This window comes from Antedon mediterranea, chromosome 3 (assembly GCF_964355755.1).
Source record: "Antedon mediterranea chromosome 3, ecAntMedi1.1, whole genome shotgun sequence".
In the NCBI taxonomy this organism is placed as follows: Eukaryota; Metazoa; Echinodermata; class Crinoidea; order Comatulida; family Antedonidae; genus Antedon; species Antedon mediterranea.
The window spans coordinates 12,288,658-12,432,836 of NC_092672.1; the positions used below are offsets into that span (position 1 = coordinate 12,288,658).

General features: G+C 32.7%; 3 protein-coding genes and 1 long non-coding RNA gene across 4 annotated transcripts; all 4 read right to left on the minus strand.

The window, feature by feature from the left end:
• Positions 1 to 33,550: 33,550 nt before the first annotated feature.
• LOC140044042 (uncharacterized) lies at positions 33,551 to 110,836 on the minus strand. The gene is made up of 15 exons (XM_072088523.1): positions 110,665 to 110,836; positions 40,202 to 40,372; positions 39,878 to 40,024; positions 39,252 to 39,425; positions 38,701 to 38,912; positions 38,244 to 38,333; positions 37,932 to 38,126; positions 37,420 to 37,665; positions 36,572 to 36,766; positions 36,267 to 36,428; positions 35,852 to 36,154; positions 35,229 to 35,309; positions 34,934 to 35,141; positions 34,709 to 34,744; positions 33,551 to 34,558 (listed from the first exon to the last, which is right to left on the minus strand). Exons 1-15 carry the CDS (start codon positions 110,834 to 110,836, stop codon positions 34,029 to 34,031), a joined length of 2,922 nt encoding a protein of 973 aa, XP_071944624.1. The 3' UTR covers positions 33,551 to 34,028.
• LOC140043841 (uncharacterized) lies at positions 40,768 to 42,008 on the minus strand. The gene is made up of 3 exons (XR_011844423.1): positions 41,980 to 42,008; positions 41,580 to 41,736; positions 40,768 to 40,864 (listed from the first exon to the last, which is right to left on the minus strand). It is a non-coding gene; the product is annotated as an uncharacterized lncRNA (long non-coding RNA).
• On the minus strand, positions 50,935 to 54,276 carry LOC140043264 (uncharacterized). Its single transcript, XM_072087767.1, has one exon. The coding sequence runs from the start codon at positions 52,867 to 52,869 to the stop codon at positions 50,935 to 50,937; it is 1,935 nt and encodes a 644-aa protein (XP_071943868.1). The 5' UTR covers positions 52,870 to 54,276.
• LOC140043265 (uncharacterized) lies at positions 96,808 to 103,363 on the minus strand. Its single transcript, XM_072087768.1, has 12 exons — positions 103,343 to 103,363; positions 102,984 to 103,223; positions 102,338 to 102,529; positions 101,881 to 102,126; positions 101,039 to 101,233; positions 100,789 to 100,935; positions 99,858 to 100,160; positions 99,115 to 99,219; positions 98,821 to 99,025; positions 98,572 to 98,649; positions 97,976 to 98,014; positions 96,808 to 97,337 (listed from the first exon to the last, which is right to left on the minus strand). Exons 1-12 carry the CDS (start codon positions 103,361 to 103,363, stop codon positions 96,808 to 96,810), a joined length of 2,301 nt encoding a protein of 766 aa, XP_071943869.1.
• Positions 110,837 to 144,179: the final 33,343 nt, after the last annotated feature.

Sequence of the window (144,179 nt, forward strand, 5' to 3'; positions counted from 1 at the left end):
TAATTTATTAAATTAATAAACATATTCCTACGCCTAGACATTTCGTTTAGATTCAAGTAAACTTTCATGAATACTGAATTTGTAGATATGTATGTATTTATCAAACCGCCTTCAAAACATAATTGCAAATTCCAACAATACACACTACGGTGAATTCAATAAATATTTTGTTATATTATTAATCTACTATCCATCCCACCTTCATCCTACAATAAAAGAAAATATTACGTAATTCATTTCTCCCATTTGCTATGAGGCTTTTGAATGCAAGCTATGTGTATGTATCGTGTTATATGACATTTGCCTTTTTGTTATATTTGTTGCATTTGTATTTTATCCTATAGGTGACGTACTGTCTGTAGTTTACCATTTTTTTTTCTACTACGAATAATAACGTTAATGATTTAAATAATAGTAAATCTCTGTCAACGCTACCAAACTGTATCAATAAAGTGTCGTACTGTCTGTATTTTACCAATTTTATCAAAGAATTGAATCAAACAACAATAAAAACAAACTACTATTTATCAACTATGAGATTTAAATGCATGCTTGAGTTGAGAGCAAGCAAAACCGTCAACAACAACAATGTATCTCGTCACTTTCCTACAAGCCAGCGTTGCCAGCGATAAAATTTAAATTATGCCGTATCCTGTCTCAAATAATGCCAGATTGGGAAAAATAATGCCAGATCCCCAAAATGTGGCCCTAAACAGCGCCACCAACGGTTGTATGTCTAATAAACGTTTGTAAAACCCCAACTGACACAAAATAGGGCCTAAAATTGTATCCCCATGTCGTACAAAATTTATATTTTTAGTTTTGTGAGTATTAACTAATAATTCTAAATATCTGGGGTGCGAAAATGGTAATTGCAAATGACACCAACACCAACCCCTACCCCCCCCCCCCCCCACCCTATAAAATAAAAAAACAGCCATGGAAATTTATAATTTTTGAGCTGAAATATGAGAGCTGCTCGATGGCCGGGATATTTGCACTTAATTTTAAAAAATGAAAGGATCTTATAGCCACCATAATTAGAAAATGGAAATTATAATTTAAAATAGGAAATAAAAAAGATTATTTTGAGTGTCTCCAGGACCTCAGCCCCACCATGGTTGATAAGAACATTTGGAAAAATACAGCTACTCGATGGCCGGAAATGGCACTTAATTAATATGAAATAAAAATATATTTATTAGTGTCTCCATGATCTTAGCCCACCATAGTTCGAAAATGGCAATTATAATTTAAAATAGGAAATCAAAATATATATTAATTGTGTCTCCAGGACCTCATGGTTGGGGCTGAGGTAAGAAAATTTGAAAAAATAGAGCTGCTCAATGGCCGGAAATGGCACTTAATTTCAAATATAAAATAAATTTATTAGTACCTCCAGGATCTTAGCCCATGATAGTTTTGAAAGTGCCAATTATAATTTAAAATAGGAAATAAAAATATATATTAAGTGTTTCCAGGACCTCAGCCCCACCATGGTTGGGGCTGAGGTAAAACAAATTGGAATAATAGAGCTGCTAGATGGCCGGAAATTGCACTTAATTTTAAATAAAAATGTATAAGAGTCCCTAGGACCTCGCCCCATCATGGTCACTGAGAGATGAAGAACATTTGGAAATATAGGGTTGCTACGACGATGCAAATGGAACATAATTTGAAATATGGAAAACAAATTCTCTAGAAGAAATTCTTTTTAAAATTAGAGCTTCTAGTTACCGGAAATTGCCATTTTAAGGGTTGGGGTAGGGGTGTGGCCGCTTATAATTATGAACTGAAAAAACAAAACCCCTTTCATAATGTGTTTTCGTTCAATTGTCTCTATATCTGGGGATCCAATAACCTGCATGGTCTCTGAAATAGAGCAACATAATTGGCCAATAGGTAGCCTCTTCGGATTTGTTGTGCTGCCTATATCGCACACACGGTAGTTTTCGAGCAGCCTTCCTATCCGAAGAGCCGATTAAGTCCGAAACGAAAGGATGGAAAAACTATTGTACGGAAAACCCGAACAGATCTGTTTTGTACGATATGATATTGTGTAGGGTGATATGTATTAACAAAATATTTTATTTTTGTTCTGTGGTATATTATTTTTCTGGTTGTTCAAAAAACACAAAATTATGCCAGATTATGCTAAAAACGGCTAAATAATGCCGCGGCATTATGCCAGATGCCGTGGGCCTCCAAATAATGCCAAAAAGCATAATAATGCCAGAAATGGCAACTATGCTACAAGCTTGCCGTTAAATAATTATAGAGGGGGTAGTTTCAATAAACTTTGGCAGACGGCAAACATACAATGTATAGAGTGCGTTTAAAAATATTTTCGGAGCTTATTAATGAGATCAGTATTTGTAGTAGACATGAAGACAATATATTTTAATTTAGATTGATTATTTGTGTAAGAGGAAAACATATACTTAGTTCTACTATCTGAATAAACTAAAGGGAATTCATCTTCAATTGATTGTAGAGAGCATAATTTGCATAGTCTATCATTTCTATTAGGCCTAATACGATTCCATCTTCCTTTTTCTAGTTATAATATTCCTAGTCTTTGTTTAGTCACAATGTGTCTATGTTTGTAATTTTAATTACGTATTCTTCCGTTCCAACATAATTTATATTGATTGCGTGTAAAATATTGGAGCTTATAGAGAGTGTAACCTATTATCTCATAGAATTGTGTCGTTCAATAAGCCTCGCCTTTGTTTAAATTTAGAAATAAAAAATATTGTTGACCTGTTGAGCATGCCATGTTGCCAAACCCATTTATACATAATAAGTTTTACATCATTGACCCAAATTGCTCATTTTGTTACGTTTTTCTATGTTGAAAATCATAACATTGTTTAATGAATTTTTAATAATCTATTTGGCTTACTCTCAGCCACTAACGAATTAAATTAATGATAGTTGGAGTTTGGATAGGGAATCCTCGACATTCTCCTTTCATTACATCACTTGGAGCAGAATTTTCTATTCCTAAAATATATTTTTATTCTAAAATCAAAATATAATCCGAGTGGTATGAAGAAATTGTTCATCTGCTGGAAAACTACAAGTCAGTCGATGCTACAAACCACAAGGAAAGTCATTATATCTCAGATGCTAGTGAAGTAGTATGTGGTCAATGCACGTATTTAAGATTGATGACTCACGATAATATTCCTTCTATTTCTCTACTATTACAGTAGCTAACGCCAAAGTTACCCCAGCTAAAAAAAACAAGATATCAAGTGTATGTAGCTAACCGGGTACAACAAATCAACGATGCAACTTCCATAGAAAACATCTTCTAATCCGAGTGATATAGTCAGTAGAGCCGTGCGTGCTAACAGTAAGCAATTGATTTCAGATACCGGATGGGTGAGTAGTTCTACACTTCTTCACCAGGTAGTTCTTAACAAACAAAGGCGGTTGGCCGAAATCGATGACGAATCGAGTATAAGGTTGTTGCTTCAGAACTAAAATATATTCGCTCATTCCACACTAATGTTGACAAAGTTGCTTCAGAATGGTTTTATAACAGACAGATAAAATGAACTATAAATCACATTAAATGTATTGAATGTTCATTCCCCTTAAAGGAACCAACACGTAGTAAGGCATATTTTTTAGATATGCCTATCAATGGTAAACTTAACAGTGATATAAGACAGCAAAACACATGCAATAATTTAATATGAAAAGATTGGTGTAAATATTGCGAGGAGCCATGTAACGGCAGTATGTGTAACCGAGTTAATGATTATGTAATTGTTGTTGAAGATATGCTCATCGGGAATAATTTGCATAAAATACCATGTTAGCCTACGTATATTAGAAATCTCACTAGCTGTGTAGTTAGTTGAGACGATGCTATCGTCAGCTGCACGATTTTTAATATATTTTAAATTGTAGTTTTGCTTTGATAATAAATGATTTTAATTATTATAATACAGAAGGGTTAGCATTGAACCCATTTTAGAAGTATTGGTTTAGCGTCTTGTTCAATCTAAAACGCTACAGCTACACAATTTTTAATATATTTTAAATTGTATTTTTCATTTGATAATAACTATACACTTTTCCAAAGAAAAACACATTAAACAAATCTAGGATTTACTTATAACGGGAGATAATATAAATAATTACGCTATGGATTTTTAAATCATTGTATAAGAGTAATTTACATTTTTTGTTGCTGTAACTGATGCTCCGTTGGCTATAAGACTGTTCACTATCTCTACATTACCCCTGCCAAACCTAACGTGTTCATGTAGCGGTGTGTTTCCATCCTGAAAAGAAGAAAGTTAGTATTATTATATTTCATATTTTTCTTTTCTAGATTCATTTTTTAATTCATTAAGAGTGACCGTAAATTATCTAGAAATACCTAGTATTAAGAAAATAATAAAACTTGTTTAAAAAGTATTAATTTCGCGTTTTTTTTTTATCTAAAACGCTACAGCTACACAATTTTCAATATATTTTAAATTGTATTTTTGCTTTGATAATAACTAAACATTTTTCCAATGAAAAACACAATAAACGAATCTATGGTTTGCTTATAACGGGAGATAATGTAAATTCACTTGTAGTGTTAACTAATACGAATAATTACGTTAATGATTTTTAAATCATTGTATAAGAGTAATTTACATTGTTTGTTGCTGTGATTAGTGCTCCGTGAGCTATAAAACTGTTCACTATCTCTAAATTACCACGGCCAAACTCAACGTGTCTATGTAGCGGTGTGTTTCCATCCTGAAAAGAAGAAAGTTAGTATTATTATATTTCATATTTATCCTTTTCTACATTCATTTTCTAATTCTAAGAGTGAATGTAAATTATATGGAAATACCTGGTATTAAAAAAATGACTAACTGATTTCAATTAAGACATGCAGATGATTTAGCAATGAACATCATTTTGAAAGTATTGATTTTAGCGTCTTGTTTAATCTAAAATTCGACAACTGTACATGATGTTTAAATATCGTAAATTATATGGTGATGGTTAATAACTATAAATAATATAATTTATTAAATTAATAAACATATTCCTACGGCTAGACATTTCGTTTAGATTCAAGTAAACTTTCATGAATACTGAATTTGTAGATATGTACGTATTTACCAAACCGCCTTCAAAACATAATTGCAAATTCCAACAATACACACTTACGGTGAATTCAATAAATATTTTGTTATATTATTAATCTACTATCCATCCCACCTTCATCCTACAATGAAAAAAAATATTACGTAATTCGTTTCTCCCATTTGCTATGAGGCTTTTGAATGCAAGCTATGTGTATGTATCGTGTTATATGACATTTGCCTTTTTGTTATATTTGTTGCATTTGTATTTTATCCGGTGACGTACTGTCTGTAGTTTACCATTTTTTTTTCTACTAGGAATAATAACGTTAATGATTTAAATAATAGTAAATCTCTGTCAACGCTACCAAACTGTATCAATAAAGTGTCGTACTGTCTGTATTTTACCAATTTTATCATATCTTTACTATATTTATTTAATATGTGACAAGCAGGACAATTTGTTTTACATTTCTCAGAGCTTGTTGGTATATCATCATAATTACATTTTTCACAAATTAAAATATTGTGGTTTAGGGCCTACATAGTTATTATCAAACATTCTCATATACAGTACTTCATTGCCTCTTTGTACTGTATTTCACCTTTCCTAGCTGTGGATGCTTGCCAACGTCGCATAACATACTCGTTTAACTATCATTAATAACCAATAAACAAGTTAGCAAAATCTGTCTCACTACATTTGGCCAGTGCCATTAAAAAAACTTCTTGGAAGAGAGATGAGGATCTCAAAATCACAATAAATGCGTTAAAATTGAATCAAACAACAATAATAACAAACTACTATTTATCAACTGTGAGATTTAACAACAACAATGTATCTCGTCTCTTTCCCTCAAGCTTGCCGTTACATAATTATAGAGGGGGTAGTTTCAATAAACTTTGGCAGACGGCAAACATACAATGTATAGAGTGCGTTTAAATATTTTCTGAGCTTACTACTAATGAGATCAGTATTTGTAGTAGACATAAGGACAATATATTTTAATTTAGATGGATTATTTGTGTAAGATGATCGAAAACATATACTTAGTTCTACTCTGAATAAACTAAAAGGAATTCATCTTCAATTGATTGTAGAGAGAATAATTTGCATAGTCTATCATTTCTATTAGGCCTAATACGATTCCATCTTCATTTTTCTAGTTATAATATTCCTAGTTAAGTCACAATGTGTCTATGTTTTTAATTTTAATTAAGTATTCTTCCATAATTCCAACATAATTTACATTAAATGCGTGTGAAATATTGGAGCTTATAGAGAGTGTAACCTATTATCTCATAGAATTGTGTCGTTCAATAAGCCTCGCCTTTGTTTAAATTTTGAAATAAAAAATATTGTTGACCTGTTGAGCATGCCATGTTGCCAAATCCATTTATTCATAATAAGTGTTACATCATTGACCCAAATCGCTCATTTTGTTGCGTTTTTCTATGTTGAAAATCATAACATTGTTTAATGAATTTTTCATAATCTATTTGGCTTACTCTCAGCCACTAACGAATTAAATTAATGATACTTAGAGTTTGGATAGGAAATCCTCGACATTCTCCTTTCATTACATCACTTGGAGCAGATTTTTCTATTCCTAAAAGATATTTTTATTCTAAAATCAAAATATAATCCAAGTGGTATGAAAAAATTGTTCATCTGCTGGAAAACTACAAGTCAGTCGATGCTACAAACCACAAGGAAATTTATTATATCTCAGATGCTAGTGAAGTAGTATGTGGTCAATGCACGTATTTAAGGTTGATGACTCATGATAATATTCCTTCTATTTCTCTACTATTAGCTAACGCCAACGTTACCCCAGCTAAAAAAAAACAAGGTATCAAGTGTATGTAGCTAACCGGGTACAACAAATCAACGATGCAACTTCCATAGAAAACATCTTCTAATCCGAGTGATATAGTCAGTAGAGCCGTGCGTGCTAACAGTAAGCAATTGATTTCAGATACCGGATGGGTGAGTAGTTCTACACTTCTTCACCAGGTAGTTCTTAACAAACAAAAGCTGTTGGCCGAAATCGATGACGAATCGCGTATAAGGTTGTTGCTTCAGAACTAAAATATATTCGCTCATTCCACACTAATGTTGACAAAGTTGTTTCAGAATGGGTTTATAACAGACAGATAAAATGAACTATAAATCACATTAAATGTATTGAATGTTCATTCCCCTTAAAGGAGCCAACACGTAGTAAGGCATATTTTTTAGATATGCCTATCAATGGTAAACTTAACAGTGATATAAGACAACAAAACACATGCAATAAATTAATATGAAAATATTGGTGTAAATATTGCAAGGAGCCATGTAACGGCAGTATGTGTAACTGAGTTAATGATTATGTAATTGTTGTTTAAGATATGCTCATCGGGAATAATTTGCATAAAATACCATGTTAGCCTACGTATATTAGAAATCTCACTAGCTAGTGTAGTTAGTTGAGACGATGCTATCGTCAGCTGCACGATTTTTAATATTTCTTAAATTGTGGTTTTGCTTTGATAATAAATGATTTTAATTATTATAATACAGAAGGGTTAGCAATGAACACATTTTAAAAATATTAATTTAGGCTCTTGTTCAATCTAAAACGCTACAGCTACACAATTTTTAATATATTTTAAATTGTATTTTTCCTTTGATAATAACTATAGACTTTCCAAAAGAAAAACACATTAAACAAATCTAGGATTTGCTTATAACGGGAGATAATTCAAATAATTACGCTATGGATTTTTAAATCATTGTGTAAGAGTAAATTACATTGTTTGTTGCTGTGACTGAGGCTCCGTTGGCTATGAGACTGTTGACTATCTTTACATTACCCCTGCCAGACCTAACGTGTTCATGTAGCGGTGTGTTTCCATCCTGGAAAGAAGAAAATTAGTATTATTATATTTCATATTTTTCTTTTCTATATTCATTTTCTAATTCATTAAGAGGGAATGTAAATTATATAGAAATACCTGGTATTAAGAAAACAATGACTAACTGATTTCAATTAAGACATGCCGATTATTTAGCAATGATCATTTTAAAAGTATTGATTTTAGCATCGTGTTTAATCTAAAATTCGACAGCTGTACATGATGTTTAAATATCGTAAATTATATGGTGATGGTTAGTAACTTTAAATAATATAATTTATTAAATTAATAAACATATTCCTACGCCTAGACATTTCGTTTAGATTCAAGTAAACTTTAATGAATACTGAATTTGTAGATCTGTATGTATTTACCAAACCGCCTTCAAAACATAATTGCAAATTCCAACAATACACTCTACAGTGAATTAAATAAATATTTTGTTATATTATTAATCTATTATCCATCCCACCTTCATCCTACAATGAAAATATTACGTAATTCGTTTCTCCCATTTGCTATGAGGCCTTTGAATGCAAGCTATGTTTATGTATCGAGTTATGACATTTGCCTTTTTGTTATATTTGTTGCATTTGTATTTTATCCTATAGGTGTCGTACTGTCATGTATTTTACCATTTTTTTTTCTACTACGAATAATAAGGTTAATGATTTTAAATAATAGTAAATCTCTGTCAACGCTACCAAACTGTATCAATAAAGTGTCGTACTGTCTGTATTTTACCAATTTTATCATATCTTTACTATATTTATTTAATATGTGACAAGTAGAAAAATTTGTTTTACATTTCTCAGAGCTTGTTGGTATTTCATCATTATTACATTTTTCACGAATTAAAATATTGTGGTTTAGGGCCTACATAGTTATTATCAAACATTCTCATACACAGTACTTCATTGCCTCTTTGTACTGTATTTCACCTTTCCTAGCTGTGGATGCTTGCCAACGTCGCATAACATACTCGTTTAACTATCAAATAACAAATAAACAAGTAGCAAAATCTGTCTCACCACATTTGGCCAGTGTCATAAAAAAAAAAAAAAATTGGAAGACAGATGAGGATCTAAAAATCACAATAAATGCGTTAAAATTGAATCAAACAACAATAATAACAACCTACTATTTATCAACTGTGAGATTTAAATGCATGCTTGAGTTGAGAGCAAGTAAAACCGTTAACAACAACAATGTATCTCGTCTCTTACCCTCAAGCTTGCCGTTAAATAATTATAGAGGGGGTAGTTTCAATAAACTTTGGCAGACGGCAAACATACAATGTATAGAGTGCGTTTAAATATTTTCTGAGCTTACTAATGAGATCAGTATTTGTAGTAGACATAAGGACAATATATTTTGATTTAGATGGATTATTTGTGTAAGAGGAAAACATATACTTAGTTCTACTATCTGAATAAACTAAAAGGAATTCATCTTCAATTGATTGTAGAGAGCATAATTTGCATAGTCTATCATTTCTATTAGGCCTAATACGATTCCATCTTCCTTTTTCTAGTTATAATATTCCTAGTCTTTGTTTAGTCACAGTGTGTCTATGTTTTTAATTTTAATTAAGTATTCTTCCATAATTCCAACATAATTTACATTGAATGCGTGTGAAATATTGGAGCTTATAGAGAGTGCAAACTATTATCTCATAGAATTGTGTCGTTCAATAAGCCTCGCCATTGTTTAAATTTTGAAATAAAAAAATATTGTTGACCTGTTGAGCATGCCATGTTGTCAAATCCATTTATACATAATAAGTTTTTCATCATTGACCCAAATCGCTCATTTTGTTGCGTTTTTCTATGTTGAAATCATAACATTGTTTAATGAATTCTTAATAATCTATTTGGCTTACTCTCAGCCACTAACGAATTAAATTAATGATACTTGGAGTTTGGATAGGGAATCCTCAACATTCTCCTTTCATTACATCACTTGGAGCAGAATTTTCTATTCCTAAAAGATATTTTTATTCTAAAATCAAAATATAATCCAAATGGTATGAAGACATTGTTCATCTGCTGGAAAACTACAAGTCAGTCGATGCTACAAACCACAAGGGTTTGGAGAAGTCAAGCAGGCAGAAATTCATTATATCTCAGATGCTAGTAAAGTAGTATGTGGTCAATGCACGTATTTAAGATTGATGCCTCATGATAATATTTCTTCTATTTCTCTATTATTAGCTGACGCCAGCTAAAAAAACAAGATATCAAGTGTATGTAGCTAACCGGGTATACAACAAATCAACGATGCAACTTCCATAGAAAACATCTTCTAATCCGAGTGATATAGTCAGTAGAGCCATGCGTGCTAACAGTAAGCAATTGATTTCAGATACCAGATGGGGTGAGTAGTTCTACACTTCTTCACCAGGTAGTTCTTAACAAACAAAGGCGGTTGGCCGAAATCGATGACGAATCGCGTATAAGGTTGTTGCTTCAGAACTAAAATATTTTCGCTCATTCCACATTAATGTTGACAAAGTTGTTTCAGAATGGTTTTATAACAGACAGATAAAATGAACTATAAATCACATTAAATGTATTGAATGTTCATTCCCCTTAAAGGAGCCAACACGTAGTAAGGCATATTTTTTATTAGATATGCCTATCAATGTTAAACTTAACAGTGATATAAGACAACAAAACACATGCAATAATTTAATATGAAAAGATTGGTGTAAATATTGCAAGGAGCCATGTAACGGCAGTATGTGTAACTGAGTTAATGATTATGTAATTGTTGTTGAAGATATGCTCATCGGAAATAATTTGCATAAAATACCATGTTAGCCTACGTATATTAGAAATCTCACTAGCTAGTGTAGTTAGTTGAGACGATGCTATAGTCAGCTGCACGATTTTTAATATATTTTAAATTGTAGTTTTGCTTTGATAATAAATGATTTTAATTATTATAATACAGAAGGGTTAACAATGAACACATTTTTAAAATAATAATTTAGGCTCTTGTTCAATCTAAAACGCTACAGCTACACGATTTTTAATATATTTTAAATTGTATTTTTCCTTTGATAATAACTATACACTTTTCCAAAGAAAAACACATTAAACAAATCTAGGACTTGCTTATAACGGGATATAATATAAATCATTACGCTATGGATTTTTAAATCATTGTATAAGAGTAATTTACATTGTTTGTTGCTGTAACTGATGCTCCGTTGGCTATGAGACTGTTCACTATCTCTACATAACTCCTGTCAGACCCAACGTGTTCATGTAGCGGTGTGTTTCCATCCTGAAAAGAAGAAAGTTAGTATTATTATATTTCATATTTTTCTTTTCTACATTCATTTTCTAATTCATTAAGAAGGAATGTAAATTATATAGAAATACCTGGTATTAAGAAAATAATGACTAACTGATTTAAATTAAGACATGCAGATTATTTAGCAATGATCATTTTAAAAGTATTGATTTTAGCATCTTGTTTAATCTAAAATTCGACAGCTGTACATGATGTTTAAATATCGTAAATTATATGGTGATGGTTAGTAACTTTAAATAATATAATTTATTAAATTAATAAACATATTCCTACGCCTAGACATTTCGTTTAGATTCAAGTAAACTTTAATGAATACTGAATTTGTAGATCTGTATGTATTTACCAAACCACCTTCAAAACACAATTGCAAATTCCAACAATACACTCTACGGTGAATTAAATAAATATTTTGTTATGTTATTAATCTATTATCCATCCCACCTTCCTCCTACAATGAAAATATTACGTAATTCGTTTCTCCCATTTGCTATGAGGCTTTTGAATGCAAGCTATGTGTATGTATCGAGTTATGACATTTGCCTTTTTGTTATATTTGTTGCATTTGTATTTTATCCTATAGGTGTCGTACTGTCATGTATTTTACCATTTTTTTTTCTACTACGAATAATAAGGTTAATGATTTTAAATAATAGTAAATCTCTGTCAACGCTACCAAACTGTATCAATAAAGTGTCGTACTGTCTGTATTTTACCAATTTTATCATATCTTTACTATATTTATTTAATATGTGACAAGCAGGACAATTTGTTTTACATTTCTCAGAGCTTGTTGGTATTTCATCATAATTACATTTTTCACAAATTAAAATATTGTGGTTTAGGGCCTACATAGTTATTATCAAACATTCTCATATACAGTACTTCATTGCCTCTTTGTACTGTATTTCACCTTTCTTAGCTGTGGATGCTTGCCAACGTCGCATAACATACTCTTTTAACTATCAAATAACAAATAAACAAGTAGCAAAATCTGTCTCACCACATTTGGCCAGTGTCATAAAAAAAAAAAAATTGGAAGACAGTTGAGGATCTGAAAATCACAATAAATGCGTTAAAATTGAATCAAACAACAATAATAACAACCTACTATTTATCAACTGTGAGATTTAAATGCATGCTTGAGTTGAGAGCAAGTAAAACCGTTAACAACAACAATGTATCTCGTTTATAGAGGGGGTAGTTTCAATAAACATTGGCAGACGGCAAACATACAATGTATAGAGTGCGTTTAAATATTTTCTGAGCTTACTAATGAGATCAGTATTTGTAGTTGACATAAGGACAATATATTTTGATTTAGATGGATTATTTGTGTAAGAGGAAAACATATACTTAGTTCTACTATCTGAATAAACTAAAAGGAATTCATCTTCAATTGATTGTAGAGAGCATAATTTGCATAGTCTATCATTTCTATTAGGCCTAATACGATTCCATCTTCCTTTTTCTAGTTATAATATTCCTAGTCTTTGTTTAGTCACAGTGTGTCTATGTTTTTAATTTTAATTAAGTATTCTTCCATAATTCCAACATAATTTACATTGAATGCGTGTGAAATATTGGAGCTTATAAAGAGTGCAAACTATTATCTCATAGAATTGTGTCGTTCAATAAGCCTCGCCATTGTTTAAATTTTGAAATAAAAATATATTGTTGACCTGTTGAGCATGCCATGTTGTCAAATCCATTTATACATATAAAGTTTTACATCATTGACCCAAATCGCTCATTTTGTTGCGTTTTTCTATGTTGAAATCATAACATTGTTTAATGAATTTTTAATAATCTATTTGGCTTACTCTCAGCCACTAACGAATTAAATTAATGATACTTGGAGTTTGGATAGGGAATCCTCGACATTCTCCTTTCATTACATCACTTGGAGCAGAATTTTCTATTCCTAAAAGATATTTTTATTCTAAAATCAAAATATAATCCAAATGGTATTAAGACATTGTTCATTTGCTGGAAAACTACAAGTCAGTCGATGCTACAAACCACAAGGGTTTGGAGTAGTCAAGCAGGCAGAAATTCATTATCTCAGATGCTAGTGAAGTAGTATGTGGTCAATGCACGTATTTAAGATTGATGCCTCATGATAATATTTATTCTATTTCTCTATTATTAGCTGACGCCAGCTAAAAAAACAAGATATCAAGTGTATGTAGCTAACCGGGTATACAACAAATCAACGATGCAACTTCCATAGAAAACATCTTCTAATCCGAGTGATTTAGTCAGTAGAGCCATGCGTGCTAACAGTAAGCAATTGATTTCACATACCGGATGGGTGAGTAGTTCTACACTTCTTCACCAGGTAGTTCTTAACAAACAAAGGCGGTTGGCCGAAATCGATGACGAATCGCGTATAGTTGTTGCTTCAGAACTAAAATATATTCGCTCATTCCACACTAATTGTTTCAGAATGGTTTTATAACAGACAGATAAAATGTATTGAATGTTCATTCCCCTTAAAGTAGCCAACAAGTAGTAAGGCATAATTTTTCACGCTGCTGCTTTAGCCCGCTACATCCCAGGAGGATGACACATTAAGAAACCGAAAGTAAAGCAGCAGTTATATATCCAAGGTTGACAGTTTTGCTAAAATGCATACTCGACTGTAATTTATAGGTACCACCAAAAAATGTCTGGGAAAAAGTCTAACGGTTGAATGACAAATCCTAAAGCATTTGTGGTATTTATGAGTCCCATGATATTATATAGTTCGTTGTCATACATTATTCAAAGGTTTTCTTGTTTTTCATCCTTGAGTTTACCGTAAACATGGTGATGATTTATATCATATTCAAATTCAAATAAATATAGTTTCTATACCTTATCTATGGAGTTCACAAGATGTGGTTATGTTTTACATATTTCTTCAATTTTTTCCAAATTTCTATATCTTACAGCTCTTAGCAATACGTTTCTGAAAAAAAAGAAAGATAAAAATGAATCATGGCTAGAATACTCGGTCGATGATGTTAATATGTTTATTTGTCATGTTTCTAAACAATAATAAATACAATTTTCTTTGAACTCTTTATAATATTAAAAGTTTGTTGGATATAAAATGTAAAGCTTACTTCTCCATTTAAAAAATGCAGTCAGTTTGAAGAAATAACTTACTCATCCATTGAAAGAGTGGTTGCTGAAAAATGAAACGTAAACTTAATTTATTAGGTGATCATTTAGAATAAAATGATCACATATTGTTATTGTATGAAATCTTTAATATTATTGTTTCTGTACTCTTTTTGTGTAACAATTATCTCAAAAAGTTTAATGTCAATGATCACAAAAATTTCACCATGTCAAATACTTTAACTTAGTCCAAATAAGCTTTTCAGCGTGATCACTCACCCGTGACGTCATTTATACGCCATTTTGTGAAATCACATTATCAATCATATCTCCATAAATTCATTATCACAAATTAATGAAATTCACTACACGTAAACTTCAGGTCAATGTAAAGATATTAGCAAATCGTGAAATCGCGCGTTAAAAATTGAAAAAGCTCAAAGTTAAGTTTTGATCAATGATTTGAGCATGAATTAGGATGTACGTGTTTCAAAATTTACTGCGCTTTTTGCGCACGCGATTCTTAGAAAGCGTAAAAAATTAAATTTGATGTATACATCACATTCTACTCACAATCCTTAGTACATTCACTTATTTTGAGTCCATTCCGACTTAAAATTACGCTCTACGAGCACGTTAAAGATAACAAAATGCGCACATTAATTTCACAAAAATTCCGAAAATGGTGAAAAATAGGTCTTTTTTAAAATGGAAGAAACTCTTCAGAATGCAAGATGACCCCACTTATACGGGAAGCCATTGAGTTGTAGATATGAATTCATGTACACATTTGACGTACAAAATGTTGTTACGTCACCAAATGGCCACTTGAATTTAAAAATTGGGATTTTTTGCTAAATTAATTATCTTTATCATGACTTGCCACTATTTTTGTTTGATGACGTCATCACGCGTAAAAACTTGAGTAACATTGGTCGAGTAATTTCACCTTCAGCGTATATTTGAATATCTCACAGCTCTTCAGAATTAAAGGTGACCTTGATTAATTTAATTTATTGTGAACAGCTGATGAAATTTAGATTAAACAATTAAGCCGATCGAATGTTGTGACGTTATGATATGGCCAGTTGAATTTAAAAAGTAGTTTTTCATCTCTTTCGTCACATTTATAACAATTTTAAATAGCGCGCACTGCGAAATTTTCTTCCAAACCTTATATTTTTTTGCTCAATTCATTATCTTTCGAAATTGTCATCTTCAAGTTTATTTTATGTGGGTCCCGTAAGTGCATCTATGCTACACTGTATATGGATATACAGTATACTGTACATATTATATATGACACATAATACTGTAGGTACAACTCAGCACTAAAAGTGTATAATGCATCATGTCATAGGATGGCGTACATCAACTTTTTACGATCGTATGTTAACGTACATGCATGTTTAAAAAAATTTAATTTCATTAAAATTATAAAAATGATCCCGTATAATTCGTCAAAGTGACGAATTAAGAGCCATTGTCTGTAAGAATCAAAGAAATATAAAAAAGAGTGGCAGACTAAAAAAAAATGGATTTCTTTCAAATTTTGCACATGGCTATATATGTGTTGAGAGAAATCAAATATGAAGTATTTTTTATTTCACACGTATATTTCCATGGCAACGGCCAAATTTGTGTTTTTGACAAATTTTTTCCTTTTTTAAGGTTTTTAAAAATGGATATTGGTACTATTTTGATGAACGATATTTTTGTTTTGTTCATTTAATTATAAAAAATAATTAGTGAATGCATAATAACAATGCATTGTGTACCTGTTTCAAATTTTTTTATTTTTTTTTATTTCATACTTTGGGAGATAGCATTTATTTAAAAATGGGTGTTTTTCACTTTTTTTAAATTGTTCAATGCAACTAAACTTTACTTCACCATAACGCCCAAAGTGGTGTATTTTTTTAGCTGATTTATTACAAATAGGTAGTTCTAATGTTTAATAATTGATTTCTAAAATAAAATACTGGGTTAAATTTAAAATCTACAAGCAGTTTTACGAGAAACATAGGCATTTTTATTTTTAAAAAAAACATGGTATGTTAGTAAAAACATTTTATTTTCTTTGATTATTTGATTTGAAACGCATTGGTCAGAAAAATTCTTAATGTTTTATATAGTTCTAGTTGTGTTGCGAGAAAAAAAACCCAATATTTTTAATTATAGATTCTGTAATTCCCAGTTTTAATGTCATTTTATAGGTTATATCCTCTGGAAATTTGAATAAATTATCAGATCAATTTTAATCCTTGCAACATTACTCCTCACTTATTTTGAAGCTCCTCTTTCATTTGTTTACTTCTTTTATTTGCTAACATAAGCAGATCCCACGTGCCCATCCACCACCACTTTTGACTACCCCCCCCCCCCCACCCCGACAATAACCACAAACAGATAAACTGCAACACTGGTCGATCATCCACTATAGAGTGTCAAATGCATGCACTCAAGCACCACCCACACTGCCGCTACCATCGCCCCTATGAATAGACGGATTCAAACTCCTCCAACCCACCCCCTTCCCCTTTCTCCAAGCCCCCATCCACCCAAAGTTCAAAATTGCAATGCAAAAGATAGGACATAAAGTTAAGTTTTTAGACCCTCGCCTTCAACCCCCTAACTATTTAAAAGTCCTGAATCCACCACTTTCCCCTCCCCAAAATAGAACCAATCAAAAGTCAATGATATAGGCCTACTCAGGTATGTTAATGCTACATAACAAATATTGAAGCCCTGATTTGAAATTTCATTTCATTTAAGGTCAGCATGTAAAATATCACACTTTATTATTAAATATTGGTTTTAAATTCTGTATTTTTTTTACTGTGATGGTTGGATTCAGTATTAATTATTAATTAATAATTATCTGATAATTATTTAATTTCCCTTAGTTATGCATAGCAACAGTTACTATGGTAACTAAAAATGAGATATTCTTTAGATTTTGCATATTTATCTCATACAAATTTTCAAATTACCGTTTCACAATGTCATATTCGTAAGCATTTTCTTCTGTGATTATTTTTATTCATGAAAACCCCATATTTCATTTACAGTGGCCACCTCCTTTAACGGACGCACTTTGATAAGCCTGTTTGTTCTTCTTATCTAATTAGTGCATTTGGTGCTTACCGTAAGCAGCTGCGGGCACCTTTTTATATTAGAGAGTTTACGAAACACGACGGAGAGGGACGACGACGGATTACCAGTGCGCGCTGATGCGTGAAAAGCTGGTTGTCGTCCACTTTAAAAAGTTCGTTTACGATACGCGATGGGACGACGTCGTCGCGTCACGCTCGGCTTGCTATGTTTGTAAACAATCATCATGGCGTTCGTACAAGATGCATTAAATATCGCACTTTACGATGATATAATTGACCCCGAGGAGTATTTACTTTTGTATGATTTTAATAAATGCAATAATATAAATGTACAGTACAAAGATTACAATAATTTTAATCTTGCATCGTACAATGACGACGAATGCAACGTGTTTTTCAGGTAAGTCACCACCAACCAATCATTAGTAGGGCCTAAAGCCTAATCTAGTAAAGCCTATATTTTATGAAAGCAAATAGCTGATAGTAGGTCTAAATGCAATTGAATTTACGTCAATAAGTTCATTACTAACAAGGCCAACAGCCATTAAGTCGCGTGCTACAATGCATAGTGATACCTGACCGACAGACAGACCGACCGACCGACCGACAGACCGACAGACCGACCGATATAGTGAACTATAGAGACGCGTCCACGCGACTAAAAAGGCATAATCTTGACGAATTTTTTAACTTTTTCATCAAAACGTGCGCAAATTATCCAATTCGACGTGCTGGTATGACGTAATTTTAAGTCGAAATTGTTTAAAAGTTGGTAAAATTATTAGAAAAGGCTGCAAAAACATAAATCACGCGAAAAAAGTATGTATTTAACGCTACGTGCGCACCACGCACGTAAACATTTGCGCACGTATGGGAATTTTTGACATGCTCAAAATGACAAGAAACGCGTAGAAAGTTGATTAAAAATTAATTGTGCGCATTTTAAAATTTTAAATGCGCGTGCGCGCGTAACTTTGTGTAAAACACACTAACAGAAAGTTAGCGCCTGATATAAATTAAACTTTTGCAAAGTTTCAATTTAAAATGTTATTTGGTTTTTGACCTATGTTAAATACGAGAAAATCGTTAAATCACGCGTAAATCACGTTGCGCAACTCTAACGTCATTCACAATAGCACAATTTCACGTAAATGCCCACATGTTGACATCAAAACAGTTCAAAAAGTACAGAAAAGATATAAAACGCATAGTGATACCGGACCGACAGACCGACTGACCGACATAGTGAACTATAGAGTCGCTTCCACGCGACTAAAAATGAGATTTTTTGTAAGCGGCCAATCGAAAAATGTGATACTTATTGCATGAACCTATGAATTAGAGGTGCATGTTTATTGTATTTCTTTATATATTAGCTTTATTTTGAAGAGGTTTAAAAACATTACTGTGAAGAGATGAGAAAACTACACAGATTGTGACCGACCATTTTTCATATGATAAAAGTTTTTAAAATTTGTCTGAAAATGCTAAAAAATACTAAACCACCTGATTATAAATAATAATTAGCTGGAAAATTGAAAGGCTCGTTTCGTTAAGAATATCGTATATAGCCATAATAAGTGATTTTGGCCCTTTATCGGCAGAACCTCCCGTAAGGGATCACCGCCCGTAAGCGGCCACTTTTCCAGGTCCCAAGGGTGGCCACTTACGGGAGGTTCAACTGTATTAAAAAAAACAATTATCCTTAGTTATGCATAGAAACAGGTTCTAAGATAACATAAATAATACATTTTGACATAACTTGACCCAACAAAAATGACCCTTTCACAAGGTCAGACATTTTCTGGGATTCAGTAGATAAGTAAATTTGGGAAAAGGTAGTAAAGCTATGTAATCAATTGTTTGTAGTCATGAAACCCCATATTAAAAATATTGTACTTAGTTACGTATAGAAACAGTTGCTACAATACACTATAGGTAAAATGTTGATGTCATTTGACCTCAATATGTAATTTTTTTTTTTTCATGAAAACTCCATATTTAATTTTTTTTTTTAAATATCATTTAAGTTACGTAAACAGGTTTAAGATAACACTAAAGGTCATTTTTTTACCTTTATTCAGATTTCTTTCTGAGATTATTAGGATTCAGTATTTAAAGTAAATTTGGCAAAAAGTAGAAATGTAAAACTATGTAGAAAAAATGTTTTGTATTTAGGAAAAACCCCTTATTTTTTTTAAATTTTCGCATAGAAACAGTTACTATGGTAAAATTTTGACCTCAAAATGAATGAATTTACAAGGTCAAGTTTGTCATTAATGGAATGCAGTAGAAGTAAAATTGAGAAAAATTACAAATGCAATAAATTCTTTGTATTTATAAAAACGCCATTTTTTACGTTTTTTAAAAATTACTTTCCTTAGTTACACATAGAAATGGTTGCTAAGGTAACACTATAGGTAAAATATGAAAATTGTTGAGAATTGTTATGAACTATCTTGTAAATTTTGATCAAATATTAATAGTTGTAGTAAAGTGGGGACCTGTCCTGTTTTGCATTCTGACCCCTTTTGACCTCAAATGACCTATTTACCAGGTCAGATTTTGTTGGGAGATCTTTCTGTATCTCTTTACACAAAATAGATTTTAACATTTATAAAAACCATTGACGCAATTATTTCCAAGTTTAACATTATTTTCCATCAACTAAATATTTCAATGCAAAATACTGTTTTTCTGGCAATTAATTGAAATAAACCTGGCAACACATTCTCCTATTTTATCTAAACTATTCGTATGACTCTAGTAGCATTATGACAAGCCACATATACATTTTATTATTGGATTAGCCATATTTAAATTGTGTTTCATGTGTTTTGTTTGTTGATATTTTGTTATATTTTTTGTATTTTTCGTATTTTCGTGGCAACACAAAACCTATGTACGAAATTTACCCCAGTGTTTTTTTCGTGATTATTGTTGAAAAACCTATTGACTATCAAATTAAAAAACCTCATTGATTTAAAAACACCACTTTGGAAGTTATAGGTACGTTTATGAGGTATACTTTAATAAAAAAAATTTTTTTTTAAAACACCCCTTTTTAAAATAATGGTATCAACCAAACTCCATTTTGTAATTTTTTTTTTCTACATTAATGGAACTCAATACATGTTGTTTACACTGCTATAAACAAAAACTGTATACTGTAAGTATTTTTGGTTAAAATAAGTATACAAGTTTGTACTTTTTCACTATAGAAAATCTGTGAAAAATGGCAAAAACATCAAAATTTGGATAATTGACCGTTGTCATGGCAACGGAGGTTAAAAATTGAAATGAATGTTGTAGATATGCTTTTTATTGAAATGTCTATTCTTGGTAAAAATTTGAGAGAAATCCATTTTTTTTACATCTGCCACCAAATCTTTGATTTTTACAGACAATGGTTCTTAAATTCTAGTTTTTATTATTTTTATTTTGCTGTTCATTTTTCAATATTTCAATATTTTTCAATACTAGAAATTCTTCTTCTAATATTTTAAACTAAATTGAAAAATGAAGAGAAAACAAAAATAAAATACATTTGTATATATTAGGCCTAATTGTCTTTAGATGAAATTACAAGAATTGATATTTATTCGAGCAGACCAACCAAAAACGGTTTTTTTTCTAGTATATCATTTACTGTCAATTTTAGTATTTTTGTCAAAGCATTGTACCAATAATTTAATAAAAACATGTTAGGATTTATATACATTTTTCAAGTTTGTATTTTAACATAAATTATATAATTCTCGGTGGGAGCTAATAGATAAACTGCTAATATCAGATATAAGAAGTTTCTTCCCAAAGATAAGAAACATATCATCTCTACTCGCCTTAAGTGAAGTAAGACACTGCTTTGGTCCTGCCAGACCATAAAATAAAAGTTAGACTAGAAACCCAATTACATTGTAATTAATTACAAATGACCTTAAAGATCTATACATATACACTGCTTTGGTTCTTCCGAGAACCACACTCCAGAAGATAGACATCCCCTACCTATTGCTGATAGAATGATCTAGCACATTGTAAGGAATATAAAATAAGCTATTACAGACTACCTACTTTGCATAGTACTGCCTTAGTTCTATCATCCCCATCTGAATATAGGGTACAATATCTCATCTGAGCTATCTTTTAGTACCAGAATATAAATACCAATATTCCCGCAAGAAATAAAAACAAATTTAATTGAATAAAGTTGATGTATATCAGTACATTCATCTATTTGCAAGTTAGAGTCATTAAAATGATCATAAACAAAAATAGATTAAAGACATTAAGGGGAAACTTGTTTAACAGTTTCTTTTAAAATGTATAAGCTAATAAGAAAATCTCAGTTTCCAACGTATGATGAGGTTGGAATCCACTATCTAACATTTAAACATATTCACTGACCAAACTCAATTTTACAGAAAATAACTTTAAAATAATAGTTTTGTTTAGGTTCAGTATATATATATTTATATTAAACCGATGGCAACCATAAAATCGGTATATGAGAGAAATATGGGTTATTCTGTAAATTTACACGATTAGATGGTTACCTAAAAACAGTATATTTTTACATTTAAAGTTGTCCTGTCCTAGTCATTGCTCAGAACTTGTATCATCTTTACTGTTTTCGGTCACAGATACATCTTCAAAAAGGTTGTCTGAATGCCTAAACCAGTCAGACATATAAGCGAATTAGAAAGCTGTATTTTACAGTATTGAAACAGTATATATAGTAGAAACTCACACACGTCACTGCATTATAGTAAATGTATATGTACTATTCATTATGTATTCATGTACGAGATCCTAACATTGGTAGCCGGTGGCATATGCAATACTCTATCTAAGGTAGGCTCCATGGGTCCAGGGGGCGATTTTTTTTTCGTACAGAAGTTGGGGACCCCATGTGAAAGATAGCCGAACGACTTCCTAAATATAACTAAACCTAACCCTCTAAATAATCTCTCTCACTATGTAATCATTTATTTATTTGGAATTACACCTTTAGATCGGTGGCACACTTAGCACAAATGTGCATCCTTCACAATAACAATATAAAATATAACAATTAACAGAAAAGTAAAAAGCCAAAAGTAACTATCAACCCCTATACTATACTATAAAGTAAAACAAATAGCTCATGGGAGTCGAACCCCATACATCGGCATGTAAAGTCCATAGTGTTATCCACTCGACTACACAGACGGCTCGACAGAAATCGTTTGCATTAGCGAATTGTAGTTATCTTAATTCTTACGTCACACCTTATGGATATGACTAATGAATATTCATGTTTATTTTGTGACGTTTCACGAGGGGTCCTCCCCCCCCCCAACTTATGTACGAAAAGAAATATCGCGTCCGGGGGTTTGTAATCGAAATTAAGCGGGTCCTTTGGTATTCCAATGTGCTAGATCATAATGGTTTCTGATGCGATCTACAATAGAATAGCTTAGTTGGGAGAAAGGGGGTCTCTATAGTCAAATTATAGAGCGTCTGGTACTTGCGGTGCCGTGGACAATTAGTCTGTTGTTACCCATTTAGTACTGTATGAACTCTACTTATTTATTTTACATTAATTGTGAGTGGTATCTTACTCATATATACTGCCCATTCTTTAGGTCCTCCTTAGGGGATCTGGCGGGCTTATTGCAAGAGATAAAATTTCTGTCGTTCGTGAATTTGGTAGGAAAATGTCATAGTATATAGTGATGAAATTACAGTAGGTGGTATCTCTCTTATCTCACTGGTACCGATTCGGGGTCCCCCACGTCTATACGCAGCAGGGGATACCCGACAGGGCATAGGGAAATACGTAATAAAAAAAAAATACATATATAAACAAAAAAGTTAATTGTCTACAATTTATTTGACAAATTTGCGCATAGCAAGATACGATACCTACCCAACCATGTAGCATAGCATTAGCCATCAAATAAATTTAGCGATTCAATATTTAATAACATTAGAGCAATTTTAAGCTGTGGATACGAAACTGCATTATGGAATATTTAGATTATTTTGTATACCAAACTAATAATATTTGAAAATTTGATTTCGTATTATTTACATAATAAGTAGTGTTTACTTATTTACTACATTGGTCGGAGATTTTTTGGCGATTTTCCTCCTCTAAATCTCATTTCTTTATGTCTCAAGTTATTCTGCATTTGAACCATTTTATTGGATTGTCATAATTCAAATTCAAATTCAAATAAACATTTATTTCTTTCATTCATATTTGAGTAAAAAAACATTATAATTTCTGATATTTTATAAATAAATATTTTTTTTTTTTTTTTTTTAGAGATAAATACAGTAAATCATAATGTATAAAAAGATGATTCAGTAATATACAAAATGAAAGAGGCAAAAAACCCCAAGAAAGTATCGATCAATTGGAAACAAAAATCCAATTGAAACTTGTATGTTGGGAAGCCATGTAAGAAGATTATATACTTATATATATAAATGTAAACATATAACTACACATACACAAAAAGATCAACAGACACACACACACACACCAACAATAATCTTTTTCCATTGTATTTATTTTATTTAGTTTTATTATTTATGTTTTATTTGTTTTGGTAATTAGCTATCGTTCTAAACGGTAGTATCCTAAATGTATGCATAAATAAATCAAGACGATTCATACACATTATATTTCTGTTATATTTTTGGATCTTATGAATGTATAGCCTGATAAGACAACAGCACGGTCGGTGCCAGACACTAGTATTATATACGGACGGTGGTGGTATTATTATTCACGAAAAGCGTGGCACAAGCTTCGACATGATAGCAAACTTAATTGTTGTATTGTATAAACTTGGATGTTAGAATATGTTCCATTGTTTCCAACTGATCGAAACGTGTATTTATTAATAAACCCATGATCGGTTATTTGATAAAAATGTTATATTTGTGAAGGTACCTTCCCGAATTCATTAAGTGTCAAGACAAGAAATCGGTTAGAACCATGTTACAATAAGTAGAATTCGTTTCTTCTTTGACTTAATTTAATTCAATATTTGGATTCAATTCTCTCGATATGTCATTCCCGGAGTGACAATTCTATTTTACTATATATCAACATCATGCCTGTATCTGTCATTCCATGTGGACGATATGTATCTAGCTTACAACATTTATTTTCAAAGTTGTGAGTACATCTGTGGGAACTTATAAAAGTTATTTTTAATTTCGTAAACATTTCAAAACATTTAGGGCAGCCTAAGAATTGGGCGATGATGTAATATACCCCAGTTATTAATATGTTGCTAATCTATAGTAAATAATACGTTATGTTAACTGTTTATTGTAATTCATCATTACATTTTCAAAACGGTAATTATAAATCACAAATTTAAAATTGTCGGTAACTAAATTATATAACCAACCGTACCAATTGCTATTTTTAAAGACTGTGTCATTTACAATCAATTGTATTTGTTTTTAGAAACAATTTAAATATTATAATTTAACTCTAAACTATAACGAATATCCTGTGGGATAATTTAAAGTTCATCTACTGTAAAATTAAATATATTGTGATTTATTTATCATTATAAAATTGTTTATAAAATATATTGATTTAGTGTTTTGAGAAATGTTTTTGTCTAACGAATCTGTAAAAATTACAGAAGTTTATGAGAAGTTTCACCAATTAGTAATACATTGTTTTGCTCTATTTTGAATTTAGTAGGCCTATAACATTATGTTCAAAACAGGTGGAAATTCACTTTTTATATATTTTATAAACATTTAAATTACGTTTATTCATTCTTTCAAAACGTAATATATAATGTATTGATGTGTTCGTCGTCTACGCATCCTGTCTTTATCTGCTTACAAAGGAATGCAAAATGGCTAGCGTATTCCTAATTTAGGTCAACATTAAGACTTGTTATCGTACATAATAGAGTGTGTAATCTTACAGTAATCTCTCATGATTATATGTTTACGGTACTACAGTATTTCAATAAAATAAATACTTACAATTCATCTTATAAGTAAATATGATTATTCCTTATTTCAAATCCTTTATTTCTCCATAAGTTGCCGTGTATGTGTACAACTTGCACAATATCAATAACATTGTTTGTGACTAGATTGGTACAGAGAATACCGAGTATATGTTTTCGCTCAAAAACTTAAAAGCGACTGGAAATGGCATGCTGAATAAAAACAACAGGTAGTAGATCTGAATAACAATAATTCCATAATAGGGGTCGAATAACAATATTAGGTACCGAACTATATTGTACTCAATGTATTGTTGATATTAAAAAGAAGTTTATCGAAGCAGAAAGAGGTAGGTCTACTATGAGACGAATAACTAGAATTCCATTAAAACAGCCTTTGATTTTTAATTCTTACTCAATTTCCTGATAGAGAGTACGTTATTATTAGCATTGGTAATAGAGTGCTTGGTTCATTTATTTTAATAGAGAAAATGATGCAAAGGTAACATTTAAAACCAGTTTGATAATATTATGAGTAGGCCTGATTTAAAGAACATTTAGAATAATCATAATATATTGCTACTTTAAAGTGGATATAACTCAGTGTCAACAATCTATGTTTTTTTTATAAAATATTGAATATGAATATTTATGAAATCAATTTAATCTATGTTTTCAGTAAAAAGAACTTTGTGAATAAGAAAATTTGTAAAGAGAAATATTATGTTTGAGAAAATTAATTTAGTAAAAAATTATAATGTACATAAAAATAAGAAATCAAGCATAAGTACGACCTTAAGAGTATTTAAATGGTTAATAAAACACTTTTTTAAATGAATCAGTATAGTAATAGCCATCTTGTTAACTAAGGTTACCTATATCTATCCAATCATGTACACATGTACCTCTCATTTAATTTACATTTAAAATAGAAAAACATTTTTTACTAACATTTGTTCTTGATCTGAAGAACAAGTTAATATGTCTAGTAACAAAATGTGTCCGTGGTCTTTAAACTCTACTCTTTATTTATTTAACTCTAACTGTTCTTTATGCCCTAAAACACTCAATTACATATGAGTCGTAACTGCATTGCATTAGCATTCACACTATATAGAAACAGATCACAGATCAGCAAACAAGTATTTTGTGCCAATACAAAAGGCAGCAAAACTAATAATATAGGTGAAATCTCAGTGAATCGAAACACACTATTACTGTGGAATATATTAATTTAAACTCAATGGGTTTAACAAATGACTAAGCTGATATTGTAAAGACCAACATAATTATACAGGAAAAGAAACACAACTGTTTGTTATAGGTATATTGTTAAATAAGCACCGTTAAATTAAATGTTTGATAAATTTTCTAAGAACATCTATGAAAAACAAAACAATTACTGTGTGTCGGGCGTTAACGTGCTATAATCGATTATCATTATCGTTTTATGTGTCAAGTGGTTAAAATAAGAAATTGACAGTTAGTTTAGGTTCAAGTTTAATTTTAATTTTCAAGTAAAAAGCAATTGTTCTTCAAAATGATACTTCATTTGTGTGAAATACATACCATATTTTAAATATAATATAATAATAAATAGATATGTGTATATTTATTGAACATAATTCCAAGACAAATTTTATTTAGTTCAAAAATGCTAAAATTTAATGAATAGTTGGCCATAAACCTACTGTAGTAGGTGTGAGTTATCGTAAAAATTAATCAATTGCAATAACTACACTGTAGTCACGAGTCAGAGAAAAGATGTTAGATGGAAATGGTCAGTTAAATGGTTAAAGTTATTCTGCTCTACAATGTATACATGTAGGAATTTACTAGTATTCATATGTCTCATTTTTAAAACGTGTGTTGCACTACAATTTCTTCTAGAACCAGTAGACAGAGATGCAGTGGAGGATGAAAACAATTATGAACCACTCAAACCGAAGAAGCAAAAACAAACAATTAACAGAACAAGCCTGGAAATACACCAGATTAATATGACATACTTAATTAGTTACCGTACTCCATTTAACATAATTTAGTATTCACATATTAAATCCCTATTTCAACCAACATTGTTATGATAAATAGTGTATAGCATATAACATATAACGTAATATATCAGTGTACACTGTTACTATAATAAACACACTATTTGCAGCCGTGACATTACAAGAAGGCACTGATGCCTTATTACAAATAATAAGCCCACATGCAATACGTCAATCATCTTCGTAACGATAATTATAATTAATTTAAAACTTTAATACAATTTATCAAATTATTAATTAATAATAATTTGTTTTCTTTTTTTTATATTAAACAATTTCTAAACATTCAAAGCACATGATTAAAACTATATTCTAATGGTTTATAATTATTTAATTCTACTGTTTTAACTGGTTTATATACATGTATTTTATAAACTGATTTGAATTAATTAAATGGACTAATGGATTTATAAAGGTTGCTATAATTTAAATTCGAATGCTAACATTTTTATCATTCTTGTAACAATCAAACTATATGTTTCAGCCTATTATTAAATGTACTACGTAAAATTGTATGTACAGAACTAAGAGTAATGTCATTGGTTATTGGTTACCGTCAGTATACAGCATAATATTATGATCTGTGGGTACAATCAACCTAACTAAGATGTTTCATGTTAAAAATTAATCCGTTAAGTAATTGAAATTTGGTAAAAAAGTCACACAATACAGATTATTTTGCCTAGCACTTGAATTGGTTCTGTGTTGTAACCCGTTATCGATTGTTTGTCGCCTCAAATAGTATAATGTGTTATATTTTGTGTTTTACTTACTGTTTTGTTAACATTAACATTATTATGCCTATCATCGACCAGGTTTTCTTAGTTTATTTTTTGTAACATAGCATTTGTTAAGAAAGCATATGTCCGATAAATATGATGGTGACGTAGAATATTAATACAGAGATTAACAATTGTGATGTTAATTATGAATTCGTATTATAATAAGTATTACGAATTCATAATATATAACACATGGCATTTCGCTGCAATATTACTGGCAATAATGGACATAATTATGTTTTTGTTATTAAACAAATAAAACAAATAAAAACATTATTAACAAATTCACAGGTAAATATGTATAACAAAAACATTGTGTATAATTGGTGCTGTACACTTAGTAAAAATAATTGTGTGTGTATCACCTATTGTTTATAGAAGATGTATTTTAAAACAAACATTAAACTTAAAATAATATAAAAAGATACACCTAAACGTAAAAATAATGTTATGTTTGTTTTTAAAATGTTAAATAATACACCAAGGTGACAAGAATGAGGACAAAGAGAGCTCGATATCAACATGTGCATTCTTCTTTTCAAAATTACGGTCTGTTAACAATTTTGAATGACATTTCAAAGAAGATTCAATTACTCATACATGTTGTACCATTGATTCATTAATGTACGTACTGCTGTCAGTAAGGCTGAGCTGTAATTAATTACTCGTACATCTTGTACCATTGATTCATTAATGTACGTACTGCTGTCAGTAAGGCCGAGCTGTAATTAATTACTCGTACATCTTGTACCATTGATTCATTAATGTACGTACTGCTGTCAGTAAGGCTGAGCTGTAATTAATTACTCATACATCTTGTACCATTGATTCATTAATGTACGTACTACTGTCAGTAAGGCTGAGCTGTAATTAATTACTCATACATGTTGTACCATTGATTCATTAATGTACGTACTGCTGTCAGTTAGGCTGAGCTGTAATTAATTACTCATACATGTTGTACCATTGATTCATTAATGTACGTACTGCTGTCAGTAAGGCTGAGCTGTAATTAATTACTCATACATGTTGTACCATTGATTCATTAATGTACGTACTGCTGTCAGTAAGGCTGAGATGTAATTAATTACTCATACATGTTGTACCATTGATTCATTAATGTACGTACTACTGTCAGTAAGGCTGAGATGTAATTAATTACTCATACATCTTGTACCATTGATTCATTAATGTACGTACTGCTGTCAGTAAGGCTGAGCTGTAATTAATTACTCATACATGTTGTACCATTGATTCATTAATGTACGTACTACTGTCAGTAAGGCTGAGCTGTAATTAATTACTCATACATCTTGTACCATTGATTCATTAATTTACGTACTGCTGTCAGTAAGGCTGAGCTGTAATTAATTACTCATACAACATGTACCATTGATTCATTAATGTACGTACTACTGTCAGTAAGGCTGAGCTGTAATTAATTACTCATACATGTTGTACCATTGATTCATTAATGTACGTACTACTGTCAGTAAGGCTGAGCTGTAATTAATTACTCATACATCTTGTACCATTGATTAATTAATGTACGTACTGCTGTTGTCAGTAAGGCTGAGCTGTATTTAATTACTCATACATCATGTACCATTGATTCATTAATGTACGTACTACTGTCAGTAAGGCTGAGCTGTAATTAATTACTCATACATCTTGTACCATTGATTCATTAATATACGTACTACTGTCAGTAAGGCTGAGATGTAATTAATTACTCATACATCTTGTACCATTGATTCATTAATGTACGTACTGCTGTCAGTAAGGCTGAGCTGTAATTAATTACTCATACATCTTGTACCATTGATTCATTAATGTACGTACTGCTGTCAGTAAGGCTGAGCTGTAATTAATTACTCATACATCTTGTACCATTGATTCATTAATGTACGTACTGCTGTCAGTAAGGCTGAGCTGTAATTAATTACTCATACATCTTGTACTATTGATTCATTAATGTACGTACTACTGTCAGTAAGGCTGAGCTGTAATTAATTACTCATACATCTTGTACCATTGATTCATTAATGTACGTACTGCTGTCAGTAAGGCTGAGCTGTAATTAATTACTCATACATCTTGTACTATTGATTCATTAATGTACGTACTGCTGTCAGTAAGGCTGAGCTGTAATTAATTAATCATACATGTTGTACCATTGATTCATTAATGTACGTACTGCTGTCAGTAAGGCTGAGCTGTAATTAATTACTCATACATCTTGTACCATTGATTCATTAATGTACGTACTGCTGTCAGTAAGGCTGAGCTGTAATTAATTACTCATACATCTTGTACCATTGATTCATTAATGTACGTACTGCTGTCAGTAAGGCTGAGCTGTAATTAATTACTCATACATCTTGTACTATTGATTCATTAATGTACGTACTGCTGTCAGTAAGGCTGAGCTGTAATTAATTACTCATACATCTTGTACCATTGATTCATTAATGTACGTACTGCTGTCAGTAAGGCTGAGCTGTAATTAATTACTCATACATCTTGTACCATTGATTCATTAATGTACGTACTGCTGTAAGTAAGGCTGAGCTGTAATTAATTACTCATACATCTTGTACCATTGATTCATTAATGTACGTACTGCTGTCAGTAAGGCTGAGTTGTAATTAATTACTCATACATCTTGTACTATTGATTTATTAATGTACGTACTGCTGTCAGTAAGGCTGAGTTGTAATTAATTACTCGTACATCTTGTACCATTGATTCATTAATGTACGTACTGCTGTCAGTAAGGCTGAGCTGTAATTAATTACTCATACATGTTGTACCATTGATTCATTAATGTACGCACTACTGTCAGTAAGGCTGAGCTGTAATTAATTACTCATACAAATTGTACCATTGATTCATTAATGTACGTACTGCTGTCAGTAAGGCTGAGCTGTAATTAATTACTCATACATGTTGTACCATTGATTCATTAATGTACGTACTGCTGTCAGTAAGGCTGAGCTGTAATTAATTACTCATACATCTTGTACTATTGATTCATTAATGTACGTACTGCTGTCAGTAAGGCTGAGCTGTATATAATTACTCATACATCTTGTACTATTGTTTCATTAATGTACGTACTGCTGTCAGTAAGGCTGAGCTGTAATTAATTACTCATACATCTTGTACCATTGATTCATTAATGTACGTACTACTGTCAGTAAGGCTGAGCTGTAATTAATTACTCATACATCTTGTACTATTGATTCATTAATGTACGTACTGCTGTCAGTAAGGCTGAGCTGTAATTAATTACTCATACATCTTGTACCATTGATTCATTAATGTACGTACTGCTGTCAGTAAGGCCGAGCTGTAATTAATTACTCATACATCTTGTACCATTGATTCATTAATGTACGTACTGCTGTCAGTAAGGCTGGGCTGTAATTAATTACTCATACATCTTGTACCATTGATTCATTAATGTACGTACTGTCAGTAAGGCTGAGCTGTAATTAATTTCAGTCGCCATTGTTAAACCTTCCCATCATCTTCGTTTTTCATTTCAAGCACAAGATGGCGCACTACGACTAATTAGAGTTGTTATAATAAGTAGGCGTGACTTACTTATCCCTCTACGTTCAAATATCTTATGAACGATCCAGCCCGCAAGAGGACTCTATATAAATTTGATATACCATTATGTACTTCATTCAATATGTATTTTTTTGTCGCATAGCGTCTTTTTGTCGAATTTTGTAAACCGTTTGATATTCTTTAAACAGATATTATTGCATCATATTCAATAAGCTGGTGATAGCGTCGACAAAGAGGTTAAGCAAACAAAGTGAAAGTAAATAATACAGTATCATACATATACATACATTCTTACATTGTATTTATTACCATAAGTTCCATTCTATATAGGATTTCAGAAATAATAGGTAACCGACATATTTTACTATTAAGTTATGTAATATAATAATATGTACAATTTAATAAATAATACAACTAATTGATTATAATGATAAATAGAAGAAAACATTTTATCTCAATCCGTATTAATAAACAATCAATAGGTGTGAAACCGAACCTGTTATAAGTTCAATCAGTTCATTGCTAAATAAGCAAAACCAGTTATATTGTTACTCATTCCATGTTTGAATCAATTGTTGTGACCGCTATTATTTGCATAAGTATTGACGCTTTTTAAGTTATCAAATAAATATTGACATCACACTTTATGCGGCATATTTATTTTCAAATCTAACATTATGCACATTTTTGACAACATTGAATTTATATAACATAATTTTAGAACAGTACTGTATAAATGTAAGTTTTGTCATTAAAAACAATATTTCACACAATAAGAAAGTGATTCACTGTTGTCTAAATCTTCATTTAAAAAAAAGAAATAATTTATAAATAAGCTAGCCTCAGTTGCTTGTTAATGTTCGTGCTTCACAGAAAATTAACAACTATACTAGATATTAAACTATTTTACTACAATATATCTAGTTGTATAACATTACACTATGCAAACATGATATTAATTATAATTTATAGTAAATAATGATAGGATTATGATTAATTTACCGTACCGATACCGTAAGCCTATTCTACAAAAATAACATTGCTGTAACAAGTTTACAGTTAGCATGAGTAAAACAAAAACGCGTATTTTAAACAACACATAGAAAAACGCATCCAAAAACATTGCAAGCAAGTGATAAGAATTATTTTTTTCAGAAATATAAAGTGAAGTGTTTTAAGAAAATAATAATAAGAAAAATAAGAAAATCAGACTTCTTTTAACTAAGAAAATGAAATGGTATCATATTTCTTTTAACTAACTAAGAAAATGAAAAAAAGTATCAGACCTCTTTTAATGAAGAAGGAAGTGAAATGGTATCAGACCTCATTTAATTAAAACATTTTTTATATACATTATTAGTTAGGCCTATACGCATTCTTAAAAATTGCTTTTCCGCTGACATCAGTATACGAATTGTAAATACGATACCGATACTACCCGTATGCCTGTATCTCATCAAACTTGGCCACAATTGAATGAATACAAAGTTCAATATTAAAGGAAATAGTGTTTCTTAATAACTTCCACCTAAAAACAACAATATTCATCTGAATATCGCCAAACTTACAACAAAATTATCAATGATCTAAGGGTACTTTCAAATGGAAGGACAAAACTGCTATTAACTATGTAGTGCAATTATAGAGAAAAACTTTTTCTTTTGGTTGGATATTTTTATGTAAAAAAATAATACTCTAGGCGCGGTATACACTCTCGGAGTACCCTCTAGTTTGCTTTACAATCAGCCCCGAAATGTTAGTCGAAAGTTATCGAATAATATTTCCTTGCCTTTTTTAAATTTTTTGTTGTTGTATTTGGCGGAAATTTAAATCAATTAATATAACATTTACTGGCTTCAAAGATTCAAAGTTTATTAAACTTTATTCGTCAACATTATATGGACGTGTTGATTTGATATAACTACAATATCTATACTATATATCACCTTTTTTGATCAAAATACTGTGATAGTGCTGACAGAGCTTTATATTGTTTACATTTTGTAAAATCTTTAAAAAGATTGGAACCCAAACACTCGATTGATTTACCGTCATTGAGTTTGGTAATACAGTATACTCGGCATCAATGCTAAGGATGATATTCAAACTTTTCAGCAGGAACAGTCATGTTATTCTCCTTTAAAAATGCAATAAATGAGTGCAAGTTATCCTCCCTTAGAATCCCCCTTTGTTCAAGATCTAATATCACTGTCCATTGGTTGTCACTTCGTTTTTTTAGAACACTTTTCAAACGGATGAGATCTCTTGTATTTTCTTCCGAAAGTGCGTCACCGAACTGAATTAATTGTTGTCGATATGTCGAGAAGGATGTGACATGCTGGTTGGTTTTGTCACTTGTCTCTTTTAACAGTGTGTTGACCTCAAGAACACCATTGGTACCAGTGACATTAATTACATCGATAAGAACTTTAACGTTGGTAGTGGAAAGATGGCCAGAGCGTTTCAATAAATTGAAGAACTCCATATAGTCTGCATTCTGTAGATCACTGTAGGGTGTTATTATACCTTTGCATAACACCTTCAGTTTATCAAGGGAGCCATGTTCATCATACCAGGTCGATACGTTTACAACCATTTGTTCAAACTCCTCGGACGATCCTGTAGAAAGAAACCAATAACAAGAATATTAAGATCAATATTGCAAATGGTTACACTTATCCTTTTGTTTACAGTAAATAACTGTTGAATACCATAGACAAAACACATTCAATTCACTTTCCTATCGTGCATGGTTGGTGTAAAATTTACCTGTGTGAATTGGTGCTGGCTTTACATTACTTCTGCCTGGAAATGAAATGATAATTGCAACAATAATGTTTTATTTAATATCTTCAAACGTTTTGCAAACATTATCATTATAAGATACTCTATGTATACAATTTATATATTTATTTTTAATAATTTATATGATTATTTTATTTTTATTATTTATTATATTTAATACGAAATACATACATGAGTGTGTAAACTAACCTTCCAAAAAAAAGCACTTCAAGTAATCTGTTTTCATGGACCTCTTGCCACATGGAACAATTTTGTTACCTTCTTTCAAACACTCTTCCAGATCGTGTAAATGAATGTGCTCTGGAAAACAGGCGATACACAGCACACGTAGGTTATAACCAATTCCTTCATTAGTTTTCAGCACAGTCTTTAGTTGAAGCTTCAAATACTTTAATATCTACAACAAATAATAATAAATTTGAATTAAAGGTTTCACATAATTGCATTCAGGTAAGCTATTAAATTAAAATCTTAGAATCTTTACCTCAATGCACAAGCTCGGGTTTGGTTCATATATTACTTCTATGTCATTTTCGTCAACTTCAATTCGATGGGATATTTCAAGCTGTTAAAAAAGATGTATTTATTTATTACAATACTTACATTCTACATCTCACTCAGACTGCTTACGTCTACTGTTGCATTTCATTTCTCGGGTGAATATCATTTGACTTTTAGAATCATTCAGCAAATTACCACAAGCTCGACACAAAAATATTAAGGCTTTTAAAAAAATCGCCTCTATATAATAATTTAAACTCTATTTTTCTAAGATTACTCATTATCTCTTTATTTTGTCTTATTTCTAGGATAATATTTCTAAGAATCTCAAACGAATACATATTATTGGAAAAAAAACATGTTCTAATTTTTGTAATCCCAGCTCTTAAATCTCATTCTCTGTAGTCACCAACAGATGTATTTGGTTCTTATTGCTTCTATAACTGGATGAACGTTCCTAAAAGAGACTAAACTGCATAACATAATCCGAAATAAATGATAATTTTACATTTGTTTAATAAATTACTAATGCTATGCTAGCTAACTTAACAGACATATTACATATTCAAACTGATGGTAAATTATGAGTTAAATGAATATTCATACCTTCAACGCATGCCTGTTTTCATTTTGATGCTCGATTTTCACGGCACCTAAACGAACCTCATGATCTCCAAAGTCAAAATCACTACGATTTTGAAATACAACTGGATCGCGTAGTCTACCGTTGAGCTCCACCAGGTTCAGAAATGCAACAACTAATGTATTGTAGACAGCATTAGGCAGAAAGTCAGTAGGTGTAAGATACATCGACACCGTATGTTTCTCGTCTTTTTCAACTTTCAGGCTCTCTTGCGTGTTTTTCATTCGAGATGGAACAAGGAACAACCGGTTGTCTTCGCTTCGGTGCTGATGCAAACAACAGTTGAATTATATAGTGTTATAAAAAAGTAACATCGATTTGGAATAGGCCTACTATAATAATCTCTGATTTAATTAAAAGCCAAGATGCTTAACCTACTTGTAATTTCTCATAGAGCAAACCAAATGTTTTCATCACTTCAGTAAAGATTTCAAAACGCTTTGAATCTTCCTGTAATTCATGTTTCCATAAATGACGTAGCAGTTTTTCCTCAAGTATTCCTTCCTTGTTAAGCTTATTCCATAGCATTCTTAGTTCTTTCTGTTACCAAATAATAGAGAAAATAATAAAAACTTATACATACAGTACACTATAAAAGTGCAATACATTTTCATCAAAACAAGTAATTCGTTTTATATCAACATTGTTTTGTGACAATTATTTTGCTAACCTTATCTACTTACCACTTCAATAGTTGGTTTAACTACTGTGATCACTTTTGTCACCATTTCAATCATCATGTAAAGATTTGTTATCACTGTGTTTCTTAATTTCTTGTTAGTACTTGAATACATGATAACTCCAATGTCATTCAGGTACCCTATGGCAGTGAATAGCCCATCTTTTGAAATTCCACATTCAGTGCCGATTTTAGATGTCTAATGCAAATTAATAACAAAATAGACTGTACTGAATTTGATGATTAAATATTGTTATTTTCCTTTAAAATAATTGTAAACAGCTTATTGTTGAATAAAACATATTTTTATCTAACATTCTTCCTTTTGACTTGACATTTTAGAAATCGCATTGTCGAGAAGGCCTATTTCTAGTTAAATGTAACTGTTTGCTTGCATTTTTCATATTTAATTTACATTATCTTTGTTCAGTTTTTTTAAGATGATAACTAGCTTTTTATTAACATTACGAAATAAACAATTCAATGTTTGATTTCATTAATAATTTTAGTTGCTCATCTTTTGCAGGAACAACTAAAATAAGAAAAATAGTACAATAATGATGAAGACTTCCAAATACTAAAAAATGACAAGAAATCTATATTTACTATTGTAATATTAATTCACATCGCTGGCTGAACAAAGAACTTGTCAACATTACATTGTAGACAGAAATGTGTCCTTCAAATTATTACGTTATACATTATAATTGTTACCGTATAGTACACTATTTTTAATAAGATAATAAATTATTTTAGTACCAGCGTTCATACTCTATATGTGTTTTATAAATCTGTGTTTACAGTTGTGACAACATAAAATAAACGGTTATACATTAAAAACCAAAATCTTACCTCAGTAAAAGTAATACACAGTGTTGTTTTTCCAATTTCTTGCAACTGTTCTTGCAAATCCACCCATTTTAATGGAACACTTCTCACCATGGCCTTCATGTAACGACCAACGTTTCTCCTTAGTTGTTTTATACCTTCATGCGATTTTACAGTGTTATCAACAATGTACATTTCACGATCTACATGATCGGCATATGGCATTCCTTCCATTTTTTCAAACATTTTACGAAACTTATCCTCCACTTCCTTTAATAACAAGTGTTTTCATAATTACATGCTATAACAACAACAAGAATGTAATTATTCTTACTAACTGTTATTTCATATTCTGATTTGAATAAGTCTAACCGATAATTAAACTTAATACTCGATTTAATTTGAGGATCGTAGGCTACGCTATTTATATTTCATCACTGTATCGGTTTTAACTAATTCAGCCTTAATCCCGTCCGTGTATACCACATACCGTTGCAAAATTGTAAGCTTATTTAATGTTAATGTACGTCTGTTACCTTGATCCAATTTTTTGTTTTTGACTTTTTACGAAATGTGTCCATATGTGTAGCAACCAAACAGATAGGAGGTGACTCGATGATCTTGCCATCAATATTAATGGGACTTCCTGGACCATGTTGTGCCACAGTATGTTCATAAATGGACCTTATCCAGAACATATTCATTTCCGAATTGGTCATTCCTAGTGTACTCTAAAATCACAAATAAAATTCAATCTTACAAAGTAAGCTAACATATTTTCAATAACAAAGATATGCATATTTAATAAAGTGTATTCGAGCAAATAAGTCGGTACTGTAGGCACTTACTGTAATTGAATCTCGCGGATTAGCTGGTTCATCCAAGTTATCACACGCATTAAACGCTACACAGTAGGATACTCTATTTGTGAGGAAAAACTAAACAAAATACAATTGATAATAATAACTTTTTTTATACTCCAAGTCATTTATTAGGGATGTGTTAATTGATACATGCAATAATACTTTAGAGAAAATGTTATACCCCAACACAATGTCGTACTGTCACTATGAGCAAATCTCTTTATTTTTTAATAATCATTTAACATATAAAACAAAAACTATGAACAAAAGAAAAAATACAAAAATCAAATAAAATTGTAAAATATAATTTAAAGGTCTGTATAATAGAATAGATACGTAAACAAGCAAATCAATGCCCTTTTTTTAAACATGCACCAATAAATTTACTTTTTAATTTTTAAGACATTTTTAAGTAATAGCAAATAACAAAATAGGAACATACCCTATGCGTTATGTAGTAGTCCAGTTGACCTGCGTAGTCCCATATAGTAGTTACGTCACTTGGAATACTTTCTGAATCATCACTTCTTCTTTTTACAAATTTCCTAATCATTTTTATGGCCCAACTATCTTTCTGTCTTCGCTTTTTTATTTTAGCAACAACTTTTCTTTGAATGGAGTCGGGAATTGTCAGATTTTCTTTTAGTTGACTCTCTAAATTCAAATAATGACTACAAATCAATGGGGTGTGTGTACATTAGATATGGATATGGATAGATGGACTGGTCTGATATGTTGTGAGTAGACATAATGAATGTTAATTTGGATAAAAAAGTGTATACAATAAATAAATACATCAGTCAGGATGATTAAAGAATTGAACGAGCAGTGAATAAACACATTTATTTGTTTGCAACAAGAAAAGAAATCTCACTCTTCCCTGGTTGGACTAACTTTTTGAGAACAAAATTTTCCAGAATGTTTCATACTAATGGTACAATGCCATACATATTATTTTATCAAATATAAAGAAAACCAAATAATGAGTCCAACCCTTTCTTGCCGATTCCACTGCCAATGACGTGTAATCAGACTCTCTGGAATCAGATGTAGAAGCCTCGCCTAAAGAAAGTTCGTTGAAAGATGTTCTTTCTTTCATCTTTGATGTAATTTCTTCCACTACAGCCTCTTCAAATATTCTCTGGGTTTGCTTGAATCTGGAGTTTTCTGTCGGCGAAAATGTATAACTAAAAATGATTATTTGTGTCGTGTTGCACTCATAACGAATAAAATGGTTATATTATTATATACTAGAGCAGTGAAATATCACTTATATGCCTGTATAAACTCCACAGTTTAACAAGTACTACTTTATATTAATAATAATAAAACAATAATATAAACAACACTCCTATGAAGTTATAGTGTGATAATTTTGTGTTTCTTTCAGTATCAGCATGTATAATACACTACATTAATTTATTATTTACATTAAGTTGGTTTATTTACTTTTTTTAAGAAAAGAAATTACTATTTTAGATCTTGTCATGCAATTAATTTGTTGTTTATTAATTCGTGCGAGGACTTGTTAGGCCTATTAGTAAAGTGATTGTATGCGAAACGACCACACTTTATTTATACAAAATGATCGTCAAAAATATTTTTAAAAATAATCAAACCTTCCACTGAAGACACAGAGTCAGAAGATATAGAACATTCCAAATCAGATATGGAAGGTGCTGCACCTTGTAAATTGAATTTGGTTTCAGTTGACGTTTGTTTTTCCATATTTGCTGTGATGTGTTCAGGCGTTTTCGGGGATGATCCTGCAATTCATTATAATATATTTTTGATACAATATAATAGACTGTATAACATTTCACTTTTATGTATGTTTCAATACTGTATGAGTGCATCTTAACTTGATTATGATCACCAATACAGTTTGTTTAGAATAATAAAAATACCCTTGTAATAGATATTATAGTAGATATTCATCATACCTGTTTTTACTGGATCCAAAGAAGAGATTGCTGATGATTCCAGTTGGGAATCAGATTTAGATGTTGACATATCTGAACTTCCTTCACCATCATCCATTTCTTCCTTTATTAACTGTGTTGCAAGTTTTTCTGCAAGTGCATCTTCCCGTATTTTCTTGTGGAGCTCCATAACTGTAAAAAAAAAAGGTGAAATAAGATTGTACGATAAACATAATAGAGATAAATTAAAATACTAAAATTAGAGAAATGAGATACATCATCATATCATCATCATCACCTGTAAAATACAATAAATATGTAGGTAATTTATGTAATTATAGACCAAAATGCATTTTTAAGTATTTGATAAAAATATTATTTCCAGTGTACCTTACCGGTACGTTTTTACCTTTATTATGATACAAATTAATCTCTATACACAAATTGGCCAAAGCAGGCAATTATGCGTTTGTTGAAGGAAGAAGAAAGAGAGAGTTTCTCTCTTTTGTGGGGACAGCTCACTTTGAACGAACAGTTAATGTGTTATTTGGTATGGTTGAATTCTTTTTTTCAAACTTACCGTCGATATCTTCCTTCTTCCACTTGTCACACTCTTTTCCAATTGCTTGAAACAATGTCGTTGTGATAGCAATACCATCAGTAGATGGTTCGTTGGATTTAAATCTATAATAATGAATAATGAACTCTAAAAGGTCGGATTTAATGAAAGGAGAATGTATCCAATAGTTCATCTTAAAATATTAATATATTTAAAATAAAAACGAAGTGAAGATCACAAGTAAATAAGCATATGCTTCACACCTCTTGGGGATATTTAAAACAAACTGAAACTTTCAGCAGCAGAATTTGCATAAACATCGTCGTCACCATCACCGTCAATGTCACCATCATCGTCATTATCATCATAATTGCCATTATAATCATCATCATTATTATTATTCGAAAAGGAATGAAAACCCGTTACTCAAAGACGAAACTTCAGGTATCAACTATTTAAAATAAGAACCTCACTAATACCAATTTTTGTATTTTATTGAATAATTACATATCAAAATACTCAGCACCAAACTTATTATAAACAAGAAATCCAAACAACTCGTTAAATGTTGTCAATTGCATTAGAGATACTTATGAAAAAAGATAAAGTTTTTTAAATGGTTCAAAAAACAAAAGATTGATTTTAATATATTTTTTGATAAGGAATGTTATGCCATGACTATTATAGAGAACATGAATACAGGATTAAAAATAAATGAGCACTTAATCTACTGTAATGGTAAAAACACCATTCAAATTGTATTATAAATACTTTATATTGATGAAGATCATGTATTTTTTTATTGGTGCATCTTATAAAATAACTTTGTTTTTGTGTTACCTTTGTCCAAGCATGGCCTTTACACAGCTAGTTTTTCCAGCACCTTCTTTCCCGAGAAACATACATCTTGAATTTACAACTGCAATCTCACCATTTTCAAGTTCATTTTGAAATGATCTAATTGCGCTCTTACCTCTAGCTAATATTTCAACTGGAACTAAATTGCGATTAAAATAAATGTAAAATATACAAAAACAAATGTACAAATACAAATATTTTACATTTAAGAATCATTTCAAAGCCAGAGTTTTAAAACTGTCATTATGAGAGCTCATCTTCTTCACATTCATACAGTTCAAAGGTTCAGTACAATGTTCATTGTGTGTCATTAGTAATACACTGCACTTTAATATTCATGATGCAAAACTCAATCAAAGTGTATTAATTAATACAAACTTACTGTCAAGTAACTTCAATATCGTATTTTTCTGTTCTTTGGAGATATCACTATTATCCTTCAAAGCAGATGCTGGTGTTTGTCCTTGCTATACAAAAAATGTATTAAAGTATTATCCACTGTTGCTTTACTAATCTATATATAAATTTACGTAAGGAAAAAAATCGGTAAATCGCCCCTTACTTCTAGAATTTTTATTTGATGGTATATATAGTTGGTTCGTACTTTCGGTACTGATTTTAACCACCTTATGTAACTCTGTTTACTAATTAAATTGAGTTAGATAATTATTTATTGACGATTAAAGCGAATTTACGATTTGCCCCGAATAGAGATGTTTTTCACAAATTGTTTTACACTAGATGTTTTACGCTAGATGGTATCATCTAGGTCGTGCCCACAGATTGTTCTCGAATACACAGTAATTTCAGCGTAACAAAACTGGCGATTTCAAATGTACGTACCGCGGGACTATAATACATTGTCGTTTACAGAAACGAATAAATAGACACGATGATCTAAAACATTTTAATGAAGTATTGGAATAAATCAACACAAAAAGTAGTCCAATTTGGCGATGCGCTCGGACACAAACTATTACTTTTTGGGTGTATGTTTTCTTTAGACATCAAATTACTGCCATTGTTTGCCTTTTTTGTGTTTATCCTTAAAAAAAATCAGGAAAGTGAAATAGCCTATCGTGTGCGGCCCATCAATAAACATCAGTGTGCCAAATGTAAGCACGTACCGTTCAGTGGTTTTGGAAGATATACATAAAAAAAAATATAGTAGCATTAATATTTAGATGCTAACATAATGTCTTTAAACAATTGGCGCCCTTTCTGATATTCTTTTGCTCCATCAAGATGATGATTACTGTGTATTAGTTAACAAAAGATTTGTAATATTTTAAGTTACTAACATACTCCTAATCAAAATAAGAGTATACCATGGATATAGGCGTAATGGTTTGCTTAATAAGCACAATTTAAAACTGAAAATGCAATGTTGCTGAATTAATTGACGGTACCTTATTTCTTGCTTTAAGTGATGCTCCGTGGGCTATTAGACTGTTCACTATCTCTACATTACCATAGCCAACCATAACGTGTTGATGTAGCGGTGTGTATCCATACTGGAAAGAAGAAAGTTAGAATAAACTTGAGCCATTTTTTTCAAGAATACAGGTAGTATTATATTACTTTTTTTTTCTATATTTCATTTTGTAATTCATTGAGAGTGACTGTAAATTATATAGAAAGACCTGGTATTAAGAAAATAATACAACTTGCTGATTTAAATTATTATAATACAGAAGGGTTAGCAATGAACACATTTTAAAAGTATTAATTTAGCGTCTTGTTCGATCTAAAACGCTACAGCTACATGATTTTAATATATTTTAAATTGTATTTTTGCTTTGATAATAACTATACATTGATTCGAATGAAAAACACAATAAACGAATCTAGGGTTTGCTTATAACAGGAGATAATTTAAATTCACTTGTAATGTTAACTAATACGAATAATTACATTAATGATTTTTAAATCATTTTAAAAGACTAACTTACATTGTCTGTTGCTTTGATGGATGCTCCGTGAGCTATGAGACTGTTCACTATCTCTACATTACCATAGCCACCCTTAACGTGTTCATGTAGCGGTGTGTTTCCATCCTGGAAAGAAGAAAGTTAGAATAAACTTGAGCCATTTTTTTCAAGAATACAGGTAGTATTATAGGGTGTGTAAAAAGCGACGACCTCGAATTGGACGACCCCAACGACCCAGGCGACCTCGAATTGGACGACCTAGAATTGGACGACCCATAACACGAAACCGACGACCCCTATAATAGCCTAGCCTAGCCTAGGCCTAAGTATGGTATAACATCCCGAAGCCGAACATAACCAAAGATCTTTAAACCATACCTTATATAATACTCGCAAGCAAGCAATTGATTGAAAAAATACAGAAATATCGCCATTTGATACTGAATGTGTCGACACGAACAAACGAACAGATATGGAACGCCAAGAGTGCATCATTAAAACTGCATTCGACTCGATTAGCACACGAAATATCATAAACATGGCAAACCAGGCCCCTTTTTCAGCGGCAGGTAAGGTTTGACCATGGAGGTATATTTTACCTCCATGGTTTGACCAGCTCCATGGTTTGGTAAAAATATTTTTATACCTCCATGGTTTGACCGTATACAATGCATGTGTGAAATGTAAAGCTTTCTTATGGCCCTCCCCCATGCAGGATTAGGCCAAGTTGAGCCGCCGACAAGTTGAGGCGCCGCCAGAAAAACGTTATTTTCTATGAAACGCCAAATTCTTACTTTCGCCGGTGCTCGTTTCTATTTAATAGAAGTTCTATTTATATTAATTATTAGATATAACGATGTATATTCCAAAGTTTATATATCACGGTTTTTAGTATAATTATTATTAAATATTATAATTAAAGAGAAATAATTATGAATATCTGACTTGTAGATTCCAAAATATAAGGCCTAAAACATGACCGAAAATGATCGTTTTTAGCCAAAAATGACGTAAACATGTTGCCCCCTCAGGCGGCAGTTGAAGTAAAATAATTGCATAAAATCACCGTTTTTTTGGAAAATATTTTGTGTATTAACATTGTAAAATTCAATAAAATATGATATTAAAAGATAGTAAATAAAAAATAATAATTATTTAACCTCATTCGAAGAATATCAATACTCTATTAGTCCTGAGAGACAACGTGATTTTACGTGGTAAGCATACACGCGAGAAAAATATTATGGAGTGCACTGCATTTTTACCTTGAAAGATTAAAAACAATTAAATTATTAAATATGACTACTTTCCTTAGCTGTTTCAAACCAACAAAATTGTAGTATGTAATTATTATTTATTTTCATGACACAACAAACCTAAAGACCATGAACTTATGTAGGGCCTACTAGGACACCACTCTATCACTAGGCGAAATGTCGTAAAAGACGCACTGGCCGTTTCATAGAAATTACCGGCGGATCAACTTGTCGGCGGCCCAACCGGTCATATCCCCCCATGCACATGTTACGCTGCTTGGTAGGCCTATAGTGTTCGTTATAAGAAGACGAGATGTAATTATACGTCCATGGTTTAACCATGTATTGTATAATATTTATTTCTTTTTAATTTATTTTTAATATGTCGAATGCAGTTTTAATGATGCACTCTTGGCGTTCCATATCTTTTCGTTTGTTCGTGTCGACAGAATCAGTATCAAATGGCAATATTTCTGTATTTTTTCAATCAATTGCGTGCTTGCGAGTTTTATATAATAAGGTATAGTTTTGATCTTTGGCTATGTTCGGCTTCGGGATGTTATACCACACTTAGGCCTAGGCTATAGGGGTCGTCGGCTATATGGGTCGTTCAATTCGAGGTCGTTCAATTCGAGGTCGCCCGGGTCGTTGGGGTCGTCCAATTCGAGGTCGTCGCTTTCTACACACCCTAGTATGATATTACTTTTTTTTCTATATTTCATTTTGTAATTCATTGAGAGTGACTGTAAATTATATAGAAAGACCTGGTATTAAGAAAATAATACAACTTGCTGATTAGAATTATTATAATACAGAGAGGTTAGCAATGAACACATTTTAAAAGTATTAATTTAGCGTCTTGTTCAATCTAAAATGCTACAGCTATACTATTTTTAATATATTTTAAATTTTATTTTTGGTTTGATAATAACTATACATTTTTTCCAATGAAAAACACATTAAACGAATCTAGGGTTTGTTTATAACGGTAGATAAATGTAAATTAACTTGTAGTGTTAACTAATGCGAATAGTTACGTTAATGATTTTTAAATCATTTTAAAAGAGTAATTACATTGTCTGTTGCTGTGATTGATGCTCCGTGAGCTATGAGACTGTTCACTATCTCTACAATACCATCGCCAAGCGTAACGTGTTTATGTAGCGGTGTGTTTCCATCCTGGAAAGAAGAAAGTTATATTAAACTTTAGACATTTTTTTAAAGAATACAGGTATTATTATATTACATATTTATTCTTTTCTATATTCATTTTGTAATTCATTAAGAGTGAATGTAAATTATAAAGGATTTAGCAATGAACATTATCAAGTATTGATTTTAGCGTCTAGTTAAATGATGTTTAAAATACTTTTGAGCTCATTTATATTAACTATTGAGTGTTAACTAATACGGACAATGACGTTAATAATATTAATTCATTGTAAACGAGTAATTTACATTAATTTACTGTAAAGAAAACCTGGTAATAAGAAAGTAATACAACTGACTGATTTTAACTTACAGGTGCAGAGGTGTTAGCAATGAACATTTAAAAGCTGATTTTAATTTTGAACATGTACAGTAGATGTGGTAGCAGTGAACATACATTTTAAAGTATTGATGTTAGCGTCTTGTTTAATCTAAAATTCGACAGCTGTACATGATTTTTAAATATCGTAAATGATATGGTGATGGTTCATAACTATAATTAATATAATTATTATTATTTATTAAAGGACGTTTAATTTATTTTATTACAAAATGTAATGCCAAAACAGGGATAGCCGACCATGTTGGTTCTTAGTGAACGTATTATTATTATTTTGTTTTTACTTGATCTCGAAAACGATAGCTGATTTAAATTAAATTTTGTACTACGAATAATAACGTTAATGATTTTAATATATACCGTAGTAAATCTCTGTCTACGCGACCTAACTGTATCAATAAAGCATCACATGAAATGTGATTGAACAATATCATTAGTAGGAAGGACACCAAATTGGGGAAAGCGATCCCTTGACCAAAGACTAACGTGGACAAAAAATGTTCATGACCGCGTTGGACCGCAAAAATTAAGATGTGCTGATGTCACACAGCCGCAATTACGGCTCTTTCGGACATGTAATATCTGGTAACCACCGGTAAACAACGGTAAATAGCCACAACTGTACACATATAAATGTAAAAAGTAAATTTAATAATAATCTTTGACAAACAATTCTTCCTTCTATAATCCAAACCCCACCTAAAAAAAAACCAACAAAAAAACCCAAGCAATTCTCAACCAATGATACAGTATCCCTATTCCCACACAATTTATACACTTTCCCAAATTCCCAATCCTTCCAGACAAAATATCGACAATCTTCTTATTGTCAGATATAAATCCCAGAAACCCCCCTTCCAAATACAATAATATCACAAGATGAATAATACAATAATAAATGTCCACAATATCGTTCCTTCTTGCCTTTTCTCCTACGCTGACACAAAACAAATTCGAAAGATAAAAGTTAAAACGATTCCGCAACTAAACAACTCCTCTGCTCCCGTTCTGCTTGTATTCCCAATTATACTTCTTCTCAACCTGCAACTATCTTCTGACATATAAATAAATGAAATATAAAGTTAAAAATGTTTCTTGAGGTCCTTCTGCACTGCAATCCGCTCCCCGATCAATTATTTCTTTCTCCTTTTCCACGTAACATAATATCAGTATCAATAAAGTCAGTCTTCGATACTTTCAACAAAAGCTTTCTTTAAAAGCAATTAATTCTGCTATTTCCAACAGTTATTATTCGATTTATTAACTTCATGTATCTCACTTTATTTCATTTCTGCTCCAGCTCTAGATCACCATAATTATTTCCAACTCACAATTTATTAACTTCATGTATATCACCTTATTTCGTTTCTGCTTCAGCTCTATATCACCATAATTATTTCCAACTCACAATTTACTAACTTCATGTAGATCACCTTATTTCCTTTCCGCTTCAGCTCTATATCACCATACTTCTTTCCAACCCACAATTTATTAACTTCATATATACCACTTTACTTCCTTTCTGCTTCAACATAACATAACCCTCCTTCTCTGTCTCCTCTCAACTTTCATCTCCTTCTCAAACTTCCCTCAATTGCACACATACCACCACCTTATCCTTCTCAACCAATCAGCAACTCACACACCAACTCAACTCTTACACCTCTCCTCCAATCAGCAACCTCCACACACTCCTTCTCTGCACACTAACACTCTGCTCCACTGGCTTCAAACAATAGTTTCCTAAAACAAAAGAAAGGTTCAAATAATGAAAACAAAAGGAAAAGTAAGAATAACTTGCACAATAAATACAAAACTTATGTCACTTGTGACATTTACTCCCCTCTAAAAGAAATATGTACCAACATTTTCTCTAAATATATTTACACTCGACTTAGATAATCAGCTCCTACATTTTCACTGCCTTTAATCGCCTCTATTCGGAACTTGTACGGTTGTAGAGCCAGGGCCCATCTCATAATTCGCCCATTGGACAATTTCGCTCGCTGCATAAACACAAGCGGCTGGTGATCAGTCTCCAACGTGAAGTTTCGTCCATATAAATAAGATTCAAACTTTCGTACACTCCAGACAATGGCTAAACATTCTTTTTCCATCACTGAATATGCTTTTTCTCGAGGAAGCAGTTTCTTGCTAGCGTACGCCACGGGAAACTTCACGTCACCATACTGCTGCATTAGAACCGCTCCCACTCCACATTCGGACGCATCTGTTCTCAAAATAAAATCTTTGTTTAAATTGGGAAGGCATAAAACTGGAGTACTATTTAATTTTCCCTTAAGTTTAACAAACGCACTTTCCTGGGCCTTCTCCCAACATATTCGGTTAGGTTCCCGATTCTTCGTTTTGTCGGTTAATGGACAAGCAATTACAGAGTAATTAGGAATGAACTTCCTATAGTAGTTGGTCATCCCAAGGAATGACCGGAGTTGTTTCTTCGTTTCTGGCTGTTTGGCTGACAGGATGCTTTGCACCTTCTCCACCCTAGGTTGAACCTGTCCTTTCCCTACCACATGGCCAAGAAACTCGATTGTTTCATAACCAATGAAACATTTGCTCGGTCGAGCAGTTAGGTTGGCCCTGCGGAGATGTCCAAACAATTCAGACAAACATTTCATATGTTGATCCCAAGAAGCTGTGTGAATTAGAATGTCATCAATATAATTAAGTGTATTATCCATTCCTTTGAGTAATTTTCTCATGATACGACTGAAAGTAGCTGGTGCATTGACTAAGCCGAACGGCATGACATTAAATTGAAACAAACCATCTGGTGTTAGAAAGGATGTTAAAGGTTTTGACGCTTCATCCATGGGAACTTGCCAATACCCTTTACTTAAATCTATCTTAGTAAAATAATGATCGTGGGCCAACCTTGTGAACTGTTCCTCTTGGTCCGGGATCGGTTCGGCGTCAAAACTGTAACCTGATTAAGTTTCCGAAAGTCCACGCAGAATCGATTTGACCCATCCGGTTTCTTTACCAATACTATTGGTGATGCAAACGGTGCCCCTGAAGGCTCCACTACACCCAGATTTAACATCATATTTACCTCATCCTTAATGGTACCTCGCAACGCATGTGGAAGTGGATAGGGCTTGGAACGGATTATATCCTCAGTTTCCAACTTGATTTCATGCTGCCCAAGTGTAGTCTTCCCCGGTAAATCCGTCAATACATCTTTGTAGTTTCCGATGAGTCGGTGCACCTCATGCTTTAGGGTATCATCCAGGCTTTCGTTGATGTGAATGTCGGCTGTTGTTTCTTTTGCTAGTAAAGGGTGGAGCTGCAAAAGATTCTCATTAGATAGATGATAATTTTGGTTACTTGTAAATGTTTCATTAGGTTCGCATTCAATAACAGTGGTGCTAGCTAATTCAAGGATATCTGAAGGCTCGGATACCTCCAGAGCAGCACTAATGTCTGCGGTTCGCTCATAATACCTTTTCAAGAGATTGGCGTGAAATATTTTGAATTTCCCATTAATGTCAATTTGGTAGTCTAGATACCCAAATTTCTTTACAACCTTAAAAGGACCTTTCCATTGAAGCAACAGTTTGTTTTTGTCTGTGGGTAGTAAAAGTAGTACCTTATCCCCAACCTCAAATTCCCGGGACTTACTCTTTTTGTCATAATATTGTTTATACCTGACCTTTGATTTTTGTAGATTCTTCTGAGCCATCTGACAGGTTTCATGTAATCGTTCCCGTAAATCCATAACGTACTGGTAGGTGGTTTTTGTTTCTGGTGTTTCAATTTCTTCGGTCCACAATTCCCTTAGGATGGACATGGGTCCTCGGACGGTACGGCCATATAAGAGTTCAAAAGGAGAAAAACCTAAACTTTCTTGTGAAGATTCCCTAACAGCAAACAGTAGTGGGTCAATGTATCGATCCCAATCAGTAGGCCTTTCGGCACACATACGTTTCAGCATTTGTTTGAGTGTTCCATTGAACCGTTCGACCAAACCATTACAAGCTGGGTGATATGGAGATGTCATTACCTGACGTATAGACAACAACTTACTAACTTGCTTCATGACTTCCGATGTAAATTGTGATCCCCTATCGGTAAGCATTTCTTTCGGGATACCAAGTCTAGAGAAAACACCAACCAAGGCCTCAGCAACCCGTTCAGCTTCAATACTTGGTAGAGGCACTGCCTCGGGATAACGAGTAGCAAAATCTATTATTGTGAGTATATAACGATTACGACCTTTAGACATGGGGAAAATGGGACCAACTATATCAACGGCAATCCGTTCAAACGGCACCTCGATCAAAGGCATGCTTCCTAGAGGCACTTTCGTAACTCTACCTTTTTGTACAGTTCTCTGACAAATGTCACAGGATCGACAATATCGAGTAATATCCGCAGTGACCCCAGGCCACCAAAAAGTTGTCAACACTTTATCCGTCGTCTTTTTGACCCCTTGGTGTCCTCCTAATAAGGTTTCATGGGCTTGGCGCATTACCTGGCGTCGATAGTCAGCTGGCACTACCAGTTGGGTAAACTTATCCCCGTGTTCAATATTAGGAGAGGAAAATTGCCTATATAATAGGTCTTTATGATAAATAAACCTAGACGTGGCTTGTTGTAGTTTGCTTCTCTGCAAGATCCTTGAATTTTGCAAGGCTGACATCTTGTTGCTGAGCGGTCTTCATAGTTACCGCTGTGATTATTTGCTGGTGTATTTCTGTAGTTTTAAGTGTTCTGAATGGTTTATCCATATTGTTAGCTTGAGACCGGGTGACAACAGAACATCCTTGAAGATTCCGCTCTGTCCATGTGGGATCTGGATTTCCTGGTGCTCGTACTCCTGCAATATTACCTAATATCAAGTCATAAATAGGGTTATTCATACATAGTGCATACGTATTTCCTGAAAAAAATGGTGTATTAACCTGTATTAATGCAACCGGTAGGTTGCGGACCGTGCCGTCAATCAGCACACAGGTTTTCTCCTTACCAGTAAGTTGTTCGGCTGATACCAGATCTTTCTTTACAACCACCCCACTACAGCCACTGTCACAAAGAACAGAGACGCAGCGTGACCCGACACAGCCTGTATAAACGGGCATTTTACTAATTGAATTATTTAGAGCCGCTGTCATAATTGGAAGACAGTGCCCACATTGAAGAGTGACCCTATCACCATCATTATTGATACAACATTGATTTAAAGATTCTGACATTTTTGTAACCATACTGGCACCCACATCGGGAATTTCTCCTTTGGCTTTACATTCGTGTTGTTTTGTACATTTTTGGCAATCAGACTCTTTTTGTGGTGAAGTAGACAACCCAGCGCAACTGTTGGCGTCCTGTCTACAATTTCTGGCAATATGTCCTGTTTTTAAGCATCGGTAACATTTTGGAGGAGAGTTTGGTTTATACATAGTTGAAACTCTGCAATTTCTAGCTAAGTGACCTACACGATGGCATATAAAACAAGTTGGACTACGGAAACTAGAAGGGCTTTGTGCTGAGGATGTACTGGGAACATTATTAGAGGAAAGTTGAGGGGAATTCGGCTCCTTTTGTTTAAACTCTATTGGTTTACCAAATAACCCCCCACGGGCTTCCAAATATTGTTCAGCAATTTCAGCCATCGCTTGTATCGTTTTCGGTTGACGTTCCCTTAGGAACAGGGCAAGGTCCTTCCCACACCCATCAGTAAATTGCTCTCGCAGCAATAAATCTTTTAACCCTTGAAAGGTTTTCTCTCCCTCTGCTAGGTCAATCCACCTATCCAGATAATTGCTTAACCTTGCAGCGAACTGCACACCGCTTTCCCCGTGTTCGGGCTTGGCTGTTCGTAACTTATGTCGAAATCCATCGGCGGTTAACTGAAACCGTTTTAGAAGAGCCAATTTCAACAGTTTGTAATCATTAACTTCAGCTGAAGACAACCTGGAATAAACTTCGAGAGCTTTCCCAGTTAGTAGGGCACTTAAGTTAACCGGCCACTCACTTTCTTTCCACTCCTGACTAGTCGCATACCGTTCAAACCTTTTCAGATAGGCATCTAGGTCATCTGTTCGGTCATGGAAAGGGGGTAATTTAGGTTTACTGGCCTTAACCCGTGACTCAGGATTGGGTAATACTCTACCACCTGGCCGTGCCCGATTCTTTTCTTGCTCTAATTGGATTTCTAACCTTCGCATTTCTATGAGATAGGCCTGATTTTCAGCTTCTTTCACTCTTTCATTTACTCTCTCTTTTTCTTCACTCGCTTTTTTTCTCTCTGCTTCGTCCCTCTCTAGCACCTCTCTTCTCTCTCTCTCTTCCTTCTCTAGTACCTCTCTTCTCTCTCTCTCTTCCTTGTCTCTGTTTTGCTCTTTTTCTTCTCTCTCCCTGTTTCTTTCTTCTCTCTCCCGGTTTCTTTCTTCTCTCTCTAGTGCTCTCTCTTCTCTCTCTCTGGCAGCTTCCTCTCTCTTTTCCACAAACTCTCTTAATTCCACTCCATCTAACCCCAACGCTTTTCCTGCGTCAACAATTTTAGTGAGATCCATTTCTTAAGAAAAAAAAAAATATATATATATGTATAAGTATCCAATATAAGTATACAGTATGTCAATAATATGACAAATAGACAATCCAATCAATTACGTACAATTGTTTCATCTACCGATGTTCACGCTAGGTTACAAAGTTTCCCGGACGAGCCCCCATAAATGTCACACAGCCGCAATTACGGCTCTTTCGGACATGTAATATCTGGTAACCACCGGTAAACAACGGTAAATAGCCACAACTGTACACATATAAATGTAAAAAGTAAATTTAATAATAATCTTTGACAAACAATTCTTCCTTCTATAATCCAAACCCCACCTAAAAAAAACCCACAAAAAAACCCAAGCAATTCTCAACCAATGATACAGTATCCCTATTCCCACACAATTTATACACTTTCCCAAATTCCCAATCCTTCCAGACAAAATATCGACAATCTTCTTATTGTCAGATATAAATCCCAGAAACCCCCCTTCCAAATACAATAATATCACAAGATGAATAATACAATAATAAATGTCCACAATATCGTTCCTTCTTGCCTTTTCTCCTACGCTGACACAAAACAAATTCGAAAGATAAAAGTTAAAACGATTCCGCAACTAAACAACTCCTCTGCTCCCGTTCTGCTTGTATTCCCAATTATACTTCTTCTCAACCTGCAACTATCTTCTGACATATAAATAAATGAAATATAAAGTTAAAAATGTTTCTTGAGGTCCTTCTGCACTGCAATCCGCTCCCCGATCAATTATTTCTTTCTCCTTTTCCACGTAACATAATATCAGTATCAATAAAGTCAGTCTTCGATACTTTCAACAAAAGCTTTCTTTAAAAGCAATTAATTCTGCTATTTCCAACAGTTATTATTCGATTTATTAACTTCATGTATCTCACTTTATTTCATTTCTGCTCCAGCTCTAGATCACCATAATTATTTCCAACTCACAATTTATTAACTTCATGTATATCACCTTATTTCGTTTCTGCTTCAGCTCTATATCACCATAATTATTTCCAACTCACAATTTACTAACTTCATGTAGATCACCTTATTTCCTTTCCGCTTCAGCTCTATATCACCATACTTCTTTTCAACCCACAATTTATTAACTTCATATATACCACTTTACTTCCTTTCTGCTTCAACATAACATAACCCTCCTTCTCTGTCTCCTCTCAATTTTCATCTCCTTCTCAAACTTCCCTCAATTGCACACATACCACCACCTTATCCTTCTCAACCAATCAGCAACTCACACACCAACTCAACTCTTACACCTCTCCTCCAATCAGCAACCTCCACACACTCCTTCTCTGCACACTAACACTCTGCTCCACTGGCTTCAAACAATAGTTTCCTAAAACAAAAGAAAGGTTCAAATAATGAAAACAAAAGGAAAAGTAAGAATAACTTGCACAATAAATACAAAACTTATGTCACTTGTGACAGCTGATTCTTTCCTTTTTTTACGATAGTCGAATGTATCTGTTCTTCCTGGCGTTACGTTGAAATGTTTCCCTGTTATGGCGCGGTTAACAAGAAGTGATTTATGATTGCCTATCAAATTCAGTAGGTAGGCCTAAATGGCATCTTTTGAAATGAAGTGCTTAACAAAACTGGACCCGCAAGAGGATTAAATTGTGATAGTCGCCGACACATTTAATCTTTTTATTCTGACAATATTTTTCATGATTTTACCCTCTTTTGAATTCCTCTGTTTACACGTAGCTAATTAAAATTATATAGGCTTATTTTCATCGTCAAACATCAAATTATCGTATTCCTAGGCCTATAAATGTCGTTTAGATTCAAGTAAACTTTTATGAATACTGAATTTGTAGATCTGTATGTATTTGTCAAACCACCTTCAAAACATAATTGCGAATTCCAACAATACACTCTACGGTGAATTCAATAAATATTTTTTATATTATAAATCTATTATCTATTCCATCTTTATCCTACTGAAAAAAGAAAATATTACGTTATTCGTTTCTCCCATCTGCTATGAGATTTTTGAAAGCAAACTATGTCAGGTGAACGGTTTTTATCGAGTTATATGACATTTGCCTTTTTGTTATATTTGCCTTTTTGTATTTTATCGTACTGTCTGTATTTTACCAATTTTATCATATTTTTACTATATTTATAATAAGTGACAAGCAGGACAATTTATTTTACATTTCTCAGAGCTATTTGGTATTTCATCATTATTACATTTATCACAAATTAAAATATTGTGGTTTAGGGCCTAAATAGTTATTGCCAGATAGTCTCATATACAGTATTTCATTTCCCCTCTTTGTGCTGTTATTTCACTTTTCCAAGCAATGGATGCTTGCCAACGTCACATAATCTCCCTGTCAGTGATCGGCTGGTTTTTACGATCCTTTGTTGGGTTTACGTATCCGAAAGCTGACTTCAAGTCATGTGCATCTACAGTATCAGTTACTACCAATGCCTGCGTCTCTGTTCTTTCTCTTTCTATCACAGTTATCATGTATGCACGTTATACATTTTATTTGTTGCTTGTATTCTAAAAGATACTAATTACTCTAGTAGTTAGATCAACTTTCGTATGCACTTTGAGGTCCAGAGAATTTGACTTTAGAAATTGGTTTAGGGTGGTCAAACAATCATTTTTGGCTTGGTTACACATTTTGAAAATGTGGCGAAAGGTCAAAAGGTCAGGGTGAAAGGTCATAAGACCAAACACCAACATGTCCTTAAATCTCAACAACCACTGGTCACAGCGAAGTAATTTTGGTCTCAAATTGATCAGAAGGTATACATTTATATTCAGTCTAATGGGACATTTTAGTTTAAAATGACCGGAAATGCCATTTCTGACATTTGACCCACAACCCAGGGCATGTATTTATCTCCATAACTACTGGTCGAAGACACTTGAATTTGGTTTTAAATTGTTCGAAATATATATTGTTATTTGTTATACATTTTGAAAAATGTTACAAAAGGTCAAAGGGTCAGGGTCAAGGGTTATATAAACGAATAAATAAAGGTACTTGTATCTCGGCAACCACTGGTCGCAGCAAGTCAATTTTGGTCTCAAAATGTTCAGAAGGCATGTATATTCCGTCTAATGGGGCATTTTAGTACAAAATGATCAGAAATGCTATTTCTGACCTTTGACCCACATACCAGGGCATCTTCATATCTCTGTAAGTACTGGTCGTAGAAACTTAAATTTGGTATCAAATTGTTCGAAATATACATATTTACATTCATTGTAATAGAAAATGTGGCTAAAAGATGAACAGAAAATAATATTACTAATGTTTCAAACAAAAAACATATCTCTACACAACTTATCCTTTAAATTCTAGTTATTGCTGTCCATGAGAACATTTTGATATAAACGTCAAGCTCAACAGTTCATTTCAGAATGCTAGAAGTAACTTGCCATGTATATCCGATTAAACGCCCCGGCATTTATTGTTCAAAAGGGTTTTTAGGGGGTGGGGAGGCATCTTTATTTGGGGTATAATATGGTAACATGTATAATCAAATAAATACCACCTAGATATAAAAAAAATACAGCACAATTAATATAAAAAAAATGATAAAATTATGTCAAAATGCTCTGGCGAAACCCGCTGTTTGTCGGCATTTCAAATTTCGCGCTAGTAGCAAACAACGTAAAAATTTGTCATATCGGCCAAATCCGGATTTTTACATATTATGAAAGAAGAAGTATTAAAGAACAATTGTACCAAATATGAATCTCCAAATCCAAATAAAAAGTGTAAAAAATACCATTTTAAAACACCCACCTAATATTCAGCCTGTTAACCTAACGATTTTAAACGGGGGTTCCGGGTTTAAAATGAATAGTAAAAAATGTAAAATATATTTGTTTGTCTCTTGAACGGTAAAAGTTTCAATTTATATAAGCGCCCAGTGAAGCAGAACGAAGGCTGTGAAATCAGGCCAGATTACAAGTGCAGCTACGGCAAAATCACACTGTGGTTACAAAATAGGAAATTCGTGAAATGGTCCATCTTCCGACGACTCGTTATCATAAACCATATCAATTACTTTTGTAAAATTATACTTATCTGATGTAATTTTAGTCGGTCTTTCCATTTATAAAGTCAATTTTTTATGAAAATTCATCAAAACAGTGAAAATTTAGATATGTTTGCACTTTACGTTTGCCGATTTTCGCACCGACTTAGGGAAAAATCAAAATCAATGAAGCGTAACGTATACTGTACATTCCTGCTGATGATCGAGCGAGACGACGATACACGTGCTCTCTCTGCTACCCATGCCTGGCATCGTCACGTGATAAGCAGATACAACAATACCAAACTGGTCGGGTCGAGTATATGACCCCGTCTATAATCACAACATGAACGATGTACAGTATTTGATTGAAGGTCGACTTGACCTACCGGAATGGTATAGATAATATAGCTCGAATGAGAGAGTTGGAATATTTGTGTAGTGCAGCCTATAGTAAAAGGCCTGGTAGTATCAATTCGCATAGGGTCTACTACACTAGCTAGCTCAATTTTTAACTGGGCCGGATCGGCTAGGTCTCCTTCCTACTACCTGGTCTACTTGCTTGATGCACGAGTATCCGCTTTTTTGGAGAGTAAACTAAGCCTATTTTATTTTAGGCCTACTTAGACGATCGGGACACCATACGTGTGGACGGCGATCGGACCTTGTTTTGCTTCAATATTTACAGCCGATTTTGTAGAACGTTTTAGGTTTAGATTGTTTAGGAGTTTGGTTGATAGGATGGGTTTTGTTATTTATGGGCCAATCGTCTAGTAGTAGGCTAGCTAGGCCCATGGGCCCCATTGTTTTAACGTAGCCATCGTGGCATGGAATCCCTAGTCAGAATGGCTCTCGCCCATATTATTATTAGGCTAGGCCTAGAGTAGTATTGTACGTGAAGCCGATTATACGATCTGTACTATAGAGGTATAAAAATAGTATAATTTATGACTCCGTATCTGTAAACAAGTAAGTAAATTTTGTATTTCATTAAATGTCAAATAAATATATGCTACTACTGTTATTATTACACTTTAGGCCTAGCTTAGAAAATCTACAAAAAATGTATTTCACAATGATCGGGTGGTCGTCGTTTGACAGGGGAGAGAGATGTAAATTAGTTGACAAACACAACGTACATGACGTCGCGAGTTTGGAATCCACTGGTGACGTGATTTTGTGAATATCTCATGAATATTAATGAGCTTCCCTAAGCTGCTGAAAAACAGACTTTCCATGAATTTACCCTAAAATGTATATGAAATTTAATTTTTTTAATTTCTCGTTATTACTTCTTCATTCTGACATGTCTATATTGTTATAATATTTTTTATTTAATAAATAAACGATATTTAAAAGCAATTTTAAACCCAGAATCCCTCTTTAAGTCCCACGGGTAAGAAAACTTCGAATTATTGTTCATATTCTTTGAATCGTTATTCGAAAAAGCCATGACAGTTTACAGAGTGCTATACACCAAATTAAAGCCAAGAAATAGCTTAATCCAAATATGGCAGTTATAGGCAGGGCTAAGCAAATTAACCAATAGTAAACCGATTTTTCCATGACATCATTTTAAAATCTGTCACTCAACTCGTAAACTGAAACCGTTGTTGCTAACCACGTGACAACAACATTTCGTTTTGATTGGTCAATACTCATTGTGTTCTCGATTTACTGGAAAATCCAAAATGGAGGCTTACTCGGTGGGCATGGCCATGAGGCCGTTTTCGACATCAATGTTTATGGTAACGACGCTTTGGATTTCAATTTCTTCATTAGTTGATGTTTACAACGCTATTGAATCAGTTATTAATGTTATTTGCTTCAAATGTCGAGTTCGAATGATTTGGGAGAAAATGGGATAGCCGCGATGTTGAATATGATGCCAGAGCCTGTGGAATGTATGTAGAAAACTTGGATGATGTTTTGACCGATTACTTTGCATTACCCTCAGGGTATGATTCGGATAACGGTAAGTACTGTGATTAAAATAAGCATTAAAATCAAAATATACGTCAAATATACTTTTTATAGCCCATTATGCCTAGGCTAAGCTAACCTAGGCCTAGCATTTTTATTTTTAACCCGATCGTTTCACTCAGTTAGTGAAAATAGGCCCGTCCGCCCTTCTTGGACCCGATCGTAGGCCTAGGCTAGGTTGGCCTAACTAAAATATTTTCTTGGGCATACCGTAGTCAACTATTACTACGGTTTATGCTAGGCCTATGCTACCTACTAATACGTACGAATAATAAAACATGTTTATATTACTACTCTACTACTACTACTAGGCCTAGCTAGACCTAACCTATATACCTAGTAGGTTAGAATAGTAGGTTAGGCCTACACTTCTACTAGGCCTATTTAATTTTTCTCAATAGTTGGCGCATAAAGGACTTTAAACTACTACAGTAAAAACAAACTAATTATTATAATTGTATATGCTTCTTTAAATAGATTCAGTAAATGTGAGTAGTGATGATGATTCTGTTGATCATGAAGATGAATCAATTGTCACTGGAAGTAGCGATGATGATCAGATGTCGGATGTAGAAAGTGAAGAACAAATGGATATTGAGCAGGACTCCACCCGAAATTGTTGATAATGCTGAAAATGAATTTGAAGCAGCAAATAACATTGCCCAGAATCTTGATATTGTAGTGCCACAAGAGAAAGTGTGTAAATGTAACTGTATCATCTTCAATGGTCAAAAATGCATTAACCAGTTCACAGACGATGAGATGACATTGTTTTCATTGGGCTGGGATCTACAAAGCATTGTTTTTATTGGGCTGGGCTCCACAAAATTCTATATTCTATTGATCATCAAGTTGGTAAAATGTTCTTTAGAAAATTCCAGATGCCCTGCTTTTCGAGAATTGTTATTTCAATTTCACATTGTTCCTACACCAAGCATTGTTTTCATTGGGCTGGGTTCTACAAAATTCTATTGATCATTGTAAAGGTTGTAACATTCTTTTCGTTGGGTTGGGCTCTCTCAATTTCTTTACCCTGTCTGCTTCTTCCATTGTTGTTTATGAGAAGGAAATTGATTGACTTAATTTTTATTTTTAGATACACAATTCAAGAGTTGAGTGAATTTGAAAAAGATTTAATGCTGTTGGGAATAATTTATTTATTATTATTCAGCTAACAATAGAATCTTTACTACTACCACTACATGTAAAGTACCAGTAAATTTGAGTTCTAAATGTTGAAAAAGTGGGTTGTTTTCATTTGTTTATAACTTGAATAAAAATAAATGAATTTTAATAATTTTTTCTGTACTTATTGGTTGTTGTGTGGTCTATGAGTGTGCCAAATTACAGCTGTATAGCTACATTTTTTAATATCGTTGCTAAGGAGTTAGTGTGAGCATGCTGTTTACTACTGGTGTACTCAACAGGAAGTCGATCATGAATCTTTAAAAGCTGTTTTCTCAAAACCTACTTGACTTATATGCAATCATTTAAATTCCAATAACTTGGCTAATACTTATCCAATTTTAACCAGATAAAAAATATTGTGAAGATTATTAAATGTAGAATCTAAAAATACATTATATATTTTTAATTTTTACGTCAAAAGTAGGGTTTTGCCAGAGTGGGTCACAAATTGTAGATTATGGTAGTTAATGAAATGTGTTGTGATACAATTATTTTGTAAATGCATGTGGCGGAGCGTTTATTCCACATGATGTTCTATTGGAGGGAATGGAGGCTTTCATTCAAAGCGGGTGTTAATTCGAATAAATACTCGAGCTCAACAGTTAAGAATGCTAGAAGTAACTTACCATAGTTACCCAAATAAAAGGTCCGGGCATTTAGTTATTCAGGGAAGGCGTTTATTTTGTTTGGGTGTAATAATGGTAACATGTATAATCAAATAAATACCGGTACACCCCAGATAAAAAAAAAATTAATTAATATAATAAGAATAATAACTGGATTAAGCCTCATTCTATCCTGTTGCAAGTACAATCATGTAATAAAGGTATCACAGACAACAATGCATTGTCATTATTCCGTAACACTGTTGCATAATATTTTTGAATGTTACCGACAAAACTTATACATAATAATTATGTATAAGTGTTGTCGTGTATATTATACACGTCTGTTCTCAGTGCAGATAATAAAACAATATATGTTTCTGGAGATTTATTATCAATACCACTAGAAACTTTGACATGTTTTAGGTACTGAATTCATTGACAATATAAGCATCAGAAGTTATCATGATAAAATCATACTACAACACTGTACTACAGTACACAAGGGTGTTTTCAGGAAAGCTGGACATATTGTACAATAGTAATTAAACTATGGCATTTTAAAATATGCAAAAGATTGTTGTCAAATTGTAATCACAAACAAACAGATGATAGAATGAAGATCCATTATGAGTGCAATCGTGTCAGAATAATGATATGTCATTGTTTTATATCATTATACTGGCACCTGGAGGAGAAGATCCATTTAATGTTATCTATGACAGTGTCACTTTTATTCTAAAAGACAGAAACATTTCGTTAACACTTTGACTGCCAGAGGTTTTTCCAGTTAGAAACTGCCACCGCCAGCGTTTTTAGCCCAATTCGATGTTTTTATTAAAGCTGATTGAAACCATGTATGTGATCTCATTTATATTTAATTTAGACTAAAATAATCATAAAGATTTTAGCTTTACAAGGGTACCAAGAACGATTTTTAAATCGCAATATGTAAATTGTAATAGTATAATGAAAGTAACACACTTTTTTAGTTTTTCGTAGTTTCGCGCAAGAAAGTCGAGATATTCGCGATTTTGTGCAAGACATCACAATATGAAAATATCGCCCGGTGAGATCAACAAACAACGAAAAAGTTACTTACACGGCACCGATAGGCCTAAAAAACAAGTTATCACTATCGAAAAATGTATTACATTTTATAAATCACAAATCTTACATCAATGTTTCGCCAAAATCCACATAGTAAAGACACCAGGCCTAGTTAACCAGGCCTAAAGTTGGTCCGGAACCGTTTTACGACTAGGCCTAGGCCTAGGCTAGCCTAGTACTACTAGCCTAGCCTAGATAGTAAAGTAATGATAATATCTATACCATTTCAAAACAAGTTTGTTGCGTGAAACTCGGTCACTTTCAGTAAAACACCAAAACAATTAGGGTATACATACAATAATAAAATTAAAGACTTCACGTATTGAAAATGACTCCATTATTTTTTATTCAGATAACAAACAAACATGTCAATTCACAAAAAACCTTTGTAATGCTTCGGCGGCATAGCTAGCGCGCGACCGATACTCAATGCGCCAAGCCATCGCTCTACGTGCTACTGTGATGCGCGGTGTTTGTTATTTCGACAGGTACCATTTTGACAATCGTTCGTAACCAGATTAGTTACTTTCAAAATGTAAAACATTCACGGTCCAGACCGAATATAGTGTTCATATTTATAGTATAAACCAATAATTAACCTGTCTACCGGATTTCGTAAAAAAACGCGAAAAACCAAGATCTTCGTGTTTGGCAGTCAAGCGTTGTGTTTCCAAAAACGAAGATCTTCGTGTTTGGCAGTCAAAGTGTTAAAAAGCATAAAGAAGAAAACGAATCATGTAAAGTACCTTTTATCAGTTGAGAAACGAATTATAATTATTAAAATTAGAGTATTTATTCGAATTAACACCCGCTTTGAATAAAAGCCTCCCTCAAATAAACGCCACCATTCCCTCTAATGGAACACCATGTGGAATACGTCCGCCACATGCATTTACACAATAATTGTATCACAACACATTACATTAACTACCATAATCTACAATTTACCAAGCATTTTTTTCACTTTTTGATATTAATTGTGCTGTATTTTTTTTTTACATCTAGGTGGTATTTATTTGATTATACATATTACCATATTATACCCCAAATAAAGATGCCTCCCCTTCCCCTAAAAACCCCTTTGAACAATAAATGCCCGGGTAGTTCAATCGGATACACATGGCAAGTTACTTCTAGCATTCTGAAAAGAACTGTTGAGCTTGAAGTTTCTATCAAAATGTTCTTGGGGACAGAAATAACTAGTACTTGAAATTGAAACAATTTAAAGTATCAGTTATTGCATAACATTACTGTCCAAGGATAAGTTATGTATAGATATGTTTTTTGTTTGAAACATTAGTAATAGTATTTCTGTTCATCTTTTAACCACATTTTCTATTACAATGAATGTAAATATGTTTATTTCAAACAATTTAAGACCAAATTCAAGTGTCTACGATCAGTAGTTACGGAGATACATACATGCTCTAGAGTGTGGGTCAAAGGTCAGAAATGACATTTCCGGTCATTTTTGACTAAAATGTCCCATTAGACTGAATATAAATATATACCTTCTGATCAATTTGAGACCAAAATTACCTCGCTGTGACCAGTGGTTGTTGAGATTTAAGGACCTATTGGTGTTTAGTTTTATAACCTTTCACCCTGACCGTTTTGACCTTTCGCCACATTTTCAAAATGTGTAACCAAGCCAATAATGATTGTTTGACCATCCTAAACCAATTTCTGAAGTCAAATTCTCTGGACCTCAAAGTGCATACGAAAGTTGATCTAGCTACTAGAGTAAATAAATATAGATGAGCTAAGATGAACTATTTTAGGTACTATTTGTTCTATTTATGATCCATTTAGTTTCACAGCTCCCTTACTTTACAAGAAGGTTTTTTACAAGCAGAATTTAGACTGGGACGAATCGTTAGCATCTGAATTACGGACCAGTCGGTTAAGTTCTTTCTTTCTTTTGAATGATTAAAGAAACACTTATGGTCGTTGGCCCAAATAATATACAATGTAACAGTTAAATACACCTTAGAGTGCGTTTATAAACGCTGGTCTACGTTTAAATGAAAACAATAAATATTTTCCAATAGAAACTACAATATAAAGACGAATACAGTATACAGATTGTGTATTGGGCCTATTATAATTATATTTAGGACCGTAGTCAGATCTATCAAGGGTCACTATTTGGGTCACTGCCTGAGGCGAAGCGAATTTTGTTAAATGACACCCTTAGATGGCCGGAAATAGTACTCTCGCACATAACATTCAGGATAAAAGGCACTCTTAATTGGCCGGAAAAGACACTCCCATGCAGTATGCTACGAATGAGCAAAACTATCGTACTTTTTTCCTCCTCACACACTATTTAAAGGACGATAACATTTGTTGCCGTATGTTAGATGCGCGTGCTCTGTGCGGAACCGCCGATTGTTTGATCATTCACTCGGTATTTTGTTTTGCGTTCAAGGCCACACAAAAGCACACTTTGGGTCAAAAGGCAAATTCAATGCTTATTATGGGTGTCTAGAAACTCAGATCTAGTAAAAAACTCAGACCTCAGATTTTTCTACATCTAGATATCTCAGATATCAAGATCTGAGTTTTCTAGTTCCAGAATGAACTAGAAAACCCAGATCATCTAATGGATCGTTTATTCGTTCCATTAATAATCAGAGTGTAGCTTGTTTGAAATACAGTATTATAAATTTTCTTACTAATAATAAAAATAATAATTAGTGTAACTTCTAGTAGCAGCTTACGACTTAAATCATAAAGAAATACAGTATACAACTTTTAAAATGTAGGCTTAGCATTTAGGCCTAACCTAGCTAGGCAAACTCAATTCAATGCTCAACGTTTGGGAGCTATCGCGATGTATCGCGAAGAGAAGGCCTGGCCCTACCAGGCTATAAGTGGTCAACTCATACCAAAAATAACTCTTACCTATTTCCAACTTGGCTAACTCGTACCCACACCAACTCGTACATACCTAATTTTTAAACCTATATTTTAACGGTAACGTGCACTGTATTTTCTATATGATTTAAGCCGTAGGCCGCTTCTACATTTTACAATATTAGTAAGAATACGTACACCGTAATCAGTTTTAATCAGGGAGTTACAATTCTCTGGTTTTAATAATACACTAGTATTTCAAATGACCTACCTTCTGATTAATAATGGCATGATCCAAATGACCTACCAACCAATCATTTGATGATCTGAGTTTCTAGTTTCAGATTGGAACTAGAAAACTCAGATATTGATATGAATTTTCTAGATCTAGAAAAGTCAGATATCTGAGTTTTCTAGATCTAGAAAAGTCAGATATCTGAGTTTTCTAGATCTAGACCGTTTGGACCGTTTAGGTCTTAGTTGTATTGAGATTTTTGCATGTTACGTTATACTATTGAGAAATTAATAATAAATAAATAATTATCTTTATTGTGGCTTGATTACACGCCTTCCGTTTTCTTTCTCTAGACTACGCCCCGAGGAAAATATTTTGTTTTGCGACGTCCCAACGCATTTACTAATTAACTACGGTAAATGTTTCGGAAAATACATATCCGAAAGTTACGTTACGTGTTCTAACAGCTCTGTATCCATTAACACGTATTATCTCAACTTAAAGAAGTAGCTAGTGAGGCCGCAGTTATAATGTATACTGTAGAGTAGATTGTATCTGTGTTTTATTGGGTGTTAGTAAATGTTGTCATAAACATTAAACAACAGTTTAAAAGTGTTCTTGTTTTTCACCCGGTTGAGTTTACTGTAAACATGGTGATGATTTATATCATATTTCTTTATTATAAAATACTTTAGATTTAGTAACTTTTTGCAGGGTGTATTATTTTATAAATAATTTAAAGTCACCGGACAAGCTAGTATAACTGATCGCAAAGTCAGTTTACTGTATGTCTATTAATCCGCTTGATTCAGTGTTCAGTATGAATAATATCCTTTTTAAAAATACTTGGATTGTATAATTATATAAATATAGTTTCTATATAGGCCTACCTCATCGACGGAGTTCACAAGATGTGGATATTTCTTACATATTTCTTCAATTTTTGTCAAGCCTTTGTTATATATTACAGCTTCTAGCAATACGTACCTGAAAAAAAAAATGAAGATAAAAATGCAATGCAAGAATACTCGGTTGATGATGTTAATATGTTTATTTTTCATAAATAATTCTAAACAAAAATAAATACAATTTTCTTTGAAATATTTATAATATTAAAAGTTTGTTGGATACAAAATGCAAAGTTTTCTTCTCCATTTGAAAAAATGCAGTCCTCCACAGTTTGAAGAAATAACTTACTCATCCATTGAAAAAATGCACTCTGTAGTTGCCAATCATTCAGTGGTTGCTGAAAAATGAAACATAACGTTAAGCATAAAACTTCTAATATTGTTCATAATAAATTGAAAAATGAATAGAAAACATACATTTAATTGTGTATATTATTATTAGGCTTTATTTTTTTTAGTATGCCTATAGGCTTTGCTGTAGTACAGTATATCATTTACAATAATATTATTATATTTGTAAAAACATGGTACCAACCATTTAATGGAACCACGCAGGGATATATACATTTTTAAAGTTTGTATTTGAACACAAATTATATAATTAATCAGTATAAATATATTAAGTCTTAAAAAACATATAACCTTAAATACACAGTTTAAATTACACTTAAACGAGCAAATTTGAAAACTCTAAACAATATTTGAACGAAGTAACATTTTATTGGGTTAAAATGGCTGTGTTAAAAGCATTCTGCGCGGCGTACGCGTTTGAATGCAAGGATCCTAGCTACTAGGAAGGCTAAGCCTAAGCCTATGATGATGTTCCACCAGAGTCAAGCGATTTAGAAGAGCCCCACGCCGCGAGACAGGGGAGGATGAGGGGGAGCGATACTATCGGTCGTCGTCGCCCTTGCGCGCACAAGGGTGCGTAACTAAAGCCGATTTTCCACTAGGCGAATTTGTTCGCGCGAATGGAAAGCGTCATGCTCTGCGCGTGCGTATTCGAGTTTCTGTCTGTCATACTCCCTTCTGCGACGAATTCTAGTTCCTTTATTTTTCGCTTCAGCGAAATTTACTAGTTCGAATTGTTTCTACTTTTTGCGGAGCGAAATATTGCGCAACCAATCAGAGCTCATGAAATGAGCTATGACGCTTTCATGAGCACTCATGTGAATCGAAATGCTCAGCAACCACCCGAGAAACATAAATGTCGCAGCTATTCGCTCATGTAGTGGAAAGAGAGTAGGCGACTTTTTTTCTCTTCGAACCGTTGGATTCGCACGAACAAATTCGCCTAGTGGAAAATCGGCTTAATAAAACGGCTACTGTATGTTGACTGTATAAATGATTACGTTCTCTATCGAACACATGATATTCGTCGTCCTCCCCTTAACCGTCGTGTTTTTGTAAAGTCCCTAATATTCATGTTCATGAAGAAAAGAATAACTACTATTTTTCTTCAAATAAATGTACTATTTTTCAAAGTTAAACATTTCCGGAGATATAAAGTAAGGCTTAAGCCTAATTCTATTCATTAAACATGTTTTGTCTCCAACATTTTTAATGATAACATATACAACTTTATTGAAAACTAGTACGCTAGAATTATGTGGACGAATGTACATTGTTTGTAGGAATATTTTACTATTATTAATATAAAACATTGTTTCAATTACTCAGATATGAATTATAGAAATCAAATCAAAATTGATACCCACATTGATGGTGCTTCATATAGGCAAATACGTTATAAAATAAATATATTATACATAAAAAATAGTTAAATTGCTAAAAATGAAATAACAATAACAATTTATAAATTTCACAATTTTCAAAAATAATATTCAATAACAATATTCAGCAATGTTAAGCTATGGATACGAAACTGCATTACAGAATATTTAGATTATGTTTCAATACCAAAATAATAATATTTGGAAGTTTGATTTCGTATTATTTTACATATAAGTAAGTATTTATTTATTTACTACATAAAAAAGTGGATTTTGTGGGGATTTTACCTCCTACATCTAATTTCTTTATGTCTCAAGTTATTCTGCAGTTGAATGCAAAAACACTAACTTGAGTACGCGACTGCAGTCATGTGTATGGCCTTGTTTTATAATATACTTTTAGTTCTTATGTTGTCATTTGACCACACCACAGTTGTGTAATTAGCTATCGTTTTAAACGGTAGTATCATAAATTCATGCATAAATAAATCAAAAGGATTCATACAAATTTGTTTCTGTTATATTTTTGGATCTTGTTGAGCGCCGTGAAATGTGCAAAAAGTCACATTTGTGCAAACAACCACATTTTTGTAAACATGTTGCCTTCAAATGTGCAAATACTCACATTTGTGCAAACATGGCACCCTCAAATTAATGTGCAAATCAGTAAAAATGTATAATCCACTAATGTGCAACATCCCTCCGTTAAATGTAAAAAAGATCAGTAAATGATCAGCAAATGAAATTTTACAAATGTGCAAATCATTTTTGTTCAACCAAAATCGTTTATTAAAAATGATAGCCTAATTCTAAATAGCCACGGGGTTTTCTAACAATGTTTTCAAGATATGCATTACATACATTGTAGTACAGGCTGAAATAATCTGTTAAAAAAAAAAAACCCACAATCCAAATGTCAGGAGTGACGCGTGGTTGCTGCTTGCTGAAGATGGTAACTAGTCCCTTATAGTTGTCCTCTTATTTTAAACAAAATTTACAAAACATAATGAACTGAATTAGATTTTATATTATTTTATTAATGTATTTCTCTTATGCGCGATTTGAACAATTTATGCAATTTGAAATTCATTGACGATTTTCTTGCGTAAATTGAATCAATATTCAAATTGAGCATGGTATTTTCAGTATTTTATAAAACCAAAGCTCATTGAAATCCGTATACATTCATAAAAAGTGCAGGTAAAAAAATAAAATGTTATTAAAATTGTGCAAATATTTCTTGCGCAAATTCAAATGCGCAACTAATTATTTACGCTATTTTATATCACGCACAACATAATGAACTGAGAGTTCATTATGTAGCCTATTAAACGTATGAGTTTCAAACATATGAGTTCATTATGTTTTTTGAATTTCCTTTAAAATAAGAGGTCGACAACTTTAAAGGATTTCAATGTGAAAGTCTCCATCTCCAGCAAGCAGCGACCACGTGTCAGTCCTGCATCTGTTTTTCAAAACAGATTATTTCAGCCTGTATTACAATTAAGTATGTCACAGTGGCTATATCGTGAAAACATGTTTGGAAAACCCCGTGACTGTTTAGAATTAGTTTATCATTTGTGCCAATCATTTCTTCAGTCAAATTCCTATTACATTTTGTATTTTTGGTTCGTAGGTGTTTCAGAGTAGAAATAACAATAGGAAAAAGAGTCTAATCAATCTAAAATGTTCAATATCATAATAACTAATTATACTGTTGTATTTTATTATGAGGCTTTAACCCGTCTCAGCCAAATTCAAGTCGACCCCAAGTCAACTAGCCCTCAAATCAATTCGGCCACAAATCAACTCTGCCGCGCCTCACGTCAACTAGGCCACGTTAAAGTATGAAACGCAAAAAGTGCAAATGAATGGGACAAAATCAGTCTAATGAACAGAAGAAAAATAATAAAAACGAAGTACGCATGTTATAGGGATGAATATTAGTATGAATGTGAATTTTATATGCACGATTCAAAATAGCGCAAAGATTTTGCAATTTGAACGGCACAAGCTTGTTTATTTTGAAATTGCGCAATTTTAATAACATTTTATTCTTTTAATGCGTTACTTGCATTATTTTATATCTATGCGTAACACTAACAGGTTTATTTTAACTTTGGTTTTATCAAATACTAAAATACATTGCACTATTTTTTAATCTGATCAAATTTATTTGGATTCAATTTGAAAAATGATTTAACTTATTTTTCTTTTTTCTAAGCGAAATTAATATTTTTTTCGGATTTTTTATCGGCGAAAGTGATCAACTTTATTATAACTACAAAATGGTCTATTCAAACTTTGATGTTAGTGTTCTTCATTTTTCATGTTTTGGAGGAAAATACAACTTTAAACTAATATTACACATTGCGATAATTGTCTATACAAGCCATGGACAATTCATTGATTACTATCCATCAACACTTAAAATATATAAAATTGAGACACAAACGGAAGACAAATCAAAAGGAATAATATAATGTAAGACTAATAATAATAATGCATACTATTTAGAGCAATGTTGTACAACGGCCCTCAAAATATATGTATGTCGAGCATGTGTGTATATCCGAAACATCTTAATTAAATAATTAGAAATCAATGAAAAAGATCTTTCAAAGTATGAAACGGAAAAATTGAAAAAATAATTACGAATTGATGAAACATTTTGAGATGGATACGATTGTTTTGTCAAAAACCTGTTTCTGAAATTAAATTTACAATTAAGCTCAATAGAAACAAGTTTTGCATTTGAAGTTTCTATATTTTTTCAATTTTATGTTCGCCGTATATACTTGATAAAAAGAATTAAAAAAAACAGACGTTATTTAATTATGGAGTTTAGTGTACATTAACTATCAGAAGTACAAACGATGTTTTAACCCTAATTTATTATAACTTAACCATTTGAAGTAAACATTAAAACATTTTGAAATGTGAGTTATATAGGCCTACGTGTTTTTGATACTTTTACTTTTTAGTCGCGTGGACGCGACTCTAATAGTTCACTATGTCGGTCGGTCGGTCTGTCGGTCTGTCGGTCTGTCTGTCGGTCAGATATCACTATGCGTTTTAGCACGCGACTTATGGCTGTTGGCCTTGTTTACATTACAGTTGCTTTGTATGATTTTAAAATGTTAGTTTTTATATACTTATTTTAGCTGTCTTTTAAATTGTTCACGAGTTTTTAATAAAGAAAATTAAATAACTGATTTCGTATTCTTATTTTCATAATAAGCAGTAACATAACTATATAGTAATTTGAGTATACGGTACCAATTAAACATATATATATATACATTTAATTTCGATAATAAAAGAAATAAAGAAGCCTGAAAAGATCCCAACTATTACTACAATTATTATTACTAGAGGGTGAGCTCGCTTCGCTCGCTCCCCCTCTAGGAAGTGTAGACAATGGTTCTCGGAATGATAATGTTCTCCTTATACATTTTCTGTCGGTTACCATTATTGAAAATGCTTGGCATTCGTAAAACTGAACTACTTTGTTTCACAGTGTTTTAGATGATTAATAACATTTTAAAGTATAGTTTTTATTGTTTGGTAGGGCCCTTTGGGGAGGCGGAGGTCATTTGAGGGAGGTGCTTATTCGAGGGATATATGTTAAATTTTTTAGTTCTAATAATATGGTAACATTTATAATCAAATGAAATCCTCTCATAGATATGAAAATTGGTAAAAAAGAATAACAAATGCTTGGTAAATTGCAGATAACAGTGCGGTGAATTCTACTACAAATAGTATAATTGTGTTATTATAAATATGTGGATGGACGTTTATTAGATAGTTGGGTTGTGGGGGGGGGGGGGGGTTATTATTCAAAGTGATGTTTTATTGGAGAGGCGTTTATTCAAATGAATACCATCCTAATAATTATTAATACATTATTTAATTTAATCATCTTTTGAAACTAACTGCCGTGACAGAGTGGGCCCAAGAAAGAAGACATTACGGCTTGCAACATGGGCAGACATCTCGGTCCTAACGGGACACAGGAAGATAGCCTACAGTTATTCCTGCAAGCTTACTCAATAAAACTCAGCTATCGGGATTTCACTCGATTTTTTTTTCGTCTTCCAAAGGGACACTGTATTGATTGATGGAAAGTGCCTGTTTCCAGTCACCTTTAGGGTCAAATCTATTATTTTAACTGCTCCCTTGTGTATAAAAGAGAGAAAATATTTGAAACTAAGGTGAACTTATCTTAAACCCGGAAATTACTTTGACCGGGAAGAATTGAAATTGAGAGGAAAATCCAATGTTGAAATCATAAATGTTGTTAAAAAACTCTTTATAATATCTTCCTAAGATATAAAATGGAACAATAGCGTTGGCGTGCACACTAATGTTATCAAATCTACGTTTCGCGGTACATCTCGGATAGATAAGGTAGGTATCCAAGGCGGAGATTTGTACCGAAGTTTTTGCATTGTGCTCACCTATGTCAGAATTAACCATAATTTATATATAGATTACTATTCTTATTATTATTTCTACAATTATTATGATTACTACTCTTAATATTATTACTAATATAATTATTACTATTATTTATCTCTGTAACATGCGTACTTGGTCTCTATTATTTTCTTCTGTTCATTAGACTGATTTTGGTTGAAGAAAATAATTTGCACATTTGTTTATTATATCAGTCCTATTTATTTGCACTTTTTGCGTTCCATACTTTAATGTGGCCGTGTTGACCGATTAGTTTTTGGCCGAGTTGACGTGAGGCCGAGTTGACTTGAGGCCAAGTTGACTTGAGGGCGAGTTGACTTGGGGCCGACTTTAATTGAGAGCCTTTTTAGAGCCTTTGATTATAATAAAATACAACAGTATAAATTAAGTTTTATAATATTGAACATTTTAAATTTATTATACTCTTTTTCCTATTGTTATTTCTACTCTGAAAGACCTACGAACCCAAAATATAAAATGGAATAGGAGTTTGGTTGAAGAAATGCTTTGCACATTTTTAGAATACCTTTTGCACATTAAACGTCAAAACTGATCGTTTTTACATTTAACGGCGTGGTGTTTGCACATTTGCAGGTTATGAATTTTTACAGATTTGCACATTTGAAGGTAAAATGTTTACACAAATGTGGTTGTTTACACAAATGTGGTTGTCTGCACATTTGAAGGTAAAATGTTTGCACGTACAAATGTGGTTGTTTGCACATTTGCGGGTTATGAATTTTTACAGATTTGCACATTTGAAGGTAAAATGTTTGCACAAATGTGGTTGTTTGCACATTTGAAGGTAAAATGTTTGCACAAATGTGGTTGTTTGCACAAATGTGACTTTTTGCACATTTCACGGCTCCACACGGCGTGATGTTTGCACATTAGTGGACTATACATTTTTACAGATTTGCACATTTGAGAGCTCCATGTTTGCACAAATGTCGTTGTTTGCACATTTGAAGGCAACATGTTTACACAAATATGGTTGTTTTCACAAATGTGACTTTTTGACAACAGATCTTCTGAATGTATAGCCTGATAAGACAACACCACGGTCAGTACCAGACACTAGTATAAGTTACGTACGGTAATGGTATTATTATTCACAAAAAGCGTGGCACGAACACGACTTACTTAACTTAATTGATGTGTTGTATAAGTTTGGATGTCAGAATATGTCCAATTGGTTCCAACTGATCGAAACGTATATTTAATAATAAATTGATGATCGGTTATTTGATACGAATGTTATATTTGTGAAGGTACCATCCTGAATTCATTAAGTGTCAAGACAAGAAATCGGTGAGTACCGTGTTGCAATAAGCAGAATTCGTTTCTTCTTCGACTTAATTTAATTCAATATTTTGATTCAATTCTCGGTAACTAAATTATATAACCAACCGTACCAAATGGACGACATTATTTACAATCAATTGTTGTATGTATTTTTAGAAACAATTTAATAATTATAATTTAACTCTAAACTATAACGAACATCCTGTGGGATAATCTAAAGGTCATCTACTGTAAAATTGAATATATTGTGATTTATTTATAATTATAAAATTGTTTATAAAATATATTGATTTAGTGTTTTGAGAAATGTTTTCGTTTAACGGATCTACTTACGAAAGGTAAGATACGAAAGCATTTCAAATTACACGGTCCTCTAGGGGACAGTTTAGGCTCACCAATCTATAAGAAACTGTAATTTTTATTTTACTGTCCATTATCTGTTTATGATAAGTTTCACCGATTATGCCTACTTGGCTAAGTAATACATTGTTTTGCTCTATTTTGAATTTAGTAGGCCTATAACATTACGTTCAAAACAGGTGGAAATTCATTTAGTAATGTTTCAGTATGTTTTATAAACATTTAAATGACGTTTATTCATTCTTTCAAAACGTAATATATAATGTATCAATGTGTTCGTCGTCTACGCACCTGCTTTTCTCTGCTTACAAAGGAATGCAAAACAAAATTTACAATAGAGTGTGTGATTTAAATAAAATAAATACTTACCATTCATCTTATAAGTAAATATGAGTATTCCTAATTTTAAATCTTTTAAAAGATTTAAAATAATGTTGCCGTGTATGTGTACGACTTGAACAATATCAATAACATTGTTTTTTGACTAGATCGGTATAGAGAATACAGAGTATATTTTTTCGCTCAAAAACATAAAAGGAGACTGGAAATGGCATGCTGAATAAACACAACAGGTAGTAGATCTGAATTACAATAAAGTCCATAATAGGGGTCGAATAACAATACTAGGTACCGAACTATATTGTACTCAATGTATTGTTAATATTAAAAAGAAGTTTATCGAAGCAGAAAGAGGTAGGTCTACTATGAGACGAATAGCTAGAATTCCAATAAAACAGCCTTTGATTTTTAATTCTTACTCAATTTCCTGATAGAGAGTACGTTATTATTAGCATTGGTAATAGAGTGCTTGGTTCATTTATTTTAATGGAGAAAATGATGCAAAGGTAACATTTAAAACAAGTTTGATAATATTATGAGTAGGCCTGATTTAAAGAACATTTAGAATAATCATAATACATTGCTACTTTAAAGTGGAGATAACTCAGTGTCAATAATCTAAGTTTTTTTTTATAAAATATTGAATAATAATAATTATGAAATCAATTTAATCCATGTTTTCAGTAAAAAGAACTTTGTGAATAAGAAAATTTTTAAAGAGAAATATTATGTTTGAGAAAAATAATTTAATAAAAAATTAGAATGTACATAAAAATAAGAAATCAAGCATAAAGTACGACCTTAAGAGTATTTAAATGGTTAATAAAACACTTTTTTAAATGAATCAGTAATAGTCATCTTGTTAACTAAGGTAACCTATATGTATCCAATCATGTACACATGTACCTCTCATTTAATTTACATTTAAAAGAAAAAAACATTTTTTACTAACATTTGTTCTTGATCTGAAGTACAAGTCTAGTCTAGTACTGTAACAAAATGTGTACATGACCTTTAAACTCGAACTGTTTTTTATGCCCTAAAACACTCAATTACATGTGGGTCGTAACTGCATTGCATTACCATTCGCACTTTATAGAAATAGATCAGAGATTAGCTAACAGGTATTTTGTTCCAATACAAAAGGCAGCAAAACAAATAATATAGGTGAAATCTCAGTGAATCGAAACACACTACAGTATTACTGTGGAATATATTAATTTCAACTCAATGGGTTTAACAAATGACTAAGCTGATATTGTAAAGACCAAACACATACAGGAAAAGAAAGACAACTGTTTTTTATAGGTATATTGTTAAATAAGCACCGTTAAATTAAATGTTTGATACATTTTCTAAGAACACCTATGAAAAACAAAAACAATTACTGTGTGTCGGGCGTTAACGTACTATAATCGATTATCATACGTTTTATGTGTCAAGTGGTTAAAATAAGAAATTGACATTTAGTTTAGGTTCAAGTTTAATTTTAATTTTCAAGTAAAAAGAAATTGTTCTTCAAAAAGATTCTTCATTTGTGTGAAATACATACCATATATTTTAAATATAATATAATAATAAATAGATATGTGTATATTTATTGAACATAATTTCCAGACAAATTTTATTTAGTTCAATTACTCACACATGTTGTACCATTGATTCATTAATGTACGTACTGTCAGTAAGGCTGAGCTGTAATTAATTACTCATACATCTTGTACCATTGATTCATTAATGTACGTACTGCTGTCAGTAAGGCTGAGCTGTAATTAATTACTCATACATCTTGTACCATTGATTCATTAATGTACGTACTGCTGTCAGTAAGGCTGAGCTGTAATTAATTACTCATACATCTTGTACCATTGATTCATTAATGTACGTACTGCTGTCAGTAAGGCTGCGCTGTAATTAATTACTCATACATCTTGTACCATTGATTCATTAATGTACGTACTGCTGTCAGTAAGGCTGAGCTGTAATTAATTACTCATACATCTTGTACCATTGATTCATTAATGTACGTACTGCTGTCAGTAAGGCTGAGTTTTAATCAATTACTCATACATCTTGTACCATTGATTCATTAATGTACGTACTGCTGTCAGTAAGGCTGAGCTGTAATTAATTACTCATACATGTTGTACCATTGATTCGTTAATGTACGTACTGCTGTCAGTAAGGCTGAGCTGTAATTAATTACTCATACATCTTGTACTATTGATTCATTAATGTACGTACTGCTGTCAGTAAGGCTGAGCTGTAATTAATTACTCATACATCTTGTACCATCTGTGTACCATTGATTCGTTAATGTACGTACTGCTGTCAGTAAGGCTGAGATGTAATTAATTACTCATACATCTTGTACCATTGATTCATTAATGTACGTACTGCTGTCAGTAAGGCTAAGCTGTAATTAATTACTCATACATCTTGTACCATTGATTCATTAATGTACGTACTGCTGTCAGTAAGGCTGAGCTGTAATTAATTACTCATACATCTTGTACCATTGATTCATTAATGTACGTACTGCTGTCAGTAAGGCTGCGCTGTAATTAATTACTCATACATATTGTACCATTGATTCATTAATGTACGTACTGCTGTCAGTAAGGCTGAGCTGTAATTAATTACTCATACATCTTGTACCATTGATTCATTAATGTACGTACTGCTGTCAGTAAGGCTGCGCTGTAATTAATTACTCATACTTCTTGTACCATTGATTCATTAATATACGTACTGCTGTCAGTAAGGCTGAGCTGTAATTAATTACTCATACATCTTGTACCATTGATTCATTAATGTACGTACTGCTGTCAGTAAGGCTGAGATGTAATTAATTACTCATACATCTTGTACCATTGATTCATTAATGTACGTACTGCTGTCAGTAAGGCTGAGCTGTAATTAATTACTCATACATGTTGTACCATTGATTCATTAATGTACGTACTGCTGTCAGTAAGGCTGAGCTGTAATTAATTACTCATACATCTTGTACCATTGATTCATTAATGTACGTACTACTGTCAGTAAGGCTGCGCTGTAATTAAATACTCATACATCTTGTACCATTGATTCATTAATGTACGTACTGCTGTCAGTAAGGCTGAGCTGTAATTAATTACTCATACATCTTGTACCATTGATTCATTAATGTACGTACTGCTGTCAGTAAGGCTGAGCTGTAATTAATTACTCATACATCTTGTACCATTGATTCATTAATGTACGTACTACTGTCAGTAAGGCTGCGCTGTAATTAATTACTCATACATCTTGTACCATTGATTCATTAATGTACGTACTGCTGTCAGTAAGGCTGCGCTGTAATTAATTACTCATACATCTTGTACCATTGATTCATTAACGTACGTACTGCTGTCAGTAAGGCTGAGCTGTAATTAATTACTCATACATCTTGTACCATTGATTCATTAATGTACGTACTACTGTCAGTAAGGCTGCGCTGTAATTAATTACTCATACATCTTGTACTATTGATTCATTAATGTACGTACTGCTGTCAGTAAGGCTGAGATGTAATTACTTACTCATACATCTTGTACCATCTGTGTACCATTGATTCGTTAATGTACGTACTGCTGTCAGTAAGGCTGAGATGTAATTACTTACTCATACATCTTGTACCATTGATTCATTAATGTACGTACTGCTGTCAGTAAGGCTGAGCTGTAATTAATTATTCATACATCTTGTACCATTGATTCGTTAATGTACGTACTGCTGTCAGTAAGGCTGCGCTGTAATTAATTACTCATACATCTTGTACCATTGATTCATTAATGTACGTACTGCTGTCAGTAAGGCTGAGCTGTAATTAATTACTCATACATGTTGTACCATTGATTCATTAATGTACGTACTGCTGTCAGTAAGGCTGAGCTGTAATTAATTACTCATACATCTTGTACCATTGATTCATTAATGTGCGTACTGCTGTCAGTAAGGCTGAGCTGTAATTAATTACTCATACATCTTGTACCATTGATTCATTAATGTACGTACTGCTGTCAGTAAGGCTGAGCTGTAATTAATTACTCATACATGTTGTACCATTGATTCATTAATGTACGTACTGCTGTCAGTAAGGCTGAGCTGTAATTAATTATTCATACATCTTGTACCATTGATTCATTAATGTACGTACTGCTGTCAGTAAGGCTGAGCTGTAATTAATTACTCATACATCTTGTACCATTGATTCATTAATGTACGTACTGCTGTCAGTAAGGCTGAGCTGTAATTAATTACTCATACATGTTGTACCATTGATTCATTAATGTACGTACTGCTGTCAGTAAGGCCGAGCTGTAATTAATTACTCATACATGTTGTACCATTGATTCGTTAATGTACGTACTACTGTCAGTAAGGCTGAGCTGTAATTAATTACTCATACATGTTGTACCATTGATTCGTTAATGTACGTACTGCTGTCAGTAAGGCTGAGCTGTAATTAATTACTCGTACATCTTGTACCATTGATTCATTAATGTACGTACTGCTGTCAGTAAGGCTGAGCTGTAATCAATTACTCATACATCTTGTACCATTGATTCATTAATGTACGTACTGCTGTCAGTAAGGCTGAGCTGTATTTAATTACTCATACATCTTGTACCATTGATTCGTTAATGTACGCACTGCTGTCAGTAAGGCTGAGCTGTAATTAATTACTCATACATGTTGTACCATTGATTCATTAATGTACGTACTGCTGTCAGTAAGGCTGAGCTGTAATTAATTACTCGTACATCTTGTACCATTGATTCATTAATGTACGTACTGCTGTCAGTAAGGCTGAGCTGTAATTAATTACTCATACATCTTGTACCATTGATCCATTAATGTACGTACTGCTGTCAGTAAGGCTGAGCTGTAATTAATTACTCATACATGTTGTACCATTGATTCATTAATGTACGTACTGCTGTCAGTAAGGCTGAGCTGTAATTAATTACTCATACATGTTGTACCATTGATTCATTAATGTACGTACTGCTGTCAGTAAGGCTGACCTGTAATTAATTACTCATACATCTTGTACCATTGATTCATTAATGTACGTACTGCTGTCAGTAAGGCTGAGCTGTAATTAATTACTCATACATCTTGTACCATTGATTCATTAATGTACGTACTGCTGTCAGTAAGGCTGAGCTGTAATTAATTACTCATACATCTTGTACCATTGATTCGTTAATGTACGTACTGCTGTCAGTAAGGCTGAGCTGTAATTAATTACTCATACATGTTGTACCATTGATTCATTAATGTACGTACTGCTGTCAGTAAGGCTGAGCTGTAATTAATTACTCATACATGTTGTACAGGAGTGGAGCTGTGGCTTGGTGATTATGATGCTTGGCTACCAATCTAAGGGTCCTAGGTTCAAGTCCTGTCATATGTCAGGGTTTTTTTCTCATGACAATTTACAACTCCACTCCCAAAGACTTAATAATAAGTCTTTGTTTATGTAGAGCATCTTGTGTATTTGTTTGTCTTGTGAAATTTTAAATAGTTTATCCATCCTGTAATTGGCGGGTTACTCGCTGTTGGATGAGTATGAAATAAAAAAAATAAAAAAAAAAAAAATTAATGTACGTACTGCTGTCAGTAAGGCTGAGCTGTAATTAATTACTCGTACATCTTGTACCATTGATTCATTAATGTACGTACTGCTGTCAGTAAGGCTGAGCTGTAATTAATTACTCATACATCTTGTACCATTGATTCATTAATGTACGTACTGCTGTCAGTAAGGCTGAGCTGTAATTAATTACTCATATATGTTGTACCATTGATTCATTAATGTACGTACTACTGTCAGTAAGGCTGAGCTGTAATTAATTACTCATACATCTTGTACCATTGATTCATTAATGTACGTACTGCTGGCAGTAAGGCTGAGCTGTAATTAATTACTCATACATCATGTACCATTGATTCATTAATGTACGTACTGCTGTCAGTAAGGCTGAGTTGTAATTAATTACCCATACATGTTGTACCATTGATTCATTAATGTACGTACTGCTGTCAGTAAGGCTGAGCTGTAATTAATTACTCATACATCTTGTACCATTGATTCATTAAATTACGTACTGTTGTCAGTAAGGCTGAGCTGTAATTAATTACTCATACATCTTGTACCATTGATTCATTAATGTACGTACTGCTGTCAGTAAGGCTGAGCTGTAATTAATTACTCATACATCTTGTACCATTGATTCATTAATGTACGTACTACTGTCAGTAAGGCTGAGCTGTAATTAATTACTCATACTTGTTGTGCCATTGATTCATTAATGTACGTACTGCTGTCAGTAAGGCTGAGCGGTAATTAATTACTCATACATGTTGTACCATTGTTTCATTAATGTACGTACTGCTGTCAGTAAGGCTGAGCTGTAATTAATTACTCATACATCTTGTACCATTGATTCATTAATGTACGTACTGCTGTCAGTAAGGCTGAGCTGTAATTAATTACTCATACATGTTGTACCATTGATTCATTAATGTACGTACTGCTGTCAGTAAGGCTGAGCTGTAATTAATTACTCATACATCTTGTACCATTGATTCATTAATGTACGTACTGCTGTCAGTAAGGCTGAGCTGTAATTAATTACTCATACATCTTGTACCATTGATTCATTAATGTACGTACTGCTGTCAGTAAGGCTGCGCTGTAATTAATTACTCATACATATTGTACCATTGATTCATTAATGTACGTACTGCTGTCAGTAAGGCTGAGCTGTAATTAATTACTCATACATCTTGTACCATTGATTCATTAATGTACGTACTGCTGTCAGTAAGGCTGAGTTTTAATCAATTACTCATACATCTTGTACCATTGATTCATTAATGTACGTACTGCTGTCAGTAAGGCTGAGCTGTAATTAATTACTCATACATCTTGTACCATTGATTCATTAATGTACGTACTGCTGTCAGTAAGGCTGAGCTGTAATTAATTACTCATACATCTTGTACTATTGATTCATTAATGTACGTACTGCTGTAAGTAAGGCTGAGCTGTAATTAATTACTCATACATGTTGTACCATTGATTCATTAATGTACGTACTGCTGTCAGTAAGGCTGAGCTGTAATTAATTACTCATACATCTTGTACTATTGATTCATTAATGTACGTACTGCTGTCAGTAAGGCTGAGCTGTAATTAATTACTCATACATCTTGTACCATCTGTGTACCATTGATTCGTTAATGTACGTACTGCTGTCAGTAAGGCTGAGATGTAATTAATTACTCATACATCTTGTACCATTGATTCATTAATGTACGTACTGCTGTCAGTAAGGCTGAGCTGTAATTAATTACTCATACATCTTGTACCATTGATTCATTAATGTACGTACTGCTGTCAGTAAGGCTGCGCTGTAATTAATTACTCATACATCTTGCACCATTGATTCATTAATTTACGTACTGCTGTCAGTAAGGCTGAGCTGTAATTAATTACTCATACATCTTGTACCATTGATTCATTAATGTACGTACTGCTGTCAGTAAGGCTGCGCTGTAATTAATTACTCATACATATTGTACCATTGATTCATTAATGTACGTACTGCTGTCAGTAAGGCTGAGCTGTAATTAATTACTCATACATCTTGTACCATTGATTCATTAATGTACGTACTGCTGTCAGTAAGGCTGCGCTGTAATTAATTACTCATACATCTTGTACCATTGATTCATTAATGTACGTACTGCTGTCAGTAAGGCTGAGCTGTAATTAATTACTCAAACATCTTGTACCATTGATTCATTAATGTACGTACTACTGTCAGTAAGGCTGCGCTGTAATTAATTACTCATACATTTTGTACCATTGATTCATTAGTGTACGTACTGCTGTCAGTAAGGCTGCGCTGTAATTAATTACTCATACATCTTGTACCATTGATTCATTAACGTACGTACTGCTGTCAGTAAGGCTGAGCTGTAATTAATTACTCATACATCTTGTACCATTGATTCATTAATGTACGTACTACTGTCAATAAGGCTGCGCTGTAATTAATTACTCATACATCTTGTACCATTGATTCATTAATGTACGTACTGCTGTCAGTATGGCTGCGCTGTAATTAATTACTCATACATCTTGTACCATTGATTCATTAATGTACGTACTGCTGTCAGTAAGGCTGAGCTGTACTTAATTACTCATACATCTTGTACTATTGATTCATTAATGTACGTACTGCTGTCAGTAAGGCTGAGCTGTAATTAATTACTCATACATCTTGTACCATATGTGTACCATTGATTCGTTAATGTACGTACTGCTGTCAGTAAGGCTGAGATGTAATTAATTACTCATACATCTTGTACCATATGTGTACCATTGATTCGTTAATGTACGTACTGCTGTCAGTAAGGCTGAGATGTAATTAATTACTCATACATCTTGTACCATTGATTCATTAATGTACGTACTGCTGTCAGTAAGGCTGAGCTGTAATTAATTACTCATACATCTTGTACCATTGATTCGTTAATGTACGTACTGCTGTCAGTAAGGCTGAGCTGTAATTAATTACTCATACATCTTGTACCATTGATTCATTAATGTACGTACTGCTGTCAGTAAGGCTGAGCTGTATTTAATTACTCATACATGTTGTACCATTTATTCATTAATGTACGTACTGCTGTCAGTAAGGCCGAGCTGTAATTAATTACTCATACATCTTGTACCATTGATTCATTAATGTACGTACTGCTGTCAGTAAGGCTGAGCTGTAATTAATTACTCATACATCTTGTACCATTGATTCATTAATGTACGTACTGCTGTCAGTAAGGCTGAGCTGTAATTAATTACTCATACATCTTGTACCATTGATTCATTAATGTACGTACTACTGTCAGTAAAGCTGCGCTGTAATTAATTACTCATACATCTTGTACCATTGATTCATTAATGTACGTACTGCTGTCAGTAAGGCTGCGCTGTAATTAATTACTCATACATCTTGTACCATTGATTCATTAACGTACGTACTGCTGTCAGTAAGGCTGAGCTGTAATTAATTACTCATACATCTTGTACCATTGATTCATTAATGTACGTACTACTGTCAGTAAGGCTGCGCTGTAATTAATTACTCATACATCTTGTACTATTGATTCATTAATGTACGTACTGCTGTCAGTAAGGCTGAGATGTAATTACTTACTCATACATCTTGTACCATCTGTGTACCATTGATTCGTTAATGTGCGTACTGCTGTCAGTAAGGCTGAGATGTAATTACTTACTCATACATCTTGTACCATTGATTCATTAATGTACGTACTGCTGTCAGTAAGGCTGAGCTGTAATTAATTATTCATACATCTTGTACCATTGATTCGTTAATGTACGTACTGCTGTCAGTAAGGCTGCGCTGTAATTAATTACTCATACATCTTGTACCATTGATTCATTAATGTACGTACTGCTGTCAGTAAGGCTGAGCTGTAATTAATTACTCATACATCTTGTACCATTGATTCATTAATGTACGTACTGCTGTCAGTAAGGCTGAGCTGTAATTAATTACTCATACATCTTGTACCATTGATTCATTAATGTACGTACTGCTGTCAGTAAGGCTGAGCTGTAATTAATTACTCATACATCTTGTACCATTGATTCATTAAATTACGTACTGTTGTCAGTAAGGCTGAGCTGTAATTAATTACTCATACATCTTGTACCATTGATTCATTAATGTACGTACTGCTGTCAGTAAGGCTGAGCTGTAATTAATTACTCATACATCTTGTACCATTGATTCATTAATGTACGTACTACTGTCAGTAAGGCTGAGCTGTAATTAATTACTCATACTTGTTGTGCCATTGATTCATTAATGTACGTACTGCTGTCAGTAAGGCTGAGCGGTAATTAATTACTCATACATGTTGTACCATTGTTTCATTAATGTACGTACTGCTGTCAGTAAGGCTGAGCTGTAATTAATTACTCATACATCTTGTACCATTGATTCATTAATGTACGTACTGCTGTCAGTAAGGCTGAGCTGTAATTAATTACTCATACATGTTGTACCATTGATTCATTAATGTACGTACTGCTGTCAGTAAGGCTGAGCTGTAATTAATTACTCATACATCTTGTACCATTGATTCATTAATGTACGTACTGCTGTCAGTAAGGCTGAGCTGTAATTAATTACTCATACATCTTGTACCATTGATTCATTAATGTACGTACTGCTGTCAGTAAGGCTGCGCTGTAATTAATTACTCATACATATTGTACCATTGATTCATTAATGTACGTACTGCTGTCAGTAAGGCTGAGCTGTAATTAATTACTCATACATCTTGTACCATTGATTCATTAAGGTACGTACTGCTGTCAGTAAGGCTGAGTTTTAATCAATTACTCATACATCTTGTACCATTGATTCATTAATGTACGTACTGCTGTCAGTAAGGCTGAGCTGTAATTAATTACTCATACATCTTGTACTATTGATTCATTAATGTACGTACTGCTGTCAGTAAGGCTGAGCTGTAATTAATTACTCATACATCTTGTACTATTGATTCATTAATGTACGTACTGCTGTCAGTAAGGCTGAGCTGTAATTAATTACTCATACATGTTGTACCATTGATTCATTAATGTACGTACTGCTGTCAGTAAGGCTGAGCTGTAATTAATTACTCATACATCTTGTACTATTGATTCATTAATGTACGTACTGCTGTCAGTAAGGCTGAGCTGTAATTAATTACTCATACATCTTGTACCATCTGTGTACCATTGATTCGTTAATGTACGTACTGCTGTCAGTAAGGCTGAGATGTAATTAATTACTCATACATCTTGTACCATTGATTCATTAATGTACGTACTGCTGTCAGTAAGGCTGAGCTGTAATTAATTACTCATACATCTTGTACCATTGATTCATTAATGTACGTACTGCTGTCAGTAAGGCTGCGCTGTAATTAATTACTCATACATCTTGCACCATTGATTCATTAATTTACGTACTGCTGTCAGTAAGGCTGAGCTGTAATTAATTACTCATACATCTTGTACCATTGATTCATTAATGTACGTACTGCTGTCAGTAAGGCTGCGCTGTAATTAATTACTCATACATATTGTACCATTGATTCATTAATGTACGTACTGCTGTCAGTAAGGCTGAGCTGTAATTAATTACTCATACATCTTGTACCATTGATTCATTAATGTAGGTACTGCTGTCAGTAAGGCTGTGCTGTAATTAATTACTCATACATCTTGTACCATTGATTCATTAATGTACGTACTGCTGTCAGTAAGGCTGAGCTGTAATTAATTACTCAAACATCTTGTACCATTGATTCATTAATGTACGTACTACTGTCAGTAAGGCTGCGCTGTAATTAATTACTCATACATTTTGTACCATTGATTCATTAGTGTACGTACTGCTGTCAGTAAGGCTGCGCTGTAATTAATTACTCATACATCTTGTACCATTGATTCATTAACGTACGTACTGCTGTCAGTAAGGCTGAGCTGTAATTAATTACTCATACATCTTGTACCATTGATTCATTAATGTACGTACTACTGTCAGTAAGGCTGCGCTGTAATTAATTACTCATACATCTTGTACCATTGATTCATTAATGTACGTACTGCTGTCAGTATGGCTGCGCTGTAATTAATTACTCATACATCTTGTACCATTGATTCATTAATGTACGTACTGCTGTCAGTAAGGCTGAGCAGTACTTAATTACTCATACATCTTGTACTATTGATTCATTAATGTACGTACTGCTGTCAGTAAGGCTGAGCTGTAATTAATTACTCATACATCTTGTACCATATGTGTACCATTGATTCGTTAATGTACGTACTGCTGTCAGTAAGGCTGAGATGTAATTAATTACTCATACATCTTGTACCATTGATTCATTAATGTACGTACTGCTGTCAGTAAGGCTGAGCTGTAATTAATTACTCATACATCTTGTACCATTGATTCGTTAATGTACGTACTGCTGTCAGTAAGGCTGAGCTGTAATTAATTACTCATACATCTTGTACCATTGATTCATTAATGTACGTACTGCTGTCAGTAAGGCTGAGCTGTAATTAATTACTCATACATGTTGTACCATTGATTCATTAATGTACGTACTGCTGTCAGTAAGGCCGAGCTGTAATTAATTACTCATACATGTTGTACCATTGATTCGTTAATGTACGTACTACTGTCAGTAAGGCTGAGCTGTAATTAATTACTCATACATGTTGTACCATTGATTCGTTAATGTACGTACTGCTGTCAGTAAGGCTGAGCTGTAATTAATTACTCGTACATCTTGTACCATTGATTCATTAATGTACGTACTGCTGTCAGTAAGGCTGAGCTGTAATTAATTACTCATACATCTTGTACCATTGATTCATTAATATACGTACTGTTGTCAGTAAGGCTGAGCTGTAATTAATTACTCATACTTGTTGTGCCATTGATTCATTAATGTACGTACTGCTGTCAGTAAGGCTGAGCTGTAATCAATTACTCATACATCTTGTACCATTGATTCATTAATGTACGTACTGCTGTCAGTAAGGCTGAGCTGTAATTAATTACTCATACATCTTGTACCATTGATTCGTTAATGTACGCACTGCTGTCAGTAAGGCTGAGCTGTAATTAATTACTCATACATGTTGTACTATTGATTCATTAATGTACGTACTGCTGTCAATAAGGCTGAGCTGTAATTAATTACTCATACATATTGTACCATAGATTCATTAATGTACGTACTTTCAGTAAGGCTGAGCTGTAATCAATTACTCATACATCTTGTACCACTGATTCATTAATGTACGTACTGCTGTCAGTAAGGCTGAGCTGTAATTAATTACTCATACATCTTGTACCATCCGTGTACCATTGAATCGTTAATGTACGTACTGCTGTCAGTAAGGCTGAGATGTAATTAATTACTCATACATCTTGTACCATTGATTCATTAATGTACGTACTGCTGTCAGTAAGGCTGAGCTGTAATTAATTACTCATACATCTTGTACCATTGATTCATTAATGTAAGTACTACTGTCAGTAAGGCTGCGCTGTAATTAATTACTCATACATCTTGTACCATTGATTCATTAATGTACGTACTGCTGTCAGTAAGGCTGCGCTGTAATTAATTACTCATACATCTTGTACCTTTGATTCATTAATGTACGTACTGCTGTCAGTAAGGCTGAGTTCTAATTAATTACTCATACATCTTGTACCATTGATTCATTAATGTACGTACTGCTGTCAGTAAGGCTGAGCTGTAATTAATTACTCATACATCTTGTACCATTGATTCATTAATGTACGTACTGCTGTCAGTAAGGCTGCGCTGTAATTACTTACTCATACATCTTGTACCATTTATTCATTAATGTACGTACTGCTGTTAGTAACCTGAGCTGTAATTAATTACTCATACATCTTGTACCATTGATTCATTAATGTACGTACTGCTGTCAGTAAGGCTGAGCTGTAATTAATTACTCATACATCATGTACCATTGATTCATTAATGTACGTACTGCTGTCAGTAAGGCTGAGTTGTAATTAATTACCCATACATGTTGTACCATTGATTCATTAATGTACGTACTGCTGTCAGTAAGGCTGAGCTGTAATTAATTACTCATACATCTTGTACCATTGATTCATTAATATACGTACTGTTGTCAGTAAGGCTGAGCTGTAATTAATTACTCATACATCTTGTACCATTGATTCATTAATGTACGTACTGCTGTCAGTAAGGCTGCGCTGTAATTAATTACTCATACATCTTGTACCATTGATTCATTAATGTACGTACTGCTGTCAGTAAGGCTGAGCTGTAATTAATTACTCATACATCTTGTACCATTGATTCATTAATGTACGTACTGCTGTCAGTAAGGCTGCGCTGTAATTAATTACTCATACATCTCGTACCATTGATTCATTAATGTACGTACTGCTGTCAGTAAGGCTGCGCTGTAATTAATTACTCATACATGTTGTACCATTGATTCATTAATGTACGTACTGCTGTCAGTAAGGCTGAGCTGTAATTAATTACTCATACATCTTGTACCATTGATTCATTAATGTACGTACTGCTGTCAGTAAGGCTGAGCTGTAATTAATTACTCATACATCTTGTACCATTGATTCATTAATGTACGTACTGCTGTCAGTAAGGCTGCGCTGTAATTAATTACTCATACATCTTGTACCATTGATTCATTAATGTACGTACTACTGTCAGTAAGGCTGAGCTGTAATTAATTACTCATACTTGTTGTGCCATTGATTAATTAATGTACGTACTGCTGTCAGTAAGGCTGAGCGGTAATTAATTACTCATACATGTTGTACCATTGTTTCATTAATGTACGTACTGCTGTCAGTAAGGCTGAGCTGTAATTAATTACTCATACATCTTGTACCATTGATTCATTAATGTATGTACTGCTGTCAGTAAGGCTGAGCTGTAATTAATTACTCATACATGTTGTACCATTGATTCATTAATGTATGTACTGTTGTCAGTAAGGCTGAGCTGTAATTAATTACTCATACATGTTGTACCATTGATTCATTAATGTACGTACTGCTGTATGTAAGGCTGAGTTGTAATTAATTACTCATACATCTTGTACCATTGATTCATTAATGTACGTACTGCTGTCAGTAAGGCTGAGCTGTAATTAATTACTCATACATGTTGTACCATTGATTCATTATTGTACGTACTGCTTTCAGTAAGGCTGAGCTGTAATTAATTACTCATACATGTTGTACCATTGATTCATTAATGTACGTACTACTGTCAGTAAGGCTGAGCTGTAATTAATTACTCATACATGTTGTACCATTGATTCATTATTGTACGTACTGCTGTCAGTAAGGCTGAGCTGTAATTAATTACTCATACATCTTGTACCATTGATTCATTAATGTACGTACTGCTGTCAGTAAGGCTGAGCTGTAATTAATTACTCATACATCTTGTACCATTGATTCATTAATGTACGTACTGCTGTCAGTAAGGCTGAGCTGTAATTAATTACTCGTACATCTTGTACCATTGATTCGTTAATGTACGCACTGCTGTCAGTAAGGCTGAGCTGTAATTAATTACTCATACATGTTGTACCATTGATTCGTTAATGTACGTACTGCTGTCAGTAAGGCTGAGCTGTAATTAGTTACTCATACATCTTGTACCATTGATTCATTAATGTACGTACTGCTGTCAGTAAGGCTGAGCTGTAATTAATTACTCGTACATCTTGTACCATTGATTCATTAATGTACGTACTGCTGTCAGTAAGGCTGAGCTGTAATTAATTACTCGTACTGCTGTCAGTAAGGCTGAGCTGTAATTAATTACTCATACATGTTGTACCATTGATTCATTAATTTACTTACTGCTGTCAGTAAGGCTGAGCTGTAATTAATTACTCATATATGTTGTACCATTGATTCATTAATGTACGTACTACTGTCAGTAAGGCTGAGCTGTAATTAATTACTCATACATCTTGTACCATTGATTCATTAATGTACGTACTGCTGTCAGTAAGGCTGAGCTGTAATTAATTACTCATACATCTTGTACCATTGATTCATTAATGTACGTACTGCTGTCAGTAAGGCTGAGCTGTAAATAATTACTCGTACTGCTGTCAGTAAGGCTGAGCTGTAATTAATTACTCATACATGTTGTACCATTGATTCATTAATGTACGTACTGCTGTCAGTAAGGCTGAGCTGTAATTAATTACTCATACATCTTGTACCATTGATTCATTAATGTGCGTACTGCTGTCAGTAAGGCTGAGCTGTAATTAATTACTCATACATCTTGTACCATTGATTCATTAATGTACGTACTGCTGTCAGTAAGGCTGAGCTGTAATTAATTACTCATACATCTTGTACCATTGATTCATTAATGTGCGTACTGCTGTCAGTAAGGCTGAGCTGTAATTAATTACTCATACATGTTGTACCATTGATTCATTAATGTACGTACTGCTGTCAGTAAGGCTGAGCTGTAATTAATTACTCATACATCTTGTACCATTGATTCATTAATGTGCGTACTGCTGTCAGTAAGGCTGAGCTGTAATTAATTAATCATACATGTTGTACCATTGATTCATTAATGTACGTACTGCTGTCAGTAAGGCTGAGTTGTAATTAATTACTCATACATGTTGTACAATTGATTCATTAATGTACGTACTACTGTAAGTAATGCTGAGATGTAATTAATTTCTCATACATGTTGTACCATTGATTCATTAATGTACGTACGGCTGTCAGTAAGGCTGCGTTGTAATTAATTACTCATACATCTTGTACCATTGATTCATTAATGTACGTACTGCTGTCAGTAAGGCTGAGCTGTAATTAATTACTCATACATCTTGTACCATTGATTCATTAATGTACGTACTACTGTCAGTAAGGCTGAGCTGTAATTAATTAATCATACTTGTTGTGCCATTGATTCATTAATGTACGTACTGCTGTCAGTAAGGCTGAGCGGTAATTAATTACTCATACAGGTTGTACCATTGTTTCATTAATGTACGTACTGCTGTCAGTAAGGCTGAGCTGTAATTAATTACTCATACATCTTGTACCATTGATTCATTAATGTATGTACTGCTGTCAGTAAGGCTGAGCTGTAATTAATTACTCATACATGTTGTACCATTGATTCATTAATGTATGTACTGCTGTCAGTAAGGCTGAGCTGTAATTAATTACTCATACATGTTGTACCATTGATTCATTAATGTACGTACTGCTGTATGTAAGGCTGAGTTGTAATTAATTACTCATACATCTTGTACCATTGATTCATTAATGTACGTACTGCTGTCAGTAAGGCTGAGCTGTAATTAATTACTCATACATGTTGTACCATTGATTCATTAATGTACGTACTGCTGTCAGTAAGGCTGAGCTGTAATTAATTACTCATACATGTTGTACCATTGATTCATTAATGTACGTACTACTGTCAGTAAGGCTGAGCTGTAATTAATTACTCATACATGTTGTACCATTGATTCATTATTGTACGTACTGCTGTCAGTAAGGCTGAGCTGTAATTAATTACTCATACATCTTGTACCATTGATTCATTAATGTACGTACTGCTGTCAGTAAGGCTGAGCTGTAATTAATTACTCATACATCTTGTACCATTGATTCATTAATGTACGTACTGCTGTCAGTAAGGCTGAGCTGTAATTAATTACTCGTACATCTTGTACCATTGATTCGTTAATGTACGCACTGCTGTCAGTAAGGCTGAGCTGTAATTAATTACTCATACATGTTGTACCATTGATTCGTTAATGCACGTACTGCTGTCAGTAAGGCTGAGCTGTAATTAGTTACTCATACATCTTGTACCATTGATTCATTAATGTACGTACTGCTGTCAGTAAGGCTGAGCTGTAATTAATTACTCGTACATCTTGTACCATTGATTCATTAATGTACGTACTGCTGTCAGTAAGGCTGAGCTGTAATTAATTACTCGTACTGCTGTCAGTAAGGCTGAGCTGTAATTAATTACTCATACATGTTGTACCATTGATTCATTAATTTACTTACTGCTGTCAGTAAGGCTGAGCTGTAATTAATTACTCATATATGTTGTACCATTGATTCATTAATGTACGTACTACTGTCAGTAAGGCTGAGCTGTAATTAATTACTCATACATCTTGTACCATTGATTCATTAATGTACGTACTGCTGTCAGTAAGGCTGAGCTGTAATTAATTACTCATACATCTTGTACCATTGATTCATTAATGTACGTACTGCTGTCAGTAAGGCTGAGCTGTAAATAATTACTCGTACTGCTGTCAGTAAAGCTGAGCTGTAATTAATTACTCATACATGTTGTACCATTGATTCATTAATGTACGTACTGCTGTCAGTAAGGCTGAGCTGTAATTAATTACTCATACATCTTGTACCATTTATTCATTAATGTGCGTACTGCTGTCAGTAAGGCTGAGCTGTAATTAATTACTCATACATCTTGTACCATTGATTCATTAATGTACGTACTGCTGTCAGTAAGGCTGAGCTGTAATTAATTACTCATACATCTTGTACCATTGATTCATTAATGTGCGTACTGCTGTCAGTAAGGCTGAGCTGTAATTAATTACTCATACATGTTGTACCATTGATTCATTAATGTACGTACTGCTGTCAGTAAGGCTGAGCTGTAATTAATTACTCATACATCTTGTACCATTGATTCATTAATGTGCGTACTGCTGTCAGTAAGGCTGAGCTGTAATTAATTACTCATACATGTTGTACCATTGATTCATTAATGTACGTACTGCTGTCAGTAAGGCTGAGTTGTAATTAATTACTCATACATGTTGTACAATTGATTCATTAATGTACGTACTACTGTAAGTAATGCTGAGATGTAATTAATTTCTCATACATGTTGTACCATTGATTCATTAATGTACGTACGGCTGTCAGTAAGGCTGCGTTGTAATTAATTACTCATACATCTTGTACCATTGATTCATTAATGTACGTACTGCTGTCAGTAAGGCTGAGCTGTAATTAATTACTCATACATCTTGTACCATTGATTCATTAATGTACGTACTGCTGTCAGTAAGACTGAGCTGTAATTAATTACTCGTACATCTTGTACCATTGATTCATTAATGTACGTACGGCTGTCAGTAAGGCTGAGCTGTAATTAATTATTCATATATCTTGTACCATTGATTCATTAATGTACGTACTGCTGTCAGTAAGGCTGAGCTGTAATTAATTACTCATACATCTTGTACCATTGATTCATTAATGTACGTACTGCTGTCAGTAAGGCTGAGCTGTAATTAATTACTCATACATGTTGTACCATTGATTCATTAATGTACGTACTGCTGTCAGTAAGGCTGAGCTGTAATTAATTACTCATACATCTTGTACCATTGATTCATTAATGTACGTACTGCTGTCAGTAAGGCTGAGCTGTAATTAATTACTCATACATGTTGTACCATTGATTCATTAATGTACGTACTGCTGTCAGTAAGGCTGAGCTGTAATTAATTACTCATACATCTTGTACCATTGATTCATTAATGTACGTACGGCTGTCAGTAAGGCTGAGCTGTAATTAATTATTCATACATCTTGTACCATTGATTCATTAATGTATGTACTGCTGTCAGTAAGGCTGAGCTGTAATTAATTACTCATACATGTTGTACCATTGTTTCATTAATGTACGTACTGCTGTCAGTAAGGCTGAGCTGTAATTAATTACTCATACATCTTGTACCATTGATTCATTAATGTACGTACTGCTGTCAGTAAGGCTGAGTTGTAATTAATTACTCATACATGTTGTACCATTGATTCATTAATGTACGTACTGCTGTCAGTAAGGCTGAGCTGTAATTAATTACTCATACATCTTGTACAATTGATTCATTAATGTACGTACTACTGTCAGTAAGGCTGAGTTGTAATTAATTACTCATACATGTTGTACCATTTATTCATTAATGTACGTACTGCTGTCAGTAAGGCTGAGCTGTAATTAATTACTCATACATCTTGTACCATTGATTCATTAATGTACGTACTACTGTCAGTAAGGCTGTGCTGTAATTAATTACTCATACATGTTGTACCATTGATTAATTAATGTATGTACTGCTGTCAGTAAGGCTGAGCTGTAATTAATTACTTATACATCTTGTACCATTGATTCATTAATGTACGTACTGCTGTCAGTAAGGCTGAGCTGTAATTAATTACTCATACATCTTGTACCATTGATTCATTAATGTACGTACTGCTGTCAGTAAGGCTGAGCTGTAATTAATTACTCAAACATCTTGTACCATTGATTCATTAATGTACGTACTGCTGTCAGTAAGGCTGAGCTGTAATTAATTACTCATACATGTTGTACCATTGATTCATTAATGTATGTACTGCTGTCAGTAAGGCTGAGCTGTAATTAATTACTCATACATCTTGTACCATTGATTCATTAATGTATGTACTGCTGTCAGTAAGGCTGAGCTGTAATTAATTACTCATACATCTTGTACCATTGATTCATTAATGTACGTACTGCTGTCAGTAAGGCTGAGCTGTAATTAATTTCAGTCGCCATTGTTTAAACCTTGCCATCATCTTCGTTTTTCATTTCAAGCACAAGATGGCGCACTACGACTAATTAGGATCGTTATGTCGTAGGCGTGACTTACTTATCCCTCTACGTATAAATATCTTCTGAACGATTCAGCCCGCAAGAGGGCTCTATATAAATTTGATATACCATTATGTACTTCATTCAAAATGTATTTTTTTGTTGCATAGCGTCTTTTTGTCGAGTTTTTGAAATCTTTTGATATTCTTTAAACGGATATTATTACACCATATTCAATAAGCTGGTGATAGCGTCGACAAAGAGGTTAAGCAAACAAAGTGAAAGTAAATAATACAGTATCATACATACACATACATTCTTACATTGTATTTATTACTGTAAGTTCCATTCTATATAGGATTTCACAAATAATCGGTAAATGAAATATCTTACTATTATGTTATGTGATATAATAATATGTGTAATTTAATAAATAATACAACTAATTGATTAGAATGATAACTAGCAGAAAACATTTTGTCTCAATCCGTATTACTAAACAATCAATAAGTGTGAAATCAAACATATGTTATAAGTTCAATCAGTTCATGGCTAAATAAGCACAACCAGTTAATACTGTCACCCATTCCATGTTTGAATCAATTATTGTGACCGCTATTATAATGCAGATAGTATATTGACGCTTTTTAAATTATCAAATAAATATTGACGTCACACTTTATGCGGCAGATTTATTTTCAGATCTAACATTATGCACATTTCTCGACAACATTGAATTTATATAACATAATTTTAGAACAACTGTAGATAATGTATGTTCTGTCATTAAAAAAACATTTAAATTTCACACAATAAGAAAGTGATGCACTGTTGTCTAAATCTTCATTAAAAAAAAATAATAATGTTTATACAAGCTAGCCTCAATTAGTTGCTTGTTAACAACTATATTATATATTAAACTATTTTACTACAATAAATCTAGTCTTATAACATTACACTATGCAGACATGATATTAATTATATAGTAAATAATAATAGGATTATGATTAATTTACCGTACTAAATAACGTAGGCCTATTCTACAAAAATAACTTTATCAAGTTTACAGAATAGCATGAGTAAAACAAAAACGCGCATTTTAAAGAACACACAGAAAAGCGCATCCAAAATCATTGCAAGCATTACCACCAAGTGATAAGGAAATGTTTGTTTCAGAAATATAAAGTGAAGTGTTTTAATTAATAGGAAAATGAAAATGGTATCAGACTTCATTTAACTAAGAAGAAAATGAAACAGTATCAGAATTTTTTTAACTAAGAACATGAATAGTATCAGACCTCTTTTAATGAAGAAAGTGAAATGGTATCAGACCTCTTTTAATTAAGATTTTGTATATACATTATTAGTTAGGCCTTTACGCATTCTTAAAAATTGCTTTTCAGCTGACATACTATATACGAATTTTAAATACCATACCGATACTACCCCGTATGTCTGTATCTCATTAAACTTGGCTAAAATTGAATGAATACCAAGTGCAATATTAAAGGGAATAGTGTTTCTTAATAATTTCCACATAAAAACAACAGTATTCATCTGAATCTCGCCTAACTTACCACCATTATCAATGATCTATAGGTACTTTCAAATGGAAGGACAAAACTGCTATTAACTATGTAGTGCAATTATAGAGAAAAACCTTTCTTTTAGTTGGATATTTTTATGTAAGAAAATAATACTGTAGGCAGGAGTATACACTCTCGGAGTACCCTCTAGTTTGCTTTACAATCAGCCCCGAAATCTTAGTCGAAAGTTATCGAATAATATTTCCTTGCCTTTTATAACTGATTTTTTTATTTGGCGAATTTAAATCAATTAATATAACATTTACTGGCTTCAAAGCTCTGTCTACATTATTAAACTTTAAAACAAATTTGATGTACCCATATGTCATATTATTTATGTTCTGATTCTCTGTGTTTAGATAAGGATGCTTTAGACCAGGTCCGCCTAATATTATTAGCCAATCAATATCGTATAATTTTTGGAGGGAAAATGTTATCCTCCTCTGAAGCCTAAAATGTGCATGTCCAGTATAAAAGTAGAATGTAATAGATATTAATAGAAGAGGAGAGAATAAGATCAAAGTAGATAAACGGAAAGATGATAAAGAAAATAAGGCTTGACTGGTAGTAAGATGTATTAATCGAGTTACAAGGAATAAAAGTTCTAGTTGAGTTAAATATATTTTTTGTATGAGTTATCATTCAGTGACAGTGTACGTCGCGTGGAGTTATATACGCCTGAGAAAGCTCGGAACCAACTAAAATATTCACTACAATATGGACGTGATGATGTCTGGGCATATAACACCTTTTTTTGCTCAAAATACTTTGAGCTTTATATTGTTTACCCAAACACTTGATTAATTTACCGACATTGAGTTTGGTAATATACTCGGCATCAATGCTAAACATTATATTCTAACTTTTCAGCAGGAACAGTCAAGTTATTCTCCTTTAAAAATGCAATAAATGATTGCAAGTTATCCTCCCTTAGAATCCCCCTTTGTTCAAGATCTAATATCACAGTCCATTGGTTGTTACTTTGTTTTTTTAGAACACTTTTCAAACGAATGAGATCTCTTGTATTTTCTTTCGAAAGTGCGTCACCAAACTGAATTAGGTGTTGTCGATATGTTGAGAAGGATGTGATACACTGGTTGGTTTTATCGAATGTCTCCTTTAACAGTTTGTTGACCTCCAAAACACCATTGGTACTAGTGACATTAATTGCGTCAATAAGAACTTTCACGTTGGTAGTGGTAACATTGCCAGATCGTTTCAATAAGTTGAAAAAATCTATGCAGTCAGCATTCTGTAGATCATTGTAAGGTTTTATCAGATCTTTGCATAACACCTTCAGTTTATCAAGAGAGCCATGTTCATCATACCAGCTCGATACGTTTACCACGATTTTTTCAAAATCTTCAGATGATCCTGCAGTAAGGCATTGTAGAAAGAAAAGAATATTGAATAACATTGTACTAGTATCATTATAAACAAATACACTTTTGTTATAAACAAACGAATAAAGGTATAGTCAAAGAAACACACATTTTTACTTATGCCCGTCTTTTAAATAGCGTAGACAATATGTCAGTAGGCCAAGTGCGTTTACTATTAGGCCTACTGTATACGGTTTTTCTGTATTTATTTTGCGAACCTAAAGTGAATGACTCAATGAACCAATTGAATAAATCTGTGATTAGGATACATTTATCACAGTTTCTAAAGTGTTAACACATTTTCAAAGTGTGTTCAAATATAAACGTTTTAGTGAGCTTCCACCAGTAGGGATTACTGATACGGACTCTATATGATAAAAATACATTTTCAGCGCAATATGTTCAACTTTAATTCTTTTATGAAATGATATGCCACAAATCATGATGAGAATCCTACACAAGTGTTTGTGTGACGCATATTGTTGGGGCAGGCTTCCATTGAACTACCCAAAAGTGGGAATCATTAAAGATAAAGATAACTTCACATCACATTTAAAGAGGGTAAATTATATGGTATTCAAACGTTAAAATGACCTTGTGGCAATACCATTATTACAAATATAAAGCTACCTCTATAGTGCAGTGTTGCTGGCTCTATACAACTTCTTCCTGAAAATGAAAAAGATAATTACGATAATGAATGATAGAAACTGTTTTACTGCTCTTATTTGTTTGGTTTTTCCTACTTCTAACTGTTTCGAAAGTTGTGTTGGCATCACTATTGATAATCTAGTTTTTAAATTGTAGGGTACAGTAATGGTATTTCTAGGGCTGGTATATGTAATGCATTTTAACAGATGGTTAATTTATCAAGACTTTACTCAAATCTTGGAAGAAAGAAGAAAACATACAATGACATTGTTCTTCATAACTTTCGAAAACAAGTTATGTTTTAAAAACACTCATTCATTTTTAAAAGACTTATGTATGGTCAGATGAATACGTATAGTTCAATATTTCTAATACATGTATTTAATAATAGTGGTTGGTACAGTATGTAAGATAGTACAATATGTGTATAATAATGATCATAGTAAGTAATTATTAGTGTTAGGTGTCATGAATAGATTGCACGTAAAAGTTGAATAATGTTTTCATTATTTATAGTTTTATACAGATATCATTCCAATAGTAAAAGTGTGAAACTGTGTAATCAACATACTTACTTGTTATTTCTGTTGTTGAAGACATGCGTGTTTCAAATGTCTTTTCTCTTTCTCTTTCGGTGGCAGTAATTTGTTCAGCTGTAAAAAAAAACAATTCATTTGTAAAAAAGCAACATAAGAGTTATTGTTTTGAATTCCTTTCCAACCTTATAGAATTCTTATAATAAATTCAAAAAATAAGTGTAAACAATACTATTCAGTTACTTTAGAGAACATAAAATAAAGCAATAAATGTTCAGACAAACGTACCGGGCAAAAACAGACGCTTGATATGAGCAGTATCCATAGCGTCATTCTTTCCACATTCAACCGAATTCTCGTTTAAACACCTTTTGAGATTGTGTAAGTGATGTTTATTTGGATTACAAAAAGTGCATAATACACGAAGGTTGTAACCGATACCCTCGTATATAGTGCAGACAGTTTGTAGTTGTTTCTTCAAGTAGCTTAGTACCTAAAATGAGACGGACATTTTCTCTTAAGATATAATATATTATTACATGTCATTATAATTATTTAATTTGTTAATTTCGTGCTCATTACCTCCATGCAGATACTTGGTTGTAGTTCTGGTTTAACTGTCAACGCTATGTTAGTGTCATCAATATCTGTAGTAGGTCTCCAGATTCGTAGGCGATATATTTCAAGCTGTTAAAAAAGAGAAAAATGTATACATGAAGCATGATCGGGACCGTTACAAATTTCAGAATCACCTTTTGTTAAATTGAATACAAAATACAACATTAAGTTCACAACTTTAAGTAGGGCTAACATTAACGGACACATTCGATGTGGCAGGTGATTATTAAAGTAATCCAGATTTTATGATATTTCCTTTTACATAATTCATAATTGAGAAATGTAAATTTTCAAAAAAATTCATCTGGTTTCAAATGGACATTTAATAAATAATTGTTAACTTTTCCGTTAAACCAGTTGACAAGTACTTACTTGCTACGTTTCAGCTACTTTCAGTAGCCTTGGTCACGCAAATGACGTTGACATGATGTTCTGTCATTCGTCATAGTGTGAGCCACATCTACGATGACTTAATAAAAAGGGACACCCGAGCATCCAAAGGGGGACACCAGCAGAAAGCTGAACATCAGACTAGACGAATGACAGAACATCATGTCAACGTCATTTGCGTGACCAAGGCTACTGAAAGTAGCTGAAACGTAGCAAGGAAGTACTTGTCAACTGGTTTAACCAAAAAGTTAACAATTATTTATGAAAATTGTAAATTATCAAAAGAGCATGTCAATAGATATACTGAATATATATACCTTCAATGCATATGGTTTTTCTTGTGCATTGTTAATTTTGACGGCACCTAGACTGACTCTATGTTCTTTAAAGTTGAAGTCACTACGATTCCGATATACTAGTGGATCATCACTGTCGGCTTTCGTCATCAATTCAAGAAATGCAACCACTAAAGTGTGGTACACAGCATCAGGGAGAAAGTCGGTCGGAGTAAGGTAAATTGATACCATTTGCACATTATCATCTTTGGTGACTTCCAGACGCTCTTTGTCAACTTTCATCCGACACGGAACCAAGAACACTCGGTTTCTATCTTTAACCTCCTTGTTATGAACATAATTACATAATTTAAAAAACGAATTTTATTTATTCTTTAATTTCTTTAATATTAAAATAATGTACTAGTTTTACTATCTACGGTTTTTTCCTTCTTACATCACATTTATGTTTATTTTCATACAATAATGATGTTCATAATAATGATACAATGATTTTTATTCCTAAAAATAAAAAAAAACTAATTTAAACATAAAATGATATCAGTCTAGTGAACGTAAAATACGGAACAACTTCCTAAAAACATCACAGATTCATCTACAAAACATGCGTTTTTTTCTTAAAAGATTTATTATTTAACTCTAAACTGTTATGTTAAAAAATGAAAAAACAGTACAGTTAATGTTTAGCTTTGTTTTTGTCTGTCGCTACTTTGTATTTCCATATACAATTATAACTTGGTTTAATTTGTGTTAGAATTAAACTGTTAATTAATAATTGTGAATCAAAAGCCGAATTATAAATTTATCTATACCATTATCACATTTGTTTTATTATTTGTATGATAATCAGTGTATTAAACATGCATTGTTAAGTTTGTTTAGATTGCATTTATAATTTAGACCATACATGCATACATAATATTAATAAACCTTAGTTTAGGAGTGTACTTACCGCCATTTCAAAAAGTAACCGAAACTCCTTCATTACTTCTATAAACACTTCAAAGTGGCCTTCTTCCTGTTGCCATAGATAACGTAGTAACTTCTCCTCGAGAATCCCTTTCTGACTAAGCTTATTCCATAACTGTCTCAGTTGCTTCTGTGTAAAAATAGTCTTAACTGTATCACTAAACACACGGTAATAATTATGTTTGACGAATCAATGAAATTAAGTCAAAAACAACAATGCAATTCCTGCCTACCTTTTTAATAGTCGGTTTAACTACTGTGATCACCTTTGTCAACATCTGAATCATTATTTGAATATTTGTTATCACTGTGTTTTCTAATTTCTTGTTAGTATTTGAATACATGATTGCTCCAATGTCATTTAGGTACGTTAGTGCATGTAATAGCCCATCTGTTGAAATTCCACATTCAATGCAAATCCCAGAAGCCTAATAACAATTTGAGATCATTTAAAGAATTTGCGTAGTACCCTCTATTAAATCATATATATATTGTAGATCTTACTATAGTTTATTGTAAAATCTCTATGATTAAATGTAGACGAGGTTTTTAGAAATTAAAATAATAAATTGGGTAAACTTGACTCTCACATTGTTGTAAAACTTCGTTCTAGCCAGGGAAAGAGACGTTTTGACCAAATTAAAAAGCTTTGAATTGATGTAAAATATAAGAAACCTAACATTTTATCAGTTTCTTTAAACTTACTCTATTCTGTCTGATGTCAACCTATTTTGTTAGCTGCATTATGGGAGTTGTTTCAATAGGTGTAAAACATGACCGGGGTAAAGATATGTACAGCGCTTAGAGCATTAAACAAATGTGGCTCTTTATAAATCCAGGATCATCATTATCATTTTGGCTCTTTATAAATGCAAGATCATCATTATCATTGTTATTCCCGTCGTCGTCGTCGTCGACATTTTTAATAACCATTTCTTCAAAATTACAAAATTCTGCTAAAACGGGCCAGCCAGAATGATATACATTGTCCGATATATAGAATAGACCTACAGTATATTTTATAACCAACAATAGTCAATACATGATTATTATCTTTAAAAAATAAAAACCATACCTCAATGAAGGTAATGCACAGTCTGGTTTTTCCAATTCCGTGCAACCTTTCTTGCAAATCAAGCCACTTTAATGGAACGGTTCTCACCATGTCCTTCATGTACCGACCAACGTTTCTTCTTAGTTGTTTTATACCTTCATGCGATTTTACAGTGTTATCGACCATGTACATTTCACGATCTACATGATCGGCATATGGCATTCCTTCCATTGTTCTAAACATTAACTGAAACTTCTCCTCCACTTCCTTTAATAAAAATACTGTTTTCATTACAAGCTTAATCAAAACAAAACGAATTTATCTTTTATTACAAAATGTTCATCCACATTCTGATTTGAATACGTCTATCCGATAATTACCTCCTCCTCAGACCGTATACTATTCTTTATTACCGTTTTATCATCCTACCGTCGCAACATTGTAAGATTAAATAAAATAATTGCAGAACCAATATTACCTTGATCCAATTTTTGGATTTTGACTTTTTCAATTTGTCCATATGTGTAGCAACCAAACAGATAGGAGGTGACTCGATGATCTTGCCATCAATACTAATGGGACTTCCTGGACCATGTCGTTTCACAGTATGTTCATAAATGGACCTTATCCAGAACATATTCATTTCCAAATTAGTCATTCCTAGTAAACTCTAAAATTACAAATAAAATGCAATCTTACAATTAAGATAAAAGTATTCTAAATATTAATTATAATTATATGTATATATATTTAAGCAAAATACGATACATAGCAAATACAACGAACAATAGGTGATCAAAACATATAATTGTCTACCAGTTTCCATCTAAATGTGTAAATGTATACAAATACTCTATTGTATAATGTTAAAGTATAAAAACTATATCAAAATTAATTAAAAATAATAATATTGATGTCATTGTACTAGATTTCCTAAGTCTAAATTAAAAAAAAAAACATATATTACTAAATTTGAAAATAATATAATAGTATATCACGCATTTACAAATACAATTTAGTTTATGTTTCGGCTACAATTAGATAAGTAAAATTATGTCTTAATGAAGATGGAAGTGCATCCCATAATCAACATAATGAATGAACAATAATATTCGTGAACTTACTGTGGGTAAATCTCGCGGATTAGCTGGTCCATCCAAGTTATCACACGCTCGTGATTTAGCTGGATCATCATCCAAGTTATTATACGCTCGCGGATTAGCTGGTTCATCCAAGTTATCACACGCTCGTGATTTAGCTGGATCATCATCCAAGTTATTATACGCTCGCGGTTTAGCTGGTTCATCCAAGTTATCACACGCATTAAACGCAACACAGTACGACACTCTATTTGTGAGAAAGAACTAAACAAAACAAAGTTGATAATAATAACTGTTTTTTTCTATACTCAAATAAATTCATTGGGGATGTTTTAGTTGATACATGTATACCATTTAAGCAAACATGGTATACCAACACGTACTGTCACTATGATCAATCCCATTTTTTTCTTTAACATATGAAACAAAAATATGGACAAAGTCAATGTCTAATTTGAATATGAATCAAATTCTATTTAAAATAGCATTTAAATAGAACAGATATGTGCAAATAAAGAGAATGAAAGCAATTTCAGTTTATTTAGTGCGTAATCTTTAAGTTTGTGAGCATGAGAAAATACATATATTTTCAAATGTCTAAGACAATTTTACAGAATAATAAACAAGAAGATACGAACATACCCTATGCGTTATGTAGTAGTCCAGTTGACCTGCGTAGTCCCATATAGTAGTTACGTCACTTGCAATACTTTCTGAATCATCACTTTTTCTTTTTACAAATTTCCTAAACATTTTTCTCAGCCAGCTATTTTTCTGTCTCTTCTTTTTTATTTTAGCAACAACTTTTCTTTGAATTGAGTCGGGAATTGTCTGATTATCTTTTGGTTGACTCTCTAAATTCAAATAATTACTACACATCAATGGAGTAGATGTTGACAGATGTATCAATAAAAAAAGAAATTAAATACGTATGTATATTGCACTGGATGGACTGATCTGATTTGTTGTGAGGTAGATATAGTGAATATATAATGGATGATATTAAGAAAGTGTACAACAAAATGGATAAAAATCAGTCAGAATGATGTACAGAATATTTTGAGATTAGTGGGATGAACGGGTTGCGAATATTATTGATTGCATTGTATTAAATATATGTCTTATTTGGTTGACCAATGAAAAAACATCACGCTTCCTTGGTGTGGACAACTTTTAGGAATAAATATTTCCAGATTGTTTTAAAATAAATGTGACATTAAATATGAAGAAAATCAAACAAATGGTCCAACCTTTTCCGGTGAATTCCCCTGTCAATGACCTGTAATCCGGCTCTTTGGAATCCGATGTAGAAGCCACGGCTAAAGGAACTTCCTTTGAAGGTGTTCTTTCTTTCATCTTTGAAGTCATTTCTTCCACTACATCGTGTTTAGCTATTTGCTGGGTTTGCTTAAATCTCGAGTTTTCTGCCGACGAAAATGTATAACTATAAAACATATTTTATCCTATTAAATTTACCTTACCTTACCTATCCTCTTCGGGCCGAGTGTCCTATTAAATTTAGTCAAATTTAATTCAGTACATTAAAGCCTGTTTTCCTGTCGACGTTATTCGACGCTATCGTTAACAATAATCAGCGATCTTCTACGTAAACATTGAAATGTTAACGATTTACAGGAAAAGGTACTCGCGACCGTTATCATTTCAACTTGATCGTTTGCAAACGATCGTCGTTGAACTTTTAACGATTAACGATGATAGCGTCAGACAGGAAAAAGGCTTTACAGTGCCAACTGCAGTGCGCGCAACTTTTTCGTTCCAGTAATTGCACTGCAGATTTCGTACGCGAGTTGCAGTTGTTAATTGTGATTAAAAACTGAATTTTCAGATGAGATAACACGATTTAAGTGATGTGATTTATGAACTAAGATGAAGCTTTCATTTCTACACATTTTACTGTTTCAACCAGGCAAATCCGACCAGGAGGTATATTAGTGGAGAAAACTTTAAACAAAAACATGCTAAAAATGATGATGTTTGCACAATTTGGCCGCGTTTCAAGGTGCACAGCGCGCGTGTCCCATCACGGAATAAAATTGATAAATAGAGTTGTGTCGTGTTGCACGTATATAGGCCTAAATAAATAAAATTGTGTTAGTAATATTATATACTTGAGCACAGGACAATCATTTATTTACCTGTATAAAATTCACTGTTTATACTAGTAGTATTATTAATACTAGTTGTACTGATTTCTAATCAGTAGGTTAATTTGTATAGCGCAATCGTGCGGGTCCTTTTGGACAGATATGAGAACGTGATAATTAATTGTTTGTTTAGAGGACATAATAATCAACAAAGTTGTTATGTTGAATTTGAGCTACGATACCGGAACCGGTAATGCTTTGTTATAGATGTTTTTTAGCTTTAGTTATGATACATTTAATATTCGTGACTCCTTCTTGCTTAGGCAGATTGGCATTATTTAGATGGCGAGGTCGTTTAGACTCGCCGCCTAGAGCATGGAGGGTTGAAGTGGCATGGCCGGAGCAGGTTGTCATGGGTGTCGCTGTTCTGTGGAGCCCACCTTTATGCCCTCAGTTTGTTTGTTTACATTGTTTATTTAAATTGTTATTTACTGATTATTATCATTACGTTTACTGATAGCAGAATGATTGTAGAAGTTATGATGTGAACTTTAAGATTACTTTATAGTTATTTAGTCTATTTAAGACATGCAGATTTGCATCATGTATCACAGAGTTAGCTGCATGTCACATGAGCCTCTTTCTCACAGATGTGCCTGCAATATACCGGTACAGTGCTGGCGTCGTGCCGGTATCGTTACCGGCATATACCCATTCTCATCGGACTATCGTGCCGGAAATATAACCGGTATATACCGGCTTTCTGTGAGAAAGGAGTCGGGCATATTCGGCCAATAAAAAGTCTCTGACAAAATAAATATTGAGGGCGTCCTTTATTGTTATTGTTTTTGTCTAGCGATGATATGGCGGCGAATGTTAAGTTACAGATTATTATCTTCCTTTATAGCATATTTATGCAATACATGCTTTGTACAGTATATTGTGCTTATATTATACAGGTATAGCAATTAATTTGCCGTCATCGGCAATCTGTAAAACACCTTAGAAGGCTGTAGGCCTACAATTTACAAGGCGACGAAAGGTCAGGCACCAACAAACAAAGAGCTATATGGCTGGCCTAGCCTAGCGGCCTATATAGATTATGCTACGAATTTCTTCTTGTCCCCTTATTTTAAGCAGCTCTCTTATCTCATTATCCCTCCAGTTCGACATTATTATTGTTAATTGAATTGAATAGGCGCCAAAGTGATACACTTGACTGCGCAAGGTGTCAAAGCCTCGACGGGGAACCCCGGAATATAACGGCAATACGTTCTCACAGAATGCCCGTCTGGCATTGCGGGGAATATCCCTAGAATATTACTAGGTCTAAAGCAGGTCATGTCGATGCCGGCATGGTGCCGGCATGATGCCAAGACGACCCGTTCTCACAGAAAACCATACCGGCATGGTAATGGTATATTCCCGCAATATTCCTGGCACACAACTCTGTGAGAAAGGGGCTATGGTGTGTTGTGCACATCTGAGCGGTCGTTCCGCTTGACGAAGCATAGATTACGTCATATACTGTATGGTTGAGATACGTCATTGTTCTCTTCCTAAGATTTAATGTTGTATTTACCTCAGTTTGAGGTTGTATTTGCTGATTGCTATTACTTGTTTGTTTTCAGTAATTTACGGCTAGAGGCTAGAGGCTAGAGATTAGAGGTTAGAGATATATGAAGAAATAAAGGCTGTAATACAGCATAAATGAGCCAGTAAATTCGTCGGTAGCGTTTCATTCTTAAGTACGTGTACTTACACTAGTACTAGTACTTATACTATATTCATAATTCGAAGCTTTTGCTTCATAAAACATGCAACATTCCTACGAAGTGCGCAAATGTGGGTGAGTGGCCGAGCGGTTAAGACAGTGGAACCGTAATCACGTAGCCATAACATCGGCAGGGGTTCGAGGCTCACTCACTCCATGGTTCTGGTGGTAGAACGAGTCTTCTCGGATAAGGACTATAAACCGTAGGTCCAGTGTACACAACTTGCTCGTGTGCACTTTAAAGAACCTAGTACATCTTTCGAGACGAGTAGGGGGTTACCCCGGTGTATTAGTACATCACAGCCACTGATCACCAACTGGGCCCTCTGGGAGACCAGTCTTTGACTGAAGAGGTTACCCAGTATAAATATATCGTCGTCGGCATCACGAAGTGACACTAACCTAAAAATCTGGAATTTTTGAAAAAAATTTTTCTTCTATATTTTGATTATGTATATCAAACTCTATGTTTTCACAAAATTTTAACATTCAAATATCATTAATTAACTAATTACATTAATTAGACAATATCAAAAAACACCATCATATGGAATTTGCGTTTTTACGAAGTGACACTAAATATTAAATACCCGTATGTGCTGCTTGCGAGCGCCACACTGGTAATGAATTTTGCGCGTTTGTTTACTGTTTTGGCCTAGCCTACAGCCTAGCTAGGAGGATCTGGACGCACACTCCACAACATTGCATTTCATCAAGAAAGACGTTAAGTTAATTAGTCTATTTAAAGAATTTTAGTCTGCTCATGTATTCCTCATGTCGAGGCCTATTATATATTTATTTTATAATTAATATAAAACAGTAATTTGACACACTTTATTTAGCCTACTACTAGCTAGGCATAGTAGGTAGGCCTATTACTTTACTGTGACGTTTAGGCATAGCTAGCTTGCCCAGATCTACCTAGGTTAGCATCTGGCCTGGCGTACATTATTCGGTTAGTAGGCCTAGTTAGTTAGGTCCTCTAAGCCTAGCCTAGGCCTAACAAACTAGAGTATGCGTATGCCCAGGGAATAGTAGTAGTAGTAGTACTACTACTTGGCTAGAGTAGACTCTTTAGCTAGGCTAAACTACTCTGCTTGATTTTTAACAATAAGAAATCACTGTTATTTTTAAAATGTTTTTTTTTTTTCAGAACAGTTTCAAGAAAATAAGATAAGGGGGAACAACCGAATTTCGATCAACAAGCAATCTATCTACATCAATTTAAGGGAGAAGGTATCAAGTTCAAGGTTTAAAAATGGGGGAGGTGTATGTAGGCAGCCTGTAGCAAGTGTTTATGTTATATGAGCATTTTAGATGATGTTTACATCACAGAACAATGGATTGAATAAATTAAAAAGCACACTGGTAATAGAAAAAAAATAATGTAACGACATTGATTAAGTATTTAATGATTTATAACAATAGAGAATAATTTTTGATATAAATTAATACTGGCTGAAATACCAATTGTAATACTGAATTATTAATCGTTCAATGTTGAAAAAATAAATAATATTAATAATATGGAGAAAAAAATATGAATATGTACATTATGCTTACTGTACATTCCAGATAGGCCTATTTATTTATCTATGTAATTTGATGTTTTTATTAAAAGTGTTAAAGTAGGTCAAACTATGTTTTTAGATTTATTTGATGTGGTTGTTTCATTTATAAATAACCTAACCCTTTCTGCACTATCAAACTAGGTTGACAAAAAAAGTTTGATGTGCCAAAATATGGAGTGATATTATGCCATTGTGTCCATATAAGCACATCAAATTAATGTTGGTCACATCAGGGAAGAGTTAACTCTTCCCTGGTCACATTAAGTTTGATTTTATTTATTTCAACAATATTTACTAGGGTGGTCCTTCCAGTCGAAGGTGATCATTAGATAGAGAGAACCTCACAAAAATGCAATTTGATAAGACAATAACATACAACAATTAAAAATTAAATAAAAATAAAAAGAATTTATGAAAACTAACAAACTAAAATAATGGAAAAATGAATAGAATCAAAAGGGAAATCAATGAAAACAATACATTAAATGGCCATCTCAGAGGAGATGGCCATGTAATAAATAAGAAAGAGATGGTTCTTGAGCAAAAATTTGATGGAAATGGAAGATGAAGCAAGTCGGATAGTGCAGGCAGGGCTTAAAGGAGACATGCATGTTTGTAATGTATATATAATAGTGTTCACTTATCAAGGACCATACATAATTGTTATGATGTAAGATCATTGCATTGGAAAGCTATGAATTACACAGTAGTGTCACTTCCAACGCACTAGAAATACGCGGTGAAATCGAATTTGCGGTTTCACGAAGTGACACTAACTGCGTTAGTGTCACTTCGTAAGCGTAAATTACGTAGGGAAATGAATTTTTCGGTTTCACGAAGTGACACTAAAGTTTAACTTTAATTTACTTGGTAATTAATTAATATGATTAAAATTAAATTAAAGTAATGGGTAGCTTGATTGTCTAACTTTGTATGTATGTAAATTAAAAATCTTAGTGACAATTTTTTGAGGACGAAATCGTGTGTTTTGTGAAGCTCGTTTCTTCAATCGCGTTTTTCTCGAAACGCTGTTTTTATCAATCACGCGGTTAGTGTCACTTCGTGGTGTCGACGACGATATATTTCAATTTCATTTCAATGTTGTGTTTATTTGCGTCAGCATGTTTAATATACATTATTTACATTAAATTGGTTTATTTACCCTTCACAGAGCCTAAACAATTAACTATAATAATATTATAATAACAATTATTTATTTTCATTTTGTTTTCTCAAATTAATCTGTTGTTATTCGCGTGATGTCATAGTATAGTGATTAAAATGCGAAACGACCGAACATTATTTATGCAAAATTGTCAGATGCATGATCGTCAATACTTTTATATACTGATGTTTATTCGAACACATTATTAAATAATGAAATAATCAAACCTTCCACTGAAGACATAGAGTCAGAAGATATAGAACCTTCGGAATCAGATATCGAAGAAGTTGAAACTGCACCCTGTAAATGGAGTTTGGTTTCAGTTGACGTAATTTTTTCTATCTGTGTTTTGATTTGTTCAGGCGTTTTCGGGGATGTTCCTGCAATTTATTCAAATATATTTTGAGACAATATATATAATATATATATTGAGATGGCTAAAATGTCACTATTAAGTCTGTTTCTTAACTTGATTCCATTATATATCACCAATACACTTTATTTAGTAACCATTAAAACAATTTATAATAAAAAAAATGTGATTTATATTCACCATACCTGTTTTGTCTAGAACCAAGGAACAGTTTGTTGATGATTCAAGTATGGAATAATATTTAGATGTTGACATATTTGTCCTTCCTTTACCTTCATTCATTTGTTCATTTGTTACCTGTGTTGCAATTTTTTCTGCAAGTGCATCTTCCCGTATTTTCTTGTTGAGCTCTATAGCTGTAAAAAAAAAGGCAAATTATAGAGATAAATTAAAATACTAAAATTAAAGAAATAAGATATATCAAATCATCATCATCACCTGTAAATACAATAAATATGTAGGTCATTTAAGTAACTATAGATCAAAATGCAATTTTAAGTTTTTAATAAAAATATTATTTCCAATGTAACTTACCGGTACGTTTTTACCTTTATTATGATACTAATTAAACTATATACACAAATTGGTCAAAGCAGGCAATTATGCGTTTGTTAAACGAAGAAAGAGAGAATTTCTCTCTTTTGTTGGGACAGCCCACTTTGAACGAATAGTATAAGTCATTTGGTATAATGGTTAAATTTTTCTTTTCAAACTTACCGTCAATATCTTCCTTCTTCCACTTGTCACAGTCTTTTCCAATTGCTTGAAACAATGTCGTTGTAATAACAATACCATCAGTAGATGGTTCGTTAGATTTAAATCTATAATAATGAATAATGAACTCCAAAAGGTCGGATTTAAAGAATGTAGAATGTATCCAATAGTTCATCTTAATTATGTAAATATTAATACATTTAAAATAAAAACGAAGTGAAGATCACAAGTAAATAAGCAAATGCGTCATACTTCTTGGAGATATAAAAAAAACTGCAAACTTTCAGCAGCAGCAGTTGCTTATCATCAGTAGCGTCGTCTTCGTTTGCGCCATCATCATCACCGTCATTGTCATCATAATCATCATCATCACCATCTTCATCGTCATCATTATTATTATTATTCGGAAAGAAATGAAAACCCGTTACTTAAAGACAAAACTTCAGGTATCAACTATTTATAGTACTAGATGGTACGCTCGCTTCGCTCGCGTACCATCTAGGTCGTGCCCACAGATGGTTCTCGAATACACAGTAATTTCAGCGTAACAAAACTGGCGATTTCAAATGTACATTCCGCAGGACTATAATACATTGTCGTTTACAGAAACGAATAAATAGACACGATGATTTATGTAGTCAACTAAGATTAGCATCCTGGAAATTACTTCCGAAGGAGAAACTTATCACAAAATGAGTCCAAATTTTTGATTTGGACTCATTTAAAGAAAACCCAATTTGCGTTTTGTATGTAATATTAGGGTCGAGGGATGGGAAAGCGGATAGGTACAAAGAGGAACAATTTTTAAATATATTCTTTATCCACTCAGTAACAAAATATTTTTTTATGTTTTATACGCCTATAAATAATATACCTTTAAATACAATAAAACATTTGCGATTTAATACTTTGTTAAAACTGTCACTGTCATAATCGATTGAAATATTAAAGTACATGTTACGATACACCACTACGACCTTTATATTGTTGGTAATTATTAATTAATACAAACAGTAGAGCCTATCCACAATCTCAGTAATAACGTTTTTTTGTATATATTTTTATATTACATCTAACAGTACGAACATTCACAGTAAGAAATGTTCGATTCAAATGAGGACCAAAAATAATTAATTACAGTATTGCAAGTTTATTCTCAAAGGGCCCATATATTTACCTACCGTATATGTAAACCTAGGGCTCATAAATTTACCTACTTGTGTTAAATCAAACTCTGGCAGACTGAGAGATTGGGATGTTCCATTAATCGCAATCAATACATTTGTATAATCGTATATTAAATCTATCAAAATAGTATTTTTTAAAGAAAATCGGCCTGTCTTCAACATTATGATGCTGTACTCTAGCTGTTCAACCGGTTTTCACCTATTAAAAACAATTATCGTAGGAGGAGATAGGAAAATGCGAAGCCTCCTCGCATTTTTGTGGCGGGTATTTTTCAAGATGAACATCCATTAGGCAGTGTATACCACGATCGGAAAACACCCCTATTTGAGGCAAATCGTTGAACCTAAATTCGTTTTAATCGTCAATAACTAATTATCTAATTTAATTTAATTAGTAAATAGGGTTACATCAGGTGGTTAAAATCAGTACCGAAAGTACGAACCAACTTTATTTACCATCGAGTAAAAATTCTAGAAGTAAGGCGCGATTTACTGAATTTTGCCCTTACGTAAATTTATATATAGAAGAATCTCACTAATGCCAATTTCTGTATTTTAATGAATAATTATATTACAATAGTCTACAATCACTGCACCAAACTTACTATAAACAAGAAAACCAAATAATAACTCTATAAATGTTGTCATATTGCATTAGAGCTCCTCTAATGTTTTTAAATGGTTCAAAGAACAAAATATTGATTCTAATATATTTTCTGATAAGGAATGTTTTGTCATGACTGTTATAGAGAACATGTATACATGATTTGAAATATATGAGCACTTCATCTATTGTAATGGTAAAAACACTATTTAACTTGTATTAAAAATGCTGTATATTGATGAAGATCATAATATATTTTATTGGTGCATGTTATAAAATATCTTTGTTATTATTACCTTTGTCCAAGCATGGCCTTTACACAGCTAGTTTTGCCGGCACCTTCTTTCCCGAGAAACATACATCTTGAATTTACAACTGCAATCTCACCATTTTCAAGTTCATTTTGAAATGATTTAATGGCTCTCTCTCCTCTAGCTAATATTTCTATTGGAACTAAATTGCAATTAAAATAAATGTAAAATATACAAAAACAACTGTACTAATACAAATATTTTACACTTAAGAATCAATTCAACGTCATAGTTTTAAAAATGTCATTATGACAGCTCATCTTCGTCACATTGATACAGTTCAAATGTTCAGTACAATGTTCAATGTGTGTCATTAGTAATACACAGTTTAATATTCATGATGCAAAACTCAATCAAGTGTATTAATACAAACTTACTGTCAAATAACTTCAGTATCTTATTTTTATTCTCTTTGGAGATAAAATTATTACTCTTCAAAACAGATGCTGGTGTTTGTCCTTGCTATACAAAAAAAAATGTATTAAAGTATTATCCACTGCTACTTTACTAATCTATATATAAATTTACGTAAGGGCAAAATTCGGTAAATCGCGCCTTACTTCTAGAATTTTCACTCGATGGTATGTAAAGTTGGTTCGTACTTTCGGTACTTATTTTAACCGCCTGATGTAACCCTGTTTACTAATTAAATTGAGTTAGATAATTAGTTATTGACGATTAAAACGAATTTAGGTTCAAAGATTTGCCCCAAATAGGGGTGTTTTCCGATCGTGGTATACACTGTCTAATGGATGTCCATCTTGAAAAATACCCGCCAAAAAAATGCGAGGAGGCTTCGCATTTTTCTATCTCCTCCTACGATAATTGTTTTTAATAGCTGAAAACCGGTTGAACAGCTAGAGTACACCATCATAATGTTGAAGACAGGCCGATTTTCTTTAAAAAATACTATTTTGATAGATTTAATATACGATTATACAAATGTATTGATTTGCGATGAATGGAACATCCCAATCTCTCAGTCTGCCAGAGTTGGTTTAACACAAGTACTGTAGGTAAATTTATGAGCCCTTGGTTTAACACATACGGTAGGTAAATATATGGGCCCTTTGAGAATAAACTTGCAATACTTTGACAATACTGTAAATACCTATTAACTATTTTTCATTTGAATCGAACATTTCTTACTGTGAATGTTCGTACTGTTAGATGTAATATAAAAATATATACAAATAAACTTTATTACTTAGACTGTGGATAGGCTCTACTGTTAGATATACAAATAAACTTTATACTGACAGTTCCTTCTCAACGTTTGTATTAATTAATAATTACCAAAAATATAAACGTCGTAGTGGTGTATCGTGACATGTACTTTAATATTTCAATCGATTATGACAGTGACAATTTTAACAAAGTATTAAATCGCAAATGTTTTAGGCCTACTGTATTTAGAGGTATATTATTTATAGGCCTATAAAACATGAACAAAATATTTCGTTACTCAGTGGATAAAGAATATATTTAAAAATTGTTCCTCTTTGTACCTATCCGCTTTCCCATCCCTCAACCCTAATGTTACATAGCGAGGAGGCTTCGCATTTTCCTATCTCCTCCTACGATAATTGTTTTTAATAGCTGAAAACCGGTTGAACAGCTAGAGTACACCATCATAATGTTGAAGACAGGCCGATTTTCTTTAAAAAAATACTATTTTGATAGATTGCTAGAGTACACCATCATAATGTTGAAGACAGGCCGATTTTCTTTAAAAAATACTATTTTGATAGATTTAATATACGATTATACAAATGTATTGATTTGCGATGAATGGAACATCCAGTAGTTTGGTTTAACACAAGTACTGTAGGTAAATTTATGAGCCCTTGGTTTAACACATACGGTAGGTAAATATATGGGCCCTTTGAGAATAAACTTGCAATAGGTTCGGAAAATGTTAAAAACCAATTTCTATTATTTGAATCGGTAAACAGTTTCCATTTATTATACATTGATAATGAAACATGAAATATTCCTATTTATGTCCCTCGAGGTTCATTACTTTTTATATTTAGTAGTCCCACGGACTTCATCTTAGCCACTCCCCCGAGTGCTAAGGCCAAATTTATGATACCCTACTTTCTATGTAGTTACAGTTAGTTCTTGACGATAATAATAATACAACGAATTTAGGTTACACCCTTCGGCCGCGAAAACGTTTCTGTACAAATATGATACCGATTGGCTTTATTTCATTCAACAGCGACCATAATCTCGGCAATTACAGGATAGATAAACTATTTTATTATTGATGTGCTTATAAATTAAGACTCATGTAAACAGCTTGATTACATCATTTTACAGACAAACGAAACTTTTTTAAACCTACTGTTTCAATAACTGAGTATAATACTGTATACGTTTTCATAAGTAAGTGCATATACATTTTCGTGTTTTCATTGACGAGATTGTAATAGTAACTTCAGTAACTATTACAGTACTTATTTATTATACGACACAAGACAATTGTATCTGACAGGTACGTACATTATTCTAAAAAATAAGTCTAGATAGATCCCTTAGGCGTCATAAATCACAGGCCAACAAATCAGTACTCATGACAGAAATTCGACCCAGTTTGGTTCACACAAATGTTTACAGGAAGTTCAACACCACAACCGATGATTTGCCCTAAATATTTAGGTAGACTACAGTTTAATTTTTCACTGAATAGGAGCTTGAATTTCCGATTTCCATTTCGCAGAATGTCTAGGTCTATTTATTTAGTTTGGTTCTTATAATATATAAATACAATCAACTTTATTACTGCGGTTCCATCACCACCACCACGTGCTGCCGCCCAATTCCCGTACATACATTTCCATTTCTCCCTAATTTCTTTAATCCACATAAATTAATTGTCCTTTATGGAATCCAGTATTGGTTTTGTTGTCTCTATTTCTGAATACCCCAATTAGGGGGACACTTCCGTTTTTGTTTAGTGTCCCAAAAAAGTCCCCGTCCGTGGATTCTACTGTATTCGAGAACCATCTGTGAGCACCCCTAGATGGTACGCGAGCGAAGCGAGCGTGCCATCTAGTACTAGTAATTTACATTATGATTGTAATAAACACATTCCTAGGCTAACAGTGTGCACACACGCAAACATGACACAATCTGAGTACCTTTGCACTAACCAACTACAACACTACTCACCATTTAATATTTAATGTGATTGAATACACTTTAAAAATGCAATTGAAAAATATTATAAAAGAATAGTCGATACTGATTAAATGTACATGTAATTATCGCATCTATGAGAATTTACCACCAGGCTAACATAATGGCTTTAAATAATATTGGCGCCCTTTCTGATATTCTTTGACTCCATCAAGATGATGATTACTGTGTATAAGTTAACAAAATATTTGTAATATTTGAAGTTAATAACATACTCCTAATCACAATATGAGTATACCTTGGATATACGCGTAATGGTTTGCTTAAGAAGCACAATTTAAAAATGCAAATGCAATTTTGAATTAATTGACGGTACCTTGTTTCTTGCTTTAAGTGATGCTCCAAGAGCTATGAGACTGTTCACTATTTCTAAATTACCACCAAACAAAACGTGTTCATGTAACGTTGTGTTTCCCTCCAGGAAAGCAGAAAGGTTTTATGTATTATAATATACATTTTACACTTTAGATACTAGAACTAAGGTTTAAACACATTTAATATTGTATTCATGCTCCTACCATTATAACAGGCAATTAACTACTGCTGCATATAGTTATTGTATAGGCCTAATTTGCTTCGCGTGGGCTACTCGTCTTTCAGTAGGTAACTTCGATTATCATCAATGCTAAATCGTCAGGCTTGCGCCCGGGAATGGGTCCGACGGATGCACACCCGGGAATGTGTCAGGTGGGTGTAGGCGATTATGCACAAGTCCAATTATTTAAACTGGAGAAATGCGTCTGGCAGGTGGACAGCAGGGAGCGAGTCCAACGGATGTAATTCCGTGATTGCAAGCATATATGTCTATCGATTATAGAATGAAAGTTATATGATAAATCTGAATAGGGGTAAAAAATTGACTTCAGTAATGTAAACGGGGTCCCATCGTTTTATTATAAGCCATGGGCACGCATAATGATTTAAACATCATACACATAAGAGCCATTACTCGTTCGGCATCAAAGTCCGCATGGTCTATGGTCAAGAAATTGTCACAATTTACTTGACCAAGTAAATGGAGTATGTTGTTAATTGTCTACGACATTAGACCACAATATAACAGTACTGTAAATAATACAACTAATTGATTTTAATTGGGACGTGGAGCAATGAACATACTTTTGAAAGTATTGGTATTAGCGTCTTGTTAAATGACACAGCTAATGATGTTTAAAATACTTATATTTACTTTGATAAATAAACTTTTTACACAATGAAAATAAATTAAACAAACACAAGGTTTGTTTATACGGGAGCTCATTTAGATTAACTTTTATTGCTAACTGACACAAAATAATAACATTAATCATTTTTTAAACCATTGTAAAAGAGCAATTTACACTGTTTGTTGCTGTGATTGAAGCTCCATGAGCTATGAGACTGTTCACTATCTCTCCATTACCGTCCCCAGACTTAACGTGTATATGTAGCGGTGTGTTTCCTCTCTGGAAAGAAGAAAGTTATATTAAACTTGACGCATTTTTTTACAGATATTCTTATATTACATATTTATCCTTGCCTCAAGATTAAACTTGAGGCATTATTATACATATTTATCCTTTTCTATATTCATTTTGTAGTTCATTTAGAGTGATTGTAAATTATATAAAACGAGCTGGTATTAAGAAAATATAAAGAACTTGCTGATTTTAATTATTATAATACAGAGAGTTAGCACTGAACACATTTTAAAGTATTACTTTAGCGTCTTGTTTGATCTAAATTGCTACAGCTACACGATTTTTAAGATATTTTACATTGTTTGTTGCTGTGATTGATGCTCCGTGAGCTATGAGACTGTTCACTATCTCTACATTACCACAGACAAACTCAACGTGTTCATGTAGCGGTGTGTTTCCCTTCTGGAAAGAAGAAAGTTAGATTAAACTTGACGCATTTTTTTTCAAGAATACAGATATTATTATATTACATATTTTTCTTTTCTATATTTCAGTTTGTAGTTCAATGAGAGTGACTGTAATTTATATAGAAAGACCTGGTATTAAGAAAAGAATACAACTTGCTGATTTTAATTATTATAATACAGAGGGGTTAGCACTGAACACATTTTAAAAGTATTAATGTATCGTTTTGTTCAATCTAAAACGCTACAGCTACACGATTTTTAATGTATTTTAAATTGTAATTTTGCTTTGATAATAACTATACATTTATCCAATGAAAACACATTAAACGAATCTGGGGTTTGTTTATAACGGGAGATAATGTAAATTAAGTTGTAGTGTTAACTAATACGAATAATTACGTTATTGATTTTTAAATCATGGTAAAAGAGTAATTTACATTGTTTGTTGATGTGATTGATGCTCCGTGAGCTATCAGACTGTATTATTATATTATTACATATTTATCCTTTTCTATATTTCATTTTTTAGTTCATTGAGAGTGAATGTAAATTATATAGAAAAATCTGGTATTAAGAAAATAATAAAACTTGCTGATTTTAATTATTATAATACAGAAGGGTTAGCAATGAACACATTTTAAAAGTATTGATTTAGCGTCTTGTTCTATCTAAAACACTACAGCTACACGATTTTAGTATATTTAAAATTGTATTTTTGCTTTGATAATAACTATACATTGATTCCAATGAAACACACAATACACGAATCTAGAGTTTGCTTATAACAGGACACAATTTAAAATGACTTGTAATGTTAAGTAATACGAATAATTACGTTAATGATTTTCAAATCATTTTAAAAGAGTAATTTACATTGTTTGTTGCTTTGATGGATGCTCCGTGAGCTATGATACTGTTCACTATCTCTACATTACCATGGCCAACCCTAACGTGTTCATGTAGCGGTGTGTTTCCATTCTGGAAAGAAGAAAGTTAGAATAAACTTGAGCCATTTTTTTCAAGAATACAGGTAGTATTATATTACTTTTTTTTCTATATTTCATTTTGTAATTCATTGAGAGTGACTGTAAATTATATAGAAAGACCTGGTATTAAGAAAATAATACAACTTGCTGATTAAAATTATTATAATACAGACGGGCTAGCAATGAACACATTTTAAAAGTATTAATTTAGCGTCTTGTTCAATTTAAAATGTTACAGCTATTCTATTTTTAATATATTTTAAATTTTATTTTTGGTTTGATAATAACTATACATTTTTTCCAATGAAAAACACATTAAACGAATCTAGGGTTTGTTTATAACGGTAGATAATGTAAATTTACTTGTGGTGTTAACTAATGCGAATAATTACGTTAATGATTTTTAAATCAATTTAAAAGAGTAATTTACATTGTCTGTTGCTGTGATTGATGCTCCGTGAGCAATGAGACTGTTCAATATCTCTACATTACCACAGCCTCGCAAAACGTGTTTATGTAGCGGTATGTTTCCATCCTGGAAAGAAGAAAGTTAGAATAAACTTGAGCCATTTTTTTCAAGAATACAGGTAGTATTATATTACTTTTTTTTTCTATATTTCATTTTGTAATTCATTGAGAGTGACTGTAAATTATATAGAAAGACCTGGTATTAAGAAAATAATACAACTTGCTGATCTTAATTATTATAATACAGAGGGTTAGCAATGAACACATTATAAAAGTATTAATTTAACGTCTTGTTCGATCTCTAAAACGCTACAGCTACACGATTTTTAATATATTTTAAATTGTATTTTTGCTTAGATAATAACTATACATTTTTACAATGAAAAACACAATAAACGAATCTAGGGTTTGCTTATAACGGGAGAGATAATGTAAATTAACTTGTAGTGTTAACTAATACAAATAATTACGTTATTGCTTTTTAAATCATTGTATAAGAGTAATTTATATGGCAAGCCTCAGCTGTCTGAAGTATTCAAAATATTATATTATTATATCATTTTTTATTATATTATATATTGTATTGTAATGAATTTTACGTTTTGCGTTATATTACTTGGTTTTAGCATTATATTATATCTATTTCTAATATATTATGTGAAAAATGTAACAAATTATTGACTTTTTGTATTATATTATTCGGTTTTGGCATTATATTATGAACATTTACTATTATATTATTAATAAAATACCTTATATTATAATATAATTGTATTATATTAAACGCATTTACTTTACTTTATAACATACAACATTATTTATTATTATTTTATATGATATTTATTATACGTCACGGCTTATTTCAGTTCTTCTAACTCTTTCTCTCCCTCCCCCTGTTCACTAGCAATCAGCGGCAGAATCTGAATTGTGTGACTGTCGAAGGATAACTATTATCTTTACTAAGTACTAGGCCTAGCCTAGGGCCTAGGCCTACCAGGGGATCTAGCCTAGACGTAGCTAGTTAGACAAGTGACCAAGGACCACCGGACAGCTACAACTAATACTACAATACAATAATACTACTACAAACAATAACTACTACTGCTACTACCTAGGCCTAGCTAGTAGAGTAGGTAGCTACGGATCCGGTAGCTACTACTAGGCTCGTAGAGCGTATGTATGATATATTAACTACTAGTACTAGGCCTAGGCTAGGCCTACTAGTACTAGGCTAGGCCTAGACTTAAGTTGTAGTAGTCTAGAGCCGGGCCTGCTGCCTTAGGCTAGGCTACTACTACTACTACTAGGCAGCCAGCCCATGATGGGTACGAGTAAGCCAAAATTTTGGATATAAATAAACCAAAATTTGGGTACGAGCGAGTTGGCATTGGTACGGGTTGACCTGTATCATTCTAGCTAATCGTACTAGGCCTAGGCCTCAAGTAAGTCTACGCTACCCAGTCCGGCTACAATATGGTCTATTTTGTTTTATAGCTTTATTCATAGCTGGGTTCAAATCTGGGTTGGGACGGCTTTTTCTCATTCTAAAACTCATTTCCTTCTCATAATAAAATAATATATGAATTTATTTGTAATATTGTAATGTATACATAATATAAGTAGGCCCTAATTGACATTGCATTTATTATTATTAATTATATATTATACGGTTACCCCTTAATTATACTATAGTATAATTTCCTTGTTATATTTTACAATATTTTCTTCATAATTCTACAATTTTGTCTTTCACAGCACAAATTTATCATACTGAATCATCACACACCAAGTCTCATAAATCTCTACTGTATTTGTCCAAGCTACTCCAGCTACATGGTATTGCCTTGAGGCTAAACTACACGGTATACTGGCACTACCATCATTCCTGGCTCGTCAACCTGGACCACATAAGCGCAGTTTCAGTTTCAGTTTATTTACCATTTCAATTTATGAACATAAGAGATGAACAACTTATATGGATGGATAACCGTAAGAGCGAAGCTCGTTTACCGGTCACCCGTTAGTGCAGTGGCTTTACAGACAACATAAAGACAGGACAAAGGTGCAATACATAACAAGACATGTGAACACTTGTGTTTGCAACCTCTTGGATAAAATTAGAAAGTTAGATATTATATTTCTTTTTGATCATACAATGATAATTTTTAAATTACTTCTTAAGAAGTAATACTACTGATTCAAAATACTGTAGTGACTTACACCCTTTGGTCAAGGCTTTATTTGCTCTTATGCTTATTTCCTCCAACATACAGAGTACATAGGACTTTTTTTATTCATAACTGTTGAATTGTTTCCCAATACATAGTACCTATTGGTATTATATCTAAAAATACAAAGGCGGCTAACACAGATAGTTCCATATATACAGTACACTTTTTTAAATAGATGTATCTCTCCAAACTACTCCCAACTACCTAATCTAATTATTACAGTCATTAAAGTACATTATTACAGAGATTTTTTTTTTGTGCAGAATTCAAAGTTATGTGTATAGAAAGCAGTACTCGTATTAAAAACTAAGCAGGTTCCAGATCTTGAACGCAAACTGGCAGGATATTTTTTATTCTTGAAATGAATTGAATCCTAACTTAATTTTCTACGAACTGGAGACGAAGACATATTATGACCCTTTTATTTAAATTCATTTGAATAGACCTCCATGTAAAGTCATTAAAGGCTACATGATTGTTTTATATTTTAATATGTGATAGTAGAAAATCATTGTGTATAATGAGGACTATGAATCTGATATTTACTTGCATTCTCATCTTTTTAAATTATTATTTATAATGCTGGTAATGAGTTTAAAATTTAATTATATTGACTATTTTTGATAATCATCATGTCCTTATAAATGTATTTATATTTCTTTTGTGTAATATAGTTCATATATTATGTATTAATTAAATTGGTAAGGCCCTATATTGTTATTATTTAAGGAAAGTTTATATACACTATTATTTAAATGCCTACCAATATTAGTATTAATTGTTTATGTAAATATTTTGTCTAATTGTCTTGATTTTTTGTATAGGCCAATGGCATCAATGTTTTTCTCAACGCAAATTAGCCTAATAATGCCATATTTAGACACATGATTCATTGATTTCTGATATTCTGTACTTGTGTATGCATTACTAAAATAGTAGTTAATATATTTTATAATGTATGTATAAACATATATTCATATTTCTTTAAACATTTTTAAATTTAAAAATTATTATAATACCTATCTACCTTTCTGATATTGTTACTATTATATAATATTTTTTGAGGCAGCAATAAAAAAAATTAAAACAGTTAATTTGACTTATACTGTACTATGTTAGTTCAGGAGATGAAGTGTGTGTGGGCAGAAACTAGTGTGTTGGAAGTTGGTGGTGTGAGGTGTATAGTTGTCACTTTAAGACCTAAATTAGATGTTTTCTGAAGAAAAGAAGTAAGCGGATACGCTTTCAAACAACTCCAAGAAGATTCACACAAAAAAAATTACTTTCCAATAAAATAGTATAACAGTGTATATTACAGTACATTGAATAAACTCGAGCGGAATAATAACGCACATAAAAAAAACATTCATTTTCTTGTCGAAAAGTGCCCTCTCTGGTTTTCTATTAATTTATTAATAATTATTATTAATTGATGAGTAATATGAACATATTTTTAACATTCAATGCTGGAAGCTGGTTCTACTCCTAACAAAGTTTCATACCTCCAAATTTCATCAACGTATTCAAAGCACTTCAATATTAAATATCACATTTAACATAAAAAATTCGGGTTTTGGATAGAATTTTCCTTAAAAACATATACAAAAAACATCGATAAAAAATACTTTTCGTGTTCAAAAACATTTGATACTTGGTATAAATGTTCACTATAGGTTGCTCTATTCACAGAAACAAAATTGCATTCATGAACGTTTTTTTGTTGGTTGTGTTTTCAAAATAGTTGTTAGCTTGAAAAAAATGAGTTGGAATTGTATGGTCTTTCATAAGTGTACATTTTGTAAAAACGTAAATTTAAAAAATCAGTGATATGGCTTGATAGTTATTTTTTTTTTGCAATATGGATGCAACCTATATTGAACATTTATACCAAGTATCAAATGTTTTTGAATACGAAAAGTATTTTTTATCGATGTTTTTTGTATATGTTTTTAAGCAAAATTATATCCAAAACCTGAATTTGTAATGTTAAATGTAATTTATTTAAGTGCTTTGAATACGTTGATGACATTTGGAGATATGAAACTTTGTTAGCAGTAGATACAGTTTCCAGCATTAAATTTTAAAAATATGTTTATATTACTCATTAATTGATAATACTTATTAATAAATTAATAGAAAACTAGAGAGGGCACTTTTCGACAAGAAAATGAATGTTTTTTATGTGCGTTATTATTCCGCTCGAGTTTATTCAATGTACTGTAATATACACTGTTATACTATTTTATTGGAAAGTAATTATTTTTGTGTGAATCTTCTTGGAGTTGTTTGAAAGCGTATCCGCTTACTTCTTTTCTTCAGAAAACATCTAATTTAGGTCTTAAAGTGACAACTATACACCTCACACCACCAACCTCCAACACACTAGTTTCTGCCAACACACACTTCATCTCCTGAACTAACATAGTACAGTATAAGTCAAATAAATTTTTTTTTTTTATTGCTGCCTCAAAAAATATTATATAATAGTAACAATATCAGAAAGGTAGATAGGTATTGTAATAATTTTTAAAATTTAAAAATGTTTAAAAAAATATGAATATATGTTTATACATACATTATAAATGAAATATATTAACTACTATTTTAGTAATGCATACACAAGTACAGAATATCAGAAATCAATGAATCATGTGTCTAAATGTGGCATTATTAGGCTAATTTGCTTTGAGAAAAACATTGATGCCATTGGCCTATACAAAAATCAAGGCAATTAGACAAAATATTTACATAAACAATTAATACTAATATTGGTAGGCATAAAATAATAGTGTATATAAACTTTCCTTAAATAATAACAGTATAGGGCCTTACCAATTTATTTAATACATAAAATATGAACTATATTACACAAAAAAAGTATAAATGAATTTATAAGGACATGATGATTATCAAAAATAGTCAATATAATTAAATTTTAAACTCATTACCGGCATTATAAATAATATTTTAAAAAGATAAGAATGCAAGTAAATATCAGATTCATAGTCCTCATTATACACAATGATTTCCTACTATCACATATTAAAATATAAAACAATCATGTAGCCTTTAATGACTTTACATGGAGGTCTATTCAAATAAATTTAAATAAAAGGGTCATAATATGTCTTCGTCTCCATTTCGTGGAAATTGAAGTTAGGATTCCATCATTTCAACAACAAAAAATATTCAAAATATTCTGCCAGTTTGCAATCAAGACCTGCAACCTGCTTAGTTTTTAATACGAGTACTGCTTTCTATACACATAACTTTGATTTCTGCCAAAAAAAAAACAACTCTGTAATAATGTACTTTAATTACTGTAATAATCTAGGTATAGATTATGTTGACCGGGCCAGTGAGAGGGCGATCGACTGTACTACCATAAGTCCTGTAGGTGTATACAACTTATTTCTTGTCTACAAAGTGTATAGTAGTATGCTAATAGTACTATTATTAGATTAGGTAGTTGGGAGTAGTTTGGAGAGATACATCTATCTATAAAAGAGTACTGTATATATGGAACTATCTGTGTTAGCCGCCTTTGTATTTTTTGATATAATACCAATAGGTACTATGTATTGGGAAACAATTCAACAGTTATGAATAAAAAAAGTCCTATGTACTCTGTATGTTGGAGGAAATAAGCATAATAGCAAATAAAGCCTTGACCACAGGGTGTAAGTCACTACTTTGAATCAGTAGTATGACTTCTTAAGAAGTAATTTAAAAATTATCATTGTATGATCAAAAAGAAATATTATAATATCTAACTTTCTCCTTTATATAAATATATTATTTTATCCAAGGGGTTGCAAACACAAGTGTTCACATGTCTTGTTAAGTATTGCACCTTTGTCCTGTCTTTATGTTTTCTGTAATGTCACTGCACTAACGGGTGACCGGTAAATGAGCTTCGCTCTTACGGTTATCCATCCATATAAGTTGTTCATCTCTTATGTTCAGAAATTGAAATGGTAAATAAACTGAAACTGAAACTGTGCTTATGTGGTACAGGTTGACGAGCCAGGAATGATGGTAGTGCCAGTGTACCGTGTAGTTTAGCCTCAAGGCAATACCATGTAGCTGGAGTAGCTTGGACAAATACAGTAGAGATTTATGAGACTTGGTGTGTGATGATTCAGTATGATACATTTGTGCTGTGAAAGACAAAATTGTAGAATTCGGAAGAAAATATTGTAAAATATAACAAGGAAATTATACTATAGTATAATTAAGGGGTAACCATATAATACATAATTAATAGTAATAAAGGCAATGGCAATTTCTTATATTATGTATACATTACAATATTACAAATAAATTCATATATTATTTTATTATGATAAGGAAATCTGTTTTAGAATGAGAAAAAGCCATCCCAACCCAGATTTGAACCCAGCTATCAATAAAGCTATAAAACACAATAGACCATATTGTAGCCGGACTGGGTAGCGTAGACTTACTTGAGGCCTAGGCATAGTACGATTAGCTAGAAGGATACAGGTCAACCCGTACCCATGCCATGCCAACACGCTCGTACCCAAATTTTGGTTTACATATATCCAAAATGTTGGCTTACTCGTACCCATCATGGGCTGCCTAGTAGTAGTAGTAGTAGTAGTAGTAGTAGCCTAGCCTAAGGCAGCAGGCCCGGCCCTAGCCTACTACAACTTAAGTCTAGGCCTAGCCTAGTACTAGTAGGCCTCTAGGCCTAGCCTAGGCCCTAGTAGTTAACATCATACATACGCCCTAGAGCCTAGTAGTAGCTACCTACTACTCACTAGCTAGGCCTAGGTAGTAGCAGTAGTAGTTATTGTAGTAGTATTATTGTATTGTAGTATTAGTTGTAGCTGTCCGGTGATCCTTGGTCACTTGTCTAGATCCCCTAGTAGGCCTAAGCTATAGGCCTAGTACGTAGTTATTCTTCAGCAGTCACACAATTCAGATTCTGCCGGCCGCTGATTGCTAGTGAACAGGGGGAGGGAGAGAAAGAGTTAGAAGAACTGAAATAAGCCGTGACGTATAATAAACATCATACAAAATAATAATATAACTAACGAATCCGTATAATATAATAATGTTGTATGTTATAAAGTAAAGTAAATGCGTTTAATATAATACAATTATATTATAATATAATGTATTTTATTAATAATATAATATTAAATGTTCATAATATAATGCTAAAACCAAATAATATAATACAAAAAGTCAATAATTTGTTACATTTTTCACATAATATATTAGAAATAGATATAATATAATGCTAAAACCAAGTAATATAATGCAAAACGTATAATTTATTACAATACAATATATAATATAATAAAAAAATGATATAATAATATAATATTTTGAATACTTCAGACAGCTGAGGCTTGCCATAAATTTACATTGTTTGTTGCTGTAATTGATGCTCCGTGAGCTATGAGACTGTTCACTATCTCTACATTACCACTGCCAACCATAACGTGTCTATGTAGCGGTGTGTTTCCATCCTGGAAAGAAGGAAGGTAGATTAAACTTGAGACATTTTTTTTAAGAATACAAGTATTATTATAATTATTACTTTTTTTTCTATATTTCATTTTGTAGTTCATTGAGAGAGACTGTAAATTATATAGAAAGACCTGGTATTAAGAAAATAATACAACTTGCTGATCTTAATTATTATAATACAGAGGGTTAGCAATGAACACATTATAAAAATATTAATTGAACGTCTTTTTCGATCTCTAAAACGCTACAGCTACACGATTTTTAATATATGTGACCCGATCTGGCAAAACCCTACTTTTGTCGGAAATATTCATTTTGTATTTTTTTATATATTTGGATTATTTGAATCATAAGCTTTGTAGTGGTGTTTATTTCATAAAAATTGAGTAAATATTTAAAAAGTTATTACATTTTAAAAACTTACAAATCATTCAATTAGTTTACGAGAAAATCGCGTTTGAAGTTTGCAATGAAATTCTTTTTGATACGCGCTGAAAACTCAATTCGTAGCAACGCGGTATTTTGGTCTAAGGCACAATGACGTCATACCAGGAAGTGTGTGCGATATAATAGCAGCGTGCACATCATAGTCAATTTGACTGATTTCAGACGCCGTTTTAACCTATTTAGTCACTCGAATTAACTATTTTGCACTATTGAAAAGCAGCATTATAACGTCAAGCTTATTTTAACTGGTTTCGGAGGTGTTTACGATATCAACAGCGAAAAACCAAGCAGGCCTAGGCCTAGCTAGGCCTTTTCAGATTTTCGCCGTCATCGCCTGTACTGTATTAAGACCTACTGATGGGTGTTTATCAGGTCGTGTATGGCAGCGGTGCATCGACATTGGGGCTGGAGTTAGTAGTAAACTAGCCTAGACAAGCTTGGCGCCTTGCAGAGTCACAGCTTGCTAGCTACTAACATTGTATTGACGATTTAATACATTTTAATTTTTTTTATAACGTGGAAGATTCGCTGTAATGTTTGGACTTGAATCCAATGAGTTTAAAAAACATTTAAGATGAAAGGACTGGACAATAAATTAACGCCGTGGCTAAAGATACGGTACCGTATTCTAACTTCTGTTTACTAAAGGTACGGTAAAATTGCATTACGTCATAACCAGCCAATGGGGTGCTGGTACGTGTGTGACGTCATCGTATAAGGACTTTGTGGATTTTTTTCATATCGCGAAAACAGTGATCAACCGCATTTTCTTGATGCTTTATTTATCGCTATTATCGCCGTCGTGTGTGACAAAAACTAAATGTAGCCTACGTCTGTTATTATTATTGAAAAGCCAAAACATGTTGATTTTAATTCTAGAATACAGAAAACCGTTTCAAAAGAGGCCTAGGCCTACTTACTACGTACTATAACCTCATTATATGAGTTTAATTGTTTGTGTAGAGGGAAAGCGATGTCAGGCTGGGGCCAGCTACATGTGTGCGCTGATTTCTGTGACTCGTCAGCCCTGGGGCTACTGTCTAAATCATAGTATTTGAAGACCCCTTTATTGTCCGCATTTGCTTGTTGTTTATGGTCACCATTGTAAACAAAGTTTAATAAAAAATATAGGCCTAAATATATAGGCCATTTGGAATAAAAATAAAACCCTCATCTGCAGCGCACACACATCCACGCAGCCTGGCGCCGCCGATAGGAATTCTACATATATAATATAATAGTAATACAAATACAACAGACGCGATATGAAAAAAAATCCCAAGTCCTTATACGATGACGTCACACGTACCAGCACCCCATTGGCTGATTATGACGTAATGCAATGTTACCGTACCTTTAGTAAACAGAAGTTAGAATACGGTACCGTATCTTTAGCCACGGCGATAAATTAAATAAATAATTAAAAGCCGATTGGATATATAAAATGTATAAAGAAAACTATTTATTGACAATAAAGCTAGGCCCAGTAGTAGTAGTAGTAGGCCTACAAAACCATAATAAAATTAAGGCCTAGCCCAAAGAAATATAGAAAATACAATTGAATTTATGACATGAATTGTCTATTTCAATATGGTATAAACAAATACAGGCTACAGCTATTACAGAACACGCCGAACCCTTTACTTTGAATATTAAAATCGTTTTTATTCCAATTTAGGACATGCTGTGTGTAAAATGAAAATAACCTCACAAAAATGTAAACAGCTTTTTATTTCCGCGCGTAGAGCGTATAACATCTAGCGCGTTGACCAATAACGTTTGTTATTGCGATGATGCGCCATAGCAACACACGCAGTTCGCTGTTCCAGAAACTTCGAAGAACCGAATTTTCTGAAATTATGTCATAGTAAATCAAAGTTTTCATTGGTTCCTTCTTTAAACTCCGACCTAATACTTCCATATTTGGAATGTCAAATGGATGAGCTTTATTTTGATGTGTGACCTTTCAACATTGTGCAGCGAACTGGCGATCAAAATGTCGTCAAACTCGGCAACTTTCAACTGAATTTACGCAAAATTTTAGCGTAGATCGTGAATAAATTGTTAGGCTTGAGGAAAATACATGTTTTTAAAACTCTCTTTTTTCATAATTTTAATTAAATTTTGGGAGTTTAAATCAGGTAGACGTATTCTTAAATAGTGAAACATTTCGAAAATGCAAAAACATGAAATCTGCCAGGGTAGTCGATTTGGACTTATTCTGACTGATTACGTGAATTTTGAATTGCCGACAAAGAGAGGGTTTTGCGGGGTGTCACGAAAGCTCAGACCACGACAGCTCAGACCCCCTAAGACCTAAGATCACGAAAGCTAAGACCCAACACCTAAGATTACAAATACTAAGATATACTACAGCTTAAAAACAATACTTGTTTATCCATACATAATTTTAAACACAGTAGGTTTCATTTATTACCATAAATATAATTTAATACTACCGCAAAACATAGATAAACTCACATTATTTTCGCCCGTTGAGTAAATGTATATTTTTTCTTTACAACAAACAAACTTGACGGGTTGTTTGTTGGTATATATTTACTCCAATGTGTTGGTTCAGAGGATGTTTTTCTTACGCACCTGCCTTTCTTGTATTTTGACTCCAAATTTGTTGACTAACTTTATCCTGAACACCACACTTTAAAATTAGGACTTATAAGTACTTTCAGAAGGAGAAACACATAATAACAAATAAATAAATCCTTTAAATTGATGATTTTACAGATGTGTTTCTTTGTATTCTGTAATGACAATGTAACTCCTCAAGCTCCCCATGCTCAATGTTTTTGTTTCTATGGAGCGCCAAAAGAGCAACAATAATAGTACAAGTATAAAAACAGAAAGAAAACGAAACAAAAAAACTTATCATGATTTTTAAATTAAAATTTATTTGCCAGTATTTATTTCTTCGTACTTGCATGATTATACTATTATCATTACAATTTTAATTTTACATTGTTCCATCCACACTGTAGATGGACTCCACAGAGTTTTCAGCCCTCTATATAATTTTTGCTCTTTTGACGTTCCATAGAAACAAAAACATTGAACATGGCCCATGGGCCTACTGTACTGTAGGCTAGTCATTTTGTGTGCGAGAAAAACGTCTGTAAAATCATCAATTTAAAAATGTATTTGTTACTTTTTATGAGATTCTTTTTCATGAAAGTGCCAATTCTAAGGTGTGGTATTCAGAATAAATGTTAGGAGTTAAAATACAAGGCAGGTGCGAAAGATAAATATTTGTAATCTTAGGTGTTGGGTCTTAGCTTTCGTGATCTTAGGTCTTAGGGGGTCTGAGCTTTCGTGGTCTGAGCTTTCGTGACACCCGGGTTTTGCGAGATCGGGTCACATATTTTAAATTGTATTTTTGCTTTGATAATAACTATACATTTTTACAATGAAAAACACAATAAACGAATCTAGGGTTTGCTTATAACGGGAGAGATAATGTAAATTAACTTGTACGTAAATGCTTTTTAAATCATTGTATAAGAGTACTTTACATTGCTTGTTGCTGTGATTGATGCTCCGTGGGCTATGAGACTGTTCACTATCTCTACATTACCACCGCCATACACAACATGTTTATGTAGCGGTGTGTTTCCATGCTGGAAAGAAGTCACACAAGTCACATCACAAATCAGTTTATTTGATCCAAAAGAAAAAAAAAAATACAAAGCAAAAAATATACAAAAGGACCAGGGAGACGTCCATTAAGGCCAAAAGCCGCATGCATGGAAGCCACCCGAACAGTTTAAATAATATCTAATTTTCATGTATATAATATAATTTAAAAATTAACAAATCATAACATTAACAACATCATATCAGAACAGCTACAACCCATCTCTATTACAAATATAACAATTTTGGATATAACATACATCATCATATTCTGAAATAAAATTCTTTTTTAAATATGTAGAAAAACCTTTCAAAGAATGTGTATTTACCTTTTCAGTAATCAAATTTACAGTATTGTTAATTAATAAAGGTAGGCTATACCTAATACACCTCTTTGCAAACTCATGATTGACCCTCACAACATGAAAGTTGTCTTTAATACGTGTGTTATACAAATGTAAAGCTGAATTTAGTTCTAAAGAAAACCTTTGAAAATAATCAGGTAACATATTATTTGAATATTTATAGTAAAATTTTAATTGGCATAGTAGTTTATGAATATCACATACATTTAGAAATCTGAATTTTTTTTAATGAGGTTCTGAATGGGCATTGTATTTACTTTGAGTAATAATACGTAAAGCTTTTTTCTGCAATATTGTTACTCTTTTACAAACATAACCCCAAAGCAGTATACCATAATTTATGTGTGAAACAACTAAAGAGTTATATAAAATATTCATAACATTTGCTGGGATAAAGCGCTTGAGTTTATTAAAAATGCCAATAGTTTTGGAAATCTTATTTGAAATATAATCACCATGGCTATTCCATTTTTATGGCAAGCCTCAGCTGTCTGAAGTATTCAAAATATTATATTATTATATAATTTTTTATTATATTATATATTGTATTGTAATGAATTTTACGTTTTGCGTTATATTACTTGGTTTTAGCATTATATTATATCTATTTCTAATATATTATGTGAAAAATGTAACAAATTATTGACTTTTTGTGTTATATTATTCGGTTTTGGCATTATATTATGAACATTTACTATTATATTAATAATAAAATACCTTATATTATAATATAATTGTATTATATTAAACGCATTTACTTTACTTTATAACATACAACATTATTATATTATACGCATTCGTTAGTTATATTATTATTTTATATGATGTTTATTATACGTCACGGCTTATTTCAGTTCTTCTAACTCTTTCTCTCCCTCCCCCTGTTCACTAGCAATCAGCGGCAGAATCTGAATTGTGTGACTGTCGAAGAATAACTATTATCTTTACTACGTACTAGGCCTAGCCTAGGGCCTAGACCTACCAGGGGATCTAGCCTAGACGTAGCTAGTTAGACAAGTGACCAAGGACCACCGGACAGCTACAACTAATACTACAATACAATAATACTACTACAAACAATAACTACTACTGCTACTACCTAGGCCTAGCTAGTAGAGTAGGTAGCTACGGATCCGGTAGCTACTACTAGGCTCGTAGGGCGTATGTATGATATTAACTACTAGTACTAGGCCTAGGCTAGGCCTACTAGTACTAGGCTAGGCCTAGACTTAAGTTGTAGTAGGCTAGAGCCGGGCCTGCTGCCTTAGGCTAGGCTACTACTACTACTAATACTAGGCAGCCAGCCCATGATGGGTACGAGTAAGCCAAAATTTTGGATATAAGTAAACCAAAATTTGGGTACGAGCGAGTTGGCATTGGTACGGGTTGACCTGTATCATTCTAGCTAATCGTACTAGGCCTCAAGTAAGTCTACGCTACCCAGTCCGGCTACAATATGGTCTATTTTGTTTTATAGCTTTATTGATAGCTGGGTTCAAATCTGGGTTAGGACGGCTTTTTCTCATTCTAAAACAGATTTCCTTATCATAATAAAATATTATATGAATTTATTTGTAATATTGTAATGTATACATAATATAAGTAGGCCCTAATTGACATTGCATTTATTATTATTAATTATATATTATACGGTTACCCCTTAATTATACTATAGTATAATTTCCTTGTTATATTTTACAATATTTTCTTCATAATTCTACAATTTTGTCTTTCACAGCACAAATTTATCATACTGAATCATCACACACCAAGTCTCATAAATCTCTACTGTATTTGTCCAAGCTACTCCAGCTACATGGTATTGCCTTGAGGCTAAACTACACGGTATACTGGCACTACCATCATTCCTGGCTCGTCAACCTGGACCACATAAGCGCAGTTTCAGTTTCAGTTTATTTACCATTTCAATTTATGAACATAAGAGATGAACAACTTATATGGATGGATAACCGTAAGAGCGAAGCTCGTTTACCGGTCACCCGTTAGTGCAGTGGCTTTACAGACAACATAAAGACAGGACAAAGGTGCAATACATAACAAGACATGTGAACACTTGTGTTTGCAACCCCTTGGATAAAATTAGAAAGTTAGATATTATAATTTTCTTTTCTTTTTGATCATACAATGATAATTTTTAAATTACTTCTTCTTTTTTTTCTCTTTTGTGGCGCAAACACCACTTTTATTCACATTCATATTATCTCATATTACATAAGATCGTATTATTTAACTTGTAAATGTCGTTACAGTTCATAAGTAACATTTTTACATATATGAATTCTGTATTACTCCTTTTTTCATTAATTTTCTTATATTTTGTTATACACTTGACAGGATCATCATTATCATCTATCCCGTTTTAAAATAGTTCACACATTTTCATTTGTTTGTTTTCATTTTACAACCCGGATTATACAATATATTTATATACATGATAAAAAAAAACAATAATTGCTCAGTACCACCAGTAACCCGTATCACTGTAATTCCTTTTCGGTTAATCGTATCAAATTAGAAATTATATTATCATAATCTTATTTCTTAAAGCTACCCATTTTTCTATACTTGTTTCTTTATTGTTATATGTTTCACATTCAATGTTATATAACATATTGCTTTTAAATGAATTCCATAAAGATTTACCCACTGGCTTATTTAGTGCAGATATCATTTTTATTCTATAAATAGTAAATGCTGCAAAAGTGTAAATATAATCTATTAGCTTATCTCCCGTTCCTAGTATTAATTGTTTAAATGATATATTATTGTGATTTAAACTTACAAAGATACTAAGCATTTTCCTCCAATATTTCTGAATAAATCTACAACTAAAAAACAAATGATTTTCATTTTCAATTTCTCCACATTTGTCACACGTTTGTGTTTCCTTAACTTTCCACTGATACAGCCGTTTGCTGGTAGGCAGTATTCTATGTAACATCTTATAATTGAATTGTGCTAGTTTCTTATCTTTCATTTTACATACTTTCCGTAACCAAGAAGTTTTCCAATCAATGTTGTTATCATTGAAGTACTCTTCCCATTTTAGTTGTGACATTGGAATAATGAAATATTCTTTCACAAACCATGAGTATATTAGTTTGGTAGTATTAATCTCATACTTAGTCCCAACTACTTCATCATTATCATCACAATTGAAAATATCTACCTCCTTAATAATACGTTTCCATTGAATTGGTATTGCCTTAATAATGCACAAATACTCATTTAACCAGTTTGTTTTACATTGTAGTTTCACCAGTATTTCGTTTGATGTTAAAAAAGTGTTCTTATTAACAATGTCTTTAATACTGATAATGCCACTGTCAATCCAATGCTTGTAGAAAAGCGTTTTTTTTTAGAGATTCTGTTATAATTTATGTAGACTTTTATCATATTTTTGTAAAACAGTGGAATTTTATCAGAATTAACATCAATAATGTTATAACATGACATATTAAGTAAAACATTAACATCACATATTTTTTTAATATAATACATTGGAATATTTTTCCATTTAGCACCATCATCATTCATAATTCTTTTTAACCAGCCACACATGAGTGCGTTAACATGAAGAGTAAAATCAGGCATTTTAATGCCTCCCATCTCAACATCACCAATTAGAGTTTTTCTTTTTATCTTTTCCCTTTTATTGTTCCAAATAAAATTATATATTAGATTTGTAACTTGTGTATATACATATTTTGGAACATCAGTGATATTTGCAGCATATGTTAATTTAGATAGTGCAAGACTTTTCAGGATTATTATTCTACCAAAAATTGAGAGATTTCTAGCATTCCATTGTTTTAAAGTCTTTTCTAGCTCTATTAATTTAACATCCCAGTTTTTTCTGGTACATTCTTCTGTATTACACCCTACATATATGCCTAAAATTTTGATCGGGTGTTTTACCCAATTTAATTCTAAAGGTCTATCTATTCTGTTCTTCCATTTACCAATCCAAAAAGCATTGGTTTTTTTTTATTTAGTGTCATTCCAGATACTTCACAAAAACGTTCAATTACACTGACTGCTGACTTAATACTTTTGTCATTACCAACATACAAAACAGTATCATCGGCTAATTGGCTTATTCTAGCTTCTATGTTATTTTCATTATTTGGAAGTTTAATACCCTTATAGTCATCTTTGTTTCTTATTCTAGATGCCATTACTTCAACCACTAAAATGAATAAATGAACAGATAGAGGACAACCTTGTCTAATACCTCTTTCCATTTTAAAATTGTTTGAAACCCAACCATTGTTAACTGTGACACATTCAACGTTATTGTATAATACTTTTACCCAGTTACAAAAGAACATTCCAAAGTTAAACTTTTCTAGAACATTGAACATAAAATCTCTACTAATAGAGTCAAAAGCCTTCTTAAAATCTACGGTAATTATTGCCCCTTCGATATCATTACACTTACACTTAAATTACTTCTTAAGAAGTAATACTACTGATTCAAAATACTGTAGTGACTTACACCCTTTGGTCAAGGCTTTATTTGCTCTTATGCTTATTTCCTCCAACATACAGAGTACATAGGACTTTTTTTATTCATAACTGTTGAATTGTTTCCCAATACATAGTACCTATTGGTATTATATCTAAAAATACAAAGGCGGCTAACACAGATAGTTCCATATATACAGTACTCTTTTATAAATAGATGTATCTCTCCAAACTACTCCCAACTACCTAATCTAATTATTACAGTCATTAAAGTACATTATTACAGAGATTTTTTTTTTTTTTGCAGAATTCAAAGTTATGTGTATAGAAAGCAGTACTCGTATTAAAAACTAAGCAGGTTCCAGGTCTTGAACGCAAACTGGCAGGATATTTTTTATTGTTGAAATGAATTGAATCCTAACTTAATTTTCTACGAACTGGAGACGAAGACATATTATGACCCTTTTATTTAGATTCATTTGAATAGACCTCCATGTAAAGTCATTAAAGGCTACATGATTGTTTTATATTTTAATATGTGATAGTAGAAAATCATTGTGTATTATTTATAATGCTGGTAATGAGTTTAAATTTAATTATATTGACTATTTTTGATAATCATCATGTCCTTATAAATTCATTTATATTTCTTTTGTGTAATATAGTTCATATATTATGTATTAATTAAATTGGTAAGGCCCTATACTGTTATTATTTAAGGAAAGTTTATATACACTATTATGTAAATGCCTACCAATATTAGTATTATTTGTTTATGTAAATATTTTGTCTAATTGTCTTGATTTTTTGTATAGGCCAATGGCATCAATGTTTTTCTCAACGCAAATTAGCCTAATAATGCCATATTTAGACACATGATTCATTGATTTCTGATATTCTGTACTTGTGTATGCATTACTAAAAGAGTAGTTAATATATTTTATAATGTATGTATAAACAAATATTCATATTTTTAAATTTAAAAATTATTACAATACCTATCTACCTTTCTGATATTGTTACTATTATATAATATTTTTTGAGGCAGCAATAAAAAAAAAATTAAAACAGTTAATTTGACTTATACTGTACTATGTTAGTTCAGGAGATGAAGTGTGTGTGGGCAGAAACTAGTGTGTTGGAAGTTGGTGGTGTGAGGTGTTCTAAATTAGATGTTTTCTGAAGAAAAGAAGTAAGCGGATACGCTTTCAAACAACTCCAAGAAGATTCACACAAAAATAATTACTTTCCAATAAAATAGTGTATATTACAGTACATTGAATAAACTCGAGCGGAAAAATAACGCACATAAAAAAACATTCATTTTCTTGTCGAAAAGTGCCCTCTCTAGTTTTCTATTAATTTATTAATAATAATTATTAATTAATGAGTAATATGAACATATTTTTAACATTTAATGCTGGAAGCTTGTTCTACTCCTAACAAAGTTTCATACCTCCAAATTTCATCAACGTATTCAAAGCACTTCAATATTAAATATCACATTTAACATAAAAAAAATCGGGTCTTGGATAGAATTTTGCTTAAAAACATATACAAAAAAACATCGATAAAAATACTTTTCGTATTAAAAAACATTTGAAACTTGGTATAAATGTTCACTATAGGTTGCCCTATTCACAGAAACAAAATTGCATTCATGAACGTTTTTTGTTGGTTGTTTTATCAAAATAGTTATTAGCTTGAAATAAATGAGTTCGAATTGTATGGTCTTTCATAAGTGTACATTTTGTAAAAACGTAGATTAAAAAAATCAGTGATATGGCTTGATAGTTATTTTTTTTTTTGCAATATGGATAGAGCAACCTATATTGAACATTTATACCAAGTATAAAATGTTTTTGAATACGAAAAGTATTTTTTATCGATGTTTTTTGTATATGTTTTTAAGCAAAATTCCAACAAAACCTGAATTTGTAATGTTAAAATGTGATATTTATTGAAATGCTTTGAATACGTTGATGAAATTTGGAGGTATGAAACTTTGTTTGGAGTAGAACCAGCTTCCAGCATTAAATGTTAAAAATATGTTCATATTACTCATTAATTAATAATAATTATTAATAAATTAATAGAAAACTAGAGAGGGCACTTTTCGAAAAGAAAATGAATATTTTTTTATATGCGTTATTATTCCGCTCGAGTTTATTCAATGTACTGTAATATACACTGTTATACTATTTTATTGGAAAGTAATTATTTTTGTGTGAATCTTCTTGAAGTTGTTTGAAAGCGTATCCTTTTACTTCTTTTCTTCAGAAAACATCTAATTTAGGTCTTAAGGTGACAAATATACACCTCACACCAGATTCTGCCCACACACACTTCATCTCCTGAACTAACATAGTACAGTATACAGCTCCTGGTCACAAGAAGAACTGCAAACCATTGTGAACATCTTGAACAAAGTTTGTCTGGAATTTGGTCTAAGAATTAGTGCCCCCAAAACAGAAACCATTATATGGAACTGGAAAGAGGAAGTTGAAGAATACCCAAGATGCATCATACAAATTGGCGGCGTACACATTAACAACGTAACACACTTTAGATACCTTGGTGTATGGGCTACCTACAATGATGTTCATATTGGAGATCAAGAAGTAAAATACAGAATCAATTCAGCCAAAGGAGCATTTGCAGAGAATAGGGCATTGCTTACCAACAGAACGATCCACCTACAAACAAGAATGATGTTTCTTAATGGTCTAGTTAGGAGTAGACTCACCTATGGTTGCCATGCTTGGAGGGCAACAGGAAGTGAAATGTCCAAACTTAGCACAACATACAAAACCTTCCTAAGAAGAATGCTAGTGAATGGCTTTCAAAGAGTCTGCCCACAAAACCATGTAGACATATCCTCAGATGAAGAAACAGATGAAAACTATATAGACTGGCGTTACGTAATTGATAATGACGATCTCTACAAAATTACTGGCTGTCAACCGCTAGAAGAATATGTCTACAAGCAACAATTCAACTGGATCGGACATGTAATTAGAAAAGAAAATGAAGATCCTACAAAAAATCTTACTTTTCACACAACACAAAGTAAACGAAGAGGTCGGAAGATACCATCAGTACTTGATAGAGTTGTACAACAAAGTCAACTTACTAGATGCAACTTCATTAGAGCCTGCTTCAACAGAAATTTATAATTCCCAGCAATGTTTTAACTGTATATATGAACTGTTTTATAAGTTGTTTTGTGACTGTGTAATTTGGTAGTGGTCACTCTCATACTGTAGGCCTACATTTAAAAGTAACACATCCAAATGCCAACTTCAAATCAATGGCTACCAGATGTCTCTGTGAGACGGTTATTTGAACCAGTACCAGTACCAGTACCAGTATAAGTCAAAATAATTGTTTTAAATTTTTTTTTATTGAAAACAATCTGCCTCAAAAAATATTATACAATAGTAACAATATCAGAAAGGTAGGTATTGTAATAATGTTTAAATTTAAAAATGTGAAAAAAAACTGAATGTTTATACATACATTACAACTGAAATATATTAACTACTAAGTTATTTTAGTAATGCATACACAAGTACAGAATATCAGAAATTAATGAATCATGTGTCTAAATGTGGCATTATTAGGCTAATTTGCTTTGAGAAAAACATTGATGCCATTGGCCTATACAAATAATCAAGGCAATTAGACAAAATATTTATATAAACAATTATACTAATATTGGTAGGCATAAAAGTGTATATAAACTTTCCTTAAATAATAACAGTATAGGGCCTTACCAATTTATTTAATACATAATATATGAACTATATTACACAAAAGAAATATAAATGAATTTATATGGACATAATGATTATCAAAACTAGTCAATATAATTAAATTTTAAACTCATTACCAGCATTATAAATACAATTTTAAAAAGATGAGAATGAAAGTGAATATCAGATTCTTAGTCCTCATTATACACAATTTTCTACTATTAGTATCACATACTAAAATATAAAACAATCATGTAGCCTTTAATGAATTTACATGGAGGTCTATTCAAATAAATTTAAATAAAAGGGTCACAATATATCTTCGTCTCCAGTTTGTAGAAAATGAAGTTAGGATTCCATTTATTTCAACAATAAAAAATATTCAAAATATCCTGCCAGTTTGCATTCAAGAGTACAACCTGCTTAGTTTTTAATACGAGTACTACTTTCTATACACATAACTTTGATTTCAGCAAAAAAAAAAAAATCACTGTAATAATGTACTTTAATTACTGTAATAATCTAGGTATAGATTATGTTGAGAGGGCCAGTGAGAGGGCGTTCGACTGTACTACCATAAGTCCTCTAGGTGTACACAACTTACTTCTTGTCTACAAAGTGTATAGTAGTATGCTAATAGTACTATTATTAGATTAGGTAGTTGGGAGTAGACTGGAGAGATACATCTATTTATAAGAGAGTACTGTATATATGGAACTATCTGTGTTAGCCGCCTTTGTATTTTTAGATATAATACCAATAGGTACTATGTATTGGGATGCAATTCAACAGTTAAGTTCAAAAGTCCTATGTACTCTGTATATTGGAGGAAATAAGCATAAGATAAAATAAAGCCTTGACAAACAGGGTGTAAGTCACTATTTTGAATCAGTAGTATGACTTCTTAGGAAGTAATTTTAAAATTATCATTGTATGATCGAAAAGATAAATATATTATTTTATCTAAGGGGTTGCAAACACAAGCATTCACATGTCTTGTTATGTATTGCACTTTTGTCCTGTCTTTATGTTGTCCGTAATGTCACTGCACTAATGGGTGACCGGTAAACGAGCTTCTCTCTTACGGTTAACCATCCATATAAGTTGTTCATCTCTTATGTTCAGAAATTGAAATGGTAAATAAACTGAAACTGAAACTGTGCTTATGTAGTCCAGGTTGACGAGCCAGGAATGATGGTAGAGCCAGTATACCACGTAGTTTAGCCTCAAGGCAATACCATGTAGCTGGAGTAGCTTTGACAAATACAGTAGACATTTATGAGACTTGGTGTGTGTTGATTCAGTATGATAAATTTGTGCTGTGAAAGACAAAATTGTAGAATTATGAAGAAAAAATCGTAAAATATAACAAGGAAATTATACTATAGTATAATTAAGGGGTAACCGTATAATATATAATTAATAATAATAAATGCAATGGCAATTACTTATATTATGTATACATTACAATATTACAAATAAATTCATATATTATTTATTATGATAAGGAAATCTGTTTTATAATGAGAAAAAACCCATCCCAACCCAGATTTGAACCCAGCTATCAATAAAGCTATAAAACAAAATAAACCATATTGTAGCCGGACTGGGTAGCGTAGACTTACTAGAGGCCTATGCCTAGTACGATTAGCTAGAAGGATACAGGTCAACCCGTACCCACATGCCAACTCGCTCGTACCCAAATTTTGGTTTACTTATCAGGGAAAAATTTCATTTTAAAATTTTGTTTAGCAATTATTGCTAATCAAACTGATTTTTTAGTCGAGAAACATAGTTTTGTATTGTCTTTGTTGCTACACAATTTTAGAAATGTGTAGCAATAAGGTTGTTTTGTTTAGCTTTTGCTATGCTACACTGGCGAAATTATTCCCTGCTTATATCCAAAATTTTGGCTTACTCGTACCCATCATGGGCTGGCTGCCTGGTAGTAGTAGTAGTAGTAGTAATAGTAGCCTAGCCTAAGGCAGTAGGCCCGGCCCTACAACTTAAGTCTAGGCCTAGCCTAGTACTAGGCCTAGCCTAGTAGCTAGGCCTAGACCTAGTAGGCCTAGTTAACATCATACATACGCCCTAGTAGACTAGAGCCTAGTGTAGTAGCTACCTCTACTAGCTAGGCCTAGTAGTAGCAGTAGTTGTTATTGTAGTAGTAGTATTATTGTATTGTAGTATTAGTTGTAGCTGTCCGGTGGTCCTTGGTCACTTGTCTAGCTAGCTACGTCTAGGCTAGATCCCCTAGTGCCTAGTACGTAGCTAGTAAAGATAATTAGGCCTAGGCCCTAGTTATTCTTCACAGTCACATAATTCAGATTCTGCCGCTGATTGCTAGTGAACAGGGGGAGGGAGAGAAAGAGTTAGAAGAAGTGAAATAAGCCGTGACGTATAATAAACATCATATAAAATAATAATATAACTAACGAATGCGTATAATATAATAATGTTGTATGTTATAAAGTAAAGTAAATGCGTTTAATATAATACAATTATATTATAATATAATGTATTTATTAATAATATAATAGTAAATGTGTAGGAATTTCACACACATATTTGCGTGTGTGCGCTCAACGCGTAAAGTTATGCAAATTGCTGTTGTAAATATAGCGAACGCGCAACGAGCGATCTCTCTCTCTCTGCGTCAAGTTTTCAACGAGAAGACATCGACATTTTTATGAGCAAACCATTGCGAGTTTTAATACAAGTTTTACGATAATAATTAGTTGTCCTAATTATTAGCACTATTACATTTTGATATTTAGCGTTTTAACTTTACATATTCTACTACGTGTTACTGTATGTTATCGTGTTTCAATTATTGTACCGTTGTATATATTATTGTCCTGAACTAGCCTAGCCTATTAACCTTACACTGCGCACGTACGTACGCGCTTCGTGTGGATATGTGGTTTCTACACTCCGTATAGTTTATTTACTTCGAGCCTAGGATACTTCCAGCTTTGGACATCGTTTGACTGCTACAATACTCCATTACCGTATTCTAAATAGGGTAAGTAAAGACCGAATTACTTATACCCTAAAGTGGTGACCCCGACGTGATTCGTATGGACTAGTGGAGTATTCATCTGTAGGCTGTACTTCTTGTATGTAACATTTGTATTATTAGCGATACTCGGCCTATCTAAGCCTATCCTGTGTACGAGGCAGCAAACAGCATTGATCGTACTATATATATAGTACTACGTACAACTATTTTTGAAAACATTTCTGTTACACAGTTTACTTTTAATTATAAGGTAGGCCTAAAACAATTATTAATTTTTTGAGGCGAAAATGGAAGATCCTCCTCCAGCCGAAGCAGCAGTTGCTGTGGATCAAGCGGGAGGTAATGCTGGGGTACCAGTCGCCACGCAACGCGCATTACCTTTAGCGGCATTTACCCTCAAGCTACCACCATTTTGGGCTAACGATCCCGTGATATGGTTTGCCCAAGTGGAAGCGCAGTTCGCAACTCGCAATATTACCACGGAAGCTACGAAATTTGCCTATATCGTGGCGTCGTTACAGCCTTCGATCGTCCAGGAGGTACGTGATCTGCTCTTAGCTCCTCCTGCTGAGGGTCCATACAGCAAGTTAAAGGAAGAGTTAATTAAGCGGACCTCCGATTCGGAGAAGAAACGGTTGCACCAACTGCTCACTACGGAGGAATTGGGTGACAGAAAAACAACACAACTATTGCGCAAAATGTATCAGTTGTTAGGCAGCCGCACATTAGAGGATTCGATCTTGAAACAGTTGTTCATTCAGCGATTGCCCAATAACGTGCAATTGATTTTAGCCGCAACAGGCGGAAACGTTACCGTCGCTCAGATAGCGGAATTAGCCGACAGAATTTTAGAGGTGTCTCCCAGCCAACCCAGAGTAGCCGCAATCTCTAACCCCACAAGTGCTAACGCCGACCGAAACGAAATTCAAACGCTACGAGCTGAAATTAACAAGTTGACTGCAATGGTATCATCCTTGGCAAACGATCAACATCGGGATAAGAGCAGGAGCAGAAGCCGAAATCGGAACCGTTCTTCCAGTGCTAAACGAACACAAACCAATGAAAATGACTCAGAGCAGTGCTGGTATCACACCCGGTTTGGCAAGGCAGCACGTAGGTGCAGGTCGCCATGCAGTTTCCAACTTCGGAAAACTCCAAAGCCCGCGAATAACTGCGACGAATTCGTCCGGCAACGTTTCTGATAGTCGCTTATTTCACATTTATGATAGAGATACTGGACTAAAGTTTTTAGTAGATACAGGAGCCGAGATTAGCGTCCTTCCTGCAACAAAACAAGACCGTCAACAGCGAAAAAGTGATTTTGTTTTGCAAGCAGTTAACAACTCTCAAATCAACACCTATGGTGAACGATCTTTAACACTTGATTTTGGTTTTAGACGGACATGCAGATGGGTGTTTACTATAGCCGATGT

Excerpts from the sequence above, each read along its gene's own strand:
- LOC140043264 (XM_072087767.1), bottom strand. The coding sequence starts at position 52,869 with ATGGATCTCACTAAAATTGTTGACGCAGGAAAAGCGTTGGGGTTAGAT.
- LOC140043265 (XM_072087768.1), bottom strand. The coding sequence starts at position 103,363 with ATGGGATTGATCATAGTGACA. Across the intron at positions 100,161-100,788 it reads GGTTACTTTTTGAAATGGCG|GAGGTTAAAGATAGAAACCG; the intron begins GTAAGTACACTC and ends GTTCATAACAAG. Across the intron at positions 98,015-98,571 it reads TTCAACAACAGAAATAACAA|GAAGAAGTTGTATAGAGCCA; the intron begins GTAAGTATGTTG and ends TTTCATTTTCAG.
- LOC140044042 (XM_072088523.1), bottom strand. The coding sequence starts at position 110,836 with ATGAACTATTGGATACATTCTACATTCTTTAAATCCGACCTTTTGGAG. Across the intron at positions 40,373-110,664 it reads GAAGAAGGAAGATATTGACG|TTATGGAGCTCCACAAGAAA; the intron begins GTAAGTTTGAAA and ends TTTTTTTTACAG. Across the intron at positions 34,745-34,933 it reads GAAGTGCTTTTTTTTGGAAG|GCAGAAGTAATGTAAAGCCA; the intron begins GTTAGTTTACAC and ends TTTCATTTCCAG.